The sequence below is a fragment of the Hordeum vulgare genome, chromosome 4H (assembly GCF_904849725.1).
Source record: "Hordeum vulgare subsp. vulgare chromosome 4H, MorexV3_pseudomolecules_assembly, whole genome shotgun sequence".
NCBI lineage: Eukaryota > Viridiplantae > Streptophyta > Magnoliopsida > Poales > Poaceae > Hordeum > Hordeum vulgare.
The window spans coordinates 31,293,334-31,437,512 of record NC_058521.1 but is presented as its reverse complement, the minus strand read 5'-3'; the positions used below and the strand labels follow the sequence as shown (position 1 = coordinate 31,437,512).

General features: G+C 42.6%; 3 protein-coding genes across 3 annotated transcripts; 1 reads left to right on the top strand and 2 right to left on the bottom strand.

Annotated features, from left to right (window-relative positions):
* Nucleotides 1-83,183: 83,183 nt before the first annotated feature.
* On the bottom strand, nucleotides 83,184-86,708 carry LOC123447717 (telomerase Cajal body protein 1). Its single transcript, XM_045124352.1, has 13 exons — nucleotides 86,309-86,708; nucleotides 86,146-86,207; nucleotides 85,955-86,035; nucleotides 85,780-85,853; nucleotides 85,612-85,694; nucleotides 85,363-85,466; nucleotides 84,587-84,726; nucleotides 84,469-84,516; nucleotides 84,313-84,365; nucleotides 84,047-84,131; nucleotides 83,899-83,965; nucleotides 83,689-83,799; nucleotides 83,184-83,588 (listed from the first exon to the last, which is right to left on the bottom strand). Exons 1-13 carry the CDS (start codon nucleotides 86,644-86,646, stop codon nucleotides 83,536-83,538), a joined length of 1,299 nt encoding a protein of 432 aa, XP_044980287.1. The 5' UTR covers nucleotides 86,647-86,708; the 3' UTR covers nucleotides 83,184-83,535.
* Nucleotides 86,709-86,947: 239 nt separating this feature from the next.
* Nucleotides 86,948-90,251, top strand: LOC123447715. The gene is made up of 9 exons (XM_045124349.1): nucleotides 86,948-87,088; nucleotides 87,203-87,382; nucleotides 87,494-87,591; nucleotides 88,187-88,277; nucleotides 88,366-88,569; nucleotides 88,661-88,917; nucleotides 89,321-89,411; nucleotides 89,483-89,693; nucleotides 89,792-90,251. Exons 1-9 carry the CDS (start codon nucleotides 86,966-86,968, stop codon nucleotides 90,004-90,006), a joined length of 1,470 nt encoding a protein of 489 aa, XP_044980284.1. The 5' UTR covers nucleotides 86,948-86,965; the 3' UTR covers nucleotides 90,007-90,251.
* An 841-nt stretch (nucleotides 90,252-91,092) lies between these two features.
* On the bottom strand, nucleotides 91,093-103,965 carry LOC123447716 (vacuolar protein sorting-associated protein 51 homolog). The gene is made up of 20 exons (XM_045124350.1): nucleotides 103,641-103,965; nucleotides 102,587-102,726; nucleotides 102,410-102,464; nucleotides 102,232-102,339; nucleotides 101,391-101,489; nucleotides 101,231-101,308; nucleotides 99,893-99,970; nucleotides 97,934-98,008; nucleotides 97,618-97,718; nucleotides 96,291-96,358; nucleotides 95,540-95,613; nucleotides 94,694-94,760; nucleotides 94,403-94,518; nucleotides 93,973-94,239; nucleotides 93,761-93,877; nucleotides 93,096-93,167; nucleotides 92,944-92,994; nucleotides 92,540-92,767; nucleotides 91,628-91,804; nucleotides 91,093-91,380 (listed from the first exon to the last, which is right to left on the bottom strand). Exons 1-20 carry the CDS (start codon nucleotides 103,851-103,853, stop codon nucleotides 91,264-91,266), a joined length of 2,301 nt encoding a protein of 766 aa, XP_044980285.1. The 5' UTR covers nucleotides 103,854-103,965; the 3' UTR covers nucleotides 91,093-91,263.
* Nucleotides 103,966-144,179: the final 40,214 nt, after the last annotated feature.

Sequence of the window (144,179 nt, the reverse complement as noted above, 5' to 3'; positions counted from 1 at the left end):
TAAACATCTTCAAATGCTTGATTATCATTGTCGAATACGAGATTAACCTTTTCAAATGTTTGATTAAAAAATACAAATGCAAGATTAACTTTTTCTAATATGTGGTCATCATTTTTCCTATGCACATTTAGCATCTTTCAAATGCTTGATTAACATTTTTCTAAATGCAATATTAACAATTTTTTTAACACATTGTCAACATTTTTATACACATTTAATATTTTTGCAAATGTTTGATTAACTTTTTTCAAATATTTCTTCAATTTGTTTTTCAAATGCCTGATTATTATTTTTTATACACATGATTAAAAAATTCACCATTTTTTTTAAATTCGTGGTCAACATTTTTTCTATATACATTTAACATTGTTCAAATGCTTGATCAACATTTTTCAAATACTTGTTCAACAATTTTCTTTCAAATGCTTGATTAATATTGTTACGTACATGATCAAAAAAATTCGTCATATTGTTAATACATGGTCAACATTTTTCAATAGACATCTAACATTTTTTCTAATGCTTGATCAACAATTTTAAAATACTTCTTCAACATTTTTTCAAATACTTGATTAACATATTTATATACATTACAAAAAAGTTCATCATTTTTATTACGTTGTCAAAAATATTTCTATACACATTGAATATTTTTAAAGTGCTTGATATATAATTTTAAATGATTTATTAACATTTTCATATACCTGATAAAAATATTCATCATTTCTTTAATCACGGTCAACATTTTTCTATACAAATTTAACAAATTTGAAATGATTGATCATCATTTTTCAAATACTTGTTCAATAGAATTTCATATTCTTGATTGAAAAAGTTATACACATTTGTTTATACATTTGTCATATATTGTGTGATAAAAATTTTCTATATACCCATTGGCAAAAAAGAAAATCTGTATACACATTCAACATTTTTTAAATGGTCGACTATCATTTTATAAAACTATTTTTATAGATTTTTTTTGTAATATATATATTTACAATATTTTAAGTATAAAAAAAAAGAAATAAAGGAAAAACAAAACAGGGAACGTAAGAGCCTGTTTGGGACAGCTCTACTTCAAGAAATTTAGTTCCGTTTCATCAAATCCAATTTGGAGCAGTTTCATACAGAAGTCGTAACTCTTTTAAGGATAGTGTTTGGCTTCCATGTAGCTCCAGCTTCAAGAATGACAAATTTGATGGAAAGGATACCTTTCATTGGATGAGCGAGGAGAAACAAAGAGGTATCCATTTACTGATGCCAGTGATGGGTATTTTCTTTCCAACTCCAGCTTCTACATTTTCTTGAAGCACCTCCTAAAGAGCTTCACGAAAAACATGGAGTTGTACTCGAGCTTCTAATTTTTTTCGGAGCGGCATGTTGTAGATCTACCTCGTTTGGCTTGCGTTTTCTTAGAGCGAAGCTGAATTTTAAGGAGCGAAGTAGTCTCAAACATGCCCTAAAAGAAAAGCAGAAAAAAGAAGCTATTGCCTCCCTCGCTCCTTGGCCGGCTCATCTCGGTATCCCTTCGGCGAGGGTTCCTACCCCTCTCTTGCACAAGGCGAGACATAATCGCGTCCATTAAGTTGTAGCAGGGGCCTGTATGGGTTGTCAAAAAAAAAAGAGCAGGGGCCTGTACAATACGTAGTAGGTTCTGTGCTAATCGTGGTTAGTTCAGGCCATTAGCGACATGGCTCAAGCCCAATAAGCAGCCGAACTCGCGAACTAGCAGGCGCACTATCCTGGATGCACGACCACGTAAATGGCCCTGTTTGGATACACTAGCCTGGCTAAAGGTTAGAGTTAGTTTCTAACTCTGGACTAACTCTGAACTAGTTCTAGCCTTTGATGGTGTTTGGATGATAGAGTTAGTTTGACAACATATATACATTTTTAATCATTTGACTCTTTTAATCAGGATTTGTTGTGGCCGGCTCTTGTGTGACCTCCTACCTCTCACAAACGATATTAAAATCATCTTTGCAAATCAAATATCCAAAATATGATAAATTTTATTTTGTCCATACAAATAAGGCGTCCACTTAAACATACAAGTCATCAATCAGGCTTAACAAAATAAAATTACATTTCACTTAAACATACAAGTCATCAATCAGGCTTAACAAAATCGATCCAGATTTCCAAAGACACACACAGAGAGAAGCTTAGGTCTTTGCATACAGAAAAAATAAATCATACAAAAGTCACATGTAGCTCGTAATCTTCGCGTGGATGCGGCCCAAATCGAACTGAACGAGGCTACAATGCTCGCTTGTTTCCTCGGATTATCCCGAGTGAATCTGCAGATGCCAAATGCTGATGCAAGTAAAACCGTTGGTACGTGCTCTGCTCACCTAGTATGAACGACATGGTCTTGAAGCCACCCTGCTGCTTCCTCCTCTTCCGGTTCCCATCTCCGTCCCTGCCCACCGGTGCGGTCGCCATGGCACGACAAGCGTCGAAGCTGCCTCCGTCCATCGCAGAGTGGGAGGCGGGACAGGGCCGGCGGTGGGATGCGGGACTGGGGACCGCGGCCGGCGGTGGCACGCGACGGGACCGGCAGTGACAGGCGGGGCGAGCGTGGCCGGCGGTGGCTGTCGCGGGCTGGTGGGGGCGTCGGCAGGCGGTGGCGGGGGCGGGGTCGGCAGGCGGTGGCGGGGGCGGCGTAGGCAGGTGGTGGCGGGGGCGGCGTCGGCAGGCGGTAGCGAGCGCGGCCGGCGGGGCCGAACGGGCGAGCGGGCGAGCAGCGGCCGGCTGAGGCGAGCGCGGCGAGCAACGACCGGCTGGGGCGAGCGGACGAGCAGCGGCCGGCTGGGGCCACAACGGTGGATGCGGGAGGATGGGAAAGGATAAGATTAGATGCGGGAGGATGGGATTTTTTTTACTGGTATTCCCCAACTAGCTCCAATTAGCACCTCTTCTCAGGGATGGTTTTTTTGTGGGTTAGTTTCCATCTAACCCAAACTAGCACAGATGTTTGGATACTTTAAGGGTTAGTTCAGCTCCAACTAGCTCTAGCACTTGGATCCAAACATGACCTATGCCCTCCACGATTGGATTCGAGTAACAAATTCACAAATAGCCGTCGCCCAGCCATACTAGATAGGGCATTGCTAGCCGCCAGCCCGCCACTGCTCGCATCACGCCTCAGGGCTTCATCCACCGCCGTTGCCGATCACTATCACGGTGCGACCACCGCATGTGATACTTTTACTAGAGGCGGGGGCGCGCCATTGCGCGCGTCTTGAGTGGTCCATTAAGCTGCCGTTGTTTGGTTAACTACATAACAATACATCCCGGAATATACTTCATCATCAACACCGTAGGTCTGTTCATCTTAATCCCTTTCACAAATCAAACCATCACCTAGTCAAATTACTGTATTATAAATTAGTACTACCACTGATGGCAAGCACGTTTCCCCTTCTTCAGCTTGAAGAAATATGTATATATCACTTTTATGAATTGTGAGTGTAGGTACAACATTTCTATCAATTATTTCAAGATATTGAAACCAATGGCTAAACGAACATCGAATATACTGCCAAATTCTTTTCCAACGAATCACCAACCAGTAACTGTGTCTAATGAATTCTGGTACAGCCAGGTTCATGCTTGCCATCGATCAAGACCACAAATTCAAAAGCCTTAATTGGACCTGACCAAATGAGATTGATGCGGCAAGAGGTGCATGTCGCTGCTTTCTGAAGCCATGCTCCACTGCCGCGGCCATGCCCTGCTGCCTTGTCAAGTGCTGCCACTGCTACCGGACAACGCCATGTCGCTACTCTCATTGGACCTCTCCTCAGCCTGCGAAGACGCCATGTCCTCCTGCTCCCCGGCACAGGGAAAAAACATGCCCCGTGGTCATCAATCCATACCCATGGTGACATCCCGAAGGTAGCAGCATCAATGGGCACCATGTGCATGAAATTGAACAGCTATATCTTTGGAGATTAAATTGCAAACCTATAATGATACTGAGCGACTGAATGACATCCACATACTATCCAAAACCAGCCATGTTGCAATACATTATGAATTTCAATTGTATGCATGGTCACATAGCTTACAAAACTAGAAATACAAGAATGAACATAAGAAGACCAATATAACTCGGTACAAAAAATATGCATCGAATAAGAAACAACAGAAATACTCTACAGATTTAACAAGAATGATCCGGTGAAGTTTTCAAACGTGTCCGGCCTAAAGAAAAATCAGGACTACCTTGTACAGTGAGAAAATGGGAACGACTTGCAAAAATAAAATGGAAATACTTTACACAACAAACAGTAAATGATAAATGGATTGCACAATTAAAATACTTTATATAAACAACTCAATTATCAGCAATTACTACCAGCAAAATGTACAAGGAGCGCAGGTTTAAAGTTAACTACAAAGCTTTAGCCTTTCCTAACCTGCTAACAACACCAAAAATACATTGAAATGTAGGAAGTACCAAGAGTTTGCATCCAACAAATGTGGCATGGATCAAAGCATACAAATTTTTACTTGATGCCATTTCAATCTAGAATAAGCACTATTAGAAAGCCTACACATGTTGGCATCACTCAAGGCATGACATGCAATGACCATCCTACTTTCTACACGCAAATACCCGCATAATACCAATTTGAACTTCGGCAGGACTATACTATTTTGACACCCAACCTCATCTTTGCTTGTTTTTGTAATCAAACTTTTAGCTTTCTCAAAAAGCTAGAGTATTGTTTTCAATCTAGAAAAGCATACATACACTTTGGGCATTCATCTACAACATGTGATCCGACTATGCCCTCACTGCACGCTTGTTTCCGGACAATGCTTACACAAAGAACATGAATGGGAGTCTCATTCGTTTTTTACCTGGAATAAACCAAGAACAGGTACGGGAGTCACATGCCTTTCGCTTCTAGCAAACAAAGAAGAGGGATTTAGCAAGCAATATCTCACATCTAGCATTAGTACCTTCGTACTATACATCTATAATGGAAAAAAAATCTCAGATTCAACAAAATAAGGCATACAAAAAGGGAACAGAATAGGGTTCATGGGGATAAGCTACAAACCTTTAGCCGTGGGTTGATTGAGAGGGGAGGACGAGAGGTGGAGCTGCGTAGCTGGCCGCCGGAGCACGGTCGCCCGGTGTTTGTAGATCGGGAGGGTGCTCGTTTCCTGTTCGAGCAAAGCTCCAGAAGGAGCAGCTGCGCCGCAGGAGGGGAGGGGCACGACCATGAGAGGCCTTGAAATCGAGCCTAGGTTGACCCGCCCCTGCATCCATCATCGAGGGGATCGTCCGCCACAGAACTTGTGAAAGAGGGGACGGGGCGCAAGGAAGATGAGGAGGAGCGGCGATGGCGATGGCGACAGCGAGGAGTCGTGGCGGCGGGTCACAAGGGACAGAAAACGAGAGAGGGAGAGAGGAAAAGAGGAGACGAGAGAGGGATACAGAGGAGGTTGCGTGCGTGGGATACAGAGGAAGCTGTCTGGAAATTTCCTCTACATCGAGAACAGTAGCGCTTCACCAACCCTTTCTGTCCACGTGGACAGCGCCTTCATTCATCCATGGCGCACTGCTTCTAGTGCCACGTGGACCATGCGAGCGGACGCCCCTTCTGCGTAGGGTAATGGGTTTGATTCTCCTACCCCCGCTACTCGTTTCAGCTCGGACAACGGCCACAGCTGATCACCGTTGCCGGCTTGCCGCGCATGCGCCTACCACCGTCTGGTACATTAGCGTGTCTCACCATCAGTCCATTCTTCTAGGTATCATACTACGTACTGATTTCCTTTCTCTGATTCTTTAGTAGTAATTAGTAGTAGTAGTACGGCTACAACTGCCTGAATGGGAGTTAGAGATCTAAATCTACTTTTATTTCAGCTACCAGTACGTATATTCAGTTCAAATGGTGGTTTGGTCTTTTTCTTGCACACCGAAGTTTTACAACTTGCAAAGATGGCCCGGCCATTAGTGACATTGCCAACGCTAGCTACTACCGAATGGTTTAGTTTACTCATTTACGAATTATGAATTTGTATCTATGGTTTAATTTACAAATACATTGGATAGGAGATTGGTACAATTATGAATTTGTATCTACGGTTTAATTTACAAACACATTGGGTAGGCGATTATGAATTTGATATGTCATAAGTTCTGTCATTCTATTTATTTTGAAGCGTGTTTAAATCCTGTTATGAATTCGTAGCGATCTATTTGTGTTGATTCATGTGATCTAGGGGTTTGATAACCTGCCAAGAGCCGCCCCCGACCTAGCCAACTCCATGAGAAGTATGCTGCAGAGGGATGCCGCTGGAGGGAGGCCCGAAAGGGCATGTTCTTGGACCATCTTGTGTGATCTGCAGGTACTACGACATCTGTATCCGTCCTTTTGACTATGAATCTGGTAGCTAGACCAAATAGTTTTTTCGACGCATCGATGTAGCTCAATGAATTCATTATTGATTATTGATTACTACTTTCTTCGTCTCGAATTAGTTGTGTCGGTTGTCTAGCTACGGATACGGATGTATCTAGATGAGAAATCTAAGACAACTAATTTAGGACAGAGGAAGTATTATATTTTAGTTCTTAAATATCTGCAATTCTCGATCCTTTACTGAAACAGGCTTGCGTCTCCGAGCCCCTTAGGCTGGTCATAGTGAGGGTATCATAGTTAGTAACATAGTCTTGGAACTAGCAAACATGCTGATGTGGCAAGTAGTTAAAGAAGAGAGAGGGGGTTGAAGTAACATAGGTAGATACCGTATCATGTTAAATGCCATGCTAGTATGTGTCATGCATGTCAATAAATAAGATCACCTATGATACTAGTTTATGATACTATACACTATGAAGGTAGTATCATATAATAGTAACATATGCATGATACTACTATATGTTACTCTCCATCATGAGCAGTCTTAGAGTTATTCATTACGCTGTGAACGCTGTTCGACGACTTTTCTATAATAGAGGAATGGGAAGAGGACGGAAAAGTGCAAGAGGGACGGAAAAAGAAACTGTCAATACTACTGAAGAGATAACGGGACAAAAGGAATCTACCGCTGCCGATTATTATGAATATTACATCAACCTACAGGCTGACTGTTACCTTCAAGAAGCTTTGTTGGATAGCTACCGCAGAAACTTTGTTGACTCCGACGACGAAGAAAGTGATCCAGATTGGCCTCCGCCTAGTCACGCAATTCACTATGATGGAGATAGCCCTGATGTAGAAATGGCTTACTGTTTGTCCCGGTACCTGGTGGAGCTGTTGTCTGTGCGTCCTCGCTTCCCCTTTGCTGGCACCTTCAGTGCCTTCAACTGTGGTTCTTCCTACTACTTCTCGTCGCCGAAAGGTCAACAACAATGTAATGTTGATTCTCAGGTATTGCCTATGCACCCATTGCACCGAAAAAGACAGCACCAGATTGAAGTTACCGATGACCGACACGTCTGGTGACACGCGTGCGCAGCGGGCGACGCCCGAGCGTGCCGCGGCCGCCATTAATGGCCGCCTACTCCCACACCTACCCACGCCCCAGAGTTACTGCGCCCACCATATCGAGCGCACGAGAGGGTTTCGATCTCCACCGCGCTCCCCATTCCTCCCCACCTCTCCTCTCGGCGCGCAGATGGCGAATCCGCGATGGAGGAGGCGAATCCGCCGCCTGCGACCGCAGGCGCATGTAGCGGCGCCGGTGGTGATCCAGGAAGCGGCGCCGGTGGAGATGCGTCCGCAGATCGACTCGCACTCGCCGGAGGCGCGGGAGGAGATTTTGCGGGTGGTGAGGGAGAGATTTCCGCTGAGAGAGAAGTGGCCGGAGATCTGTGTCGAGGTCATCAGGAGCAGCTCGTTCTCGGAACGCTGCTGATTCGCCGGCGACGAGGGAGGGATGGACTACGACATCATCTTCTGGGCCATCCAGGAGGCGGAGTCGTCCGATCCAATCCAGGCGGAGAGGTGGAGGCGCTTCAAATCCACAAGCCCGACGCGACTCAACATCCGACCACCGTCGATCATGGAGTTGGCCAGCATCCCGCTGGAGCACCTGCCGCGCGGTGTCAGCCCACCCCGCCTCCCCTGATGGATATTGCCCGTGGACGTGGCCAGGGAGCACGTCGCGGGCATCTTATGGGGCTCGTCTTCGTGAGCCTCCTCCATGGATGGGGAACAGGGGTGAGATCCCTCTCGAAGATGCTAAGGTACGTAGATTTGCGATTAAATACTGTTTTCCTGCTTATGCAGAGTGTGGAGGTGATGAATCTAGGGTTAGTAAGGGGAGGATTGTTCCTCGGATTCAATTTGGGGGGATTGGGGCTTTAGTTGGGGATTGTGGAGTTGGGGATGAACTTCTCATCCATCCATTTGATCCTGATGGACTTGTATCGAGTGTTACTTCCTTTGTTAGCAAATATGTAGGGTCTGATGCTGTTTGCATAGGTGAAGGTGATAGTACTGTGATTATGGAGATTGATAGTGACGAAGGTGCGATAATTGGGACAACAAAGGTGGAAAATGATGGAGATTCCCAAAACAAATTGCAGGGAGAGGATGGATTTGTATCCAAGGCCCCGCCTATAGAGAGACCACGGCTAGTTGGTGGTGGGGCTGGGTCTAAAGGGCAAACTGGGGATATGGAAAAATGTTGGCCTCCTTTGAGGGCCCAGGATCACGCACCATCGATGATATATGGATCAGTGGTGGAGGATAAAGCGGTAAAGAGAAAGACGCCTTCTGGCTATGATGACAGAAAGGAGGAAGAGGTGGAGGAGTTTTATGGATAGCTGTGGGTCATTCCCTCCCCGAGACGTCGGCAGACCAACCATAAATATCGCCCTCCTCCCCCAAACCCTAGATCAACAATAGGCAACCGCCTGTTCTGGATCAAGAAAACTTTACTGCGATCGGGAAGCTTCTCTGTAGAAGATTGCTATCCCATTACCCACCCTGGTCGCTTTGATCCTGCCCCCACTAGATTTCGGATCTGTGAGGAAGGTGGTGCTAGGAGAGCTTCTTTCGTGTCTGTGGTGAAAGGGATCATGGATCCCAGGGGGAAACAGAGACCCAAGAAGAATCCTCCCAAGAAAGGTGGACATGGGGCCCTTCCTCCACCTCCTGTAGCTCCTGTTGTCAAGGGGGCAGTAGCAGGTCAGAAGCAATCAGATAACACTGGTAAGAATGCCCCAAGTGTTCAAAATTCAGCCCCTGCTCCAGTCCCTGCCCCTGTTCCAACTCCCACTGTGCATGTCTTAGATCCCAGATATAAGGAGATGATCTGCTTCAACTGTAGCTGGCCTGGGCACTATGTAGGCAATTGTGTGGAACCAAAAGGATGCTTTATCTGCTCTGGTACACATAATGTCAATAATTGTATTGCTTGGGCACGTCTACAACCTACTGTTGAGTACTTTGGTAGTGCAGCAGTTGGACTGGGATTCTATCATATTGACATACCTGTGGCAGCTGAATCCAACTGGTTGAACTACAAGAATTGTGCAGTTTTGAAGGTGCTTAAAGGAGAGGTTTCTGCCTCTGATCTGATTGTGCAACTTAATGGAATTTTCTGCAAAGGAAAAGAGTGGCCTTGGCAAGTGAGAGAATTAGAAGAAAGTAAGTTTCTGTTGAGATTTCCACCTTGGAAGAAAGTGGAGGACCTCATTGAATTTCCTGCATTTGATCTTCCCATTGATGGAGTCTCTGTTAAGATATGTGAATGGGCTGGGATGCTGGAACCTTATGGTGAGCTAACTGAAGTATGGATCCAAGTGGAGGGTATTCCTCCCAGATGGTGTGCATGTAAGGTTTTTGCCCAAATAGCATCCTGCTTTGGTATCCTAGTTGATGTGGATTGGAATGGTATTTTTAAGAGTTTCTATGAGAAAGTTAGAATTAAGGTTGCTTGCAGAGATCCAACCAAGATTCCTTATGAGAGATTGGTGGAGATGAAAAAGAAGCTATACATATTGCTCTTCACTGTGGAAGGATTTGACCAGGATGGGGAAGGTTCTGGAGGAGATGGAGATGACCCTGATCTGGATGTGGAAGATGAGGATAAAGAAGATGAAGAGTTTGATCAGGATAAGGAGTACATGGATGGGGATGCTGATGAACCAATAGATGAGCTAGATAGAGCAAACTTCTCAAAGGATAAGAAAGCTGGTTCTGGAATTAAGGAGGAAATCTGCACATCTGCTGCCAGCTTTCACCCTGAGATGCTGATGGATGAGGTGCATGAGCAGTTTTTGTTGGAAGCTGAGTGTAAAACTCCCACTGCACAAATGGAGATATCTGAGGAGAATATTGAGGATCTGAATCATGATATGGACATTGGTTCTCACATGGACTACTGCTACAACTGATGAAGATTGAAGTGGCTGATTCTGAAGATGAAGAGGAAAATAGTCTGCCTGAGATGGTGTGTCTGCCTGAACAAATAGCTACAAGCTTTGGTTCTGCTAAGAGATCACTGTTAGAATCCCTGGATATGGAGGAAATGGATAAGAGAAGGAAAGAAGATACATGCAAAGAAAAGAGATGGGGCCCTGTGCTCTCCACCAGACCTACTACAAGACAACATGGTAATATAAAGATTATGGAGAAGGCTACTGCATACCTACAGAAGAAGAACTTGGAGATTCCTGCTTCCTTCCAAGGTAAATCTTTTGCATTAAATGATGCTCAAACTCTTGTTGATCAAATTGTTAGGGTAGATATTTGCATAGGAGATAGTGATAAGGAGCAGGGGGATATTATTCAGGATTTGGTCCTGAGGGAGAGTATTAGGTGTCTGGAATTTGCAGATTCCAGCCCTGAGATTGTGCTCCCTGATGATCTTTACACACCTGTTAATAAAAAAACTGAGGGTTCTCCATGTGGTGAAGACATGATACTTAACAGAGCAGTAGGCATTGATGCTTCTGGTAGTACTTGTCCAAACCTAATTAATGCTAGGAGGCTTTGTAGCCTGTCACATCCTTTTAAAATATCATGATAGGAGCTTTTTGGAATATGCGTGTTCTAGGACAACCTGGAAAAAGTCAACGCCTGCAAGATTTTTTGAGGATTAATAATGTGGATTTGGTGGGTTTCTCTGAAACCAAGAAAGAAAACATTGATAGTAAGCTTCTAGATAAGATTGCGGGTAATAAGAATTTTGTTTGGCACCAACTACCTGCTCGAGGTACAACTGGTGGTGTCCTTGTGGGCATCAATGGAGATCTTTTTGAGACTGTTGGTTTTTTAAACCATGAGTTCTGTGTTACAGCTACTATTAGGAATAAAACAGATAAAGTTGTTTGGCAGTTTGTTGCTGTTTATGGCACAACTTATAATGAGAACAAGATGGATTTTATTGCAGACCTGCATGAGGTTATGGAGAAAGCCTCTTATCCTATTATTTTGGGTGGGGACTTTAACCTAACCAGATCAGGATCTGATAAGAGTAATGGTAATGTGAATCATTCCACTTCTTTCCTGTTTAATGACTGGATTAACAAATGGGGGCTGATGGAGATCAGTGTAGCTAACAGGAAATACACCTGGTGTAATAACCAGGAAAACCCCATTTACTCCACTATTGATAGAGTGTTTGTTTCTCCCTCTTGGGACGCCATGTTTCCCCTTTCAACTCTTAGGGCTTTGCCCCATATCGGTAGTGATCATGCCCCTCTGATTATAGATACGATGGCTCGGAGGGTTACCTCCCCAAAGATGTTCAGATATGAAAAATGGTGGCTGGAACAACCTGATTTTAAAAATATTGTTGAATCAGTGTGGAATGCTCCCATTGTGGGCAAATCTGCTATTGATATTTGGATTGCGAAATCCAAAAGACTTAGTTAGAAAATTAAAGGGTGGAGTATTAATATTGAAGTTGTTGTTAAAAAGAAGAAGAGAGATCTTATTATGGAATTTGATATTTTAGATGTCTTTGTTGAAACCAATCGTGTCACAGATATGGACATTAAACGTATGAAAGATATTAAGAGGGAACTAGAAGAGATCATGAGGAAAGAGGAAATTGCCTTGTGGAAAAGATCTAGAGATCGTAGGATTAAGGAAGGTGATAGAAATAATGCTTACTTCCATGCGTTGGCAAATCATCGTCATAGGAAGAACCATCTTGCGGAACTTGTTGGCGAGAATGGTCCTGTTTCCTCTTCCGAGGAGATGCTGGAGGTGGCAACATCATTTTATAAAAATCTATTTGGCCAGGAGGCCAGACATAATATTCATTTGGGCCCTGCCTTTTGGGAGGATGATGAGTTAATTACCATGGCTGAAATTGAAAATCTCCAAAAAGATTTCTCGGAAGCGGAGGTGAAAGAAGCCATTTTTGGCTCGTATGCCAATGGTGCCCCTGGGCCAGATGGCTTTTCATTTCTGTTTTACCAAACTTTTTGGGAGTTGATCAAGTTTGATTTTATGGCAATGGTTAAGGATTTCGAGGAGGGTAATTTAGACATTCATAGGCTGAACTTCGCTTTGATCATATTAATTCCAAAAGAGCCTGATGCCAATGTTATGAAAAAATTTAGACCTATTAGCCTGAGCAATTATGCTGTTAAGATTTTTTCCAAAGTTTTGACTAATAGGCTGTCCCCTATTAGTGATAGACTGATTTCCCCTAATCAGACTGCATTTATTAAGGGGAGGTATATCTTAGAGAGTGTGGTGCTAGCTCGTGAAGTAATTCATGAGGTGAAAAAATCCAATGATCCTGGGCTTGTGCTCAAGCTGGATTATGAAAAAGCATGCGATCGTGTTAACTGGGATTTTTTGTTTGAAATGCTTGAATCTAGAGGTTTTGGATCTAAATGGATTTTGTGGATACAGAATTTACTGTTCCAGGGGACCTTTAGTGTCTGTATTAATGATACTACAGGACCCTACTTTGTAGGGGGAAAGGGTCTTAAACAAGGGGATCCGATATCCCCAATTCTTTTTAACCTGGTGGCGGATGTATTCACCAAGATGCTCGCAAAAGCTGCTAGACAAGGTTTGATTTCAGGGGTTTTGAGTAATGTCATTCCAGGGGGATTGTTAGTCTTCAATATGCAGACGATACTCTCCTCTTTCTGGAGGATTCTTATGAAAAAGCAAAAAACTTTAAATGGATCTTGTCATGTTTTGAAAGCATTTCTGGTATGAAAATCAATTTCCATAAAAGTGATCTTATTACCATTAATGTGAATGAGGAGAGAGCTAATATATTTGCCCAGATTTTCTGCTGTAACATGGGTTCCTTCGCCATTAAGTATTTTGGTGTGCCCTTGCATTACGATAAATTGAGAAGGGAGGATCTCCAACCTATCATTGATAGAATCATCAAAGGCATTTCTGGGTGGCTAGGTAGATATCTTACATATAAGGGGAAGATTATTTTGCTTTGTGCATGTGTGATTAGTATTCCTGCCTATTTGATGGCTGTACTGAAATTTCATAAGTGGGCCATTAATGCCATCAACTCTCAGATGACTCATTTCTTGTGGGGGAATATGGGAGACCATCACAAATATCATTTGACCAAATGGGGACTGGTTTCCAGGAAGAAGGAATTTGGTGGATTGGGTATACCAAATATTAGAGAATATAACATGGCATTGTTGGCTTCCTGGGGAAGAGGTTCTATAATAATAGAGATAGTGACTGGAAGAAACTGCTTGTTTTTAAATATAATGTTGATAATCCTAATATCTTCTGGTCCAGACAACAAGGGGGTTCCCCTGTTTGGAAGAGTATTTCTTGGGCTCTCCAAGCTGCTACGAATTTTTATGAATGGAAGATTGGTAATGGTAGTAATATTAGATTTTGGCATGATAAATGGGCTGGGGATTGTTCCCTTAAAGTTAGATTTTGGGGTTTGTTTGAGATTTCTAATCAGCAAGATTGTGTGGTATCCCAGGTTTGGGATGGTATTGATCTGAGACTTACCTTTAGAAGATGTGTAGATCTGGATTTGATGAATAAGTGGGAGAGTCTCATTGAACATATTAAAAAATACCCACTAGTTAATAATCCTGATATACCTGTGTGGATGTTAGAGAAGAATGGGGGGTACTCAGTCAAGTCGTTTTACAAATGCATCAATATTGGTGGGGTAGGATCTCTGTATGGAGATGACTTGTGGAAGGTTCTTTGTCCTCAGAACATCCATGTGTTTCTCTGGCTATGTTTATATAACAAAATTCTGACTAGAGATAATGTGGCTAAGAGGAGAAACATGGATGACTTAACTTGCCTGTTTTGTAATGAAAAGGAGTCTATACAACACCTGTTTTTTGATTGTATCAATGTTGATCATATTTGGTCTATTATTTCTGAATTTTTTATGATAAGAAAGATTCAATGTTTTGATGATATTTCTTCCATGTGGAAAAACAAAAAGAAGAGAATTATGCTTAATATGATCACTGCTGCCTCCTTGTGGAGTATATGGACTTTGAGAAATGATTTCTGCTTCCAGGGACGATCATGGAGGGGCCTGGGATGCGGCCTTGCCAAGTTAAAAGGGAATTTGCAAATTTGGACGGTGCTCTGCGACGCTGCACAAGTGGAGGTGTTGAGAAGGTTTGTTCTGAGCTGCTTCGGATTGCCTGGAGGGATGAGTGATCTCAAACTGTAATAGCTAGTTTAAACTTCCTTGCAGACATGTCTTGATTAGTTTTTGTGGAAGTGCTATACGTGGTTCTGGTAGGCCACTTTTCAGGACTTTACCTGTGTGTATCGCCTGATTTGTGGTATGGTAGTTTGGCTTGATGATCTGGCGATGTTGAACTGTGTTATGTCTGCTTTGTTATATAAAATGGGGCAGGAGGGCAACCCCTTTCATTCAAAATAAAATAAAATTAACTGATTCAGATTTATTTAGATATGGATGTATCTAGGCACATTTTATTATCTGGATACATCTGTATCCAGACAAATCTGAGTCAGTTAAGGTAGGACAGAGGGAGTATTTGTTTTATGTATCTCCTTTTGAATTGTTTTATCCCGTTGACAATATATACACAGGGAAATTTGTTACTCCGTGCACAAGGCAAGGCCCTTGAGGAAGGCTTTCAAATTAGAATTGAAATCCCAGATGGAGATAATGGAATTGATGACGGGAACCTGATCTTCAGAGTAAACCCGTACCAGTGAAACCAAGTTATAACCCGCACCATCCCGAGAGGTAGTGGCCGCAAGATAGATGTGGCTTTCGTGCCGCTCTACTGTGCCATACAAGCAAGGGTGTTCGTCAACCTTGATTTCATGGCTGGTGCAGCTGGTTCTAGCAAGGGTGGCGCCATCTGTTATGTCTACGGTGAAATCACGGCGCACCATCAGTTCTACGGCGACAAGAATGTCATGCTCTTTTATTCTGAAGAAGGGAACAAAGTAGAGGTTGTTGGCGGCAAGCTTCCACTGTTACGGTCTTGGGCAGCTGTTCCGATATACTTGGATCCGCTCTTGATAATCAAGTTGAGCCTTCACGTCTCGACTAATCCTGAGCATGATCCTGACGGCCATACTATCTCCTTCCAAGGTGATCTTACCTTCGACCGCGACCAGTATGAAAAGTCCATTTGCAACGCCCATCATGGTGTAGTTAAAGTGCAGATCTCGTACGAGTAATTGCCCTCCCGAGGGAAATGTTGAGTTGTAAGTTAACGTTGTGGGTGGATATTGGATCTGTTGGACTTATGCTGTACAACTATTTATGCTATGACTCACTTAGTGCATCTCCAACACCCACGTGCAAATTTCCTCCTGCATCCGTTTACGGACAGGGGACACGGGATAGTCCACGGACACTGCCGGAGGCTGCCATTTAACGTTCTTTGTATACATTTCAACAACTATTTGAACCAACCGGATGTAATTCGTGTAAACCAAACGGATTATGATTAAACCGGATAAGGTTCATTTAAACTAGAATAAGTTTTACATAAAACTGAACGAACGATATTTCGTGTGGTCAACTAAAAACCTTAAAACAAAAACCCTAAACTACCCTATACTTGACGGTGACCTCGTAGGCCATGCCGGGCTGGCCAGAGGCTCCTCCTCCATCATCGTCGCCGGCTTCGGCAACGGAGTCAGAGTTGGGTTCCGGGTGGCGGAATGGGACGGCGTCGCAGCAGGGTTTCTCGACAGTCGTCCGATCCCGCGTAGTGCTGTCGCGGCCATCGAGGACGTGGGTTGGGGGAGAGGGTGGTGGTCCTTGGAAGAGGCGGCATTGGTGGCGGCGATCTCGCCTAGAGACCACTCTTTGTCGTACTTTGCCATCTCCCGTCGAGGCAGCGAAGATGGCACCTGGCCGTCTCCAACGTCAACACAGAGCGGTGCAGGGCCCGGGTGTATGCCAGGTCCGGGTCCGCCGTGATGTGTGGCGACGAGACGTCGGAGTCCTCGAACTTGGATCGGCACGCCACGTTGCACCTGTCCCGCTGGCGCTGCTCCCTGTTAGCGTACTCTTGCGCCGTCATGGCTCTCTGACACGACAAACAGCTGCCACCCGCTCCTCCTTCATGTGTCGGGGCAGCGGCGAGATCTGCTCCTCCTTCACGCGCTAGGGCGGCGGCAAGAGGGGCTCCTCCTTCTCGCAGCGTTCGATTTGGACGCCGGAGTTGCATGACGGAGAGCGTGGAGGGGATGCCGAACTAGTTTCATAGGGAGGGGCATCCCTGGTGGGACCATCGGGCCATTCAGGTGGAGGACGGAGAGCCGGAGCATCAACAACATCTTATGTTGGTACTCGTAGTCCGGTGGTAGCGTACACCTAGGCCCGCATCGCCGGCGCGGACTGCTCTCGCAGCGGCTGGTCCTCCTTGTCGGCGGAGGAGATGACGATCTCCCCCTTCGTCAATGAGCCGTCCGCCAATGGGGACGATGCCTACTGCTTCTTGAGCTTGCGTTGGTTATCCCTTGAAGAGGAAACGGTGATGCAACAAAGTAGATAAGTATTTCCCTCAGTTTGTTAAGAACCAAGGTATCAATCGAGTAGGAGTAACAAGCAAGGCCCCAATTGTAGTACCTACACAAACAATCAAACACTGTCACCCAATGTTAAAAAGGGGTTGTCAATCCCTTCAGAGTTATTTGCAAGGATGAGATCTGATAGAGATAAATATAAAAGATTACGGAAACAAAAGTAAATAAATTATAGCAAGATATTTTTGGTATTTTTGGTTTATGGATCCGAAAATATAATATGGAAAATAGACCCGGTGACCATAGGTTTCACTAGAGGCTTCTCTCATAAAGGAAAACAATACGACGGGTGAACAAATTACTGTCGAGCAATTGATAGAAAAGCGAATAATTATGAAGATATCCAAGGCAATGACTATGCATATAGGCATCACGTCCGTGTCAAGTAGACCGAAACGATTTTGCATCTACTACTATTACTCAACACATCGACCGACTCCTGCCTGCATCTAGAGTATTAATTTATGAAGAACAGAGTAACGCATTAAGTAAGATCACATGATGTAGAGGGATAAACTCAAGCAATATGATGAAAACCCCATCTTTTTTATCCCCGATGGCAACAATACAATACGTGCCTCGCTACCCCTACTATGTCACTGAGTGAGGACACCGCAAGATTGAACCCAAAACTAAGCACTTCTCCCACTTCAAGAATTACCAATCTAGTTGGCCAAACCAAACCAATAACTCGAAGAGACTTGCTAACATATGAAATCATGCATATAAGAATTCAGAAGAGATCCAAATAATATTCATAGACAATCTAAACATAAACTCACAATTCATCGGATCTCGATAAACACACCGCAAAAGGGTATTACATCGAATAGATCTCCATGAAGATCATGAATAACATGGTATTGAAGATCAAGGAGAGAGAAGAAGCTATCTAGCTACTAGCTATGGAACCGTAGGTCTGTGGTGAACCACTCACTCATCATCGGAGGGGCAATGGAGTTGATGTAGATGCCTTAAGTGATCAATTCCCTCTCCGATAGATTATCGGAAAAGGCTACCAGATTGGATCTCACAGGAACATAGGCTCTCAGCGACGGAAAAGTATTTTCGTTGCTCCTTTTAGCGATGGGGGAATATTTGGTAATTTATAGGCCGAAGAATAGGGTTAGGAGACCTTTAGGGGACCCACAAGCCAGGGGCGCGACCCCCCCTAGGGCGCACCCTGCAGGCTTGTGGCCTCCCGACAGGTGCCTTTCTCCCTACTCCAAGTCTTCTGGGTTTCTTCTCGTCCAAGAAAAATCATTCCAGAGATTTTATTCCGTTTGGACTTCGTTTAATATTCCTTATCTGCAATACTCAAAAACATGGAAAAACAGAAATTGGCACTAGGCTCTAGATTAATAGGTTTGTCCCAAAAATAATATATAACAACATATTAATGCATATAAAACATCCAAAACAGATAATATAATAGCATGAAATAATAAAAAATTATAGATACGTTGGAGACGTATCAAGCATGCCCAAGCTTAATTCATGCTCGTCCTCGAGTAGGTAAGTGATAAAAACTGAATTTTTGATGGGGAATGCTACCTAACATATTTATCCATGCCATATTCTCTATTGTGGCATGAATATTCAGATCCATAAGATTTAGAACAAAAGTCTAATATTGACATAAAAACAATAATACTTCAAGCATACTAATAAGGCAATTGTTTCCTTTCGAAATAACATGGTCTTAGAAAGTTATCCCTACAAAATCATATGGTCTGGCTATGCTCCATCTTCACCATACAAAGTATCTAAATCATGCACAGCCCCAAAGAAAATCAAGCAATTGTTTCACTTTTATGTTCTCAAACCTTTTCAACTCTCACGCAATACATGAGTGTGAGCCATGGATATAGCACCATAGGTGGAGTAGAGTATGGTGGAGGTTGCAAAAAAAGAAGAAGATAGTCTCACATCAACTAGGCATATCAACGGGCTATGGAGGTGCCCATCAATGGATATCAATGTGAATGAGTAGGGATTGTCATGCAACAAATGCACTAGAGCTATAAGTGTATGGAAGCTCAAAAAGGAAACTAAGTGGTTGTGCAAAAGATGTAATTCCACTAGTTATATGAAAGTGACAAAATAGGAGACTCTCTATGAAGAACATGGTGCTACTTTGAAGCCAAGTGTGGAAAAAGATAGTAGCATTGTCCCTTCTCTCTTTGCCTCATTTTTTTCATTTTTTTCTTTTTTGGTGGGCTTATTTGGCCTCTTTTATTTTTATGGGCTTCGCTGGCCTCTTTTGTTTTTTGTAAAGTCTGGAGACTCATCCCAATTTGTGAGGGAATCATAGCTTCCATCACACTTTTATTTACTTACAACTCAAAGATTACAACTCGATATCTAGAACAAAATATGACTCTATAAGAAGTATGGAAGTGATGGTGCGTGTCATAAAAACGAGACGGTGGTGTTGCATGGCAATATATCTCGGAATGGCTATGAAAATGCCATAATAGGTAGATGTGGTGGCTGTTTTGAGGAAAATATATGGTGGCTGTTTTGAGGAAGGTGGTTTAATGTACACGCGAGAGTTGGGCGGTACTAGAGAGGCTCGCAAAGGTGGAAGGGTGAGAGTGCAAATAATCCATGAACTCAACATTAGTCATAAAGAACTCACATACTTATTGCAATAGCATATTAGTTATCAAAGCAAAGTATTAGACACATGCTCCTAGGAGAAGAGTTGGTAGGAGTTAACCATCGCGCGATCCCGACCTCCACACAAAGGTTGACAATCATTAAACAAATCATGCTCCGACTTCATCACATAACGGTTCACCATATGTGCATGCTACGTGAATCACAAACTTTAACACAAGTATTTCTTCTAATTCACAATTACTTACTAGCATGACTCTCATATTACCATCTTCATATCTCAAAACTATATGCAAGGAATCAAACTTCTCATCATATTCAATGCACTTAATATGAAAGTTTTTATTATATCCCTCTTGGATGCCCATTATATTAGGACTAAATTCATAACCTAAACCAATTAGCATGCTATTTAAAGAACTCTCAAAATAATATAAGTGAGGTACAAGAGTTTAATAATTTCTATAAGACACAACACCGCCGTGCTCTAAGAGATATAAGTGAAGCACTAGAGCAACATTGCATAGCTCAAAAGATATAAGTGAAGCACAAAGAGTATTCTAGTAAATTTACGATTCAACATGTCTCTATCAAAAGATGTGTACAGAAAGGTTGATTGTGGCAAACTAAAAAGTAAAGACTCATATCATACAAGACGGTCCAAGCAAAACACATGTCATGTGGTGAATAAAAATATAGCCTCAAGTAAATTTACCGATGGATTGAACACGAAAGAGGGGATGCCTTCCGGGGCATCCCCAAGCTTAGGCTCTTTGTTATCCTTTAATATTACTTGGAGTGCCTTGGGCATCCCCAGTCTTAGGCTCTTGCCACTCCTTATTCCATAGTGCATCAAATATTTACCCAAAACTTGAAAACTCCACAACACAAAACTCAACAGAAAACTCATGAGATCCGTTAGTATAAGAAAAAAAAATCACCACTTTAGGTACTGCTGTGAACTCATTATTTATTTATATTGATGTAATACTTATTGTATTACAACTTCTCCATGGTTCATACCCCCGATACAACCCATATATTCATCAAACTAAGCAAACAACACAAAGAAAATAGAATTTGTCAAAAACAGAACAGTCTGTAGCAATCTGTTTACTTCGAATACTTCTGTAACTCTAAAAATTCTGAAAAATAGGAAAAACTGGTAAATTTGTAAATAAATCTCGTGTAAATAATTCAGATCAAAAGCATGTTCCAGTGAATTTACAAAATTTTCCTGGACTGAGATCAAAAGTTTGTGTTTTTCAGCAAAATCAACTTGCAAACACCGTAGACCAGCGCAAAGGTCTTACTTGGCTCAAACACTAATTAAAACAAGAAAACACAATTATTACAGAGGTAATAATGTGTGCATCACTCAAAAACAGAAGCAAAAACAAAAGCATAAACATAAAATTAGGTTGCCTCCCAACAAGCGCAATTTTTTAATGCCCCTAGCTAGGCATAATGCAATAGATCTAGGTATTGTCATCTTTGGTATGCAATCCATAAGTAGCTCTCATAATAGATTCATAAAGTAATATTATTTTCTTTCTAGGAAAGTTCTACATGACATTCCTTAATGGAAATTGGAATCTAATATTTCCGTCTTTCATGTCAATAATTGCACCAATCGTTCTAAGAAAGGTCTACCAAGAATAATAGGACATGTAGGATTGCAATCTATATCAAGAACAATGAAATCTACGGGCACATAATTCCTATTTGCAACAATAAGAACATGATTAATCCTTCCCATAGGTTTCTTAATTGTAGAATACACTAGATGCAAATTTAAAGAGCAATCATAAAATGCACGAAATCCTAGCACATCACATAAATTTTTTGGAACCGTGGAAACGCTAGCACCCAAATCACACATAGCATGGCACTCATAATCTTTAGTTTTAATCTTAATAGTAGGTTCCCACTCATCATAAATCTTTCTAGGTATAGAAACTTCCAACTCAAGTTTTTCTTCAAATATTTCATCATACCATCCACAATATGTTTAGTAAAAGCTTTATTTTGATTATAAGCGTGCGGAGAATTCAACATGGATTTCAACAAGGAAACACAATCAATCAAAGAGAAAATATCATAATTAAAGTCCTTGAAATCCAAAAGAGTGGGCTCATTACTATTTAAAGTTTTGACCTCTTCCATCTCACTTTTGTCAATCTTATCATTAAGATCTATAAACTCCGAATCATTGGGACGCCTTTTAACTAAAGTTGACTCATCTCCAATGCCATCTTTTCCAAGATTTATACTAGAAAACAAAGATTCAATAGGTGTCACATCAATCACTTTAAGATCCTCATCTTATTATCATGAAAACAACTTTTCAAGCCATTCACACTTAGCACGTTTTCTAGCAGTTCTTTCCTTACACTCATCAAAAGAAATTCTCATAGCACTTAAAGACTCATTAATATCATGCTTGGGTGGAATAGATCTAATTTTAAAAGACTCAATCTCAAGAGAAATTGTATCAACGTTCCTAGCCAAATCATCAATCTTGAGCAATTTTTCTTCAATCATAGCATTGAAACCGTTTTGCAAGCTAATGAATTCTTTAATATTATTCTCAAGATGAGAGGGCATCTTATTATCATTTTCGTAAGAATTGTTGTAGGAATTACCATAATTGTTAGAGGAATTACTAGGAAATGACCTAGGATCAAAATTACCTCTATACGCGTTATTGCCAAAATTGTTCCTACCAACAAAATTCACATCCATAGATTCATTATTATTTCCAATCAAAGAAGACATATGCATATCATTGGGATCAATAGGAGCACTCTTACTAGCAAACAATTTCATTAATTCATCCATCTTTCCAGTGAAAGTATTTATTTCTTCAATAGCGTGCACTTTTTTACTAGTAGGAGATCTTTCGGTATGCCATTGAGCGTAATTTGCCATAATATTATCTAGGAGTTTAGTAGCTTCTCCTAATGTGATTTCCATAAAGTTACCACCCGCGGCGTAATCTAAAAGATTTCTAGAAGGAAAATTCAATCCCGCATAAAAAATTGTATAATCATCCACAAACTCAAACCATGCGCGGGGCAATTCCTAATCATTAGTTTCATCCTCTCCCAAGATTGTGAAACATGATCATGATCAAGTTGCTTAAAATTCATTATATCGTTCCTAAGGGAGATAATATTAGTGGATGGAAAGTACTTGGAAATAAAAGCATTTTTACACTTATTCCATGAATCAATACTATTTTTAGGTAAAGATGAAAACCAAGTTTTGGCACATTTTAGTAGTGAGAAAGGAAATAGCTTCAACTTAAAATTTTCATTATCCACATCCTTATTATTTTGCATATCACACAACACAATGAAAGTATTTAGATGGGATGCGACATCTTCGGTAGGAAGGCCAGAAAATTGTTCTTTCATAACAAGATTGAGCAAAGCAGCATTAATTTCACAGGATTCTGCACTAGTGGCGGGAGAAATTGGAGTACTAATAAAATCATTATTATTAGTAGTGGAAAAGTCACATAACTTGGTATTCTCTTGAGTTATCATGAAAAAACAAGCAATCTAGCACACAAGCAAGAAAACGTAAAGATGAATGGAAAAAGGGCAAATAAAAAGGCAAATCTTCTTGGTATTCTATGAAAATCTTTCTAGAAGTGGGGGAGAGGCAAATGGCAAATAAAGTAAATGCAAGAGATGAGTTTGTGATGGGTACTTGGTAGGCTTGATCTTGCTATGTATCCTCCCCGACAATGGCTCCAGAAATCCTTCTTGCTACATCTTGAGCTTGCCTTGGTTTTCTCTTGAAGAGGAAAGGGTGATGCAACAAAGTAGATAAGTATTTCCCCCGGTTTGTTGAGAACCAAGGTATCAATCCAGTAGGAGCAACAAGCAAGGCCCCAATTGTAGTACCTACACAAACAATCAAACACTTGCACCCAACGCTAAAAATGGGTTGTTAATCCCTTCAGTGTTATTTGCAAGGATGAGATCTGATAGAGATAGATATGGAAGATTGCGGAAACAAAAGTAAATAAATTGTAACAAGATATTTATTGTATTTTTGGTTTATAGATCTGAAAGTATAATATGGAAAATAGACCCGGGGACCATAAGTTTCACTAGAGGCTTCTCTCATAAAGGAAAATAATACGGTGGGTGAAAAAATTACTGTCGAGCAATTGATTGAAAAGCGAATAATTATGGAGATATCCAAGGCAATGATTATGCATATAGGCATCACATCCATGTCAAGTAGACCGAAAGGATTCTACATCTACTACTATTACTCCACACATCGACCGACTCATGCGTACATCTACAGTATTAAGTTCATGAAGAACAGAGCAATGCATTAAGTAATATGACATGATGTAGAGGGATAAACTCAAGCAATATGATGAAAACCCCATCTTTTTATCCTCGATGGCAAAAATACAATACGTGCCTCGCTACCCCTACTATCCCACTGGGTGAGGACACCGTAGGATTGAATCCAAAACTAAGCACTTCTCCCATTGCAAGAATTACCAATCTAGTTGGCCAAACCAAACCAATAACTCGAAGAGACTTGATAAGATATGAAATCATGCATACAAGAACTCAGAAGAGATTCAAATAATATTCATAGATAATCTGAACATAAACTCACAATTCATCGGATCTCGACAAACACACCGCAAAAGAGTATTACGTCGAATAGATCTCCATCAAGATCATGAAGAACGTGGTTTTGAAGATCAAAGAGAGAGAAGAAGCCATCTAGCTACTAGCTATGGATCCGTTGGTCTGTGGTGAACTACTCACGCATCATCGGAGGGGCAATGGAGTTGATGTAGATGCCCTCCGTGATCAATTCCCTCTTCGACAGATTACCGAAAAAGGCTCCCAGATTGGATCTCACGAGAATAGAGGTCTCGGCGCCGAAAAAGTATTTTTGTGGCTCTTTTTAGCGGTGGGGGTATATTTGGGAATTTATAGCCCGGAGAATAGGGTTAGGAGACCTTCAGGGGACCCACAAGCCAGGGGGCGCCCCTCCTAGGGTGCGCCTTGCAGGCTTGTGGCCTCCCGGCAGGTGTCGTGCCTTCTACTCCAAGTCTTCTGGGTTTCTTCTGGTCCAAGAAAAATCATTCTAGAGATTTTATTCCGTTTGGACTCCGTTTAATATTCCTTATCTGCAATACTCAAAAACATGGAAAAAATAGAAACTGTCACTAGGCTCTAGATTAATAGGTTAGTACCAAAAATAATATAAAACAACATATTAATGCATATAAAACATCCAAAACAGATAATATAATAGCATGAAACAATGAAAAATTATAGATACGTTGGAGACGTATCAATGACCCAGGAGTTCGAGGGCGGCGTCGCCATGATCCTCGGGAGCTCGTCCCAGAACCGTTGTTTGCCGGCGCCAAGTTCTATGACTTTCCCATCATAGAAAGTGTGGATTGAGAGGGGTAGGGAGGAAAGAGGAGTAAGAGCGGAGAGATTACGATGTGGATGAGCCGGAGCATGACTTAAGTAGCTGCAACGAGGCCATGCGAAGAGCCGGTTAGCCGCTTCAATGCGGCGCAGCGGCCGGAGTTGGTTCCTCGAAAAGATGCTTCCGCATTGAAGCAGCGGCTCCCGAGAGGTCGCGTCTGTCTGCCCCGCCCTCCCTTTGGCCACATCACGGCATCAATGTCAGTTGTTGCATACTCTGGGCTGGCATTGATGTGGCACAGGAAGAGACACTTGCATCTAGACATGAAGTTCTTACATAAGTTGTTTGGATTTTTGAGCTTATGACACTTTTAACATATTTGTATGTTTTCCTGTCACGAGACATGACATCCTCTTTGGCGAACGTGTACTCTCTATTATTCTTCTCGATAAATATTTTCTGACTCGTAGTTCAACATCTTTCCTGCTGAGCTGCACCTTGGCGTTGGCAAAACTCACATGACAGTTGGACTAGTTCCCGAGGAGATAAGATCATACGATCGCCCATGTGTCCCAACCCAAGTTTCGGGGGGGGGGGGGGGTATTGCATTGATGATTCAGTGCAGAAAATTAAAACTGAAAAATTGTTTCCAAGGAAATTACAATCCTCAGGTTGGTCGGCCGCACCCAACTTGAGTCTCAAGAGCTATCGTGCATCGTGCTTCTGTTCCTAAAGTATACTACCGAGCAAGGACTTGATCCTGAGGCCGATTTCGTTAATTGACCTGAGTCTCAAGAGCTATTGGAATCAGTGGTCTTATGTTATCCTTTAGGTGCATTCCGGATTTTAGGCCGACAAACATCTTGAGGGCTACTGGTTATGCATATCGGCATAGAGCAAGTTGCACCTTGCAAAAAACTCTAAGAAAAATCAGCCCAAGATCGAGGTGGTGCACCACCTCTGAAGCAGTCGAGGGTTGGAACTCGATTGCGACTAGATGTCTCCATAGAGGATTTTTTTTCCGGCATTAAGCTTGGTTGGACGCCTCAAATGTTGTGTGGCGTTGGAGCTCGGCTACAAGAAGACAACTAGGATGCAGTCCGGTGTTGGAGCTCGGCTAGAAGAGGATACCGCTGCTCGGGTAAAACTTCAAACCTGAGGTGCGGCATGAATATAACAAGGCATCTATAAAGGCTGATAACTTAAAGGGGCTCCTCGGATGCCCAACATGTGAACACTTGAGATACACCACAGAGATCCTCGAGATTGGGATAATAAGATTTGTTGAACCAACTTTCAAGATCGACGATCAAAGATGAAGAACAGTTTGAAAGAACCGAGAGCGTCCCCAACTTGAAGACCGATTCAGGGGCTACTGATGATGTCCTGGATTATGGGGTACTCACCATGTCGTCTCTCAGTCAGGAGGGTTGGGCCGAGGACCTCCGTGGTGGTTCATTAACGGGACACTTGGGGAGTCCCATGACACATACAAGGAAGATTCTGCAAGACTTGGAACACAAGACGAGGATTCACGTAACTCATGAGGACATTGCTACCTCGGATACGACAAAAAATATTTCATATTTGCATATTTGTGAGGTGATTTCTTATAATAATTATGCAATAATTTATTTATGTTATCCGGAACAAAAATACTTCACCTATTTTTACTCAACGCCTAAATGCAGAATTCTATAAAAAAACCAAGTCTAAAGGTGCCCTAAGGGGTGTATATATGAGGGAATAGAGAGGGATTTTCGTGACCCATGGAGGAGGGGTCCGAAAACAATCCTAAACTCGGTTTCCCCACACATACGGACTCTAAAAACAACCTATGTGGTTGTATTTCAAAATTACATGGGCCTCGCCCAAAAATAAGGTGACACATCACCTATAATAGCCTATGGACGAAATTTATGAAGTGACATCTTGTACATTTCGTACAAGCCATCATGATTTCCTTATGGTGGCTTCAAAGTCCAAAAATCACCACTTGAAGCCCCCTTGTTCTTTCCCGCGTGTGCGCCTTCCCCTCCATGCTTGATCCTGCTCCAAGGGCATCCTCCTTGCCCATGCTAGGTCCTTCATTCATAAGAAAAACAAAAGTATCTAATTTAGGCAGCACCATATGTTCACGAACATTAGAAAGATTTCCAAGAAGAAAAAGTACCTAGTAATTCAATTGGCGTGCATGAGCTCTAGTAACTGGTCTAGTAGGTATAGTAGGTGTAACAATGGTATCAATGTCCTCATCAGTAGCCCTAGGTTCAGTGCATTATATAAACCAAGGCTGGGATAGTCAACATATCATTATACATGTCATATTCATTAGAATATTATACAACAATCTTGTGGTAGATACATGTACCATGTACTATACCCCATATTAATACAATCAAAAGCATGATGTAGGGTATTATCTCTTCCAGAGTGCTCGAACCTGGGTAAAATCATATGCCCATGTTACCATCACTCCAAGACGCTTAGCTTAGGACCCCTACCTTGAGATATAACATATTTATCACTGATACCTACACTACTACATTTGCGTTGAAAGGCATCAAATTTTCACTTCCTTCGTGGCCGACAAATTTAGTACATTATGACCGCTAGCTTTCGGCTTCACCCACTTGAGGTATTTGACAAGGTTACCCCTAGAAGTAACAGTCACAAAGGTGCTCCCGTTACATCCTTAACCGAACATGCGAAAACGTAAGGGGTCAACATAGGAGCCAAGCAACCTAGATTGGCTAAGATCACATTGATGGATATTTGTGGCTTTAAAAACGATGTGGAAAGGATGGGCATACATCAAAATGATGTTGTGATGATGTACTCGATGGGCAATTCATAGATCCAAGGTATCCACACCAAGGTGCTTTGAAGATCCCCCCAATATGGAGTGAATGTACATTATGGTTGTCGGATTTGTTCGATCAATCCAAGGTATTCCCTTGAAGAGGAAAGGGTGATGCAACGAAGTAGATACGTATTTTCCTCAGTTTGTTGAGAACAAAGGTATCAATCCAGTAGGTGGAACAAGCAAGGCCCCAATCGTAGTACCTACAAAAATAATCAAACTCTTGCACCCAACGCTAAAAGGGGTTGTCAATCCCTTCAGAGTTATTTGCAAGGATGAGATCTGATAGAGATAGATACAAAGATTGTGAAAACAAAAGTAAATAAATTGCATCAAGATTTTTTTGGTATTTTTGGTTTATAGATCTGAAAATATAATATGGAAAATAGACCCGGGGGCCATAGGTTTCACTAGAGGCTTCTCTCATAAAGGAAAATAATACAGTGGGTGAACAAATTACTGCCGAGCAATTTATAGAAAGGAGAATAATTAAGAAGATATCTAAGGCAATGATTATGCATATATGCATCACGTCCGTGTCAAGTAGACCGAAATGATTCTGCGTCTACTACTATTACTCCACATATCGACCGACTCGTGCCTGCATCTAGAGTATGAAGTTCATGAAGAACAGAGTAACGCATTAAGTAAGATGACATGATGTAGAGGGATAAACTCAAGCAATATGATTAAAACCCCATCTTTTTATCCTCGATGGCAACAATACAATACGTGCCTCGCTAACCCTACTTTGTCACTGGGTGAGGACATCGCAAGATTGAACCCAAAACTAAGCACTTCTCCCATTGCAAGAATTACCAACCTAGTTGGCCAAACCAAACCAGTAACTCGAAGAGACTTGCTAAGATATGAAATCATGCATATAAGAATTCAGAAGAGATTAAAATAATATTCATAGATAATCTAAACATAAATTTCACAATTCATTGGATCTCGACAAACACACTTCAAAAGAGTATTACATCAGATAGATCTCCATGAAGATCATGAAGAACATGGTATTGAAGATCAAAGAGAGAGAAGAAGCCATCTAGCTACTAGCTATGGACCCATAGGTCTATGGTGAACTACTCACGCATCATCGGAGGGGCAATGGAGTTAATGTAGATGCCCTCCGTGATCAATTACCTCTCCGACAGAGTACCGGAAAGGCTCCCAGATTGGATCTCACGAGAACAGAGGCGCCCGGTGTCGAAAACTATTTTCATGGATCACTTTAGCGATGGGAGAATATTTGGGAATCTATAGGCCAAAGAATAGGGTTAGGAGGCCTGCAGGGGACCCACAAGCCAGGGGGCGCGACCACCCCCTAGGGCGCGCCCTGCAGGCTTGTGGCCTCCCGGCAGGTGCCCTGCCCCCTACTCCAAGTCGTCTGGGTTTCTTCTAGTCCAAGAAAAATCTTTCCAGAGATTTTGTTCCGTTTGGACCCCGTTTAATATTCCTTATCTGTAATACTCAAAAACATGGAAAAATAGAAAGTGGCACTAGGCTCTAGATTAATATGTTAGTCCCAAAAACAACATATTAATGCATATAAAACATCCAAAATAGATAATATAATAGCATGGAACAATAAAAAGTTATAGATATGTTGGAGATGTATCAATCTCTAACACGTTCCCTAGATATATATACCTAAATAAAGAATAGATAAAACAGATTTGTAATTATATAATAAAGTGAGAAAATGCTCTATACATATTAATTCTTTTCTTATGTGAATTGTTTGGATTTTTTGGCCACGTTTTGGTTTTTCGACCGGGGCCCCGTATTTATGAAGATGGCCTGGTTGCAAATATAACAAAACATAAACAACCATGCCCAAAAATACCGCGTGAAGACTATCAATTCAAATGCTTCTCCCCTTTGTCATCGGTTGACCAAAAAGGTTTGAAGACATTGAATCTAGGCATTCCTAGGCAGAGTTGATGTAGATGGCACTCATACGTCTCCAACGTATCTATAGTATTTTATTGTTCCATGCTATTATATTATCAATCTAGGATACTTTATATGCAATTATAGGCCATTTATATATTTTTTGGGAACTAACCTATTAACCCAGTGCCAAGTGCTAGTTGTTGTTTCTGCATGTTTTTGGTTTTCCAGGAAATCTATACCAAACAAAGTCCAAATGCTACGGAACTTTTTGATGATTTTTTCTGGACAAAAGTGACCCACGAAGTTTCGGGAGGTGTCAGGAAGCCTCATGAGGAGGCTACAAGGAACCTCGGGTGCCTAGGGGGTAGGCCCATCGACGTGCCTTGTGGGACCCTTGTGGCTCCTCCTAACCTAATTCCACTTCTATAAATTATCAAATATTATGAAACCAACACAGATCTACCCGAAACACTTTTCCTCCCATTGCAAGCCTCTGTTCCGACGGGAGGCCATCTCGAGATCTTTTCCAATGATCTGTCGGAGGAGAAATTGATTATGGAGGCCATCTGCATCAACCTTGTTGCCTCCATGATGATGCATGAGTAGTCTGTCGTAGACCTCCGGGTCCATATCTAGTACCTGGATGGTTTCTTATCTCCCTCTGATCTTCAATACAAAGTTCATCGCATATTCACGATGATCTATTCGATGTAAACTTCTGTTACAGTGTATTTGTTGGGATCCGATGAATTATGGGTTTATGATCAGATTATTCATGAAAAATTATTGAGTCTCCTCTGAATTTTAATATGCATGATCTGATAGCTTTGTACTTCTCTTCGATCTATCGATTTGGTTTGGCCAACTAGATTGGTTTATCTTCAGTGGGAGTGGTGCGTCGTAGTGGGTCCAATCTTGTGGTGTTCTATCCTCGTGGCATAAGGGGTCAAGAAACGTATTTGTATTGTTGCCATTAAGGATAAAACGACGGGGTATGAGTATATTTCTTGTCTTACTTTGTCTACATCATGTCATCTTGATCCAAGCATCACTTTGTTTGTCATGAACTTAATACCATAGATGCATGTTGGATAGCGGTCGATTGGTGTAGTAATAGTAGTAGATGAAGAATTGTTTCGGTCTACTTGTTTATGTGTGTGATGCATATATACATGATCATTAGCATGAACAACATGCCATAACTATGCGCTTTTCTATCAATTGTCCAACAGTAATTTGTCTACCCACCGTAAGCTACTTTCGAGAGAGAAGCCCCTAGCGAACACTATGCCCCCGAGTCTACTTAAACATAAAAACAAAAACATATAAGTTATCTTGACTTTATTTTATTTTGCATTTACAATATCTATTCTATCAAGATTTAATCCTTGCAAGTGACGAGTTCAAGGGGCTTGACAACCCTCTTGCCCGCGTTGGTGCAAGTGTTTGATTTTGTGTCTGTAGGTGTTGTTTATGATAATTTGCATTGGTTCTCATATTGGTTTGATAACCTTGGTTCTCATTGAGGTAAATACTTATCTCTACTGTACTACATCTGCCCTCCTCTTGGGGGAAAATCCCAACACAACTTACAAGTAGTAGGAAGAATTTCTCGCACGTTGTCGGGGAGCATAATCAAATTCTTAAAAGGAATCTATACATAAATTAACTTTCAATTTTTATACTTTTTAGTTGCTATTATATTTTAATTCATATAAAAATCAAAAATACAAAAAATATGTCTATTTTCTTGTTTGCTTAGTTATCTAGTTTACTTGTTAGTTTACTCACTTGCTTAACCACTATGTCTCAAGAAAATACCAAATTGTGTGACTTATCAAATACTAATAGTAACGACTTTATAAGTACTCCAATACCATCCGCCGCTAGTGCAAAATCTTTTGATATTAATGCTGCTTTGCTAAATATTGTTGTGAAAGGATGATTTTCAGGAAGTCCTAATGAGGATCCCGCTTCGGAACTTAATACCCTTATTGAATTATGTGATATGCGAAAGAAAAAGGACATGGATAATGATGTGGATAAATTGAAATTATTTCCTTTTTCACTAAGATATAAAGCTAAATAATGATAATATTGATGTGAACTTTGTCTCTTGAAACAATTTCAATAGCAATGCTTATAGAGGTAATTTTTATCCTAGACCGTATCCCAGCAATTCCTCTAATAATTATGGAAGTTCTTATTGTAATTACTATGGTAAATCTTCCAATAATAATAGGATTCCCTCCGATCTTGAGAACACAATTAAACAATTTATTAGTTCTCAAAAAGTTTTCAATACTAAGATAGAAGAAAAACTATATAAAGTTGACAATATGGCTGGAAACATGGATAGGGTTGCTCATAATGTGGAAATGCTTAAAAGTCAAACTTTGGCACCCAGGCATGATATTAGTGAGACTATTATATCTATCTAAATATCTATTAATTAAAGTAAGGAGAGAATCGCTAGGTTGAGAACAAAGCGAGAATTCCTAGAAAAAGCGCTTCCTCCCGGTTTTTTTCGTAATCATGATGAAGATGTTAAAATGATTGTTGTTTCTTCTATTTAATCATTATTTACTAATATGAAAATAGATTATACAGGTACTGTAGATGAGTCAACTTCATCTAGAAGGCGTCTCGTTTGTTCAGAGGGTGAAGATCTCATCGATAAAAATGAAAAAAGTGGATTTGGAGAGGTCTAAACTTTAAATAGTGATGCACCCACTACTTTGGTTTACAAGGACTTTAATTATGAAAGTTTCTCATTAGTTGAATGCATTTCCTTGCTGCAATCCATGATTATCTGACCCAATGCTTATGAACAAATAAGTTTTTACTAAACATGTCGTAGAAGCTATGATAAAAGCTTATGATGACATACTTGAGTTAGAGGTTTCAATACCTAGAAAGTTACATGATGAATGGGAGCCTAATATTGAAATTAAAATTAAAATTAAAGGTTATGAATGCAAATCTTTGTTTGACCTTCATGCTAGTGTTTCTACAGTATCGAAATCTTTATGTGATGTGCTAGGTCTCACCGATATGAATCATTGTTCCCTCAACTTGTATTTAGCAGATTCTACTATTAAGAAACAATTGGGTAGAATAAATGATGTTCTTATTCTTACTAATAGAAATTATGTGCGTGATTGTCCTTGATATTGAATGCAATCCATCTTGTCCAATTATACTTGGTAGGCCTTTCCTGCAAACTATAGCAGCTATTATTGACATGAAAGAAGGTAATATAAGATTCCAATTCCCATTAAAGAAAGGGATGGAACGCTTACCTTGAAATATATTAAACCACCTTATGAATCCATTATGAGGTCTACCTGTGGAAATAATTTGAAGGATGACAACTCTTGATATTATGCATTATGCCTAGCTAGGGGCATCAAATAATAGCGCTTGTTGGGAGGCAACCCAAAAATTATCTTTATTTTTTGTTTTACTCTATTTTTTGTGTGTTTACATGATTATTGATACTGTAATTATTGTGTTTATATACTTAAATTAGTGTTTATGCCAAGTAAATCATTTGGGATGATTTGGAAGATAATAGAATTGATAAAGTGCAAAAACAAAAAAAATGTGTCCAATGAAGAATTTCTCTGATTTTACTAGAAAGTGTTTTTGATATGAAATTCTTATAAGGTATTGGTATACAAATTCCCAGGTTGTCCTAAGTTTTGAGAATTTTTGGAGTTAGAGAAGTATAGTTTTTCCACAAATCTTTACGGAATGTTCTGTATTTTACATATTCTATTTTTTGCTTGCATGCTTGTTTTTGATGATGCTACGATTGCATCGGGGGGTATAATCCATGGAGAAGTTATAATACGGTACCTATTATACAATAATGAAATATGAATCAATTTATAATAGTACCTAAAGTATTTGATATGTTGATTATGCTAACGGATCTCACAAGGTTTTGTTGAGCTTTGTGTGCTGAAGTTTTCAAGTTTTGGGTGAGAGAACGATAGATGAAGGAATAAGTAGCAGCAAGACCCTAAGATTGGGGATGCCTGATACGTCTCAAACGTATCTAATTTTTGATGGTTTCATGCTGTTATCTTGTCATCTTTGGATGTTTTATGTATCTTTTATATCTTTTTTGGGACTAACTTATTAATTCAGTGCCAAGTGCTAGTTCCTGTTTTTTCTGTGTTTTTGGCTCTTTTCAGATCTGATTTTGGAACGGAGTCCAAACGGAATAAAATCCCCGAAATAAATTTTTCCCGAACAGAAGAAGATCAGGGGGGTTGAGGGCCAAGGCAGGAGAGCTACAGGGGGCCCACAAGCCCTGTAGCCGCCACTAGGGGGCGGCGGCTAGCAGGCTTGTGGCCTCCCTAGCGCCTCCCTGACCTAGCTCCTTCGCCTATATATTCCCTAAAATACAGGAAAAATCACGGAATCCACGAAAACACTTTTCCGCCGCCGCAAGCTTCCGTTTCCGCGAGATCTCATCTGGAGACCCTTCCCGGTGCCCTGCCGGAGGGGACTTTGGAGTTGGAGGGCTTCTACATCAACATCATCGCCCCTCCAATGATTCATGAGTAGTTCACTTCAGACCTACGGGTCCGTAGTTAGTAGCTAGATGGCTTCTTCTCTCTCTCTTGGATCTTCAATACAAAGTTCTCCATGATCTTCATGGAGATCTATCCGATGTAATCCTCTTTGGCGGTGTGTTTGTCGAGATCCGATGAATTGTGGATTTGTGATCAGATTATCTACGATATATATTTGAGTCTTTGTTGATTTCTTATATGCATGATTTGATATCCTTGTAAGTCTCTCCGAGTCTTGGGTTTTGTTTGGCCAACTAGATCTATGATTCTTGCAATGGGAGAAGTGCTTGGTTTTGGGTTCATGCCGTGTGGTGACCTTTCCCACTGGCAGTAGGGGCAGCAAGGCACGCATCATGTTGTTGCCATCAATGGTAACACGATGGGCTTTTATCTTAGATATGAGATTGTCCATCTACATCATGTCATCTTGCTTAAGGCGTTACTCTGTTCTTTTGGACTTAATACACTAGATGCATGCTGGATAGCGGTCGACGTGTGGAGTAATAGTAGTAGATGCAGAAAGTATCGGTCTACTTGTTTTGGACGTGATGCCTATAGATATAATCATTGCCATAGATGATGTCACGACTTTGCGCGGTCTATCAATTGCTCGACAGTAATTTGTTCACCCACCGTCTACTTGCTTTCATGAGAGAATCCACTAGTGAACACTACGGCCCCCGAGTCTATTCACACCTATCGTTTCCACTTTCGCTTTCACTTTGCTTTGTTACTTTGCTGCTTTCAGTTCTCACTTGGCAAACAATCTATAAGGCATTGGCAACCCCTTCATAGCGTTGGTAGCAAGCTCTTTGTGTTTGTGCAGGTACTTGTGATATTCCTTCACTGGATCGATACCTTGGTTCTCAAAACTGAGGGAAATACTTACCGCCGTTGTGCTACATCACCCTTTCCGCTTTGAGGGAACACCAACGCAAGGCTCCAAGGCCACGGGGGAATCCTTTGCATATTTGCCTAGGAAGTCCTTAAAGGCGTAGCCGTAGCAGAAGGATTCCTGGTGCCGTTGCTGAGGAGTATCAAGACAAGAATAGTCTCCTGTCAGCATGTGTTTCTGGCGCCGTTGGAAGGTCTTTTGTTGCAGTAGCAATGCCCAAGTCACCCCAAGGTAATATTCAGGGAATACCCAAGCGTCTAAGTTTGGGTATTCCTTAGGAAGGCATCCCCTCTTTCGTCTCCAATCTATCGGTATGTCACTTGGAGCTATATTTTTATTAATTGCATGATATGTGTTTTGCATGGACCGTCGTGTGTTATACTTTTTCCCTTTATTTGTAAAAATTCATATTTTGATGGACACACATATTTGAGAGAGACATGCGGTCATCATAATTTGTTAGAATACTCTATACGCTTCACTTGTATCTTTTGAGCTAGACAGTTGCTCTAATCCTTCACTTATATCTTTTTAGAGTAGGACAACATCTAAATTTTGTAGAAATGATTGAACTCTCATGATTCACTTAAATATTTTTGAGGGTATAATAAGAAATAGGAACGGTACATGGCACGGGTTATAATAATAGTCCAAAAAGGATAGGTATTCCAGGGGGATATAATAAAACCTTTTGTGTAGCCCAAAAACGTGAGTTGATTATATTAATTTAGTTATATTAAAGGATATGAGTACATGATTGTTGATTAGTAGATATATTAGTGATTAAATCTTTTTATTTGTTATTTGTCTAAGTATTAACATGGCATGGTGGTGATGTGTGAGCATTTTTATGTCTCAAATGAAATCCTTTCATGTTGTTTAAATCGGGGGCACACGATGGATAAATCCTCCTAACCTCCTCCCTAGGGGTATGTGGTAGTACTTTGCTTCCCTAGGCATTGGAATAAGTTTGTGAGTTCTTTATGACTAATGTGAATCCATGGATATACACACTCTCACCTTTCCGTATTTTCTAGCCTCTTTGGTACCGTGCATTGCCAATTCTCACCTCGAGAGTCGGTGCAACCTTCACCGGTGCATCCAGACCCGTGATATGATACGCTCTATCACACATAAGCCACCCTATATCTTCCTCAAAACAGCCACCACACCTACCAATTATGTCATTTACATAGTCATTCCAAGATATATTGACATGCAACTTCCACCTTTCTGTCACATGACTTGTGTGTTCATCATCATAATGCTTTGCATGATCATATAACTGACGTAGTATTTGTGGCAAAGCCACCATTCATCATTGTTTACATTTTATGCTAGATCATTGCACATCATGGTACCCTACCAGAGGAATTCATATAGAGTTATAATTGTTTCATGTTGAGATATGATATCAAGTTGTAAGTAAATAGAAGTGTGATGATCATCATTATTAGAGCACTATCCCATGAGGAAAGGATGATGGAGTAAATGATTCCCCCACAAGTCGGGACGAGCTCCGGACAAAATGAAAAATAAAAAATGGGGGACGCCAAATGATACCACCAAAAAATGATAGAAAAAGAGAGGAGTAGTGTTCATATCCTTTACCACACTTGTGCCTCAAAGTGGTACCATGTTCTTCATATAGAGAGTCTCCTCAGTTGTCATTTTCATATGCTACTGGGACTCTTTCATTATAAAACTTGGATTGTATATTCCGATGACGGGCTTCCTCAAATACCCGAAGTCTTCATGAGCAAGCAAGTTGGATGCACACTCACTTAGCTTCCGTTGAGCTTTCATACAATTATAGCTCTAGTTCATCCGTTGCATGGCAATCCCTACTCCTTGCATTGATATTTATTGATGGGCATCTCCATAGCCCGTTGATACGCCTAGTTGATGCAAGACTTCCTTTTCCATTTTGACTCCTTTGATATCTACCGCCATATTCTGTTCCACCCATATGATATATCCATGGTTCACGCTCATGTATTGTGTGAATTTGAAAATGTTGAACCGTGTTATAAGTACGACCCAATTTGTTGGTTTGACAGTGCGTGCTCATGATTTATAATATGCAGTGAAGACGGAGTCATGCCATGCTTGATATGATAAAATGAGAAGGGAAAAAAATTCTTTAAGGATCATATATTTTGAAAAGTAATGATTATGTTATTCATGTTTATGGATATTATTATGTTGATATAATTTAGATCATCATTTCTCAATGATCATACCAAAAAAAGAGATTCCATGTTGGGTAGCATGTCACATCAAAAAATTGTTTTTCTCATTTACCTACTCGATGACGAGCAAGAATTAAGCTTGGAGATGTTGATACGTGTCCAACGTATCTATAACATTTTATTGTTCCATGCTATTATATTATCAACCTAGGATATTTTATATTCAATTATAGGTAGTTTATATCTTTTTTGGGAACTAACCTATTAACCCAATGTCAAGTGCCAGTTGTTGTTTTTGCATGTTTTTGGTTTTCCAGGAAATCCGTACCAAACTAAGTCCAAATGATACAAAACTTTTTGATGAATTTTTTCTAGACAAGAGGCACCCACGAAGCTTTAGGGGCTGTGAGGAAGTCTTATGAGGAGGCCACAAGGCACCTCGGGGCGCCTAGAGAGGTAGGCGCGTGAACCTTCCTTGTGGGCCCCTCGGCTCCTCCTGGCCTAATTCCACTTCTATAAGTCCTCAAATATTGGGAAGCCAACAAAGAGCCACCTGAAACACTTTTTCTGCTGCCGCAAACTTTTGTTCCATCGGGAAGCCATCTCGAGACCTTTTTTGGTGATGTGTCGGAGGGGGAATCGATCCTGGAGGCCATCTACATCAACCTTGTTGCCTACATGATGATGCATGAGTAGTCCACCACAGACCTATGGGTCCATAGCTAGTACCTAGATGGCTTCTTGTCTCTCTCTTTGATCTTTAATACATAGCTCATCACATCTTCTCGATGATCTATCCGAGGTAATCTTCTTTTGTGGTGTCTTTTTTGGGATCTGATGAATTGTGGTTTATGATCGGATTATCCATGAAAAATTATTGAGTCTCCTCTCAATTTCAATATGCATGATCTTATAGCTTCATATTTCTCTCCGGTCTATCAATTTGGTTTGGCCAACTAGATTGGTTTATCTTTAATGGGAGTGGTGCATTGTAGTGGGTTCGATCTTGCGATGCTCCATCCTCGTGATAGAAGGGGTCAAGACACGTATTTGTATTGTTCCCATTATGGATAAAATGATGAGGTATGAACATATTGCTTGTATTACTTTGTCTACATCATGTCATCTTGCTCCAAGAATTACTTTGTTTGTTATGAACATAATACCATAGATGCATGCTCGATAGCGGCCGATTGGTGAAGTAATAGTAGTAGATTGAGAATCATTACGGTCTACTTGTTTATGGACGTGATGCCTATATACATGATCATTGCCTTGAATAACATGTCATAACTATGCACTTTTCTACCGATTGCACAAGAGTAATGTTTCTACCCACCATATGCTACTTTCGAGAGACAAGCCTCTAGTAACCACTATGCCCCCAGGTCTACTTAAACATAAAAACAAAAACATCTAAATTAACTAGCTGCACTTTATTTACTTTTTTCATTTACAATAGCTATTCTATCAAGATTTAATCCTTGCAAGTGGCGAGTTCAAGGGTCTTGACAACCCTCTTGCCCGTGTTGGGTGTAAGTGTTTGGTTTTGTGTGTGTATGTGTTCTTTACATGAATTTTCATTTGTTATCTGATACATCACCAACGTATCTATGATTTTTATTGTTCCATGCTGATATATTTTCATCCTAGAATACTTTTGGGCTATTTATCTACCATTTTATATTATTTTTGGGCACTAACCTATTGACCGAGTGCCCAGTGCCAACTGTTGTATTTGCGTGTTTTTCACTTTGCATGTTTTCTACACCAAACGAGGTCCAATTGCCCTGGAGCATTTTGGTGATTTTTTCTGGACCAAAAGAAGACCAACGAGCACTGAAAGAAGGCTCGAGGCCTCACGAGGGGCCCACAAGCTAACAGGACACGACCCGGGGGGTGCCCTGATAGCTTGTGCCTCCTTCTTGGCCCTCCCGAGTATGTTCTTTGGCTTATAAATCCTCATCTAACCTAAAAACACCAAAGGGAGTCCTAAAACACTTTTTACGCTGTCGCAAGTCTCTGTTTTGATTTGGGGCCATCTAGACCTCCGTTCCATTACCTTGCTGGAGGGGGAATCGATCACGGAGGGCTTGTTCATTAACCTTGTTGTCGTCACAATGATGTGTGAGTAGTTCACCACACACCTATGGGTGCATAGTTAGGACCTAGATGGAAATCTCTCTCTCTTTGACCTTCAATACAACGATCATCGCATCTTCGTTTTGATCCATATGATGTAACTCCTTTTGTGCGGTGCGTTTGTTGGGATCCGATGAATTGTGGGTTTATGTTCAGATTATTCATGATAAATATTTGAGTCATCTCTGAATACTTATATGATTCTTATGTGCATGATTATGATAGCTTCATAATTCTCTCTGATCTATTTAAATAATTTGGCCAGCTAGATCGATATTTCTTCGGTGAGAGAGGTGCGTTGTGGTAGGTTGAACCTGGTGAATTTCTATATCCTATTGACACAAGGGGAAAAGATGCATCTTTGTGTTGTTTCTACTAAGGATAAAATGATGGGTTTTATTCATATTGCTTGAGTTTACTTTGTCAACATCAAGTCATTGTTCTCCATGCATTACTCTATTTTACTTAATACTCTAGATGTATGTTGGATAGCGGTTGATGAGTGGAGTAATAGTAATAGGTGCATAATTACCTAAGTTAGTACCAAAATGACCTATACTTTACCTTATTTTCCTCCATATTGACATAATAAGCTTAGTTAGCTCGAGAATGGCATAAAAATAAAAATAAAGATAGAAGAGGAAAGAGAAGAAAAAGAAAGAATAAAAGAAGAAGAATGATCTTCTTCTTTCTTTCTAATTATTATTTTCCTTCTCTTTCTTCTTCTTTTTCTTCTTGTTCTTCTTCTTCTTCTAGACTTCTTCTTCTTCTTCTTCTTTTGCTTCTTCTAGTCTTATTATTATTATTATTATTATTATTATTATTATTATTATTATTATTATTATACGGCTACTACTTCTTTTTCTACTACTACTCTAACTTTCTTATTCCCATTTTGCATATTTGATTCACTTCATGGAAGCTCGCATTGATGGAGTGCTTTTGTTTTTGTTTTCATTTGTGTTGATGAACAATGTGAAACTATATGTATGTATATATGGATGAAAAGTGTGAAACTTTGTATGTATTGGTTCTTTTGATCTCGCCTACATATCATATATGTGCTTCAACTCTATATATCATATATGTGCTTCAACTCTATATATCATATATGTGCTCTGAAAATGCAGGGAAATAACAGAAAATAAATAAATAAGGGGTAATATAGGCAATTTATCGTCCGCCGGCCAACGGCAAAGCCCTTTGTCGTCTACCAGCTGATGGCAAAGGTGCCACGTGGGAACTACCTGTGCAACCTCAGAGCACCAGGGCTGACCCATTTGGTCACTTTGCCGTCAACTAGCTGCAGGCAGGCGACAAAGGGAAGGAGCAGGAAGATGGCAAAGGGCAGGGCAGGCAGACGAAAAGGCTTGTCATGAGTGACGTGCAGCCGCAAGACTAAAGACGTCATAGGGCAGACGACAAAGGTGACCCTAATTTGACATCTGCGTGCGGACGGTAAAAGTTTCCCGCTAGCCACCTAACGGGGATAACCGGCATACGTTGTCTTCTATGTCCTTTGCCGTCATATTGGCTACTGAGGTTGACAGAAAACTTCTTCGTCGTCCGCTGCTGGTTTGCAGACGACAAAGAAGCTCATTATCGTGTGCTTCAGTGTCGAAAGTTGGGCCATGAGCGAGCAGACGAGAAAGGTGTTTGTCATCCGTGACCTGGTCCTTTGCCGTCTGCTATGGCAGATGGAAAATGAGTTGTTTTCTGTAGTGATAAATAAATATGAATGCAATTCTTTGTATGACCTTGGTGCTAGTGTTTCAGCTATACCTTAAACTTTATGCGATGTGCTTGGTCTCACTAATATTGAAGAATGTTCCCTAAACTTGCATCTTGCAGATTCTACCATCAAGAAACCCTTAGGTAGAATAAATGATGTGCTGATAATTGCAAATAAAACTTATGTGCTTGTAGATTTCATTGTGCTTGATGTTGATTGCAACCCTACTTGTCCAATTATACATGGAAGACCCTTCCTACGAACTATAGGTGCAATCATTGACATGAAAGAGGGAAATATAAGGTTCCAATTTCCATTAAAGAAATGAATGGAACACTTCCCTAGAAATAGAATTACCCACCATATGAATCAAATCATGAGAGCCACTTATGGTTTGAGTGTCAAAGATGACAACACTTGAAACTATGCAATATGCCTAGCTAGGGGCGTAAAACAATAGCGCTTGTTTGGAGGCAACCCAATAGTTATCTTTAATTTTTGCATTTTATTAATGTTAGTGTGTGATGACATGATTATTTCCTCTCTAATGATTGTGTTCTTATGTTTCAATTAGTGTTTCTAACAAGTAAAGCCTTTGGGATGATTTCCATAGTGAGTAGAATTGATACGGTACAAAAGCAGAAACTTTGACGTCCAGTGAAAAATTTCTCTAATTTTACTGGAACGTATTTTTAAGCTGGATGATTTTCATAGTATTTATATACAAATTACTCAGGTCTTCCTAAGTTTTCAGATTTTTTGGAGTTACAAAAGTACTGGTTCATTACAGATTACTATATACTGTTCTATTTCAGTGAGATTCTATTTTTGCATGTGTAGTTTGCTTATTTTGCTGATGCTATGGATTGTATCGGGGGGATAAGCCATGGAGGGGTTAAGATAAAGTGCCCTATGCTAAAATGAAATAAGAATCAATATGTAACAGTACCCGAAAGTATTTCATATGTTGCTTATACTAACGGATCTCATGAAGTTTTGGTGAGTTTTATGTGATGGAAGCTTTCAAGTTTTGGGTATTGTCACGGTGGACAAAGGATTGAGGAGCGGGAAAAGCATAAGCTTGGGAATTAACAGGGCACCCCAAGGTAATATTCCAGGAAGACTCAAGCTTCTAAGCTTGGGTATGCCCCGAAAGGCATCCCCTCCTTTTGTTTCAATCCATCGGTATGTTACTTGGAGCTATATTTTTATTCGTCACATGATATGAGTTTTGCTTGGAGCATAATCTGCTTCTGTTTTCTTTTACATTCAGTTTACCAAGGTCATTGTTTGCTGGATACACCTATTTGAGAGAGAGACCACATCATCAAAATTTGTTAGAATACTCTATGTGCTTCACTTATATCTTTTGAGCTTAGTAGTTGTTCTAGTACTTCACTTATATCTTTTTGAGCACGGTGGCATGTAGATTTTATAGAAATAGTATGCTCCCATTCTTCACTTATATTTGTTTGAGAGCTGGACAAATAGTGATGGTAATTTTCATGGGTCATAAGACAAGATAAAAAATAATGAGTATCCAATGAATGATGATAAAAATCATCATGTAGCACATATAGAGAAATTGTGGGTTAATGATATTGATGTGGTGATATGAAAAAGGTGTGAGTGCATTATTATTAATTCAGATAGGTGTCGATATTAAGAGATGTTTACCTTCTTGTTCATCTAAAAAATTAAAAAGGCATGGTGATGATGTGTGGGCATTTCTATTCCTCGTTGAAATCCTTGTGTTGTTTTGAGTTGGAGACACGCGATGGTTAATTCCTACTAACCCTCTCCCTCGGGGCGTGCGAGTAGTACTTTGATTTGTGATAAAACTAATAAAACTTTGCAATAATTATATGAGTTCTTCATGACTAATGTGACAACATGGACATACTCACTCTCACCTCCTCATTTTTGCTAGCCTCTTCGGTACTGTGCACCCCCTTCTCACCTTGAGGACCGGTGCAGCTTTCGCCGGTGCATCCAAACCCTGTGACATGACACGCTGTGTTGCACATAAAAAAATCATATCCTCCTCCAAACCTATCATGGAATTTCCAGAGCCATTCCGAGATATATTGCCATGCAAATGCCATCGTCACTTCATATGACTAGTTCGTTTATCATCATAATGCTTTGCATGATCATATAGAGCTGACATAGTATTTGTGGCAAAGCCACCGCTCACCATGTTTTTGATCTTATCACGCTAGATCTTTGCACATCCTGGTACGCTGCTAGAGGCATTCATTCAGAGTCATATCGTCCTATCAGTTTTCATGATGAGTTGTAATAAATAAAAGTGTGATGATCATCATTATTAGAGCATTGTCCCAGTGAGGAAATAAAAATGGGGGAAGCCAAATGAGCCCACCATAATAAAAAAGAGAGAAAAAGAGATAAGGGACATTGCTACTATCATTTACCACACTTGTATCAAAGTGGCATCTTGTTCTTCATATAGAGAGTCTCATGTTATATCATTCATATGCTAGTGGGAATCACTTTTTCATAAACTTGTCTTGTATATTCCGATGACGGGCCCCTCAAGTTCCCGAGGTCTTCATGAGAAAGAAAGTTGGATGCACACCCCACTTAGCTTCAGTGGAGCTTTCATACAATTATAGCTCTTGTGCATCGTTGCATGGCAATCCCTACTCCTCACATCAATATCTATCAACGGGCATCTCCAAAGATCGTTGGTACGGCTAGTTGATGTGAGATTATCTTCTCCACTTTTACCCCTTTGAAACCTACCACCACATTCTATTCCACCTTTATGCTATGTCCAATGGTTCACGCTCAAGTACAACGTGAAGAATAAGTAAGTTGATGCATATTGAAAAAGTATGATCCAATTGCATGACTTGAACATCGTGGTGCTTGACATTTTTATTAATGTGGTGAAGATGGAGCCATTCCTTGCTAGTATAATGAAGATGGATGGGGGGTAAACCAATCTTTGAGGATTGTATACTTTGAAAGATTAATGATTTGCTGCTTATACCTATAAGTATTGCTATGTTAATATTTGTTAATTCATCGTTTCTGAGTGAGCATACATGCATAAGGTTACATCATGGATGGCATGTCACATCAAAAAATCTATTTTTATCATTTACCTACTTGAGGACGAGCATGAATTAAGCTTGGGGATGCTTGATACATATCCAACGTATCTATAATTTTTTATAGTTCCTTGCTGATATATTATCATTCTAGAATACTTCTCGGGTATTTATTTACCATTTTATATTATTTTTGAGCACTAACCTATTGACCCAATGCCTAGTGCCAGTTTTTATTTTCTCTGTGTTTTTCACTTTGCAGGTTTTCCATATCAAACGAGGTCCAATTGCCGTGAAACTTTTTGGTGATTTTTTTCTGGACCAAAAGAAGACCAACGAGCATCAGAAGAAGGCCAAAGGCTTCACGAGGGGCCCAGAAGCTAATAGGGCGTGTCCTAGGGGGCGCCCTGATAGCTTGGGCCTCCCTCATGGCCCACCTGACTCCGTTCTTTGGCTTATAAATTCTTATCTACCCTAAAAACACCATAGGGAGTCCCAAAACACTTTTTACACTACCGCAAGTCTCTATTTCGATTGGAGGCCATCTAGAGCTCCATTTCGGCACCCTACCAAAGGGGGGTCAGTCACGGAGGGCCTCTTCATCAACCTTGCTGCCCTCACAATGATGTGTGAGTAGTTCACCATAGACCTATGGGTCCATAGTCACTACCTAGATGGCAATCTCTCTTTTTGATCTATAATACAATGATCATCACATCTTCGCTTTGATCCATATGATGTAACTCCTTTTGTGTGGTGTGTTTGTTGGGATCCGATGAATTGTGGGTTTATGTTCAGATTATTCATGATAAATATTTGAGTCACCTATGAATACTTATATGATTCTTATGTGCATGATTATGATAGCTTCTTAATTCTCTCCGATCTATTGAAATAGTTTGGCCAACTAGATCGATATTTCTTCGGTGAGAGAGGTGTGTTGTGGTAGGTTCAACCTGGCGAATTTCTATATCCCACTAATAGAAGGGTACAAGATGCACCTTTGTGTTGCTACTACTAAGGATAAAACGACGAGGTTTATTCATATTGCTTGAGTTTACTTTGTCTACATCATGTCATTGTTCTCCATGCATTACTTTGTTTTCCTTAATACTCTAGATGCATGTTAGATAGCGGTCGATGAGTGGAGTAATAGTAATAGGTGCAAGCAGGACTCGGCCCATTTGTTTATGGACGTGATGCCTATATACACATGATCATTGCCGTGAATATCGCATAACTATCTGCTTTTCTATAAATTGCCCAACAGTAATTTGTTTACCCACCGTATGCTATTTTTCCATGAGAGATGCCATTAGGGAAAGCTATAGCCCCCGGGTCTATTCACGACATATTGATAAAACCTTCATTACCTTGCTTCCATTTTAATGTTTTTATTTTGTCTTACTATCTACAATTATCTACACACCTCACTTGCTTGCAAATAACATGACAAGAGGATTGACAACCCTCTTGCCCGCGATGGGTGCAAGTTGTTGTTCTTTTGTGTGAAGCCACTGAAGAAGGTTGTGGTTGATATTACTATTGGTTTGATAAACCTTGGTTTTAACTGAGGGAAATACTTGCCCACTTTGTGTTGCGATAACCTGTTCCTTTTCAAGGAAAACCCAACGCAGATAATGAGTAACATTATCCTATTGGTTCGATAACCTTGGTTCTCACTAAGGGAAATACTTATCTCTATTGTATTGCATATCCCCTCCTCTTCGGGGAAAATCCCAACACATCTCACAAGTAGTAGGCACATCTGGGGCGGTGGTGGTGTTGGGTGGAGCAGACAGTCTAGAAGCTGAATCATGATGATGAGTGGTGGTGCACGTGAAGTAGCATCATCTTCATCATCAAGGACATGTGCGTAAATGGATGGCGTTGAAGACGAAAAAATAGAGCTTTCAATATCAGGTGTGGGGCATGATACATCTCAAACGTATCTACTTTTGCTCTGGTTTTGGCCTCTAATTTGCATGATTTGAATGGAACTAACCCGAACTGACGCTATTTTCAGCAGAACTACCATGGTGTTATTTTTGTGCAGAAATTAAAGTTCTCAGAATAATACAAAAGTTTTTGTGAACTATTTGTGGAATATATGAAGAATTATGGAGCGAGAACTCTCGAAGGGGGCTACCTATGGGGCACAAGGCAACATAGCGCTCCAACCCACTGGGCGCTCCCGCGTGTCTCCCGGGACCCTAATTCTGGTCCTATAAATTCACATCTTTGGAGAAAAAATCGGGAAGAAGATTTCATCATGTTTTACAAGATGGAGCCGCCGCCACCTCCTGTTCTGCCCCGGGAGAGCTGATGTGGAGTCCATTTGGGGCTCCGGAGAGGGGGATTCATCGTTGTCGTCATCACCAACCCTTCTTCATCAACACCGCCATGATGCTCATCATAGGGAGTGAGTAATTCCTTTGCAGGCTTGTTGGGCGGTGATGGGATTGGATGGGATTGATCATGTAATCAATTTATTTTGATAGGGCTTGATCCCTAGTATCCACTATGTTTTGAGATTGATGTTTCTATGACTTTGGTATGCTTAATGCTTGTCACTAGGGGCCGAGTGCCACGATTTCAGATTTGAACCTATTATGTTTTCTCTGAATATGGAAGTCTTTAGATCCTATCTTGCAAGTTGTATGCACCTGATGAATTAGATATAGTTCTATGTCGCTCTAGTGTGTAACTGTTACATGATTAATGTTATCTAAATCATTATCCATCACCGATCCACGTGCCTATGCTTTACATATAATGAATCTTGCTAAGTTACTTTTGGTGCTTCTACTGTCACAAATACTACAAAATTGTTGTTGCTACTGTGACTACTACTATTTTGCCATGCTACTAGAATCTTTGTTGCACAGAGATATCACAGGTGTGGTTGAATTGATAACTCAATTGCTAAGACCAATAAATATTCTTTGTCTCCCCTTACGTCGAATCAATAAATCAGGTTGTAATACTACCCACGAACACTATTGCGATCCCCTACATTGTGGGTTATCAAGACCATTTTCTGGCGCCATTGTCGGGAACCATTGATCTATTTATTGTATCCACTTGAGGATATCCAATTGTTACTATGAAAAATCTGGTAGATACTCGAACCAGGATCATTCCCTCGCATACGAGAGGGGGTAAGGAACTACCATCTAGCTCTATTTCTGATTCACCTACTGTTTTGAATCAACTTATAACACCACCACTTGATGCTAGTTCTGATATGTCGCATGAACTTGATGATTCTACTTCTAAAACTAATGATGATACTACTGTTATTCTTGATGAAACTGAAATAATGCCACTCACTGAATTACTTGATGCTCATATTACTAAATCTAGAGAATTTGAAAATGTTGAAAGTGATGAAGATTTTGAATCACCTATTACACCTTGCTCTCCCAATAGATATGAATTACCTCATGTACCTTAGGGTTATGTTATGTATGGAGGGATAGGTAGGGACTTTGTTGCTTGTAATGATATAGATGAATTGAAGAAACTACTATGCAAACTAAAAGAAAGAAATATATGATGGAGAAAATGAAACGTGGTCCTAAATTTTCTACTTTTCTTATATTTGTTACTGATAAGGATTATGAATTCTCTATTGATCCTGAGTTAATCCCCATAGTATAATCTGATCCTTTTCATGGCTATGAAATTGAAACTATCATTGGACATCTCACTAAACTGAATGATATTGCCGCTTTGTTTACTGATGAGGAAAATAAGCATTAATGTTATATCCTTAAGCTTTTTTCCTTTCTTGCTAAAAGGTGATGCCAAGGAATGGTTCCACACTCTTGCTCCTCATTGTGTGCATAGCCGCCAGGCTATGATTTATTACTTCTCTGTAAAATATTTTCTTGATCATAAAAACAAGCAGCTTTACAGGAAATATTGAACTTCATGCAAATTGAAGAAGAGAATCTGCATCAAGCTTGGGGCAGGCTTCTCCAGCTACTAAGATCTTCGTCTGATCATCCTCTCAAGAAAATGAAATACTTGATATCTTTTACAATTGACTGACCGATGCTTCTAGGGACTACCTAGATGGTTATGTTGGTGGTGTTTTCACGGAAAGAACTGTTGAACAAGCTGAGAAATTATTGAATAATATATTACAAAATGTTGATAATTGGAAACTCCCTGAGCCACCTCTGGAACCGATTCATAAGAAGAGAGGTATTCTATTCCTCGGTCCTAAAGATATGCAAGAAGCCAAAAGAACTATGAAGCAAAAAGGTATTAAATCTAAAGATGTCAAGAAATTACCACTTATCGAAGAAATACATGGACTTGACACCCTAACACACGTAGTAGAGGTAAATTCTCTCCATGCCTTTAATGAAAATGATATACCTTATACTAAGACACCTAGTCAATGCATGGATGAATTTGATAATTACATTGTTAAGCAAGAACACTTCAATAACTATGTCAAAGATCAATTAAAATGCAATGGTATGATGATAGATATTGTTGTGGGGTTGTTACCCGGCAGTTTCTGGTCAAAAAATTGCTATGATGAGAGATCGCTTGAGTGACTTGATGTTTAGGATTGCTAATGATGTTAAGGGACCTGGTAAACATGCTTCCATGGTTCATACTCAACTAGACCAAGTTGCTAAGTAACAGAATGATTTGCTTGCTGAAATAAATGAGAATATGAATGACCATGCTCTTAGAGTAATGACTAGGGGAGGAAGAATGACTCGGAAACCTCTCTTTCGTGAAGGTCATCCTAAAATAATTGAATAGGATTCTCAGAGACATGATGATGCACCTAGTCCATCTAAGAAGAACAGTAAAAAGAAAACTGATAGGACTTTGCATGCTTCTAGTAAACCTGTTATAGAAAAACCTATTGAGAATCATAATTATGTTTCTATTTCTGATGCTGAGACACAACCTGGTAGTGAATATTCACCTAGTGATAATGAAAATGAAAATGATACTGTTCACATAGATGCTCAACCAGATGGTAATAAAGAACCTGATAATGATGTGGAAATAGAACCTATTGAAAATCTTGATAACCCACACCCTAAAAATAGGCGTTATAAAAAGAAAGACTTGGTTGCTAGAAAACATGGTAAAGAAAGAGTTCCATGGGTTCAAAAACCCGTGCTATTCGCTCGTAAGCCTTCTAAGAGTAAGGACGAGGAGGAGTTCAAACGTTTTTCTAAAAGGTTAGACTTGTCTTTTTGCGCACTCGCTTGGCTGATATTTATGCTAAGTATATGAACGATATTATTACCTACAAAAGAAAATTACCTGAAACTGGAATTTCTACTATGCTTGCTCATTATTCTTTTGATGGTAGGGTGCCTAAGAAGTTGGGAGATCGTGGTATACCCACGATACCTTGCTCTATTAAACGAAGTTATGCTAAAACTGCTTTATGTGATTTAGGAGCCGGTGTTAGTGTTATGCCTTTATCTCTATATAAAAGGCTTGATTTTAATTAACTTAAACCTACTAAGATATCTGTGCAGATGGCTCATAAATCTACCGCTATACCTATTAGAATTTGTAAGGATGTTCTTGTTGTGGTTGCAACTGTTACTATCTTAATAGACTTTGTTATTCTTGAGATGCCTAAGGACGACAACATGTCGATTATCCTTGGCAGACCCTTTCTAAATAGTACATGCACTACTGAAATTCAGAAATTTGTCGTCTGCCATGGCAGACGGCAAAGGCTTTGCCGTCGGTCAGCAGACGGCAAACTAGACGGTAAAAAAATCCGGTGAAGAGGTTCTTTGCCGTCTGCTTTTGTAAAGCGGACAGCAAAGAATCTTTGCCATGAGGGGGCAGACGGCAAATTAACTGGGACGACATATACTGCAACGGCCCCGTTAAGTGTTAACGGCAGGCGTCTTCTCTTTGTCGTCTGCCGTCCCCCCCCTTTGTCATGTGGGGGCAGACGGCAAAGAGGGGAGATAGGGGGGGTCTGATTCACCCCTTTGCCGTGTGCCCACCCCCCCCCCTTTGACATGTGGGGGCAGACGACAAAGAGGGGAAACAGAGGGGGCAGATTCCCCCCTTTGCCGTCTGCCACCCCCCTTTGCCATGTGGGGGCAGACGGCAAAGAGGGGAACCTGCCCCGTTTTAATTTATTTTTTATTATATCTAGCATTTTTAACAATAATCAGGATATATATATATTTGACATAAATAAATTTCTTTCCGTACTCATAACCATATAAAAATAACTCTCATCCATAGTGCATACATATTATGCAAGTTGCATCCGTACCAAACCATATATTACACCAGTTTCATCCACATGCATACAAAGTTTCATATATATCCATATACTACAATAGTTTCAATACAAGCCATGGTACAAGAAATCATCTTCAAGCATTCCATCAATATAATCCAAGCTTCCCGTGAAGTGAAGGTAATCTGCAAAATGACAAATAAGAAAGTTAGAAGAATAATACTAGATTAAGAAGTGTATATATAGGTTATTTCAGAGAGAAATTAGCTAAGTATAGACCATTTAGGAGCTAACTAAGCTAATTATGTCATTTAGGTGGAACCCTTGCTAAATATAGGTCGTTTCGGAGCTAACTTGGGTAAAATAGGTCATTCCGGAGCAAACTATGCTTATTAAGCCATTTCGGATCTAGCTAGGCTAACTATAGGCCATTTAATACCTAAGTTAGGGGGAATAGCTCATCTTGCAGCTACGTAAGCCTTATTATGTCATTTAGGAGAGAACTTAGCTAACTGTAGGTCATTTTTTATTAAATAGGTCATTTTGGAGCTAACTAAGCTAATTATGTCATTTCGTAGGATAATTAGCCAATTTAGCCTTTCTTGGATGAGTCTAAGCTACGTAGAAGAAGAGAAAGAGAAGAAGAAGTAAAAGAAGGAGGAGGAGGAGAAGGAGAAGGAAGAGGAGAAGAAGAAGAAAATAAGAAGGAGAAGGAGAAGGAGGAAGAAGGAGGAGCTCCTTCTCCTTCTTCTCCTCCTTCTTCTCCTTCTCCTTATCCTCCTCCTTCTCCTTATTCTTCTCTTCTTCTTCTTCTTCTTCCTTCCTTTCATTTTTCCTCTTTCTTCTCCTCTTGTCCCCTTCTTTGGGCTAAATTGGCTAAGAATGCCTTTTTGGAGCTAATTATGTCATTTCGAGGATAATTAGCTAAGTATAGGTCATGTTATTAAATAGACCATTTAGGAGCTAACTAAGCTAATTATGTCATCTAGGTGGAACCCTAGCTAACTATACGTCGTTTCGGAGCTAACTTGGGTGAAATAGGTCATTCGGGAGCAAACTATGCTTATTAAGCTATTTTGGATCTAGCTAGGCTAATTATAGGCCATTTAATACCTAAGTTAGGGGGAATAGGTCATCTTGCAGCTACGTAAGCCTTATTATGTCATTTAGGAGAGAACTTAGCTAAATGTAGGTCATTTTTATTAAATAGGTCATTTTGGAGCTAACTAAGCTAATTATGTCATTTCGTAGGATTATTAGCCAATTTTGCCTTTCTTGGATGAGTCTAAGCTACGTAGAAGAAGAGAAAGAGAAGAAGAAGTAAAAGAAGGAGGAGGAGGAGGAGGAGATGGAGAAGGAAGAGGAGAAGAAGAAGAAAAGAAGAAGGAGAAGGAGAAGGAGGAAGAAGGAGGAAGAAGGAGAAGGAGGAGCTCCTTCTCCTTCTTATCCTCCTTCTTCTCCTTCTCCTTATCCTCCTCCTTCTCCTTCTTCTTCTTCTCTTCTTCTTCTTCTTCCTTCCTTTCATTTTCCTCTTTCTTCTCCTCTTGTCCCCTTCTTCGGGCTAAATTGGCTAAGAATGCCTTTTTGGAGCTAATTATGTCATTTCGAGGATAATTAGCTAAGTATAGGTCATGTTTTATTAAATAGACCATTTAGGAGCTAACTAAGCTAATTATGTCATCTAGGTGGAACCCTAGCTAACTATACGTCGTTTCGGAGCTAACTTGGGTAAAATAGGTCATTCCGGAGCAAACTATGCTTATTAAGCCATTTTGGATCTAGCTAGGCTAATTATAGGCCATTTAATACCTAAGTTAGGGGGAATAGGTCATCTTGCAGCTACGTAAGCCTTATTATGTCATTTAGGAGAGAACTTAGCTAACTGTAGGTAATTTTTTATTAAATAGGTCATTTTGGAGCTAACTAAGCTAATTATGTCATTTCGTAGGATAATTAGCCAATTTAGCCTTTCTTGGATGAGTCTAAGCTACGTAGAAGAAGAGAAAGAGAAGAAGAAGTAAAAGGAGGAGGTGGAGTAGGAGAAGGAGAAGAAGAAGAAAAGAAGAAGGAGAAGGAGAAGGAGGAAGAAGGAGGAAGAAGAAGGAGAAGGAGGAGCTCCTTCTCCTTCTTCTCCTTCTTCTTATCCTCCTCCCTCTCCTTCTTCTTCTTCTCCTCTTCTTCTTCTTCCTTCCTTTCATTTTTCCTCTTTCTTCTCCTCTTGTCCCCTTCTTCGGGCTAAATTGGCTAAGAATGCCTTTTTGGAGCTAATTATGTCATTTCGAGGATAATTAGCTAAGTATAGGTCATGTTTTATTAAATAGACCATTTAGGAGCTAACTAAGCTAATTATGTCATCTAGGTGGAACCCTAGCTAACTATACGTCGTTTCGGAGCTAACTTGGGTAAAATAGGTCATTCCGGAGCAAACTATGCTTATTAAGCCATTTTGGATCTAGCTAGGCCAATTATAGGCCATTTAATACCTAAGTTAGGGGGAATAGGTCATCTTGCAACTACGTAAGCCTTATTACGTCATTTAGGAGAGAACTTAGCTAATTGTAGGTCATTTTTTATTAAATAGGTCATTTCGGAGCTAACTAAGCTAATTATGTCATTTCATAGGATAATTAGCCAATTTTGCCTTTCTTGGATGAGTCTAAGCTACGTAGAAGAAGAGAAAGAGAAGAAGAAGTAAAAGAAGGAGGAGGTGGAGGAGGAGAAGGAGAAGGAAGAGGAGAAGAAGAAGAAAAGAAGAAGGAGGAAGAAGGAGGAAGAAGAAGGAGAAGGAGGAGCTCCTTCTCCTTCTTATTATCCTCCTCCCTCTCCTTCTTCTTCTTCTCCTCTTCTTCTTCTTCCTTCCTTTCATTTTTCCTCTTTCTTCTCCTCTTGTCCCCTTCTTCGGGCTAAATTGGCTTAGAATGCCTTTTTGGAGCTAACTATGTCATTTCGAGGATAATTAGCTAAGTATAGGTCATGTTTTATTAAATAGACCATTTAGGAGCTAACTAAGCTAATTATGTCATCTAGGTGGAACCCTAGCTAACTATACGTCGTTTCGGAGCTAACTTGGGTAAAATAGTTCATTCCGGAGCAAACTATGCTTATTAAGCCATTTTTGATTTAGCTAGGCTAATTATAGGCCATTTAATACCTAAGTTAGGGGGAATAGGTCATCTTGCAGCTACGTAAGCCTTATTATGTCATTTAGGAGAGAACTTAGCTAATTGTAGGTCATTTTTTATTAAATAGGTCATTTTGGAGCTAACTAAGCTAATTATGTCATTTCGTAGGATAATTAGCTAATTTAGCCTTTCTTGGAGCTAACTAAGCTAATTATGTCATTTAGATGGAAGTCTAGCTATTTTTTATTAAAACACTAGAAATTACATACCATTATCGTCATCACAGCGGTGAAGCACGGTGGCTCTGGCTTGTTTCACCTGGAGAAGGCTGCCCTGGAGAAGGCTCGACTGTAGAAGGGTCGTGCGATGCGTTTCGGGAGATATTCTGCACCAAACATCGTTTGCAATGTGTAGTTAGCATGAGGACACTCTTAGGATCACTGCACTGAAATGAAACCCACCGTCCCCGCCACGTTAATGACTGGCATCGGCGGAGGGACTTGGTCATTCTTCTCGCACATAGACTGTACATTTGGTTTCGACAAGTCAAACTTTTTATTTATTAATGAAACGGACATTCAAATGCAAGATTTGAAATAACATGAAGAAGAAACGTACCACGAAGAGCTCGTATATGGCCCTGTTAGACGCATCATTTCGTGCCCTCTCCGCCTCCACCAATGCAGTCGTCCTCTCCTCCAGCTCCCTAATTTCCTTATCCTTCTCCGCCATAGCCGCTTGCATTGCCTCTCTCTCTTTCTGAATAGCAGCCTGCAACACAACTCATTGTTAGCAATGTAATCATATTGGTTCCAACGCACAACATAATGCGGAAAGATAGTTGAGTCCATTAAACTAACCTCGATGGCGAGCTCGCCTGGCCGTGGACGACGTGTTATCTCCGGACAAGAGCTCGTTTGGCGTGCCTTTATCTGCCGAAGAGTGCTAGGACAATGTATAAGGCCATATCCAATGGAGATCAAGCCATGGGGCCTCCCCTTGCCAGCTATCATCACCAGCTCTAGATCAATAGGCCCCTCGCTCGGGTTAAAGTCCTCCCCTTTCCTCGCCTTCCCGTGATCTCTGTACTTCACGAGCTTGTGGTGGGAGGAGATGTTGGTGAAGTTTTCTGGATGCTCGAGGTCAGACTCACAGAATGCCTTGACCTTCTTGTACGAGGCAGTATGGGCCATCGCATACAGGTCATACATCTGTGGCGCCTCCGTCTTATTGTAACGCGCCTAAAACAGAGAGAGAGGAAAATTGTATTAGTAAAGGGCTCATGATAGCATTAAGAATGAATTGCATGAGGCATGAAGAAAACCACATACCCAGTTCTCGCCAAATTGGATTAAGTTGACGCTCCCTTGATGGTGTGGCACGCCAACCATTTTGCCACGCCTCTCCTTGGCGTTGTTGTGGCTGGCCTCCCACGTTTCGGAGCACCACTGATCCACCAAGGCCTCCCAACAATCCATCTTATCCACACACCATCTCGGGGGCACCTAAGTTAATAAAGAGAAATTTGAGCGCGTAAGAACCAAATCAAGGAAACTAACTACAAAGCCTTAATAATATGTAATTACCTTCATGTAATGCTCCTTCTCCATCTTAGCATCACGGCACTTCGCCTTGTCAAGCCTAATATGCCGCGTGGCATAGTAGTCTCGAACAGCCTGCACCCGAGCCTCGTGCCGAAAGTTTTGAAGTAGGCGGCGACATTCGGTTTCGATAACCTTTGCCGCGTCCTCCTCGTATCTGTCCTCACACCTGTAGTAGGTCTGCAAACGAGACAACACCGATTAGTAAAATAAATAGCTATGGTTGATTTATAATTGTGTGAAGGAGAAATTACCAAGAACTTTTGGATCACCATGTCCGCCCTCGTGTCGCACAAAACACCGTCGATCTCCACCTCCGGCGGGGCCGGGGCACCCAAGTAGTGCTCCCAGGTCATTCCTACCTCTCGCTCCCGACCGGGCAACGTAACAAACCCTGGGAAGTTTTTATGGTAAAGAACACCAAGGACGTTGTTGGGCTTGCGGACACCCTTGGCAACAATCCAACCCCTACAGTATGACAAATTAAAGCCAAAACATTAGATATTTGAGAAAACCCGAAGGCAAAAGGTTAAATAAGAGTAAATTAACTTACTTGTCCCCATTTGTCCTAATCGACCACCTCTGCTCGGGGGTCGCTGGCACGAGCGGGAGCCCCGAACTACCACGCTGGTAGACGGTAGCCCCCTCACCCAGCTCCTCGTCGCTACCAGCATGGCCACTTGGCTCAGCCCAGGTATCCCACTAGGTCTCTTGGGACGTACCCTCATCCCTGCTTTGCTCCGGAGTCGCCTGGAATGAAGCCTCTGGGACACGAGTCTCGTGGGTCGAAGGCTCGTCGACCTGAGGCTCGTGAACCGGAGACCGTGTAGCCTCCACCTCAGACGAATCCACCCTAGAAGTCTTGTGCTCAGGTGAATCAGCTTGGGGTGGTGGTGGAGACCGTGTAGCCGCCACCTCAGAAGGCGTGGCAGCCACCGCCCTACCTCTCCCGCGGCCACGTGTACCTTTAGTACAACATAAATACCAACATGAGTAATAAAATGTATATAAATACCAATATGCATACAACATGAGTACAACATAAATACCAACATGAATACAACGTGTACCTTTAGTGCCTCTCGGCTTCGCGGGGGGTCGACCTCCTCTCACGGGGGGCGCTCATTGCATAGTAGAGAGCAACACTCTCCGAAGAGGCGAGGCAGGAATGAAAGTACCCATCCCATCACCCGCCGACGAAGAAGGAGCCGCGGAGTGCTTTCGACCCTTTCCCACCATCTTTCAACACTTGTCATGACAAAGAGTAAATGAAATTAGTACAACATAAATACCAACAGGACTAATAAAATGTATATAATTTAATTGTATCATCGTCATAAATACCAACATGACTAATAAAAATTGAATACCTAACATGAACTCAAAATTTATATATAGTATAATAGTTGAATACGTGACATGAACTAATAACAATCGTGCTCGTCTATATATGCTTCGGGGTCAATAAATGCATCATGATCATCACTATCATCAATAAATGCATCATCATCATCACTATCACGAAGAACATGTGGAAGGCCACCATTATGTAATCGGTCAAGAAGTGACAGGTCATCCGCAGCAGTAACCTCTTCTTCTTCCAGCTCTTCCACTTCGGGCTCAGGGGTTAAGACGGATTCACTGTTGCTGTCTACTTCAATGTTCTGGGGTGAAGTAGAGTGGTTCTTGAAACGTTTCTTGGACATACGTGTTTCTTGGAAGAATTCTCCTTCATATGTGTTTGGGTTAATGTGAGGTTCGTAATCCTCTTCATTGAGGGTAGGTGGTCTAAAATGTGGTGGCACTTCATAAACGACATCCCAACCTTTGACATTTGGATCAGTTTGGCAGGCCCACGGTAGATAGAAAACTTGTGTCCCCTGTTGAGCCGTAATATAGACATCGGGAACATCTAAGTGGGTGTTTTGGTTGATTTCGACTAGTCCTATATGTTCATGAGTCCTTCTAGTCTCCCTCGGCTCAAACCAATAACATTTGAAGACTATGACGATCGGTGGGTTTTCGCCATAGAATAGAAGTTCATAAATTGCTTCAACTCTTCCATAATACTCGGTGTCTCCTTCGCCGATAGCAGAGACAGAACAATTTGTAGACTTTAGGTCGGGCATAGATAGCTCTTTGCCAAAGGTACGAAAGTGATACCCGTTGATGTTGTATTTGTCAAATGAATGAACCTTATAGTCAAAACCATTAGCGACTTGTCTCAACTCGGCATCCATAGACTCTGCATCGGCCTACAAGTTTAATATGAAAGAATGGATGCCTTAGCCGCAAATTAGACCAAGAAATCAAATGGGCCCTTAATGGTAATTAATTACCCTTTGTTTGAACCAAGAGATGAAACCGGGACAGTCGCCTCCATGCTTTGCGAGAAGCTCATACTCTTCGACGGAATCCTTTTCGATGACCGCTCCATCCGAGAATTCGGCGACGTATCGACTATATCAAATATTCGGGAATAAGAGTAGTTCAAAGCAATTAGAAGTTGCGGAACAATAAATTACCAAGAACTTACTCGATGTACGGCCGCACTTCTGTTAGGTTGGTGAAGATATATAATGAAATGGTCCGCCATTCTTCGACATCCAACGATTTCCCTTTCGAACCACCGGATGGTGCGAGCTTACCTTTGAATAGGCTGAGGTTGGATCAAACTTTTTTTCGATCGCCATCATTGTACCGAGGCTTCGGGTTATGCAAATGATGATTTTTGGCTTCGTAGTGTGCTGTCACGAAGTTTGCCGCCTCCTCAGTAATGAATGCCTCGGCCATCGATGCTTCAATTCTACGTTTATTTTTACAGTTAGCTCGAAGCGTCTTCTGCATCCTCTTAGTTGAGTAGCACCACCGATTTTGAACGGGCCCCCCCATTCTTGCCTCGGTCGGGTGATGCAAAATCAAATGTTGCATTGGATTAAAGAAGCCCGGTGGAAAGATCTTTTCTAATTTGCAGATCAACTCCGGCGCCAACTCTTCCATTTCATCTAGCACGCCAGGCAATAGTTCTTTCGCACAAAGAGAACGGAAGAAATAGCTCAGCTCTGCCAGTACTAGCCATTCATCCTCAGGGATAAAGCCACGCAACATCACCGACATTACCCGCTCAATCCATATGTGCCAATCATGAATCTTGAGCCCAAATATTTTCAATTTCTCAAGACTCGCTCCCCTCTTTAGATTCGCAGCATACCCATCGGGGAACATCAACCGCATTTTCACCCACAATAGCATTTCCCTCATAGCTGGCCTTTCAAGATTGAACCATGCCTTTGGCTTCGCTATGCTTTGCTTTCCTTTCCGTTGTCGCAAGTTTTGCAACGGTCTATCACATAGAGCCTCCAGGTCGACTCTAGCCTTACGATTATCTTTTGACTTCCCCTCTATGCCGAACAATGTACCAAAAATGGCCTCCGCAATATTCTTTTCAGTGTGCATCACGTCAATGTTGTGTGGGCAAAGGAGGTCTTTGAAGTAAGGCAAATCCCATAAGCTTGACTTGTGAGTCCAGGCGTGTTCCGTATTATACCCTTTGAAGTATCCTGGACGCAAAGGATTAGGCTCGAGAGCGTTTAACTGATCAAGGGTCTGTTGGCCTGTCAACGCAGCTGGTGCAGTGTTTTTGACAACTCTACCTTTGATGAAATTCTTCTTGTCTTTTCTGAACTTATGGTCAGGATCCAGGAATTGTCTATGCATGTCGAAGCAAGAATACTTGCGACCAGCCTGCAGCCAACGGAACTGAAGAGCTGCCTTGCATGTGGTGCACGGGAACCTTCCATGCACACACCAGCCAGCGAATAGCGCAAACGGCGAATAATCATGCGTCGAGTACATGTACCACACATGCATTTTGAAATTTGTTTTGGTAGCCACGTCGTAGGTCTTGATCCCATTATCCCAGGCTTCTTGCAACTCATCCTTAAGCGGCTGCATGTACACATTCATATTCTTCCCTCGATAGTTCGGCCCTGGAATTATCAATGTCAGGAAAATGTTCTTTCTTTTCATAATCTCTACGGGTGGCAAATTTAGTGGAATGACAAATACAGGCCAACAACTGTATTGTGTTGTCGTCATACCATACACATTGAACCCATCCATGCTGATGGCAACTCTAGGTTGCCTTGGATCTTCCGATTTATCCTTATGTAATGCATCGAAGTGCCTCCACGCAAAACCATCTGAAGTGTGTACCAGCATCTTGTTCCCATCCGCATCTAGTTCGGTTCTTTTGCCCAATTTGTGCCATGTCATCTGTCTGACCGTCTCTTCGACCATGAAAAGACATTGAAGTCTTGGTACGATTGGCAGATACCGAAGAACACTACTGGGGATTTTGGTCTGATTCTTCTCACCCATGCCGTTGTCTACCAAAATATACCTGGAAGAATTGCAAATGGGGCAATAGTTCAAGGAAGCATACTCAAGCCTAAATAAGGCACATCCATTCTCACAGGCATGTATCTTCTCATAGGGCATCTTAAGTACACGGAGGATTTTCTCTGACTAGTACAGGTTTGCATGCAGTACATGGCCTTTGGGTAGAAAGCGTCCAAATATCGTCATCATCGCGTCGTAGCATTCTCTGCCTAGGTTGAATTGAGCCTTCAGAGCCATTACTTGTGCGATGGCATCCAGCTGACAAAGCTCAGTCTGCTCGTGGAGAGGACGTTTTGAAGACTCCAACATTTCATAGAAGGCCTTTGCAGATTCCTCCATCTCATCGTCCGAATCCCGAGCATCATCAAAGTCTTGCACCATGTCTTCAATCCCGTTACCATGCTCGTCGGTGCGACGAAGAATCACCTCGGCTCTGGCACGTTGGTCAGAATCACCATGAAAAGTCCACACCGTATAATTAGGGGTAAAACCCCACTTCTGCAGGTGTTTACCCATTTCAAACTCTGTCTGCTTTTCCAGTTGTCGCAGTTGGGATAGGGGCACCATGTTTTTTGCTGGCCATTTGCAAATGCGGCTCTCACAAACCCCCTGGTTTTTGTTAACCATTCATGGGTCATGTCTTTCTGACTAGGGTGACCTGTGTACATCCAAGCATGATCACTCATGTTGCCTAGCTACCTATGGGGGCACAAGAAATAAATATATAATTCATCATCTATATTCATACGCTAATCAAGTTTGTCAGTTTTATTACGTCCATGCAACCTACACGCTAATAGGTAAAGATAGGTCCTAATCCCACCCGAGTATGTGTAGATTGGGTTCGTTTTCCCATGCTCTGCTCCAGATGCGACGCAGAATTTCGGCAGCACCTCCCCGTTGTTCTCCTGATACACGTCTCCGCAATAAGCAGAGAGGATGTGTACCCGGAGAACAACGAGGGAGGCACTGACAAAATTCCGCATCGGATCCGGAGCACAGCATACGGGAAAACAAACCCAATCTACACATACTCGGGCTGTCCATGGATAATGTTGGACAATTCAAAAGGATGGCGGTTATAAATATGCAAAGAAATGCATATTTATAGATGTCGCCCTTTCGAACGGGAGACGCGTACTGGTCACGCATAATCATGATTGAAGAAACCTATAGCTAGCAAGTTTCATCGGCACGAAGACCGGGACAGAGCAAATTAAGGGGTAGGAGGAGAAGTCATTTGTGCTCACCAACAAACGCAAGGGCGGAGCTCGTCCAACACACGTGGAGGTCGTCGAACAACTGCACATTGAAACTCACACGATCAACACAAATACGATGTTTTTATAATTAACATAATCGGAAAATATGTGGCCTAACTCATAATTTACAAAACTATGACCTCGTGGGCCTCTGGAAGGCCGAAAAGCACCTTCTCGTTCAAAAGAAGGCAGAAGAGGTGTCGGGGGTCGAGGCTTAGTGGCGTCGGGAGTCAGTGCCGTCGAGGGTCGGTGGTGTCGGGTGTCGGTGGCATCGGGGGTCGGGGGGTTAGTGGCGTCGGTTGTGGGGGGTTAGTGGCGTCAGGGGTCCAGGGTCAGTGACGTCGGGTGTCAGTGGCGTCGGGGGTCGGGGGTTGGTGGCGTCGAGCGTCGGGGGTCGGGAGTCGTGGGCCGAGGGTCTGGGTCGGGGTCAGTGGCGTCGGGGGTCGAGGGTTAGTGGCGTCAGGGGTCAGTGGCGTCGGGGGTCGGGGGTTGGGGGTCAGTGGCGTCGGGGGTCGATGGTCGGGGTCAGTGGCATCGGGCGTCAGGGGTCGGGGGTCGAGGGTCAGTTTCGGGGTGCCGGGGTTCCCTTTTCCTCTTCTTTCTTCTTCTCCTCTCTCCTCTTTTTATTCTTCTTCTTCTTCTTCTTTTCTTCTTCTTCTTCTTCTTCTTCTTCTTCTTCTTCTTCTTTTTTCTCCTCCTACTCCCCCTCCTCTTTTTCTCCTCCTATTTTTCTTCTTCTTCTTCTTCTTCTTCTTCTTCTTCTTTCTCCTCCTCTTCCTCCTCCTCCTCCTCTTCTTCTTCTTATTATTCTTCTTCTTCTTATTCTTATTCTTCTTCTTCTTTTTTCTCCACCTCCTCCTCCTCTTCTTCTTCTTCTTCTTCTTCTTCTCCTCCTTCTTCTTTTCGCTCTTCTTCTAATTATTTTCTTCTTTTCCTTTTTTCTTTTTCATTTTTTTCCTTCTGCTTTTCCTCTTTTTTTCTTCTAACCTAACTAACTAACCTAATTAGCCTAATAATCTAACCAAATAAACTAACTAAATGACCCTATATATAATAAAAAAACTAACCTAATAAACTAACTAAAGTAATTAACTTTTTAAAAAAGAAAAAGAAGATGCAGAACTCACCTCGGTAGACGACGGCAGGAGGCGGCGGCAGCGGCGATGGACGGCGGCAGGGGGAGCAGGGGGCTCACCGCAGGGAGGGGCTCGTCGCGGTGGACGACGGCAGGGGGCGGCGGCGGCGGCGGTGGAAGACGGCAGGGGAGCAGGGGGCACGCGGCAGGGGGCTCGCCGCGGTGGACGACGGCAGGGGGCGGCGACGGCGAAGGTGAACGACGGCAGGGGGCAGGGGGCTTGCCGCGGGGGGGGGGGGGGGCTCGCCGTGGAGAGAGACGTACGGTGAGCGAGTGGCCGGGGGGAGAGAGAGACAGTGAGGACGAGGGGGGTAACGGCCGTTATAGGGCGGCCCCTTTGCCGTCCGCCCCCCGACGGCAAAGGGCCCCACGGCAGACGACAAAGGCCCACGGACGGCAAAGGACCCCGGATTTCGGACATGGTAGGCATGGGACCCACCCGTCCTCTTTGTCGTCTGCCCTGGTGTGACAGCCCGATGCCGACGTTCCAGAAGCTTCCCCTTTTCTTTCCGTTTTCGTCGTGTGGGTATTTTCAGTTGCCACATCATCATCGCATCATGCGCATCATCTGCATTGCATCGGCATCTCCGTTGCCGCCCGTTTTCAAACTTGCATCCGTTGTTAGTTGCCGGTTAACGTCGTTGTTCGTTCCGAGCCTGACCGCACACGCACGCGCCCGCGGCACCGTCGTAACTCTGTTTTTAAAGCGTGTATAAAACTTTCTCCGATTGAGCTGGAATTTCTCGCGCGATATTATTTAGTTATAGCTAGGCGCCTGTCAAATTTCGTCGCGATCGGAGTCCGTCTGGTACCCGAACGGTCGACTGTAGCGGCACCGTCTCCGGTTATTCGTCGGACGTCTGTCGGTGTTTTAAAAATCGTTGCCGCGCCGCCCGTTCTCCCTCTCGTCTCCGGACATCTACACAACCCGGTCACTTAGCATGACCCGCGTTCGGAATCGTCCGAATCCGACCCCGCGGTTGGATCCGGAACGCGATTCCGGTTAACCGATCCCCTCTTTTCCCTATAAATACCCCCTCCTCCTAATTTCTAGACAGCCATCCCTAACCTACCTCGTTTTCCGCGCCCCACCTAAACCTAACCCTAGCCACAACCTCTCCCCACCAGCGCCGCCGGCCCGCCCGAGCCCGCCGAGGCCCATCCGGCCGCCGCCGTGTGCCCGAGCCTCCCTGCCCGTGCCTCCTCCTCCCGAGCGCCTCGCCGCCGCCTCGGTCCCGCAGCCGCGCCGCCGCGCCTCCTCCCACCGGCCGCCGCCGGCGAGCCGCCCCTTGCAGGTCCTGGCCCGGACCGCCTCCTCTCCTCCCTTCCTCTTCTCTTCTCCCTATCTCACCTCCCGTGCTCTCTCCTGGCAGAAAAAAAGAACGCCGGCGATCTCCTCACTGCCGCACCGCCTTGGGCCATCTCCGGCGGGAATGGGTTCGGCCGCCCCGGATCCGCCGGGATCCGCCACCTCCCGGCCGCCTCCCCGCTTTGGCCGGCCACCCTAGCCCACCGGTCGTCGCCTCCATGGTGCTGGAGCCCTCGTGCGCAAGGAGGACGACGAGGAGCCCCGCTCCAGGCCGCCTGCCCCAGCTGGGCCTCGCCCGAGGTCCCCTCGGCCCACCTCGCCGGCCTGCCTCGCCTCCAGCAGCCTGCAGCGCCCCGGCCCAAGTCGCGGCCCAAGGTGAGCCTCTTCCCCCTGTGTAGCTTTAGGTACATCCGGCCCATTAGACAAATAGGAATTTTCGGATTTATTAATAATCCCAGTAAATAGTCGGATATTAAAACGCGTGTATCTTTTAATCCGTAAGTCGGATCGAGGTGATCTTTATATGGTTTTGGTGTAGAATTTCGCGTAGTATCTGTTTTTGCAACTTGCATAAATGTTTGATGAGGTTTGACCCACTGTTGGCCTAGATATGCGTGCTGTCCTAATAGGTTCCGACCCGTATTTATTTTTCGCGCAAGACCGGGTTGCTCGAATGCCTTAGATAAAATGCCTATGTTTTTTCCGTGTATTTTAGAGCAGTCATTTGTATTTTTGCGTGTAGGGATTTGCCGGTAGTTTATTTTCCCGTATAAAAGTTATTTTCTCGCATTAAGGTGTGGCATTATTTTGTGTTGCAAACCCCACATATTTTATATGTTTCCGGGGTAGAAAAATCCCATGGATTTTTCTGTGCAATTAGTTTTAGCTTTTGAGTAAGTTAGTTCGCGCGATATTTTGCTGTGATGCCCTTTTGTTTAATTTGTAGGATTTATTCCGTGCGTCGTTTGACGGAGTTGTCACCTAGGAAGTTGTTCTTGGATGTTTTGTCTAGCTCATGGTATTTTTGGTTGCAATAGAAGTGCATGTTTAGGTGTTGTTTGCTTGCTCTCAAGTTGCTAGAAATAGTGCTGTTTTAAACGAGCTGAAATATTTCTAAGTCTGGAATCTGTTATATTTTGTTGTTGTCTTGTCTTGCTTGCATATTGTGATCTGTAGCTCTTTTGAGGTTGGTCCAATGGAGTAAGTTGTAGCCCTTGTGTTTTTCTAGCATGCGGTGAAGTTTCATGCCATTTGGAGTCCCGTAGCTATAGGTTTTGCTGCTGTCAATATAGCTCCAGATCGAAAACTGCACTTTCATGAGGTGTAATTTTCACTAAGTCTGAAATAGTGTGTGGGATGCCATTTTGTGTCTTCTTTTCCTAGTGCTCCTTGCTGCCACGCTAGTTGTTGTTAGATGTTTGTAGTAGTGCTTCTTGCCCTCTTCCGTGCCATGCCTTGCTTGTGCATATCGGAGTTGTGTAGCCGTAGTTGTGGGGCGTAGAAAATGCTATGTGGCTGATTTTGGCAGATTGTAGTGTTTTCTTGCGGTGCTTGTATCTTTTGATCCGTAGCTTCGTTGGAGATGTTCTTTACGTGTAGATTGCTTGCCTTGACGCGTAGAATCACGTGAACCTATTTGTTTTGCCGATTAACAACTAATTAAATGCATTAGTTCAGATCTGGCCAGAATTGTAAATTAGCATGTGAGGTCGTCTCGGAGATGCTATATGTCATTTCCGACCTCATTTAAAATGTCTAGATAGGTAGTTCAATTACCGCTTCACCTCTTGCATGTTTGACAACATTAATATTGCCGTGATCTAATCGGGATAGAACTAAATAAATTAACGTGGAGTTTCGTCAATATGCAACTCGTGCATATTGAACTTCACTTAATGTGTAGTGTTTGATTGTGTGATTTGTCATGCCGTGACTTGCATGTTTTCAGCTGCTCATGCATCATTTGTGTTGTGCATCGTGTGGTGAATTCCGTGTGATGATTTGTGTTTCCGGTTTGCTTCGTCTCGATAGAGCTCCGCAAGCGTGTCGGATGTGAGGACCCGTTTGACTACGTCGGTTCGTCTGCTTCACGGAGATGTTCTTCTTCCAAGCGGGATCTCAGGCAAGATGATCATTTCCCCAGATACCATTACTATCATTGCCATGCTAGTTATTTCGATGCTATCGATTATGTCTCGTTGCCTACCACATGTTAAATATCAGCCTCTCAACAATGCCATGATTACCTTCAACCTGTTCGACCTAGCAAACCACTGATTGGCTATGTTACTGCTTGCTTAACCGTGTTGTTAGCGTTGCTAGTTGTAGGTGCAGATGCTTCCATGTGAAAACATGGGTTCCTTGTTATATCACCATATTAAAGCTATTTAATTTAATGCACCTATATACTTGGTAAAAGGTGGAAGGCTCGGCCTTTCTAGCCTGGTGTTTTGTTCCACCTTTGCCCCTTTAGTTTCGGCTACCGGTGCTATGTTCCATAAACAAGCGCTCCTAACACGATCGGGGTTGTTATGGGGACCCCCTTGATAATTTGTTTTAGATTAAAGCTGGTCCGGCAAGGCCCAACATTGGTTCTACATTTGCCCAACATAATAATTTTGTTAATATTGAAATGCATAGGGCGTCATGAACCCGAGGAGTAATTTTACATAAACAGGGGGGGACAGTGCTGATGGTGTTGGTCCCAAACGGTCTGCCTGCGGGGCCACCACGGGGAAACTCGAGGTTTGGCACCCGTAGCTAGTTCCATCCGTTGCGTCCTGAGAACGAGATACGCGGCTCCTATCAGGATCGTCGGCACGTCGGGCGGCCTTGCTTGATTAGTTTTACCTTTGACGAGATATCTTGTGCATCGGGATTCCGGTGATGCTTTGGGTAATCTCAGAGTTGAGGTTTTACACTAGGGAATCCGACGAGATCGCGAGCTTCGTGATTGAGGATTTCTATGCGGCTTGTGGTAATTTGTGATGGACTAGTTGGAGCACCCCTGCAGGGTTAAATCTTTCGGAAAGCCGTGCCCGCGGTTATGTGGCAATGTGGAAACTTTGTTTAACACTGGTTCTAGATAACTTGAAGTTAACTTAATTGAAATATGCCAACTGTGTGCGTAACCGTGACTGTCTCTTTCGTGAGTTCCTTCTCCGATCGAGGACACGGTGGGGTTATGACTGGCGTAGGTAGGTGTTCAGGATCATTCATTTGATCATCAGTAGTTCACGTCCGTAATGCGTAGATCTTCCCCCTCTTATTTCTGGTACTCGTAAGTTTAGCCACCAAATATATGCTTAGCCGCTGCTGCAACCTCACCACTTAACCATGCCTCACCTAATAAGCTTTGCTAGTCTTGATACCTTTGGAAATGAGATTGCTGAGTCCCCTGTGACTCACAGATTACTACAACACCAGTTGCAGGTACGGGTAAAGGTTACTTGACGCGAGCGCGTTGATTGTTCATTTGGAGTTGCTTCTTCTTCTTCTTCTACATCGATCTAGGATGGGTTCCAGGCCGGCAGCCTGGGATAGCAAGGATGGACGTCGTTCTTCTTTTGTCGTTTGTTTTCGTCCGTAGTCGGACCCTGCTCTTACTCTTGATGATTATGTAATGTACTGATGTGGCTTGTGGCGAGTGCAAGCCAACTCTTTATATATCTCTTCTTTTCAGTACATGTACTTGTAACGATATCCATTCTTGTGACACGACGAGAGGCGCTTCTATCCCTGACGAGGCCGTCGTGCCAAATTGAGGATAGGGTCGCATCTTGGGCGTGACACCTGGGTCTCTTTGCCGTCCGCTGGCAGACGGCAAAGGACCGACACATGGCAAATAGTATTTTTGCCATGTGCCAGTCCTTTGCCGTCTGCCTTGTGTCAACTGATGGCAAAGAGGTTCTTTGCCGTCAGCCAGCCGACGGCAAAGAACTGGCTGACGGCAAAGAACTGGATTCCAGTAGTGAGGGGTTGTTATTGGTTGCAACAAAAGCAAGTTTACTTTTCATGTCAATGGAAAACAACATACCGTGCATTTTCCGAAGAAGCAAAGTTTCATTAATAATATTAATGTCATTAAGCCAATTGCAACAATCATTATTGGAGGGTTCAAATTCCCTCTTCATACTGCCAAGAAGAACTATGATATTCTTATTGTTGGGGATATGCAACTTAGTGTCATACAAAAATTATTCGGTTTCATGTCAATCGGAAATGGTTATTAATAACATTTGATCAATCTTATTAATGGTTCCTTTTTGAAAGACATGTGGTTGATGAATTAAGTAAGCACAACTATATGTACTATTAGTTTACCCTCTGTTATTATTAGTTAAACAAAATAAAATGCCATGATTATCCTCTTTTCTGAATTTCTTGCGCAATAAAAATGACCCAAAAATAAAAAAAGTCCCACATTTCCACAAAATTTTATCATGATTTTTTATGGATTATTTAAGAAATTTTGGTGTTGAAAACACATCACGGGGGTGCACCTGTGGGCCACAAGCCAACACGGGTGCGCCCTCGTAGCTTGTGGGGCCCACAAGGGCCAGCTGACTTATCTTTTCATCCCATGTCATCCCTTACCTCCAGCAAAAATTCATGCACACACTCTCTCCCTCTCGTGTTCTTGCTCCTCAAACTGAGATTTTTGATCTCTTTGCTCGGAACTCTGTTTCTGAAACTGTTTTGGTGAATTGCCCCTTGGTATGTGACCCCCTTCCACTCCTACAATTAGTTTTTTCTTTAGTAGATTATAGTTTTCCCCTGTGGGCCACAAGCCAACACGGTACATACACACCCTGGGCATGTCGTGATAGCTTGGGGGGCCCACAGGGGCCCCTGTCTTATCTTTTCATCCCATGTGATCCCTTTCCTCCATGCAAACTTCATATACACACACACTCTCTCTCTCTCTCGTGTTATTGATCCTCAAACTGAGATTATTGCCCTCTTTGCTTGGAACTCCATTTCTGAAACTGGTTTGAGGAATTTCTCCTTGGTATGTGACTCCCCCATTCCTACAATTATTTTTTGCTTTAGTGGTTTATATTTTGCATATTTTTTTGGACTTAGTGCTACTGAAAATGAGCTCGCATGTTGACTTCTTTTAGTTCCAAGTAGTATGAATGCTTGATTTGGCCTCTAGGCATCTATATGAGTAGTTGCTACCAATCTTTCAAAGTTTTATTGACATAATTTTGTGGCCCAAAATTTTTAGAAAATTGTTCTTATGGAAATGAATTTCCTTAGGAGGAGCTCTTCAAGAAGACGTACTTGTGGAGATTCGTCAAGCGAGAGCTCTGTACGACAGCCACATGCTGAACGAAGAGCAAGTTTGACCACCATGGCCAACGCCAAATCATGTTGTTGGCCTTGTGATGAGTTCATGAGAGGTACATGTATTAGGAGGAATTTGATCAATACATTTATAATACCGACCTCAAAGACTTCCTCGTAGATAAGTGCACCCAACACTATGAGCTTACAAGATCATTCACACAAATGTTTCAATATCATGCACGTACTTCTAGAGTATTGTTTAATCTCTATTATAACTCTTTTAGTACGACCCTAGAAGAATTTGTGATGCATGCAATCTTCCTTATTGGGGATCGCTCGAAAAACCACTAAATATTGATTATAACTAGACGATGCCCCGCGCGTTGCTGTGGAAAACTTGTTTAAAAATATATGGATAAATGTTAGAAAACTAATGTTAATGCAAAAACCATTATAAAATTATCTTGCTTAATTACCTAGAAAAAATGCATGCATAAGGATGTGTTTTGCATGAAGAGATTAATAAAAAAAGTAACTTGTAACTACATGTATGACTTGATGATGTGGCATTGTTGCATGGAGAGGAAAATTGGATAGTGGGTTCTAGCTATTTAAGAATAGAAGATATGTTCCTCAAAAACCTTTATGTAGGAGAGGATAGAGGAGTAACCCTGGCTAGAATAAAGAGTATCCAATTTCCCTCTATCCGTTACTTTGCATTGTTCAATGGGAAATGTATTGTGGGGAAGAAATATTATAGTGCATTGTGTGCCCCTGACCTGAGGATCATTTACACTGCGGTGACGGGGATTAAGCAATATTACCTTGGGGAAATTTTTGCCTGGAGACTGCATCTTAATGTAGGTAATGGTGACTTGTATGGGGGAATTTATGCTTCCCGCGTAGCTGCAAGACTAGGAGTTTCACCATAGTTTAATAACCCTATGTTGCCTGATTTATTGATTGTCATCCTTTGTGAGGCGGTCGGGATCGCGCGATGGTTAACACCTACCAACCCTTTCCCTAGGAGCATGCATTTAGCACTTTGTTTCGATTACTAATAAAACTTTCGCTATAAGTATATGATTTTTTCATGACTAATGTGAGTCCATGGTATAGATGCACTTTTACCTTCCACCATTGCTAGTCTCTCTAGTACCGCACAACTTTTGCCGGTGCACAAACCCACCATATACCTTCCTCAAAACAGCCACCATACCTACCTATTATGGCATTTTCATAGCCATTCCGAGATATATTTCCATGCAACTCCCACCGTTCCATCTCATGAAATGTGCCGTCACTTTCATATTGCCATTGCATGATCGTAAGATAGCTAGTGAGATGTTTCAACGTCATACGCTAAGCTAGATCGTTGCACATCCCGGTACACTGCCAGAGGCATTTCCTATGGAGTCATCATTGTTCTAAGTATTGAGTTGTGAGTAAATAAAAGTAGACCATCTAGTGCATCCGTTGCATGGCAATCCCTACTAATTCACATTGATATCTATTGATGGGCATCTCCATAGACCATTGATACGCCAAGTCAATGTGACCATCTCCTCCTTTTTGCCTCACAACCTCCACCACACTCTATTCCACCTATAGTGCTATATCCATGGCTCACGCTCATGTATTGCGTGAGAGTTGAAAAAGTTTGAGAAAGTCAGAGTGCGAAAACAATTACTTGGCAAATACCGGGGTTGTGCATGATTTAAATTCGTTGTGTGGGGATGATGGAGCATAGCCAGACTATATGATTTTGTAGGGATAACTTTCTTTAGCCTTGTTATTTCAAAAGTTCATGATCACTTTGCTAGTATGCTTGAAGTATTATTGTTTTCATGTCAATAGTAAACTATTATTTTGAATCTTACGGATCTGAACATTCATGCCACAAGAAAGAAGTTACAAAGGACAAATATGTTAGGTAGCATTCCACATAAAAAATTCAGTCTTTATCACTTCCCTACTCGAGGACGAGCAAGAGTTAAGCTTGGGGATGCTTGATACGTCTCCAACGTATCTATAATTTTTGATGGTTTCATGCTATTATCTTGTCAACTTTGGATGTTTTGTATGCATGAATATGCTATTTTATATATTTTTGGGGACTAACCTATTAACTCAGTGCCAAGTGCCAGTTTCTGTTTTTTCCGTGTTTTTGACCTTTTTCAGAGAAGAATATTTAACGGAGTACAAACGCAATAAAACCTGCGGGATGATTTTTTCCATAACAGAAGATACGCAGGGGACTTGAGAACCAAGGCAGGAGACCTCGGGGGAGATCACAAGCCCCCTAGCCGCGACCTCGGGGGCCGCGCCTGGCAGGCTTGTGGGCCCCACGTGGCTCCTTTGCCCTACCTCTTTCGCCTATAAATTCTCTAAAAATCCAAAACCACCAGAGAGAGCCACGGAAATACTTTTCCACCACCGCAAGCTTCTGTCTCCGCAAGATCCCATCTGGGACCGTTCTGGTGCCCTGCCGTAGGGGGATTCGGACACGGAGGGCTTCTTCATCAACACCATTGCCTCTCCGATGATGCGTGAGTAGTTCACGATAGACCTTCGGGTCCATAGCTAGTAGCTAGATTGCTTCTTCTCTCTCTTGGATCTTCAATACAAAGTTCTCCATGATCTTCATGGAGATCTATTTGATGTAACTTTCTTTTGCGGTGTGTTTGTCGAGAACCGATGAATTGTGGATTTATGACCAGATTATCTATGAATATTATTTGAGTCTCCTCTGATCTCTTATATGCATGATTTCATATCCTTGTAATTCTCTTCGAGTTGTGGGTTTCGTTTGGCCAACTTGATCTATAATTCTTGCAGTGGGAGAAGTGCTTGGTTTTGGGTTCATACCGTGCGGTGTCCTCACCTAGTGACAGAAGGGGTAGCGAGGCACGCATCATGTTGTTGCCATCAAGGGTAAAAAGATGGGGTTTATATCATATTGCATGAATCTATCCTTGTACATCATGTCATCTTGCTTAAGGCGTTACTCTATTTGTTATGAACTCAATACACTAGATGCATGCTGGATAGCGGTCGATGTGTGGAGTAATAGTAGTAGATGCAGAAAGTATCAGTCTACTTGTCTCGGACGTGATGCCTATATGTATGATCATTGCCTTAGATATCATCATGACTTTGCACGATTCTATCAATTGCTCGAGAGTAATACGTTCACCCACCGTAATACTTGCTATCATGCGAGAAGCCTCTAGTGAACACTATGGCCCCCGGGTCTACTTCACATCATATTTTCAGATCTACAAAATTACTTTGTTGCACTTTTCACCTTCAGATCTCACTTTGCAAATAATCGTGAAGGGATTGACAACCCCTTTATAGCGTTGGGTGCAAGTTTGTTTGTTTTTGCGCAGGTACATTGGTGCCTCATCTTGATACTCCTACTGGATTGATACCTTGGTTCTCAAACTGAGGGAAATACTTATCGCTACTGTGCTACATCACCCTTTCCTCTTCAAGGGAAAAACCAACGCAAGCTCAAGAGGTAGCATATTCCACTCTAGATTACAACATATCTTTCATGCTTATCTTTTTTGTGTGTTCTTCATCTTTTCGTAGATACTGTAATGCTTAGCTCTTAGTTTTCATGCTTACATTTTTAAGAGCTTTTATTTAGGTTGATTTTGGAACTCTCTTGAGTTATCATGCTTATCTTGTTTAGAGAGTTGGCTTGTTGCACTGAGTTGTGTGTCTTGCATGAGTAGGTAATTGAGGTTGCTATTTAAGTATAGTAGTAACTTGCAATAGTTTTGAGGTATTGATTTGAGTAACGTTTGGACTATTGGTGCCAAGAGCTTGAGCCTATTAGTGATAGGTGTCATATTTTGGGAAATCCGTGTGTTTTTCAAAAACTAAAAATTAGTTGAGAACTCTAGCTAATAAATTGATCGCTAACCTCTCGAGGGGTTGGAATATATAGAGTACCCTCACGTTACCATGAGTCGAGGATGCGCAAGAATAACCAAACCCCCAAACATTCCTCCTCGGGGTGCTTGTCTCTCTGTGAATTTCCTAACTAGATAGAGAGTTACCGATAACAAGTGTATGAGTTCTTCGTACTAATGTGAGTATTTGATTGTTGGCACTTCCACCATCCATATTTTGCTAGCCTCTTCGGTACCGTGCATTTCCCTTTCTCACATTAAGAGTTGGTGCAAACTCCGCTGGTGCATCCAAACCCATGACATGATACGCTCTGTCATACATAAGCCTCATTATATCTTTCCTCAAAACAGCCACCATACCTACCTATTAAGGCATTTCCATAGCCTTTCCGAGATACATTGCCATGTAACATACATCATCTCATGACTTGATCTTCATGTCATACATGTTTTTGCTTGATCGTAGAGCCACATGCTAGTTGGGCCATGCCCTCATTACTGCTACATGGCGCGCTAGTATCATTGCATATCCTGCTACACTAGCAGAGGCATACATTTGCGTACATCATGATAGTTTTCACTTGTCTTTATGTTGAGTACTTCTTATAAAGTGTGATGATTTTTCTTTCTATTCATGTAAAACATAGAGTGTTTCCCTTAAGTGAGGAAAAGATCCCAAAGTGGACAAAACAAAAGATCCCAAAGAGGACAAATGAGAGATAAAAAGAAAGAGCCAAAGAGGCCACAAAAAAATAAGAGAAAAAGAGAAAAAGAAAAATAAATAAAAAGAGAGAAGGGGGCAACACTACTATTCCTTTCGAAAGATCCACACTCGTACTCCATTACTATATTGGTACTACATAAAGATTATCATTCATGCATAACTATGTGGGGACCCTTACACTGTAGAACTTGGTTTGCATATTCCAATGATGAGCCTCCTCAAATGATCTCTAGGTCTTCATGAGCAAAAAAGTTGGATGCACCCCCACTATTTCCATTGGAGAACTTACCTTAGCTCATATGTGCATTCGTTACATGGCAATCCCTACTCCTCACATCATATCTATCATTTGGCTTTCTCTCGCCTATGGTTGTACTCATTGATGTGAGCCTTTCACACCTTTTTGTATTCCTTCCCTATCATTATTCTATTTGCCATCCTAAGTGCCAACATATCTTGCTTACGCTCATCCATTGCATGAGTGCTCAAAATCGAAAGGGAGAGGATCATTTTGACTTGTGCCTGATAAGTGGTCTGGGAATGAGTCAAAATAAGATTCCGAAGGAGACTAAGTGTGAGGTTTAGTAGATTGAGTTCTCAATTAAAAAATATTTTATCTCTGAACCCATCTTCCACTTCTTGCACGCAAACACCATTTGGAGACATTCGAGTCACTGACAGCGAGAGCTCTTGCACCTTTATGTTCTTACTTTGCTAAATTTAATACTAGATATAGACTCTTGCTTGTTATTGTCTTGTCTTGAATTACATATCTCACTTGCTTTACTTTGAAGTTCTTATATGTGTGTTAGCATGTCACCATATAAATTATTGTGTTATCATTTATCTACTCGAGGACGAGCCGAAATTAAGCTTGGGGATGTTGATACGTCCCAAACGTATCTATAATTTCTGCTTGTTCCATGATCTTTTGGGTGACATTGTTATATGTTTTGCTACACTTTTACATCATTTTACACATATTTGGACTAACCTACTAACTCAGTGCACCCAGTGCCAATTTCTGTTCGCTGATGTCTATTTTGCAGGGGCTTTTACCCAATTTTCCGAAGCCCAAAAAATCCAGAAAAATATATAAAAAATCAGCGAAACAGAAGCTTCCTCTGGTGCCCTCCTCTAGGTCGTGCCAGGAGGACGCCTGGGTGGGCCCCACTTCCTCCGGTGCCCTCCTTTGGCCTATATTTAGTGTTTCGTGAGGAAACCCTCGCAGACTTTCTGGAATCGCGAATTTCTCCTTCGTTTTGTTGCCGCAGTGCTTCCAAGATTGGGAGTGTCAAGAGACCTCTTCCCGGCACCCTATCGGAGGGAGGATTGACCTCCGGGAGCTTCTCCACCGCCATGGGCGCTTCCCAGACGTGCCGTGAGTAGTCCTCCTTGGACCATGAGTCCATGACCACTAGCTATGTGTTGTCTTCTCTCTAATCTTGTGCTTCAATGGTTAGTCCTTGTGAGCTGCCCTACATGATCAATGCATCTATGTAATCCTCTTGCCTTTGCTATGCTCGGTTTGCTGGGATCCGATGGATTATGAGATTATGTTCAGATTTTTATGAGTTATATATTTGATATCCTTTTATATTATGTTCCTTAGTGATTCTTGCATGTTCTCCGTTGCTTTTTATTGCTTTGGCCAATTAGTAGATCGTAACTCCAAGAGGGAGCGATGCATGATTGTGGGTTTGGGCCCCTCGATGTCTAGCTTGAGTGATAGAAACGTGAGACTAGGGGATGTGCTTGTTGCCACCAGGGAGAAAACAACGGTGCTTGTGACCATGGTTGCAAGGATTGTTTACCTTACGCATAGTTTGTTAATGCAGTTGTCCGTTGCTTTGAGTTTACACTTTGGGTGGGGCTCGCAACTTAATATCGGGGAGATGTTCCGGATAGATATCTCAAGGTGGATGATTAGTAAGTTGATGATGATGAATAAACGGTCTACTTGTCTTGGCGTACTGCCCATTACTATTGAACTTGTAACTATCAAGGAGCATAATTAGCATTGCGGTGCGATCATAATTCTGTCAATTGCCCAACTGTGATTTGTTTACCCTAGCATAGTTGTTTATCGTCTTTTGAGAGAGAGACATCACTAGTGAACATCATGTGACTCCAGCCCATATCACCATCATTGTTTACATCTCCATCATTTACCGCTTTCATTTACTTTTCCATTGCAATCACTATTACCTTTCTGCTTGTGTTTTGATCCTTTGCAAACTACAAGGCCGGAGAGATTGACAACCTCTCTGTACTCGTTGGGAGCAAAGTTATTTGTTGTGTGTGCAGGTCCATGTCTTCTGCTAGCGTCAGGGTGGAAGACACCTACTTGTTGAGCCTAGGAGTCCTCCTGGTTCGTTAAACCTTACAGTCTCCGTGTAAGGGAAATTTGTTGCTGGCTACATCTCCACCTTCCACTTGGGGTATCCAACGAGGGGCGAGAAGTATGTATATCATCTCGTCATCACACGCCACCACCCAACTTTGAAATTCTTCAAGTTGTTTTTCTTCAAAGTTGAAATTCATCAATCTGACACTTTGTCACAAAATCCTCAAGTTTTCGAAATCTTCAAATCCTTCAAACGTTTGATGATTTTAATTTGCATATATATATATATATATATATATATATATATATATACTGAGATTTCAAATCCTCAACAGCATTCACTTATAGCTGAGTCTTCAATTTGATATTTCATCTAAGTGAATGTGATCGGACCCGACTCCCCTCTATGCTAAGCTCAACCCACTCTATTCATTTCTTCATATGCGTTCTACTTGACACTTGTTCAAAATCCTCACTATGTCCTTGTCAGCTGAGGACTTTGCGATGAAATCCTCAAAGATTCAAAAATCATTTTTATAACGTTACACAGTAAGCGGACCCACTTCTCACGATCGGATAACCACGAACTCCACATCTTCAGTCGTGGGCTCCACGTGTCATGCTGGGACGAATGGGCAAGGGCAGTTCGGTCCGAAAGTTTTGGCCAAACAGTTTTTCACCTGAGCTATAAATAGGCCCTTACCCCCCTCAGTCAAAACTCTTCGTCCTCTCGTCTTCTCCGCTCGAGCTCAACCCTAGCGCCACCGCTAGCAATCTCGTCGCCGGTGACGAAAAGCTTCGTTGCCTTGCCCTCGCCATCGCCGGACCCACGCCAGGTGCAGAAAGTCATCTTCCACCGCCGCCGTAGCTGACTTCAGTTGTCAAGTTAGGGCGCTGAAGATCTGAACCGAGGAACTTCCCTCTTTTACTGCTCCAGTTCTTCATGTTCTTCGCTCAAGGTAATTAAAATCCTATTTTACTGCCTCTGTTGATCTATTAATTCACTTTAGACTCGCGAAATCTGTTTTTCCTCAGAGTGTCTGTCAGCTATGCACACTCATTCCTCAAACACTTGATGAATTTCACTAAGCCACTAAAATTCTTCATGAGATTCCTCGATTGTGTAAATTTTCAAATCTGCACAACTCTGGAACCCAAGATCAGGATGCTTAGTCAAATTCTTCAACCCACTAGTCAAATTCCTCAACTTCTAAAAAAATCAGTTTCTTCGAATATGAGAATGCATATGACGTCTCCAAATTATTCACACCTATACCCTGTTCACAGGTACAAAAATGTCAGAAGATGAATCTCTAGGTTATCATCAACTTAACTCATTTGTAGCATTTCTCGAAGAAACTCTGCATGTGTCATCAGAATCATCAAGAGTTCAAATTTCTCAGCTAAAGTGCGGGCTATCGTTCAGTGCAATGGTTTTCCGGCTGAGTTTTATAAGAAATGTTGGCATATAGTTACTTATGCCAATGTTCCAGGACCTATTTAATGGGCACCTACAACTTTTCCAACTGAACTTTGGCACCATAACGCTGCTTCCAAAGAAGGAGGGTGCAGTGCGCATTGAGCCGTTTCATCCAATTTGCCTACTCAATCTCACTTTTAAGATTTTCACAAAGGTGGGAACGAACAGGCTGACAAGGATTACACTTTTAGTGGTGCAGCCGACTCAAACTGCTTTCATGCGTGGCCGCAACATTTCAGAAGGGGTGGTCGTTCAACAAGTATGCCAATGTTCCTCCTATCTTTTTTCGAGATACCGATTGGGGTTATCTTCAAAGTGGATTTCGAGAAAGCATATGATAAAGTCAAATGGTCTTTCATGCCTGGCCGCAACTAGAGTTAACCAGTATTAACCAGTATGAAGGGTTTTGACGAGCTATGGAGGAAGCGTGTCGATTGCTTTATAAAAAGGCACGTCGGTATTAAAGTGAATGATGATTTAGGTCACTTTTTCCAAACGCTTAAGGGTCTCGGACCGGGGGATCCTATGTCTCCTATTTTGTTCAACATTGTTGCAGATATGTTGGCAATAATTATAGGGAGAGCTAAAGTGGAAGTCCTTGTGGGTGGACTTGTGCCACATCTAGTTGATGGGGGGTGTCCATCCTACAATACGTTGATGATACGATCCTCTTTATGGAGCATGATGTGGAGAAGGCCAGAAACATGAAACTCATTTTATGCTTATTCGAACAGCTATCTGGTTTGAAGATAAACTTCAATAAAAGTGAATTGTTCTACTTCGGAAAGGCCAAAGTTGAACAAGAAACTTACAAAAAACTGTTCGGGTGCGAAACTGGGAATTTACCATTCATTTATTTGGGTATTCCTATTCACCGTCGTAAGCTAATGAATAAGGAGTGGAAATGTATCGAGGATCGATTTGAAAAAAGTTAACATGCTGGAAGGGCAAGCTTTTATCCTATGAGGGTTGGCTAATACTGGTTAACTCGTTGTTAACGAGTATGCCAATGTTCCTCCTATCTTTTTTCGAGATACCGGTTGGGGCGCGAAAAAGGTTGGATTTCTATCGATCTCGTTTTTTATGGCAGAGTGATGAGAACAAGAGAAAGTATCGTCTTACTAGATGGGACATCATATGTAGACCAAAGGAGCAAGGGGGCTTAGGAATTGAGAATTTAGAGGTTAAAAACTGATGTCTGCTCGGCAAGTGGCTGTACAGATTGTCTGTGGAAAATGAAGGCATGTGGATACAAATTTTGAGGAATAAATACCTACAAAATAAGACCTTAGCGCAGGTTACAGCAAGACCAAATGACTCTCCGTTTTGGAAGGGCTTGATGAGGACGAAAGCAGCCTTTTCCAGAGAACAAAGTTTATCATTGGAAACGGTGAATCGACGAGATTCTGGAAGGATACGTGGTTAGGGGACACGCCTGTCGCTATCTAGTATCCGCAACTGTATAATAATGTCCAACATAGAGAGGCTTACGTTGCTACAGTATTTTGGTATGTGCCTCTAAATATTCAATTTCAAAGGTCTTTGGTCGGATAACGAGGGAATGAGTGGCTGCATCTTGTTAGAAGGTTGATGGACATCAATCTATCTGATTTGCCAGATAGTGTTCATTGGAAGTTGACCACGAATGGCATTTTTCGGTTAAATCTATGTACCTTCATCTCATAGATATGGCGCCTATACCCAAGTCAATTCATATTTGGAAGGTCAAAGTCCTGTTAATAATAAAGGTTTTCATGTGGTTTGTCCACAAAGAAGTTATTCTAACGAAGGACAATTTAGCAAAATGTAATTGGGCAGGTAGTCAAAGATGCAGCTTTTGTCATAACAACGACACTATCAAGCACCTCTTTCTCGAATATCTGATGGCTAGGATATTGTGGCGCTCTCTCCATATAGCATTTAATATCAACCCTCCTAACAGTATACACACGTTATTCGGGATGTGGTTAAAAGGGGTTGACACAACCACTGCAGAGCATATACGATTGGGAGTATGTGCATTACTTTTGGCTACATGGAACTGTAGGAATGATTTGGTGTTTAACAGACAAAGTTCTATTAACTTTTTGCAGGTTATCTACAGGGCTACTGTCATGATCTGTATGTGGTCCTTACTCACTCCTGCGGAAGCCAGGGAGCCTTTGGTTACTGGGTGTGCCCGTTGGGAGATGGTAGTTCGGGGTATCTTCAACCGGTTTGGATGGCGGTCCAGTAATAGGATAGGTGGTTAGCCATCTATGCCTATTTTCAGCCGGTTGTGGCGTGTAAGGCGCTATGTATCTTTATTTATTTATGTTTTGGTTCTATATGTACTTCGTTGCGGACATGTTTTGGGATTTCTTTAATAAATGCTTGTACAGTATTTCTAGTTTTACAGTATTGATGCAGAGGCCGGGGGCACGCCTCCTTTTCTAAAAAATGCTATTGTGATATTCATTAGCTTTAAATCAGCCGTAAAGTGATCACTTCTATTAGATCAATATCTCCAGAACCCAAACGCACAAAATGAATGTTGATTTTGATGTTTCCAAAACAATTCTGATTCTTAGAAAACCTTTCCCGAACTGCTCTTTTTGGTGTTTGTGCTGTGACTACTACTGTACTACAAATTCAAAACGAGGTGGTCATTGAGGTGTGCTTCTAATTTAATCCGAGAGACTCTAACTTATGTTGTGTTATGTTATTGTGATATTTATTATCTTTAAATCAGCCTTAAGGTGATCACTTTCGTTAGATCAATATATCTGCAGACCCAAAGGCACACAATGAATGTTGATTTCAAATTGTGTGCGAGGGAATCTGGACACCGTATAATCTACTAATATGGTGCCAAGTTTTGTGAACTAAACAAAACATGGATATATTTCCCACCCTTTTTTAAAGCACCGTCACTGGAAGAAATTAATGATGTGGAGATTTGGCATGCTATAGTTCACCTCTTTTCTGGTTGGGATGCAAGTTTAAGTGATCTATTGCGCTGTGTTTTTCTTGATATTTTTTCGATGTTCCTTTTATATGCATACTAGAGTCATAATAATTTTAATGGCCTCATGATGCTATTTTCTAATGTTTAATGGAATATATATGGCTGTCCATGTTTTTTTTCTATGCCATTGAGTCTATGGCCCATTAGATTCTTGCCTTTTGATTTGTCAAGTAATCAGTTTACTGAATAAATAGAGTGAATTCCACTTTTTACCCCTAATTTTCACATTTTTTACATTAATTACCTCAGTTAACAGAATTTCATCCATCATACCCCATTTAATAGAAGTGTTGCCACGATTTACCTTTTTTTAATTTTCTAGAGCATCTTGAGGGGTGGGTCATAATTATCAGGTCCAGCTCACGTGCCATGTCGGCAGGTTTTTCCTAGGATTTTTTTGCAGGCTTTGCCGCTTCGCACATCCGGCCGAACCGGGCCGATGGCAAGCAGACGCAAACACATATCCTTGAACTGTTTACGGCCGCTTGATTCATGTGTCATATCATTATGTGCGGAGAATTCATGTGTCATGGTGAACTCATATGGAGAGTTGGATTTGATGATGTTTACCTTGTTTGTGTAATGAATCAGGAAAATGCAATGTGGACAAAACGCATGTGTTCTGGCGAAAATATTGTTCCTATTTATGCACCAGATGATGCTTTTAAAATTGATTATTTTAGATGGTAGGTTATATCATACTTATGCACATTGTTTTGTCAAAACTGATTATAGTTATGTTATACATTGCTGTCAATTTCACATGCAGAAAAATTACAGCGGCAACGTGGACCTGGCAATCAAGACCATGTATCAGAATGCTCATAAAAATTATAAAAGGGTAAATTGTAGCAACACTTTTGTTAAATGGGGTATGACGGATGAAATTCTCTTAAATGGTGTAATTAATGTCAAAAACGTCAAACTTAGGGGTAAAATACGGAATTTACTCGAATAAATATGGTGTTTGGGTTCCGACAACATGTGTCCAGTGTCTACAATAAATCTTTCTTTCTATTTACATAGACTTCCCCGTAAATCAGGATAAATTTTGTTCCAGTGTTTGGGTTCCTCTTGGATGAAAGAGTCTTTTTGGGTACAAAAAGGGAACTGACCTCATGATTGCTTGTTAAATTCCTATGAATTTATTTATTTTGCCCTGAAAATGCTTCAGGCCAGCTATTTCCCTCAGTAGGTTCCTACAGCAAAAACAGTTGTCCTAAGAGAAACCATCCTCATTTCCTTTGCGCTACTATGCCCTTCCGATGGCAAGATATGCACCACTTTTACCTTTTGTCTGCACAAGTTCAGTCTTCTTCCCTTGCTCACTCCGCTCCCGATTTCTTGCTGCTAGGCAATGGACTCTAGGTGTTCTGACATAGATATTCATAAGAATAACTAACAAACTTTTGGTCAATGAGCTGCTAATACTGTAAAACTAGAGGTTCTTTTAATTGTGAAACTATCTCTTCTTATTGGTTGTAACCATAAGTTAAATTCTGGTATCAATTTAGAGAACTGCGTATGAGGAAGTATTTGCTACTCGCATGTTGGAGTTTTTTCACAGCAGGACAGTACATGCTTTCTCAAGGAAAAAAATCACATCATACATTGATTATAAGGTTTTACCTTTCTTTTATGCAGCGACACATGCATCGGTTATGTTTGGTATGAATACCATTTTGCGCTATCACCATGTCTGCACTATATTTCAGAAACCGTATCGATTCCCTTTTGAGTTTATGATTTGGCTTAATCTGCCCAACTAGATGAACGCATTAACTGAGATATCCAGCAAAAGATATATGTCAAATGTTTTATTGCCTAGCTAATGGTTTCTGTTGATATTCATGTCAAATCTCTATTGATATTCATACTTGTGATTTAAGCAAGCTAGTGAAGGTTAGGTGAATGTCTAGCTAGTGGAACACCAACCGCCTGTTTACATCGGCGTACAAACACGATTACATCTAGGGTGTTGTCCTTTAGTGTCACCTTTTTCAGGCTTCTTATTTCTGTCGATGTTTTTTTTCCACTAATAGGTTTGTGTCATTGTTGTTGCCCTGGCACCTCTCCCTCGCTCACGCACTGCCTCGCCGCGCTACTCCACCGCGAACGGAGAAGAAAGGAGGAAGGAGAGCATAGGGACATGGTGGGGATTTTCTCCCGGCGCACGTACACCGCCGCCGCAACCACGGCTTCTATTCCGAGCACGAACTCGACACCCACACCAGGTTACAACGCACCCCACTCGAATTTTATACCCAGGGCTGGCGTCGGGAACACCCCCCCCCCCTCTCCAGTGCACACGATCCAGCCCCGCCCGCTCTCGTCGCGCGTCGGGAACACCCCCCCCCCCCCTCTCCAGTGCACACGATCCAGCCCCGCCCGCTCTCGTCGCGGCCACCACACGCATACGCGCCCCGCACGCGCGAGGCCCGCGTCAGATCGTGCCCTGGAGACCCGGTCCAGCACGCTACCTGAGCCCTAGTCTAACGCACACATGCCGCACATAGACTTGATAATTTTGAAATATTAATCCCTAGAATTGCACTCGACTAAGCCTGAAATGTGATGTTTGAAGGTGTGCCATTTTAGCAAAAATGTTAATATTATCTTCGTTCTACAAATTAAGCATAGACTTGGGGCTGAGAACATGATGGCTGGGTGTTGATAAAAAAATACGAAAGTGACCTTTAAAAAAGACAAGCAAATGCTTTGCAGATATGAGTCGTGGGCGTTCAAGTAAAAAAAAAGTACAAATATTGCAGCTGTGAAACTTAAAAGAAAAACCAAATTCAAAATGTATACACAAGATCATAGGTGGGCCATGGGCATGTGGAAAGTTAGAGCGAACCGAGTTCCCAGCGAAAACTTGCAAATGACGAAACATCGGTGAATAAGACTTTGAATTGAATGGGGGCCTAATCGGCCAACATACAAGGTGTTTATGCACACAAATACCATCTTTACATGCCATGATAAGAAATCAGCTCATATCTCCCAAAAAAACAATCGTACTATCATGCTTTACCAGCTTGTTACCCATGATAAGTTGTCTGCCTGGAACAGGATAAGCCGGCAAATTCTCTAATAACTCATCGGTACAGTGTGCGTTTTAGCGATCTGCATCCAGTTCTTGCTCACCCACAGCTATAGCCCAATGTCATTACATCATGTACCTCCAGCATCTGCAGTCCAAAATGTTCGTCTGTCCCTCCACAGCTCAGGGCTTGATGTTGTTTCAAGCTTCTTGTGAGCAAGAAAACTTCCAGACAGAGCAGCAGTTCTCATCGCCTAAATGTGCAAAATAAATAATAAATAAATGTGCAGCACCTGCCATTCAAGCAACATAAACATATTCCGAATGCTTGAAGTCTAGAACATTCACACACACCTGCCAAACTCGATTCCTCTTCGAATTCATCTTGCATACCAAATCTTCTGTGCCCAGATGATGTTGTAGCAAGAGGAAGGTATGGATGGAAGGAGAAACCGTTGACAGTATCTAAGATCAAGGAGATAAAGATCACATGGGCTGTACCATAAAAGATTTGCATATATGTTACGTAAACTTCTCTATAGAGAGAAATTTAGAAACACATACCAGCAGCTGCTTGGAAGCCTGTCACCCACTGGCCACCTTGAAGGTCGTAAATATGGACCATGCCGTCCTGTCAAAACACAAAAATCATGTTTCAGGTTCAATGGTTTGGAATAAGAACGAAAATGAACAGAAAACATGAGAAGCAAACCTGCCCACCAGTGGCAAGATGCTTGCCACAGGGCTCAATATCAAATTGTACTCTTTGATTAGTAGTATCACACGATCTGTACAACCTAATGAAGGGATTCCACACACAGAAAATGGGAAGAGTTTGACAGAAGTCAGAAGAATATGACTCCACTTAAAATAAGACAGATTAACCTATCAATTCCACTTCCCAAATCAAACAAACTTACTTATTCTAAGCAATATATTGAATTTTGGAATTAAAGTAGAATGTGTTTAAATACTTACTTGTAAACAATTTCCACGGTGTTCCGGATATCCCAACATAATATGTATGGATCCTAACAAAAAATCATGACCAGCTCAATTGTTTGTATTGTCCCAAGATATATGTGATGAAGAACCTTGAGATAAATTATTGGAAATACGAGGAGTTTTAGTTACCTTCCGCCCTCCAGTATATAAATAATTTCCATCTTTTGAAAAAAGCACCTGAGATTTGCATCACTGTTATCTGCTATCTGTACAGCAAAAGCTAAGCAAGTAGTGTTGCTTCACAAACCTGTGTAACACCCCCAAGCTGGCCATGTAGAACATATAATGGCTCCATGTTACCCTCCGCATAAACAGCTGTTGTCTGGCTATACGAGCCAACTGCGAGCATCCCATTTTGAGGAGAGAACGAGATTGAAGATACTATACCTGTTGGAAACAAGGAGATCAAAAGCATTCACTGCTGTTTTAAGTCATGGGAACTTGATAATAAATCATAGTCATCAATATTAGCCAAAACTTGAACTGAGAAGAACCCGACAAGATATCTACAATAAGCATTCGTGCAGAATCTTTCAGTCTGTGCATGGAAACATGTATTTATGTTTATAAACTACTGATCCTAGTCACAATTTATAGCCTGATTTTAATAGTGAGAGTCCTCTCGAAGTTCTAATGCAAAGTTCTGTAGAAGAATAACATAAGAGGAACAACAAGGTCTTGGCACAAAGTTACTTTGGAGTTTGATTATGCAAAAATAATAATGAAAATGAATACTATCTCAAGATTTCATTCATCAGTATTGTGGTAATAAACTGACATTGTTACTCACAGTTTCATCATACAAAAAATTATTGGAAACTTAACAAGTCATGAACATTTACATTTAATTCATGTCATGGAAAGTAATTTCTTTCTTTCTTGGTGAATCCTTAAACAGACAACCAAAGTTGCATGCAGATTAAAGTAAAATTAACGCATTTCTCTGTTTCAAACCCCAACTGAAATCATATGCTGTCTTGAAGCATGGTAACTACTAAGTAAACCAGTGGAACTTTCACTTACCAGTTGGCCCTTCACCCCCTTTAAGCAAAGAGTATTGCTCAAAATCTCTGCCAGGCCGATGAACATCAAACACTCTGATTGCCTTGTTGTATCCAGCAAAAAGCCTGCAGGCCACAATATCCACGTTGAGTAAAGCGGTGATAAAAACTGTGCTTCAGTGAGGTTGCAAACTTGCATGGACATCACAATTCAGCATTTTCCTGTTTTCAACATAAATTCAGATCACACGGTAGAGTCTAGTGCACATACTTGGATCCTGTGGAATTAAACGATATCGAAAGTGCAGCCGTTATCTCATCCATGGCGTCGTATGCTCTGTAAGTGCATCGAAGCTGCAGTTACCACATTGAACCGTCAGAAATGGGATCTTTCATCATCCACACACCAAGCAACAACGCATAAGCAAACCAATTCTACCTCGCCGGTGGTGGCGTCCCAGAGGTGTATCGGATGGTCGCGACTGGTGCTAGCAAACACACAGGTGGCCGGATCTGCAAGAACAACACAGCACCTTTGCATTCACCAAAGCTGCACAGCTTGCAATGCAATGCAACCCGCACCTTGACATGGCAAAAGGAAGCAATCCACTCACCGGATAAGGACATGTAGGGGTACCAGCAGAAGTCGTACACGGGCTCGCCCTCGTTCACCTGGAGGCTTGCGCCATAGGAGTCTGCAGTTAAAATTCATCAAAAGTCGAACACGGGAGAAATAACTGAACAACAGCAGCCATTCAAGCAAACAAAACAAGGGCTACAAAACAGGCGGCGCGGCGCGGCCCACCTTGGCCTCCGACGGCGGCCTCCGCGGTGTCCTCCGCCGCAGCACCGTACGCGTCCTCCGGCCTGGCCGAGAAAGGAACAGGGTATACTACCGGCGTCAGTCGACAGCGGCGAGAGGGCGTAAGAAGGTACGGGGAGGAACAACGAGAGGTGCGCGCGCGTACAGGTAGAACATGCGGAGGGAGTTGTCGTCGGAGCTGGTGAGGAAGGAGGAGCCGTCGGGGGACCACTTGACGCCCTTGAGGAAGTTGCCCGCGGACGAGGAGCAGGGTGAGCGGAACTGGTCGGCGAAGTGGTACCGGCGGCGCGGCCGGAGATCGAAGCGGAGCTCAGGCCACGAGTACGCCGCCGCCGTCGCCGCCGCCGCCGCCTCAGCAGCAGCAGCTTCCTCCGCCGCCGCCGCGGCAGCAGAGGCTCCCTCCTCCTCCGTCCCGTTCTCCGTCGCGTCCCCGAACTCCGCGGCGGCCGGCGCGGCCGCTTGCTCCTCCGCCGCTTCTTCCATCGGTGGAAGGAACTCTCTCTCTCTGCTCTCTCCTCTCCGGCAAGGCGACCGGACTGTCTGGTCGGGCCGGGCCGGGCCTGGGGTTTCTCGAGGGTTTTGGGGGCGAGGTCGGCTCGTGCCCCCGTGGGCCTGGCCCGGTATGGGCCATTGGGCCGTGACGCGTCGGCCACCCTCCGCAACCCCCACGTGCACGGCACGCACTACTCGAGGAGCTCAAAAAAAAAAAAACTCTAGACCCACCACTTCCCACCGGTGGTTGCATTGGAGTGGTAGATCCGGCGAGGCGAGAGCGGCAGTGGAACCCCCCACGGCAAGCGCCATGTCCGACGAATCGCCGGCGCCGGCGCCGGCGACGACGCCCGCGGGGGGCCAGCAAGCCGAGCAGGACGGCGGAGGGTGGGGAGGCTGGGGCCTCTCCGTGTTCTCCGAGATCTCCCGCAGCGTGCGAGCTCCCGCCCACCCCTTCCCGCTCCGTGCGCCCGCCGCGCGTTTGCGCTCTTTTTGTTTTGTTTTCCGGACGGTTAGGGTTCTGATGTGATGCGGTGCGTCCGCGCAGGCGGTGGAGGTCGCCAAGAGCGCCATCGCCGACATCCAGCAGCCGCCGGAGCAGGAGGCGGGGCCCGGCGAGGGGGAAGCCAAGGGGGATGACGAACCGGAGGGGGAGGGCGGGGACGAGCGCCGCAAGGCGGCGCTGGACAAGCTGGAGAACGCCAGCGAGGACTCGCTCCTGGGCCAGGCGAGCACCTCCCTCTCGCTGTTTTCGGCAATGCCAGTGAATGTGGTCCATGGATTTGGGGTTGGGCGGTGGTGAAATGTTGTTTGTGATTTGCGCTGTGCGGTTCTGCAGGGGCTCAAGGTCTTCGACACCTCGGTGGAGAGCATCACGACCGGGACGTGGCAGGCTCTTGGGAGTGCATGGAGGAGTGGCTCGCTGATTGTTCAGAAGTATAGGCCCCATTTTGATCCACATTTTCCCTTTCTGCTTGTTGCTTAGCGTGTGGTTTTAGTATGTTGCATGTGTGTCATGAATTGCTTAACCTACAGTATACATGGAACAGTGGAAGCACCCACGATTAAATAGTTAACCGTCCACTCAGAATGCTGATTATGGTTATAATTTTCCTGAATTAAATTTTGAAATGAGAGAAAGCTCGTGATACGATGCTATTCATTTCCCTTTGTTGGTTGCAGAATCGGTATAATGATGTCTTGCCTCTAGGTGGGTTAGTCCTTGTATTCAGAGTATCGTCAATGTGAATGATGCGCCATTAACTAGCTGTTTTATGTAGCATTGATGGGATTCTAAAAGCAACACTTCATCCAGACGCTGCTTTACTTGTTTTAAATGATAATTCTGTTAATGGGTCGTTTTGCAGTGTCAATATGTCAAGTTAACTTTGGTGTTACTGCTGGACGTTTAATAATGTTTTGGGTGCCAATAAACCTGCAATCTTTTTTCTCCTTTGCTTGAAGAAGGAACTCCTCAATTTAATGTGTTTGTGTCTATCCTTCTATCTATAATATGAGTTTACCTTCTTAGATTGGAAACTTCTGCTTCAAGCCTTGCTGAAACCATTCAACAAGGAGAACTGCCTGCCAAAGCATCCGAAATAGCACCAACCATTTTGGAGGTAAACCCTAGAATTTAGTAATATATCTTTTCTTCTACTGTCCTACCCATTTGTAAAAATATTGATATCAAAACCTTGATAACCACAGACAGGGAAGTCATTTACAGCTAAAGGAATGGAAATGCTTGAGCATGTTGGAAAAGAGACGATGGAGTTGATCATTGAAGAGACTGGTATGGAAATTGAAAAAGGAGGTACTGGTGAAGGTGACCAGCAAACAGAAGAGGAACAGTCTGAAGAAGTATCATTTGACAGATGTTTCTATATTTATGGAGGACCTGATCAGTTGGAGGTGCGGCTTCTGTTTTCACATTTTCTTCCTGTGCTGGATTATCAGTCTCTGGCTCTCTGCCCTTCTTAATTTATGGTCTTTTCTATACTAGGAACTGGAAGCACTGTCAAGCCACTATGCACTGCTATTTAATAGGAAGAAAACAAAACTTGTCGCTGAGCAGAAAACGTATTATGATGGAAAGATCAAAGAAATACAGCAGCTGTTTACTCTTAGTACCAAGATTGAAGATGATGCAGCAGACTCTGACAAAGGGAAGAAGATTGAGGCAGCCGATACTGATGGTAATGCAGAAATGAAGAAGTTATGTGACTCAAGTGTTAGCAAGGCTGCTAAAATGGCTGCGGGGTAGGCATAACTCGTTCACCCTGTAAATTCAAAATTAGTATGTTAATATTGTTGTCTGGTTTTGTCAGGTTATGATGCAATTAATGGGATATTGTTCATCTAGAAAAAACCATGTTAGCATGTGGTACTGAAACTTAAATATGCAATGAACACGATTGAGCATCATCCATTGTCCACTGCAGGAACTCACATTCTGGGTGACCTGACAGAGATATAAAACTACTAGGGACTGCTTAAATAGTCTAGTAACCGACAAGACTAAATAAAACTACCCCACATTTTCTGTCCATCAATAAGCTCGTTCCAGTTTTACTGCTGTAGAGTTTCTTTGAGCATTTGAGCTTCATCTTTTGGCACTCATTTCTTTAAACATCTTACATGGTTACACTAATCGCCTTTGCAGGTTCGCAACTGGCTTGGGTGGACTTTCTCCGAGTGATATCATCAAACGAAGTACAGATAGGCTAGAGACCATTCACTCAGAGGGCGTTCATGTACGTCCACGTTATATAAGTCCCTTCTCCTAAAACTGTAGTGATGTCTTTAATAAACTGTCTTCCTGCAGAGATTGTCAGAGATGTGCTGCCTTGCAGTTTCTCAGCTTCTGGTGCTTGGGAAATCAGTCATCTCTTCTGCCAACAAATCAAGCGATGAAGATGAAAATGGTGTGAAAATCGATTGGCCTGAAGATCTCATTTCGAAGGCAGAGATCATCAGATGGAGGGCGCAATCCATCGCTGTGGATATCGAGAAGGTCGCTACGAGTTTTGCTACAGGTATATGTAAAGGCATATTTCCCCTCGTGCACTTGATGAGTGTTGGACGGGCAAACTTCAATGTTAACAGGAAAAAAAACATCGTTCTGTACTTGTAGGCATCTCGGATGTTTCTGAAGCTTATGCAGCGGTGATACAGAATGCTCTGGCAGACAAGCAAGGCAGCGACGTCCCGCATCAGTCGGTGCAGGAGAAAGCCAAGTACATATCCAGCCATCTGAAATCCGACCAGACGAGTGCCGTCAGCAAGTTACAAGACGCCCTCCAGTACCTGGCATACGTTGTCGTCTGCACCTCTATGCCAAGTGTTTAGTCCTGGAGTGCCTCCTCCACGCTGTTGCCATTGTTATTGTTAACCTCTTAATGTACATTTCGTGTGCGAGGGTTGGCATAGTTAGGGCCTCTAGCTACACTGGTTGTGTTGTGTTTGTTCAAGCGTCGTGAAATCAGTAATTGGATGTGTCTCGTTTGTATTTCTTGGCACATGACAGATTGTTGCTCTCTACTTTTTCCTGAGAACAATGAGAACTACTGATGTGAAGCCAGAAATTTACCTAAGCCTGTTCACTTGGTATGCCGTATATGCAATGTTAGGTGTTACCTATTCAATTATTTTGTTGCATGTGAGATACCATTGAGAAAAGAGAACGTATTATTGTGGTTTCTTGTGTTCTTTGTGCCATGTGAGATGCCACCTGGTTTAAATTGACCTGGAATGATAATTTCTAGAAGTGGGTGGTTTACAAGTGTACAAACTGCGTGATATTAAGAGCCCATGATCAAAATAAGTTGAGCAGAATCGGTCAATCGGGTGGTTCATCTCTTTTTCCAAGACAATATTGCAGGCAGTCTCAAATGTCGACACCTTATTTAGACTTGATACTTCCCCACAATACTGCATCTCAAAACTAACAATTACTCCAGTTGTATCATCTTCACGGGCACATATACATAATGTAGGCCAAGAGTGTTAAAATATATAGTTGGGAAACACAAATGATACAAGTGTAAGCAACAATCCGCAACGTACAACAAAAACCACAATCCAGACATGCAAAATTCCAATCTGAATCCATATATTAGTTCATTCCAAAAAGGAGAGGATTGTCAAGTGGATGGGACTTCGGTAATAATCATAGTGACCAGGCTGCCAAAAAGGAAAAGCTAATGTCATTAAGCTCCCACGTGTATTATCAAGTCAACATATTGGCATGGGATGATACAGTTTGTAGAATACTTACCTCGTAATTTCTCCACGAACTGCGCCCTCAAAGTATTGCATCTTTTTTCTGCACTCTACAGCTTGTAAACGTCCATTCGATTAAAATGCATAATATTCAACTCAACTCTAGAGTCAAGACACGTGACAATACAATGGCAGAGATGGGACGCTGAGAGCTCAAGAAGTATACATTTCCGGCACTGTTGATTCAATTCGAGTGTTTTGACCTCAGATTTACACATTACAGATGGTGGCATGCCACAAGCCCACACAACTATATGCACATAGCTTTGAATGGTGTGTATTAAAATTGAGTAAAACTGAATGCTGCTGAGAGATACAATGTGACTACATATTTGAGCTTTGCTCTTTGATTTTTGCCAGTTTTGCATTTATGAGCTTATCTAATATTGGGGCCTCAAGAGGTATCGGGTCAAGACATCTCTCATGTGCAGCATTGTTCACCTGCAAAGGAGGGGGAAATAAACAATGTTCAAACATATTCCAGAGACAGGTTCGCAAGAGCAAACTAAATATGCAACAGCTTCTTTTCACACAGAAGATCCCATCATCTATTAACATGTGATGTGTGCAGATGCTTGCGCTTGGTGTTTAGGTAAAGACCTTAGATACAAGCAGGCACAGTGTGGGAAAGCTCGATAAAACTACTAAATTTTTTTGGATTGTGATTCAATGTTAGGTGCTATCTAACCTCTTTCAGTAGAAAGCTTATAGCTGCTTCATCATCAATAAACTCCTTGAGGGAGCTCTTCAGAAATTCCATATCCAACTGAATCTGCTGAAATCCACTTCTGTTGAAGGTCTGAAGCCGGACAAATTCTTGCAAACTTTTCAGGCAAAGCTTGAGGACGGTAGAAATTACAGATTCCTGAAATTAATTAAAAGGAAATTCTACATGATCACCTAGCAAGTTAATACCAAATTTGAACTATAAAATCAATGCTGCAACAAGCACCAGCAAATTCAATCAGTAAGCTGACGCATGATCTCTTTCAGAAGACACCTCTGTGACTTGTGCTGCATTTGGACAAGTGGTGGCTTTATTGAAAAAAAACTGTTCTTCCTATTCCTGTGAAATATCCTCGACATATTTTCGTGTTCGAAAGTACTCCCTCCGTTCCGTAATTAGTTAAAATTTGAACTAAAACCACGACGATAGCGGATGGAGTAAAATATTGTCCATCAATTTATGCCACGGTGGATTTCAAAGAGTGTAACATTATGAAAGTTGTTTTTATGATGAGTCCAGGAATATATGCTCATTTTTTTATGTGACCATTCGAGGTAGTCAAAAAGATACCATTGGTCCATGGCTAGAAACGACCATGACACTTCTACTGTGACAAGCTCATGTGAATAGAAGAAGCAGTAAATAACTTCTACCCTAAGTCTGGCGACAGGTGCATCATGGAGCCCCAATGTAAATACTGAACAGATTAAAAGATCAATGGGATCAACTCAATATGTTTATACTAGCAAGGGGAAAGCTTTCTAATCAACAAGGGATGGAAAACATCCTAAGGGCATTATACATTTTGTAAAACAAAAAGGGAAATAGGCAGTTTCAAAAGTTATATAAGAGGAAAGTGATGCAGATCTCCACCTGAGTGTATTCAAGTTTGGTGAATATTTCCATTTTCTGTTCGAATAATTTTGCTAGATGATTTTCTAGAAATTGACTTCTAGACCGGTTTGTGTTTGATCGGTGCAACATCTCTTCTCGCATTGGATTGCTTCTAGAGGAAGTTGTGCTGCCGGTGCTATCAGAATGCCGATGCCGTCGGACTAAACCAGGTAAAATCTGCTTGACTTCAGATACTATGCCATTGAACTGCAGGATGAGAAACACTTATTACTGTGTTAGTAAGAAAAACCCTTCCAACGTGAGATGGCAGTCATATGCAGTAGTGAGCATGAAATGTAAGCATCAGTTTTAAACTCAAGTAGAGTGGCACGGTATCCTATTGTTCAATATATAATAGTAATAGGATAAGAAACTGAACAAACCTCTAGGAGAAGTAGATCAACAAACATGTTAACTTCCCGTGGTTCCTTGTGCTGTTTTGGTTGAATATACAGAACACAAGCATGAGCAAAAAATAGAAATGGCAGAATGATCAATGAACGAGAAATAGTTCATGTTGGATGGGATAGCTAACCTTTAGCCAGACCGGTGTCGAAAATCGCTTATTAAGAAGTTTGGATATCTTCTGAGTCTTTATATTTATGTACTGATTCAAAAAAAAAAATCAGCTATAGCCAGATGATAGAGAAAAACGTACTTCCAAAGTGAAAACTTGAATTAAATAAATGTTGCCATCTCTCAGCGAAAGCAACAATTCCACCACATGTAAACTGTGTCATTGTTACTGAAGATGTTATCAGTTCAACATTCTAGACCAATAACAATATTATGACTGACAGCTTTTCATGACACAAGTGTATTCTAAGTTCCTTTAGCATCTAATGCTAATGATGCTGTTTTTGGACCTAACTTGACATGCTCAACATTCCGCATGCAGTTACATTACTCTCAGAGCAGCAAAAGAAGGTCAAAAAGTTCTCAGAAAATTCAGAGCATACTTGCGTAGACCCATACACATGATTGTCAGCTATAACAGTGCATGGTACGCTATGCCGTGATAACGATCCAGAAAAATAATAGGAAGCCCTAGTCGACCAATTTATATAAACCTTCTTTCTTTTTAATATGAACAGTTTCACTGTATGGCACGCACCAGGGGGGGGGGGCATACCTCCGTACAGAAAAAATATCAACTAAGAATGAAAGGGAAAGAAAGGTACGGAAAATGTATACTCCTACATGTTGTAAGAATTTCTCCCCAGATGAACGATATAGCCGACATATCTCCCCAGGTACAAAAGGTGGCCCATATTCAGAGCTACGTGCGCCCCCTCCAGAGAAAGAATCAGCCAAATCCTAGAAAAATAACAAAGTTCAGAATCATTCAGCAGACATTCACCTGTCCAGTTTCTCAAATGTAAGAAAGGCCGTCAGCAAGTGAAGAAATATACCTCTGTAACTTTAGGAATCGTTGTCTGTTCTATGAAAACACAAAGCTGCGCAAGCATGAGCACCAACACTGTTGGAACCTTGTCAATTTGCACAAAATCCACAGTACTTGACTCTTGAGAGAAACCCGTGATTCTCCCAGAAAGCATATGAAAATGCCCATCAAGTTTCTGAAAGAAATCTTGAAAACCTTCTTGCACCCAATCAATAATCAAATCTTTCAGCTGTACTAGCAACTCCGTATTCCCATCTATAAGATGACGGAATTCCTAAAAGAAACATAGTCAAAATGATACCATTGCAATATAGTATAACTGTATAAGGATTCTGTGAGAAATTTAGTACTTGTGCAGAACTAATTTACATTATTATTCGACATGGTACCAATGGAAATGAATCGTCACATGATTTTTAGTGCTTCCAGATATTTACCTGCAGGAGATCTATGCACCCTTGGGATACTTTAATTTTACTTTTTTCCATGGCAGTTTGCAGCTGTGACTCTTCCAACTTCTCATTTGTTGTTGAGTGTGTTCGGACCAGTACATCTGCTCAGCCATGCCCAATAGATGTAAGTTTACTTTCTTGTTTCCAAATATATTTGTACTATTACAAGATAAATAAAAAATAAGTTACTGTCAAATGAAATCCATAATCGAGGGGTACAGTCAGTTCTGCGCAAAAATTGCAAATAAAAGCAAACTGAGGTGAGAGGGGAAGAACCTGATATTTCAGTTTGAAGATGAAGAAAGGCAGTTGCTATGTGTTGCTTGATAATGTCTCGAGTAGTCTGACACAGCAAAAAAATTGTTACTTATTACATATTAAATCAGCATCGAGAAAAATAGACAGCTCTTTAGACATGGATGTCCCAAATAAGCACCTACAGAAGGGGACTGGATAATATTAAATTATTAATTGTATCCCTGAATAAGAACATCCGAGGGAGGAAAGGAAATTAGCACATCTTAATAAATATCTTAAGTAATTTAGCCTATCTTACAGAAAGAAATTGGTTCTTTTGTGAATTCATCACATAGGTTCACCCCTAGCAACCAGTGCTCGAATAGTCCTCAACACTACCAACAACAATACATCTGAGAAAGGAAACCAGCGTATACTGAGCAAGCCTCTGTTTCCAGTCCATCATAACAAGATGTGGATAATTAGGGCTATCAATTGTAAGGTTGTGCACTCCTATGCCATCTTGCTTTAAAAAAGGGGACGGAATTAGCAGCTAATTTTTTTGCCCCCACCAACAGTGTCCCTCGTTCCAACACTCTAATCCCTTTGTGATAAGTGGAAAAGGCAGTATTGTTTCAACCAATATTCTGAAGTAACAAACGCCCAGAAAGGATCGCAACACTAACGCATGGAGAAAATTGTGCATATTTAGCATGTGGTTTCTACTTGATTCTAGGCAAAACAAATCAACTGATTGACATAATATGAAATCTGTTAGTATCGATTTTATCAAACATAAGAAAAAATATATCATTTGTGTCTTAAAAGGTGGAGCATATTATAATTTGAAACATGAATGGAAATGTTACAGGGTGAAGAACCAACCTCCAATGAAAAAGCTGGCAGTGCAGCCTCTGATATAACTTCGTCGATCGCAGTTGCGTCCTCCCATAAGCCTCCTGCGATCATCGTATCATAGCAGGATTAAGTCAAAAGAAATACAATGATCTTTCAAAACCCACAGTAATATCGTATTAAGATACATGGACATTGAAGGTTAAAAAATTAACATGGATGGCTATTAATGGTAAAAGCACACCGCCAATACTGTCAAGAACAACACAAATATTGACATTAAAGGCTCTGACAATAGATGAAACATAAGAATTTTCTCAAGGTAGGAGTTCAATATCCACTACTGAAGTGAGTTGATACCAATTCAAATTTGAATAGTTAGTTTCTTCAAAACTCAACCAAAGTTTATCCTGAATTTGAAGACCATTGATTTGAAGTCATTCTTCCATTATACAACAGCATACCAATTTTTCCATTATATATAGTACAGCATAACAATTCTTCCATTACAAATAGTACAGCATAACACGAAAACAACATAAAACATTATAAAATGATTGGATAAAACTTACTTAGCATCATCATAAGGCAAATCACCATGGTTTTGTGCAAAATGTCCTTTGTACGTTCGTATCATGACTAATGACAAAGATCTAAATGGAACACAACTATTCATGTCTTGGCAAGAAAAGAAAAAGGAACACGTAGAGCTTTACACTATTATTCTTGATATAATGGAAACACATTTACGATAGCACTGTATCATAGATAAAGCTCTTACGTAGCATTGCCAGCAGATCTGTTGATGGAATTCTTTCCTTCAGAGCCCCTCTGACTGTTTCATAACGGCTTCATGCAAAATAGCACAAAAGGAAATAAGACAAATGTATATGGGATGTATTTCTAATTTCTAATAGTATAAATGCAAGATAAACAAGAAGCAAAAGCCAAAAGGGAAGTCTAATAGAAAGACTAGTTTCAGTTCATCTTAGGCCGCCTCAGATTGTAGCAAATTTTTTGTGTCCATGTCCCGCCACATAAAATATGTATGACCACACTACAAATCGAACATATGCACATATCACATGATGCCCAACAGATAGGAAAATATTCCACTTCGCATTTCCTTCTGTGTTGTAATTGATAGTAAAAGACATGCACCAGGTTGTCCATGGACTTTACACCGGAGCCCCAAATATAGCGCATTCGCCATTCTGGCACCTCCGACCTCAATATTATGACAGCAGAGCAAGTGAGCCTACTTGGTTGGGGGAGAGGATATACAATCCAACCGCCTGAGTTAAATTTCTAGTGTAACGAATTTGGGACTGCCAGGACTTCCCTTAAATTTTTCCTTCGAAAAATATGGACTTCAATATATATCTACCCTCAGGTATGTCGGATCTCCATCGAACGCATGGCAATTAATCGCTGCAGCATGGCAATTTTTCTGTTGATTTTTACGCTACATGGCAATTTCCATTGTGGAACATGGCAAATCCTTATACACAGGCATGGCAATTTTATTTGTTATCACATGGCAAATCTGGTCGTCAGATTTTTAACATTTCCGAAAAACATTAAAAACATTATGCCAGCAGTGCAAAGCAAACCAATAATATAACTCTTGGTCACTAGAAGGAAGAACTATTTTCATAGCCCGCTTAGACCGTTTCGATCATGTCAAGAATGAACTTCAATGAAGAAAGAGAGGATTTAAGAAAATAGAGGAATTTGGTCATCTCAAGCTATACTTTCAAAGTTATGTTGGTTGCATGATCTTAGTTTGGCGATGTGCTATAGCACTTCGAGACTAAAATTTTTTTTCTGAATGCGTGAGCTTAGAGAATACTTGAGCAAAAAACAAAGTTAGGTGGCTCAAGTAGAATGTTATGACACACTACAGGTTCAACTGTTCACAGGCAAATTACTTCCTGTTTTAGCAAACAGGATTTAGTGTACGACTTCATTTTTTTACAATGGTAATTGCCTTGGTCAGTATTCTCGGTTCCATAATGGCAAAGTACCATGGACAAGACGTAGTTATTCATTACTTAAAAATAGCTAATTGTCCAGTTGTAAAATTGCATAAAGAATGTGATGCTTACTTTGTGAACAAAGCATGTGCAAGTTCAATGAGACGACTTTCTGAATCAGGAAATATTATGAGATAAGCACGGAATGTCTTTGAAATATCACCAACTGAAGCCTGCGATAAAACAGACAAACGAGCAATAATGATATAGGAGTTGGCGGGATGGGAGGTGCTACAAATAGATTAGATTTGTACGTTGTTAACTATATTGAATGATTTAATGTGCATCAAAATCACAACATAGGGAACACAAGCTAGGTGGATTACAGAATTTCCACCCAAAATAAAATGTAAGTTGTTTATTTTGTTCTAATATTTCCGATATATACCTGTGTGGGCTCAGTCTGCAAATTTAAAAGGCAATCTTCGAGCTTCTCGAGTAGGTTTGACTTAAGGTTGTCGACCTGTTCGCAGACACAACATAAATTATTATGACAAGATTTACAGAGCAAATTGCAACATATGCAAACAGTGATAACTTTTTATCAGCACAACATGAGCACAAGCTCTGACTTCAATATGCACATCATAATAACGAGACTAGTCATGATTATTATTTGCATAAGAAGACCATGAGGCTGTACCATATTATTTTCAGTAATTCACTGCCAAGGCACATGCCCAGATCATACACATAATTCTAGCCCGTTCTATAAACAGTGATTCAATGTGTTTGCAATGCCTCGTTTGAGTGATTGAAAGTGGTGGACAGAGAAAATGATAGTTGTCTAACATGGCAAACCAACATTATTTGCATCAAGGAAATGTTTTATGGAATGGCTCAGCCATCATACTAAATTGGACTTTGACTAACAGGTCGCATTTACCTGTGATCCAAATAAATCACATCCGCTGCCTAGATACAAGAGGGAAGCCCTGAAGCTTCCGATTCAACAATCATTAAGTTTGGAAATTCCACCAGGCTATCTGACAGGGTTCTTATGTGTGCAAATTGTAAAAGCACTAGACATTATGACCACTAGCCATAATTAAGAAAGCACACGCTGTTATGAACAAATTATGTGTCAAGTCTGAAAAAAAGTAGTGACCACTGGCTATGATACATGTGTTTATATTTTATCTTTATGCAATTTGCAAATGCTTCTCTCATCAACCAGTACTCATCCTCCAAGTCAGGAGTGTGGACAGGTGAGGAGAGCTGGAAGGAAGAGCAAAATTATCAAGTTTTTGTTCGTAAGGCGGCCAAACCGAGAGCTACTTGGAAAGGATGGCAATGGGTCGGGTTCGACTCGGGTTGAACCAATATCAAACCCATACCCAAATCCATGAAGGCATTCTCTGCCTGCCCACAAAAAAAAGCATGGGCAGGAAATCATGCCCGTGTCCAAACCAGATGGATGGTATGGATATCCATTGGGTCCTCTGAACATGTATATGTGATACCTAAGGAAACAACAAAAACGCTTACCAATTTTAAGATCAGTACTTCAGACAATATCAAATAAGCACAGGTGTATAATGCATCCATTCTCAATCTAAGTTCCCCGAAATGACATAGCACAACAAGTTAGACTACCAGGTCGAATTTTTCTTTGCTTTTTAATATTTAAAAATTACTATGGGGGAAACGATAGTACGCTCAGAATGTTAAGAGGGGTCGTGGTACGGAAGGATCAGGTACGGAATGACGATATACAAGAGAGACTTGGGGTAGCACCGATTGAAGAGAAGCTGGTCCAGCATCGTCTCAGATGGTTTGGACATATTCAACGGAGGCCATCGGAAGCGCCGGTGAATAGCGGACGGATAAAGCGTGCTGAGAATGTTAAGAGGGGTCGTGGTAGACCAAACTTGACATGGGAGGAGTCCGTTAAGAGAGATCTGAAGGTTTGGAATATCGACAAAGACTTAGCCATGGACAGGGGTGCGTGGAAGTTAGCTATCCACGTTCCAGAGCCATGACTTGGTTTCGAGATCTTATGGGTTTCAACTCTAGCCTACCCCAACTTGTTTGGGACTGAAAGGCTTGGTTGTTGCTGTTGTTGTTGTTGTGGAAACGATAGTACGCTAGGTATCAGAGAATATTGCCCCCACAAGTTAGACTACCAGGTCGGGTTCAGGCATACCCACAGATACAGAATTATGCCCATGCCCTGCAGAAGACTAGTCTGGTCGGGTTCAGGCGCTGCCCATGGGTTCAAAAAATATTCAAACCCTGACCATTTGGGTCGGGTACCCGTAGGTATCCATGTCCATGGGTAAAATTGCCATCCTTATTGGTACAAAATTGGCATGTACTCATAATGAAGGGAGAGAAAAATACATACAGGAAAGTTTAGTTGTTTAAGAAGCACCACAGCTTCTGCTCTTGCTTCAATAGGTTCAGAATCTGAGTACAACTTTGCCTGCAAATTTAATCAAAATAAGTAAAGGGTAACAGTAGTAAACATGATGATACGATTAGGGTAACACAATAATTTAACAAAGCAATAGAAGGAATCACATTCTATGCCTTGTAGCAAGGGGAAAACACCCCTGACGACTGAAATCTTACATTATTTCTGTAAAAGTAGATGATTCCCCACGCATTGCAGCGGAATTGAAGATTACTAAATAATGTATAGAATGTAAATATCCATTCATTAAAATTCAAAGCATGTGGGAAATTTTAGCAAAAAAATAAAAATCTTAACATAAAATATTTTAAAATCCACGTAGAATGCACTAATGCATGCTACTCCCTCCATTCCTAAGTACTCCCTCCGTCACAAAATAAGTGCCGCTGCTTTAGTACTAAATTTGCGACACTTATTTTGGGACGGAGGGAGTATAAGTCTACGTACTACATACGGATGTATATAGGCATACTTTAGAGTGTAGATTCACGGGAAATGCATTGGAGCACCTGGGTGCCACAGACCCCTATATGTAAATAGCATTAAATAAAATATCAGAAATTTCAAAAAATCTGAAATTTTGAGATATGAAACCTGGGTGCCCATTGTACACCCGTGTTCATTTTCGTGGGCAATGGGTGCCCGTGGTATCCATGGCACAAGAATTACTGTCCGACATACGTTACATCCAGATTTTTTTTCTACACATACAATTTTTTGTCTTTTTACTGACATTACTACGGGCACCCATTCCCCACGAAACTGAACAAGGGTGTGCAACGGGCACCCAGGTTTCATATCCCAAAATTTCAGCTTTTTTGAAAATTCCTAATATGTTTTTTAATGCTATATTCATATAGGGGTGTGTGGCACCCGAGAGCCACAAATCCTCTTCCGTAGATTCACCCATTTTGATCCGTATGTAGTCCATATTGAAATCTCTAAAAGGACTTATATTTGGGAAAGGAGGGAGTACACGGTAGAGAGGCTCTTTCTATGTATAGATCACACGGATGTTGATAGATCAAGATAGCAAATCCAATGGCTACATCAACGTTGATGATGTGTTCATAGCGAGAACACAAAAATATAGCTATTAATGCTTGCTAGTGAGGGCTTATGACATGTTAGATATGCATAACTTGCTGGTGTGGCATGGCTTGATGTAGAGGAAAAATAGATTGTGGGTTCCAACTACTTAGGAATACAAAATTAAAATTAAGCTCTTCCATACAAATCTCAAATCTGAGCCAAAATGTAGACAATTACCTGAAGCTGTTGTATAACCAAATCCATTGCCTCCTCAGATGCCTTTTTACAGTCTTGAAAGGATGTATCACCATAGGCCTACCATAAAGAAAAAAATATGAAGATAATGCTAAGAATGTGTGAGGAAAGTTTCTAAGATGGGGAAATAGCTGATCTAAACCTCAAAAATAGGTTTAGCTCCAGTAAAAAATCTGACAGCGTCCGCGTATGCTTCTGCCTTGATGCATTTGTTGAGCCGAGATGGCAGATCATATATGAACTGCAAAAAAAATTGGAAATTGGCATCATCTTAAGTTTGTTGGCCTCTGCATATCTTCAGCACTCAGAACTCACTGGTAGTGCTAATACTCTGAATAGAATATTAAAGAGTTCACGGAGCAAATATGTGAAAGAGCAATCCTGAACAAACATCTACATGGCATGTCTTCAACTCAGACAAAAACTCATGGTGCTCAAGCGCAACATAGTTTCTATGTCATCTAAAGTAACTTGATTTCGGTAAAGTTGTGAATGGTCCATTCGGGATGAAACAAGAGACACGACCACAGAAATACACAAGTAATGTAATGATCATGAAATTAATGATCCAACTACCCTATGGCAACTTCCAAATGAAATAAGCTAAAACATGCACTCCACTAAAAAAATTACAACACGCACAACAACTGATGTGTTATGTTGTACTTGCTTCACAACAGAAGTTAAAACTCAAAGTAACTATACAGTTACCCTCGGTTTTATGCCAACTGACACATTCAATTCTAAACATAGGACAAAATCCAGAACATACATAGGTCTACTGGACCACTATAACATGGGCCAGGTTAGGGTAAATATGGAAAACAATGGAATATCACTTTAGCTTTAACAAATTGCAGTTGCTGGGATCCATATAGCCTAACTTGACTGTATAATCATTGTTTGTCGAGGACAACAACACAAACTGTTCTGCATATATTATTAGTTCTTGAGAAGAATAGCACAAAAAGAACAGGGTTTACTTGAACTTTCCGGAGGAGATTGCGTGTACGGTGTAATTTCTCAATGTTTTCTCTTTTGTTGAAAAGAGATGTGTTCACTGTGTCGCTTCTTGACTGCACTGATGTTATCTGACAAAAATGAAGGCAGGTTGGTTCAACTATGTACCAAGAAGTACATCAACAACATCATGATGCAAACCTTTGATAGTAGTTGTTCCATGTTTGTCTCCATGCCAGCAATGTTAGTCTTCATCCTGCAGGAGAAACATAGGTACATAAAGAACGTTACAACTATAGCACGTAATAGCCCTAGAATCTCAAACTAACTAATATAAGGGAGAGCAGAGAGCTATCACAGTGAAGGAAATACCATCACCTTTTTATAGTGTCAGTTGCACTTATAAATTTGTTATAATTCTCATATACTAGCATCTGTAAGTCTGTGTCCAGGTTCTTGATCTCAGCAGCCATCTTCACATGCCTCTGTAGAAGGGCTTCCAGATTTGATTGTTGCACCTACAGAACACAAACAAGTCAGGGTTCTCCTCTGAAATTGAACTACCAAACTAAACTCTGGCTTCATGTGTCCTACTGCGCTGTTTTAACAATCAATAACCACTGGCCATAACAGATAAAGTTTGTCTCGCAAAAAATACTCAAAACCATTTCACCTTTCGTATAAAACTATTCACAGCAAGCCAACACCGCAAGGAAACGGTGTAGATAACTCGAGCAATTCAACTGAATATTGCAAGTTATGCAGTAGTGATACGGAAAATGGGATACTGTGCATCCCTCAGCGGAACCCTTTGGTGGTGTCGTGGGATACTTGTGTGTGTGCGTGTGTGTGCGCGCTGAACCTATGTCGTATGTTGTGATCTGGCGGTCTGCTTTATTTATAAAGCGGGGCGAAAGCCTTTTTCGGTAAATGGGATACAGTTCACCAGTTCAAATATAGTTCATGGTAGCTCGTACGGGAACTCCACTGATCAGAATGCGGTTAATCTAAGCCTCTAAACTACAGGACAGAAAATGCTGGCAGAAAAATGATACGTGTGCTGAACACCATCACATGTACCTAGATACCATACTGCAGATTAAGCTTCTACATAGATCCAACTGAGGATTTTGAATGAAAGGGAGACACATTTTACATCCACATGCTGACATGCATCATTCAACAAAATAATAACAGAACTCTGTTTAAGGAGCTCATACTTTAAACTATAGCCAGACGAGCAAAATGCGTTGCTGCAATGTGCATCAATCAGGTAAATTGTGACCCGAGGCTATCAATTAGCAGTTATTACAGTTAATCACATTCGTTCCTAGTCTATACAAAGCATGCCCAGCCATAAGATCCGGCCGAGGCACGGAGAGCTGGATCTGGGAGGCCACGTATAGAGGGAGCAGGGAGCATGTGGGCGAACCAGGACGTCCATGTAGACATCGGGGTTGAAGGAGGTGGAGTTGATGGACTCGAGCGGCGACGCGGTGACGGCGGCGGGGGAGGGCCGCGCCGGGGACGCGGCGACCGCGCCGGCGGCCGCGGGGTCGGTGTTGTAGAAACTGGCCAGGAGATCGCGCGTGCGCCGGGCCTTCTCGTCCATTGCCGTCGGCACGGCGCCGACGGTGGTGGCCATTTCGCGCCGAGGTTGGGGAGGAGGTTGGACGCCGGGGAGATCGGGTGTTGTAGGAGTGGATCGGAGAGGGGAAAGATGAGGGGTTCTTTTGGGAAGTTTGCTCGTCGGGAATTTTACGGCCCTGGCCCTGCAGTGCACGAGCTGAACAAATGAAACCGTTAGGGTCTGAACTGTAAATTTTGAAATCACTAAGAGGGTGTTTGTTTCCAGGGACTTATTGGTTTAGGGACTTAAAAAAGTCCCTATAAGTCCCACCTAAACCAAACACAAGGGACTTATTGGGACTTATTGTGGCGATTTGAGACTTATCAAATAAGACTCTCACGGAGGAGCTTATTGGGACTTATCCCGGGCCGGACCTACCTCGCGTCGCTCCAGGCTCGTTCCCTGCATGCCGCCCCGCCTCTTGGTCCAATCGCCGCCGCCGCCCCGCCTCTCGCCCCGTCGCCGCCCCGCCTCTCGCTCCGGTCGCCGCCCCGTCGCCGCCCCGCCTCTCGCTCCGGTCGCCGCCCCGCCTCTCGCTCCGGTCGCCGCCCCGCCTCGGTTCGTTCTGCCTCAGTTCGCCGCCCCGTCGCCGCCCCGGCTCGGTTCGTTCTGCCTCGGTTCGTTGCAGCGGTGCCTCCAATCGTCGGACAGGCCCTCTCCTGAGCCTCGTTGCAGCGGTGCTTATCCTGTGTGCCGTACGCGTTGGCTGATGACGATTCATGTGAACAAGTGTATTATTAGGTGCAACATGGACTTATAAGTCCCTGTAAACAAACAGGTAAGGACTCGAGACTTATAAATCCCTGTAAACAAACAAGTAGGGACTTATGACTTATAAGTTCGGACTTAAAAAAGTCCTAGGACTTATGAAACAAACAGGGGCTAAATACACCTTTTTCAAAGATCACTCCCACACACACACAATGTGATTAACCACTCGTCCCCCGCGTCGCCCTCCCTGGCGACACGGATGAACCCTAGATCGAGGCGCTACCGCCCCCCTTTTCCACCTTTTCTCGACTCGCCGCCATCGGAAGAGCAGCCGGCGAAGACCGTGCCGGCTCCAATGAAGGTGGCGGCGGGGCCCCTTCATTTTTTCTACTGCCTGCATGGTGCAGTGGCAGCAATGGCATCAGGCGGGGCCAAGGCGGCGCGGGGGCCCGCATGCTCGCGAGATAACCATGGGCGACGCTGCGGCCCTAGGCGGTGCGCGGATGGAAGCCGACTGCACCGACGACGACGACTGCGCGAGGTCGGCCGTGCTCTCTCCCAAATCGCGTTGGCTCTTGGTGGTGCTCTTCCCTTCTGCTATTGTTGCCCCTTTTTCTCTCTCCCGACTGAAGGAGGTGCGGGCGATCCTCCCTTGCGGGGTTCCCCCCAGATCCCGCGCATGGTGGCGTGGGCCAGTCTGTTTCAGCGCATCCTCGGCCCGATCTCGAGAGTGGCGGTGTGGGCCTGCTAGCTTGGTGCGTTCCTGCCTAGTTCCAACGAGCGGCGGCTTGGATCAGTCCGATTTCGGCGCGGTCCCGGTCAGATCCAGCGCGCGGCGGTGCAAACGTTTTCGCCCTTGGCCTGCGAGTGGCGGCGCGGGTCGGTCATATCCGATGTGGTCCCAGCTAGTTCCTGCGCGCGGAGTGCACACAGCCAGTTGGCGTGGTTTCCGCTAGCTTCTTTCATATTGGTCTCGGCGATGCGTGTTTGGCTTCCTTTTTGCTCGGCGAGGTTGCGGTGACCTTGGAGGTCCGAGATGTTTTGTTTGGAAGGCTCGGCTCCGGATGAAAATCTAGCATTAACCCTGTGTTGATGCCAGCGGCAACAGCGCCTCTAGATGTCATTTCCTTCATGAAGGTGTTGTTGCGGATCTTGTTGATCCTAGACATCTCACATCTAGTTGATCTTCGGGTGAAAACCTAAGATTTGGCTTTGCCGGATCTTGTGACGGCGGTGTGTGCGACATTGCTTTCTTCTTGGAAGCGTCACTTTGAAGATCTAGATGATGGCTTTTGAGGTGTGCACGGCTGTAGGTGGAGCGTGTGTTTGTGTGGTTGTCAAGGGAGTAGCTTGTAGCTCGTTGGTGGTTGCGACTTGCGGTATTTTAGACCTAGTTTAGATAGTGTTTTTCCCGTTTGTTAGGGTTTTAGCCCGGTTTTCCTTCAATTAACCGAGTAGTCTCTTGTATCACTTCTCTCTGATCAATGAATATAGCAGCTCTCCTGCTATCGTTCAAAAAAAAGATCACTCCCACCTTCCCGGGTTTCGACAAGTGGTGCACTCTATACGTGCCACTTGTCGCAACCTGGAAGTTTTCCCTTTTTTCATAGATCCGTATTTTCAAAACGTTTTATCTCCTAAATCGTGCGTCCAATCTCAAACCGTTCACCATTGGGTTTCTCGCGTCGAGATCTCAAAAACTAGACCCCATGCTTATAGGTTTTGACGAACTTTTTTTCACAAAAAAACCGTGCCTCTCGCGGTAGGAAAAACAAAAAGCGCGTTTTTCGTGCCTCTCACGAAAGCAAAATTGTGCCACTCGCAGAAAAAAAATGTGTTTTTCTCTTTTCGAGAGGCACGACGTGTTGGAGATATGCCCTAGAGGCAATCATGTATGATAAAATTTCCTATGTGTGTATGAATAAAGAAGTGTTTATGACTAAAGATAGTGCTTGGACATTGTCAATGATGTGTATCAACAAGTATGTGACTTGTTTGTGACACTATGCATTGTATGATGACTACCCTTGTAGGATCGAAAGTATGTCTAGAAGGGGGTGATTAGACTACTTGACAAGATAAAAATTGTGCCTTTTCCCAATTTTAGATGAGGGGCAGATTTGGCAATTAAGGCAAGTCAAGTACACCCTACACGTGCAGTTTTAAGAGTGTAGCAGCGGAAAAAAAACATGCAAGTGTAAAGTAAAGGAGTAAGGTAGGGAGATCAAACGCATGAGGTTGAGACGACAATTTTTTGCATGGTTCTAATAGGTGGCACTATCGTACGTCCATGTTAGTGGAGACTTCGACCCATAGAGGGTAACGACTACGAGTGTCCACGGAGGGCTCCACCCACGAAGGGTCCACAAAGAAGAGGCCTTGTCTATTCCACCACGGCTTCCATCCATGGAGAACTAGCCTTATTCACGGTAGATCTTCACGAAGTAGGCGATCTCCTTGCCCTTACAAATATCTTGGTTCAACTCCACAACACGAAGTATGAGGTTCTCAAGCGACACCTAACCAATCTAGGAGGTGCCACCTTCCAAAAGGTAATAGATGGGGTAGAACTATGAACTCCTTGCTCTTGTGCTTCTAAAGATAGTCTCTTCAACACAAGATCACTTTCTCACAAAAAGGCATGGGTAGGAGAGGTTGATTTGGTGGAAAGCAGTTTGGGGAGGCTAGAGATCAAGTTTTAAATGATTGGAGTGAAATATCTTGGTCTCAACATATGAGTAGGTGATTCTCTCTCAGAAAATGGATCTCGATATGAAGTGTGTGTTCCGAGTGCTTCTCCCACGAATGAGAGGTGGGTGCAGGGGTATATATACAGCACACAAAATCCAACTGTTACACCCGAAGTAGCAAACTCGGTGACACCGAAGTGAGAAAATCGATGGTACCGACAAGCACAAAAGGTATGAACTTTTGAATCTCGGTGAGATCGATATATGAAATTCGGTGGCACCGAAAAAGTGACTAACGGTCTGATGGGCAAACTTGGTGACACCGATACTCAAACTCAGAAATTCCGATTTTGTGTATTGAAGCAACCGAAAGTTGGTGAGCCAAACTCGGTAGCACCGATTTGCTTTTCGGTTGCACCGATTTGGTGGCACTGGCTAGGGTTTCTGTCTCACGTCAAACTCGGTGGGTCCGAAATATGAAAGTTGGTGACACCGGATTTGAGTATGTGGAATTTGACAGAATAGTTATGTGCAAAAATGATTGAGTATTTTGGTGTCTAACTTTGAGCACCTGAGCAACCAATTCATTTTAATACCTCACCCCTTTTCATAGTATTGGCTTTCCTATGGACTCAAATGTGATTTCTCACAAATAGAAAATGAAGAGTCTTCTAGATTGAAGCTTCAGCCGATCCTAATCCTTTCTTGCATCAAGGGGCATCTCCACATAAGCCTTAGACAAAGCATCTCTTGAACTTTTCTGAAATATACTAGTATAAGATCATTAGTCCAATGATGCATATGTTGTGATCAATTATCAAAACCACCCTAGGGAGCAATTGTGCTTTCAATCTCCCCCTTTTTGTAATTGATGACAACATATAGATCAAAGCTTCGACAAAAGATATAATCAATGATTAACATCGACGATTTGAGAAGTATGTGAAAAGCAAGAGCTCCCCCTAAATTTGTGCATCATTTTAAATTTGCGTTTGAATGCAAATGCACAATCAATTAGGATCATGGGTCACTCTTCCATGTCACATACATCTTGGTGGTGCGCAAACAAGATAAGAATGAATAGTAAGCACATGACACCAACAAGATAAGTGAATAATCATCACATGGATAGCTAAAATATAATAATGTAGCATCACACGAGATAATGTGAACTGGATAAAGTCATCCAAAAGATCAAAGTTTTGTAAAACCAAATGAGAGAAAGTAAATTCAAAAGCTCTCTCTCACTCGAAGCCCTATGATCTATACATTTTCCCCCTTTGGCAACAAGTTACCAAAAAGTTCAAAAGTATAGAGCTAATCGTCTCTCTGGGCAGCTGATGATGGAGTCGACAGAAGAGCGTCCACGAAGTCTTTTGCAGAATGTCCTGGAGCTAGAGGAGTGGATATTGGAGGTGCTTGAATTGGGGTTGGAGCTGAAGGTGCAGATGCTTGAGCTGATAAAGTTTGTCGTGTCTCCGGAGCAGGTACAACAACTGATCTAGGCTTGGTGCTGAACTGAGTGGTAGTGCGAGGAGGTGACTCTTCATCATCATCATCACTTTCATCGTCATTATATCTCAGCGCGGAATCTTCACTGAGTCAACTTCATGTTGAAGATGCTTGACTATAGTGTTGAATTCTGTAACCTTCACATCCATGTCATGGAATTTTGTTTCCATGACCCGCTCTAGGCTGTTCTGATTTTGCAGAATCTCCGAGAAGTTCTTCTCCATGCTTTGGACACAACTAACTAGAAATGTCATTTGCTCATCTTGAGTTCTGAGCTATGGAGCTGGTGGTGGCACATTCCTAACAGCTTCAGCTTCTACCGCCTCTGCCGCCATTCTGGCTGCAGCAGAGCTGGGATCATTGTCATCCATCACCACTCCATTGTCTTCAAACTCTGGTTGAAGAGGTAAATGGGGATGATCAAGGATATATACATGCTTGTCTAGCTTGGCATTGATAAGCATCTGATGTATGAGGCATATCCACATGGTCTCTTCTGATCAGGAGCATTCCTTCAGATAGTCTCTACTATCAAGTCCATCACTCTGAATCTGGAATGAGTGTCCAAAAGGTGCACCAAGTTTATGGAGTGTCCTCTGATCATCTTATCATCACCTGATTTAGGCATCAAGGTGTATATGAGAATAGTGTTAGTGGTGGGTATTCCTGCTTGCAAGAAGTACAAAGAGCCCATCTTGTGAGTTGCCAAATACTTGTGAGGAATTGGCTTGTACATGTTGGCCATAGAGTTGTAACTCTTCTTTGCTTCAAAATACACATCCACATCACTCTCTTTTTGCTTATGGGTACCAATGATAGTGGCCCACTCATCAATTGTTGACTCATATCTATGACCATCCGTCATCCAGACAATAGAACCATCTCCATAGAAGTGAACAGTTGAATAGAATTGCATGATCAAATCATCATTCCATGGGGTCATATCCTTTCCAACAAAATCTTCAATATCCACAGACTTGAAGCTGTCCTAAACATGAGGAGAGTAGTCTTCATTGGCTTTGATATAAGCCTAGTCAACATATCTCATATCGCTAACAGCTGGACATTTGTCATATAGAACAGTCTCATAGGAATCTTGTTGTCCCTTGGTGTGAAACCTTGGATCAACAGCAGTCCTTCTCCTGATAGCATATGGATCAGCAACTCTCCACTTTCTCAAACCTGCATCTTCTCTCTTCTCCATGTCTTCAGCTACTGGATAAGCATCATTATGAAGAGGCATATGTGGTCGGAGCTTTCTGAGAATGATTGCATTCTCTTCTTCTTCTTCCTCTGCAACAAAGGCACTGGAAGCAGGACCTTTCTCCTTAGCAGCTGCAAGTATGTCCTTTGTGGTCTTCCTATGAGATACTGCCTTCTTAGCCTTAGGAGGAAGCTTAGAAGCAGACTTCTTGGGCATAACATCAGCCATGAGCTTCTTCTTCTTAGGAGGAGGAGGGCATCAGTTGGGATCTCATCCTCTCCAGCAACATCTTCTGGGTCCTCAAACATGGAAGTAGGTCTTCCAACAACACGAATCACCCTCTTCCTCGCTGTCTTTGCACCAGCCTTCTTGGGAGGATCATCAATGGAAAGTGTTGTGCTTTTCCTTACATAAGCAGGTGCTCTCAGATCAACAGGATTAACATACTCCTTTGTGACTGTCTTCCTTGGAGTCTTTGAAGGAGCTTAGGATTCCTCTGGCACAAAATATGAGTCTTCTTCATCTGAATTAAGTTTCTTCCTCTACCTCGTGGCTGCCTTGGGCAAGCCATGGGAGCTATAGGAGCCAGGGTCAGAGTCAGTCTTCTTAAGACTAGTGAATGAGTCCATCTCAACACTTGGTTCCCTGAAATCATTCTGGCTATCTTCTGATCCATACATCTCTAACAGACAAGCAAGAAACCAGCAGACAAGCACACCTATGAAGGAGATATATAAGAGCAGAAAGGTTGAGCATCACAAAACACAGAAGGATTTTTCAAAATTTGAAGTCTGAAACTCACGGTATGATCTTGTGCAGGATGTAAATTGGTGGCACCGAGTTGGCATTTTTGGAGTCATCGAGAAGGCTTACTCGCTTAACAGAGACTTAGTAGTCTGTTTCGTTGGAACCGAAAAGATCTGCTTGGTCTCACCGAGTTGCTTCTCAGGAACCCTAAAAGGGAAATCGGTGGAACCGATTTTGCAAACTCGGTATCACCGAGTTGCATGCTGCGGCAGACCAGATCCGAAATTTTCATCTTTCTCTATGCTATGATATACTCTGGTGGAAGGAAAGGGCTTGCACATGGTGGCTTGTAGATAAAACTTCCCAGTGCGTAAGAATTGGATAGAGGAACGCAGAAGGAGATCCGAACCATACCCTAATTTAGCGGCGGTCCGGCTGCGGCGGTGAAGAATCCATCGACGACGGCGATTCCCAATGGCGGAGGCACACGTGGAGGAAAAGGCGACGACCAGGGGTCTTGGGGGCAGCTTAAGGTTTTGAGGCGAAGGGTTTTGACAATCTAAAATCAAAGAAACCATCCGCTAGAATATATACTCGTCAGTGTCGGTGTCACCGAGATTACGAAATCGGTGTCAGCGAGTTCCTCTACTGTCAGTTGGCAAGGGAACTCGGCGTAACCGAGTTTGTGATTTCGGTGGTATCGAGATGGGAAAACCCAGATCAACTTTTTAATTCGGTGGAACTGAGTTTGTGGAGTTGGTTTCACCGAGATTCACAAAGAGGTTTTGGAAGTCAGCCTTTGACGATATGGAACTCCGAGTGCTCCTTCATACAGAGGGATAGACAAGTGATTGTTAAAGTTTTGTGATGAAGCATGAATAGAACTTTAGATGAGAAAGCATAACAACAATTGGAGCAAAAGATAAATCAAGAGCCAAATAACAACAATTGGATGTCCTCGAATGAGCAAGAATATACAGACCAACATGCTCAAACATTAAAATGATAAACAAAATATGGTGAACATGCACAGACATCCTAGCATCTATCAAGCACTTGAGCGATGACAAAGTCATCTATATATGAGTATATTGACATAGGAGACAAGTAAGGATACTTGATCATAGGTCATACTCATCGTTAAGCACAAGTGGGGTTACCACTTTTACATAAGCATTAATATGTTCATATCCTTAGGAGATGCTTATACTCAAGATTTAGAGTAAAGCTCCCCCTTGATATGACACCCCCACCTAAGAGGGACAAACTAACCTTGAGTTTTGTCGTAGAAGATTTCAAGTAGGTGAAGTAGTGGTCGATACTCAATGTTGATGAAGATCATCTTGAGTTGGGAGCAATCCTTGTTGTTTCTTACTCTTCTCACCTACATGGGTTAGTCCCAAAGCATAAGGAACATATGCAAGAATGTCTATGGACATGGAGTGAAACACAAATGGGATGAGGTCCAAAGATGCATTAATTACCTTATTCCTTGCTTACCTTTGAGGGAATGTGTGACTCCTTGAACTATGCATATGGTTGAGGTTGATTGCAAACAGTTCTTGCCAAAATGAACGAGAATGAATTTCATTGGCAGAGTCACCCCTCAAGAACTTTCCAGTTCTTACTCTTGGGAATCCACATCAACTTGATGGGGATCCTCGGAGTTGTGGTAGCACTAGATGAGGTAGTGCTAGAAGTGTCTTTGGGAATCCACTTGACCTTGACTTGGGGTTCCTCTTCAAGTAAGTCAGTGTCTTCCTAAAGCTTTCCCTTGCCCTTGTGGTCTTGTGGTGGAAGGTCATCTTGTGAGCTTGTTCCCTTGGGAGGAGTAGGATCATACTTCTCCTCTTGAGGAAAAAACTTAGGAATGGGATATGGACCTTCTTCCCAATCATTTCCATTGACGTTGAAGTAGCCAACACCTTGTTTCTTCCGATGTCCTCTTGCTTGCGTACAATTTCTTACTTCCGGCAAGACTCTTGAAGACACCTCTTGATGACCCACAAGTATAGGGGGTCTATCATAGTCCTTTCGATAAGTAAGAGTGTCGAACCCAACAAGGAGCAGAAGGATCTGACAAGTGGTTTTCAGCAAGGTAATATCTGCAAGCACTGAAATTAACGGTAACAAGTAGTTTGTGTGGCAGGAAGATTCATAGCAAGTAGCAAGTAACAAAAGTAACAACGGTGCAGCAAAGTGGCCCAATCCCTTTTGTAGCAAGGGACAAGCCTGGAAAAACTCTTATAGGAGGTAAAACGCTCCCGAGGACACATGGGAAATTCTGTCAAGCTAGTTTTCGTCATGCTCATATGATTCGTGTTCGTTACTTTGATAGTTTGATATGTGGGTGGACCGACGCTTGGGTACTGCCCTTACTTGGACAAGCATCCCACTTATGATTAACCCCTCTCGCAAGCATCCGCGACTACAAAAGAAAAATTAATACAAAGTCTAACCATAGCATTAAACTAGTGGATCCAAATCAGCCCCTTACGAAGCAACGCATAAACTAGGGTTTAAGCTTCTGTCACTCTAGAAAACCATCATCTACTTACTACTTCCCAATGCCTTCCTCTAGGCCCAAATAATGGTGAAGTGTTATGTAGTCGATGTTCACATAACACCACTAGAGGAGAGACAACATACAACACATCAAAACATCGAACGAATACCAAATTCACATGACTATTTATAGCATGACTTATCCCATGTCCACAGGAACAAAAGTAACTACTCACAAAGCATTATCATAATCATGACTAGAGAAGTAATGAGTAGCATGAAAGATCTGAACATATAATCTTCCACCAAGTAATCCAACTAGCATCAACTACAAAGAGTAATTAACACTACTAGCAACCTTACAAGTACCAATCGGAGTCGTGAGACGGAGATTGGTTACAAGAGATGAACTAGGGATTGGAGATGAGATGGTGCTGATGAAGATGTTGATGGTGACGAGTACCCTCCGATGAGAGGAGTGTTGGTGATGACGATGGCGACGATTTCCCCCTCCGGGAGGGAAGTTTCCCCGGCAGGATCGTCCTGCCGGAGCTCTAGATTGGTTCTGCTCAAGTTCCGCCTCGTGGCGGCGACAAATCCTCTGAAAAGCCTCCTCCTGATTTTTTCTGGAACGAAACCCTTCTTGTAGCAAAAGAGGGGGCCAGAGGGCCAGCTGGGAGCCCACAAGCCCCCTAGGCGCGACCAGGGGGGAGGCTGCGCCTAGCAGGCTTGTGGCCTCCTGCTGGCGCCCCTCTGGTACTTCTTCGACCCAGTATTTTTTATAAAATCCAAAATAAATCCTCGTTGATTTTCACGGCTTTTGGAGTTGCGCAGAATAGGTATCTCAAACTTGCTCCTTTTTCAGGCCAGAATTCCAACTACCGGCATTCTCCCTCTTCATGTAAACCTTGCAAAATAAGAGATAAAAGGCATAACGTGAAGTGTAATAACAGCCCATAAAGCCATAAATATCAACATGAAAGCATGATGCAAAATGGACGTATCAACTCCCCCAAGCTTAGACCTCGCTTGTCCTCAAGCGAAAGCCGAGATCAATAAATATGCCCACATGTTTAGAGAGAAAGGTGTGGACAAAACAAGGTACGAACATGCAGGCATCATGATCATAGTTAGAACAACAATATCATCATATCATCTCTTATGCTAAAGTGATAATTCCTTCACAAAGTAAAGTATGGATCAAGAGCCTTACCGAGAATTAACAACCGATGGACTTTAGTCATTGAAACAATTGCAATTTATCACAACATCAGAAAGAGTCAAATAAGAGCTTGTAAAGCAAATCCACATACTCAATCATCTTTTTGTCTTCTACAATTGCTACAACTCACGTGGTACTCACGAGATCAAAGTTTCAGTCGAACACAGAGAAAGATAGGGGCTTATAGTTTTGCCTCCCAACTATTTACCTCAAGGGTAATGTCAACAATAATAATTCATGAATACTTACCTCCAAGTTGACATATGAATATAGATCTTTCCCTAGCATATGACGTTAGCCAAGATAAAGGCGAAATAAGGAATTGGTGTAGATCACCATGACTCTTTCAAGGGCAAAAAGTAAAGGTTCAAGATGGGCCCTTCGCAGAGGGAAGCAGAGGTTGCCATGCACTTTTGAGGTTTGGATGCATGTCCTCTTAGTGTGAAGGAACGCCACTTTATATTTCCTCCTGTGATAAAGAACTTTATTATGCAGTCCGTCGCTTTTATGTCTTCCTCATCACAGGTTCGTACAAAGCTTATTTTCCACACACTAATAGATCATACAAAATTAGGGAGCAATTTTTGTTGCTTGCACCGATGACAACTTACTCGAGGGATCTCATTCAATCCATATGTAGGTATGGTGGACTCTCATGACAAAACTGGGTTGAAGGTTTATGGATGCACAAGTAGTATCTCTACTTGGTGCGAGAGTTTTGGCTAATAAGAGGTGGAAGCAATCGTCACATGCTAAGGGATCTCTAGTCATATAACATTGTTCGGAACCAAGCAAACACAATTCATTATGTTGTCTTCCTTGTCCAACATCTACTTCTAAGCATGTAATAGTTTAGTGAGTGTTCACAATCATAGATGGTGTTAAAGATGATATATTTATATGTGAACCCCTCCTTCTTTATCACTTCCTATTAATTGCAACAATGACCAAGGTATACGTTTGTCTACCCTCAACAAGTTTCAATCAACATTCTTTTTATATGTGAAGCCATCACTTCCCATAAGATCATTACATGATCTTTCATGCTTTTGTTCTTTTCATTCTCTTGATCATGGCACGAGGCAAGGCCCTTAACTAAGACACTCTTTATTATATGACTCACGATCTCGAATACATCGGGGGTGACACAAAGCAAAACTCAAGCCTAAAACACTAAGACCTTTATTCTACTAGAGAAAGATAAAACCGAAAAGGAACGAACTAAGAAAGTGTAAAGGCAAAAGATGTGATGGTGATACGATACCGGGGCAACTCCAACAAGCTTGGCACAAGCCAAGGGGATTGCCCATACCCATGCTTAGTTGTCTTCCTTTGGAGGTAATGGTAGTGGAGTCGTTTTGTCCTTTGATTCCAATAGGGCCATCAATCTTTGATTTATACCTTGGAGAACTGTGATATGTTTTTCCAGCAAAACAACTTCACGAGTGAGATAAGTATTGCGAGCACGAGTTGTTTCACAAAACCTCAAAAGTTCAATCAAGGATGGAGACAGTAGGTGGAGGTAGGGTTGGAGGAAATCCACTTCTTCAACTTCTTCCTTGTTGAACACAGATTGTACTTCATCCCACGCATGATTCTTCTCCTTAGTTTTGCCCTTGGCTTCCGTGACTTCCACTCTTTTCAGGTCAGCATCTACTTCTTCATAGACTTGAGGGAAATTGTTCTCCCCGACAGATTCCTGAGACGACATCTTTGCTCTAAATCTGCGGCAGAAAACAGTCTCTAAACGAAAACACAACAAATTTGCGTGATACGAGGGTCAGACCTTTCGGGAGAATATATAATGATTTTTTCAAGACCAGTAGGAGTACTCCGCAAGAAAACAAAGTCTGGGAGGCACACGAGGTGGCCACAAGCCCCCTAGGCGCGGCCAGGGGGTGCCCCGCGCCTGGCAGGCTTGTCGCCTCCTCGTGCGCTTTCCGGACTACTTCAAATATTTCTATTTTTTCAAAAATTCCAAAACAGAGAAAAATTCCTACTGGAAAAGTATTGGAGTCTGTTTACTTACCGAATCACATACCTCATTGTTTTCGGAGTCTGAAACAGGCTGATAAATATCCCTTATGTACTCCTCCGGAGTTATGGTATTGATAACATTGCTTTCAACATTTATGGGAGTACCTGAGATATAATGTTTGATTCTCTGTCCATTTACCACTCTCGGAAAATTACTGATACGTCTCAAACGTATCTATAATTTTTGATGGTTTCACGCTGTTATCTTGTCTTCTTTGTATTTTTTATGTACCTTTTTATATCTTTTTGGGGACTAACTTATTGATTCAGTGCCAAGTGCCAGTTCCTGTTTTTCCGTGTTTTTGACTCTTTTCAGATCTGATTTTGGAACGGAGTCCAAACGGAAGAAAAACCCCGAAATGATTTTTTCCCGAACGGAAGAAGTCCATGGAGACTTTGGGGCAAGCCAGGTGGGCCCCAGGGAGCCCACAAGGGCCCACTCCGCCACCAGGGGGAGGCGGTGGTGGGCAAGCTTGTGGATTCCCTGGCCGCCTCCTAACCTAGGTTTTGCGCCTATATATTCCCAAATATTCCGCAAAAAATCAGGGGAGCCTCGAAAATACTTTTCCGCCGCCGCAAGCTTCCGTTTCCGCGGGATCTCATCTGGAGACCCTTCCCGGCGCCCTGCCGGAGGGGACTTTGGAGGTGGAGGGCTTCTTCATCATCATCATCGCCCCTCCAATGACTCGTGAGTAGTTCACTTCAGACCTACGGGTCCGTAGTTAGTAGCTAGATGGCTTCTTCTCTCTCTTGGATCTTCAATACAAAGTTCTCCATGATCTTCATGGAGATCTATCCGATGTAATCTTCTTTGGCGGTGTGTTTGTCGAGATCCGATGAATTGTGGACTTGTGATAAGATTATCTATGATATGTATTTGAGTCTTTGCTGATTTCTTATATGCATGATTTGATATCCTTGTAAGTCTCTCCGAGTCTTGGGTTTTGTTTGGCCAACTAGATCTATGATACTTGCAATGGGAGAAGTGCTTGGTTTTGGGTTCTGCCATGTGGTGACCTTTCCTAGTGACAGTAGGGGCAATAAGGCACACATCAAGCAGTTGCCGTCAAGGGTAAAAAGATGGGGGGTTTATCATTGGTTTGAGATTATCCCTCTACATCATGTCATCTTGCTTAAGGCGTTACTCTGTTCTTATGGACTTAATACACTAGATGCATGCTGGATAGCGGTCGATGTGTGGAGTAATAGTAGTAGATGCAGAAAGTATCGGTCTACTTGTTTCGGACGTGATGCCTATAGAAATAATCATTGCATAGATATCGTCACGACTGTGCACAGTTCTATCAATTGCTCGGCAGTAATTTGTTCACCCACCGTCTACTTGCTTTCATGAGAGAAGCCACTAGTAAACACTACGGCCCCCGGGTCTATTCACATCCATCGTTTACAACTCCGCTTTTACTTTGCTTTGTTACTTTGTTACTTTCAGTTCTCACTTGGCAAACAATCTATAAGGGATTGACAACCCCTTCATAGCGTTGGGTGCAAGCTTTTGTGTTTGTGCAGGTTGGTGAGATACTCTTCCGCTGTATTGATACCTTGGTTCTCAAACTGAGGGAAATACTTACCGCTACTGTGCTAGATCACCCTTTCCGCTTCGAGGGAATACCAACGTGTCGTAGTAGGAGTATTTCTGGCACAATTGCCACGGGTACACATCAAACATCAGAAGTATTTCTAGCGCCGTTGCCGGGGAAGAGGATCGCTTGCCGAGGAGGATCATGAAGAATATTCTCCCGACAACACGCCTATTTCTCGCGTCGTTACCGGGGAGGAGAAATCAAGATCTATCCAAGTAGGTCTCACAAACTCTTCTCTTGCATTTACTTTTGTTGCCAGTTGCCTCTCGTTTTCCTCTCCCCCACTTCACATTTGCCGTTTTCATTCGCCTTTCTCGTTCGCCGTTTTCTCCTTTCCCTTTTTCGTTCGCCCTTTTCTCTCGCTTGCTTTCTGTTCACTCATGTGCCATGTGCCTTCAATATGCTTGCATCTTCGCTTGCTGAAAATCTAGTGATATGGATCCTCATCCACTTGCTAGTCTCTTTAAGAGACCCACTCATGTGGAACAAATTGCTATTGAGTTGAGGGAAATTGTCTATTACTTTGGAGTTTTGCGTAAGGTGCGTGAATCTGAAAATTGTGAGGAAGAAATTCATGAAGTGATTCACGAGGGCTCCTTGGATGAAAAGCATGATTGCAATGGTTTCACTATAAATTCTGTTAGTGATAATCATGCTAAAATTATGCAAAACCTTAAGCTTGGGGATGCTAGTTTTGCTTTGTCCACTATTTGTTGCAATAATCATGATTGGGGTGATGATCTTTCTTATAATCTAGAAAATTTGTTTAAACCTCATGATGAATATGATATTTGCAACAATACTGAAACTGGGATTGGAGAAGTCATGACTTTATTTGATGATAATCCCACTATTTTTGAAGAGCGTTAACTTTACATGCATGTGGATCATGAAAAGAATATCCTATGGGATAGCTATATTGTTGAATTTGAATATGATCCCACATGTAATTGCTATGAGAGAGGAAAATATTTTGGTAGAAACTTTCATGTTACCAAATTACCTCTCATTATGTGGAGATTGCTATTGTCTCTTTCTTCTTCCTTGCATATGACAACTATTGGTTGTCTTGACAATCTGTTTTCCTATAAAATGCCTATGCATAGGAAGTATGTTAGACTTAGATGTGATTTTCACATGCTTTAGGATGCTCTCGTTATGCTTCAATTCTTGTCTTTTGTGTGAGCATCATTGAAATCAATGCCTAGCTAAGGGCGTTAAACAAAAGCGCTTGTTGGGAGGCAACCCAACGAATCTATCATTTTTCTTTCTGTTTTGTGTTTTCCACACTTTCGTAATTCAGTTATGATTGTGTTTTTTGTGTTTCTTTTTGCGTTTGTGCCAAGAAAAATTGTTATGATTAGTCTTGAGGATGATTGTTTGGTCATGCTGGGAAAGACAAAAACTTTCTGCTCACGAAAAGAATTTTCATTTTTTTTTCTGTAAGAGCTTTTGAGTTGATTCTTTTTGCTGCTGATTGCTACGCAAATTATCGAGACTGTCGTAATGTTTCAAAATTGTTGAAGTACCAAAGGTATACGAACCATACAGATTGCTACAGACTAGTCTGCTGTTGACATATTCTGTTTTTTTGTTGTGTTGGTTGCTTATTTTGATGAAACTATGGATAGTATCGGGGGTATTAGCCATGGAAGATTGAAAGTACAGTAACCCAACATCAGCACAAGTAGAATTTAAGTTTTCTACAGTACCTAAGGAAGTGGTGGTTTGCTTTCTTTTACTAATGTTATCACGAGTTTCTGTTTAAGTTTCGTGTTGTGAAGTTTTCAAGTTTTGGGTGAAGTTCTTATGGACAAAAAGATAAAGAGTGGCAAGAGCTCAAGCTTGGGGATGCCCAAGGCACCCCAAGAGATTCAAGGATGCCGTAAAATCCTAAGCTTGGGGATGCCCCGGGAAGGCATCCCCTCTCTCGTCTTCAATCCATCGGTAACGTTACTTGGGGCTATATTTTTATTCACCACATGTTATGTGTTTTTGCTTGGAGCGTATTGTATCTTAGGAGTCTTTTATATTGTTGTGTCACAATCATACTTTCTGCACACCTAGAGAGAGAGACATGCACACGCCGTGATTTTGTCGAGCTTCACTTATATCTTTTGGTAAACAATTCAGCTCACATGTGCTTCACTTATATCTTTTGAGCTAGATACTTTTACACTATGTGCTTCACTTATATCTTTTAGAGCGCAGCGATGCGTGGCTTGGTAGTTGATCTATGCTTTGAAAGTAGTCTCAAAAGGGGTAGTTATCCAAAGGGATATGAAAACCTCCTCCTTCATGTGCATTGAATAGTTGGAGAAGTTTGATTCATATCAATTAGTTTTGAGTTGTGGTTATGGTAATATTGAAGTCATGCTAGTAAGGTGTTGTGCTAGAAATACTTGTGTTGAAGTTAGTGATTCCCGTAGCATGCACGTATGGTGAACCACTATGTGATGAAATCTGAGCATGATTAGTATATTGATTGTCATCCTTTGCGTGGCGGTCGGGATCGCGGGATGGTTTATACCTACCAATCCTTCCCCTAGGAGTATGCGTTGAATGCTTTGTTTTGATTACTAATAAAACTTTTGCAACAAGTATATGAGTTCTTCATGACTAATGTTGAGTCCATGGTTTAGATGCACTTTCACCTTCCACCATCACTATCTTCTTAGTGTCGTGCAACTTTCGCCGGTGCACAAAACCCACCATTAGCCTCCCTCAAAACATCCACCATACCTACCTACTATGGCTTTTTCAAAGTCATTCCGAGATATATTGCCATGCAACTACCACCATGACATGTGCCACCACGTCTACTTGCCTTTGCATGATCGTAAGATAGCTAGCATGATGTTTCCATTGATGTCTATGCCATGCTAGATCGTTGCCATGGTACACTACCGAAGGCATTCCATATAGAGCCATAATTGCTCTAAGTTTTGAGTTGAAAGTGTGATGATCATCATTATTGGAGCATTGTCCCATGTGAGGAAATAAAAGAGGCCAAAGAAGCCCATAAAAAGAGGCCAAAGAGCCCACCAAAATAAAAAAATGAGAGAAAAAGAGAGAAGGGACAATGCTACCACTTTTTCCACACTTGTGCATTTTGAGCACCATGATCTTCATGATTGAGAGTCTCTCGTTTTCTCACCACCATATAGCTAGTGGGAAATTCTCATTATATAACTTGGCTTTTATATTCCAATTATAGGCTTCCTCAAAATTGCCTTATGTCTTCGTGAGCAAGCAAGTTGGATGCACACCCACTAGTTTTCTTTAAGAGCTTTCACGTACTTATAGCTCTAGTGCATCATTTGTATGGCAATCCCTACTCATTCACATTGATATCTATTGATGAGTATCTCCATAGCTCATTGATATGCCTAGTTAATGTGATTATCTTCTCCTTTTTGTCTTGCACACTCCACCACATTCCACACCATCTATAGTGCTATAACCATGGCTCATGCTCATGTATTGCGTGAGAGTTGAAAATGTTTGAGAAAGTAAAGGTGTGAAACAATCAAACAATTACTTGGCCAATACCGGGGTTGTGCATGATTTAAATTCGTTGTGCAATGATGATAGAGCATAGCCAGACTATATGCTTTTGTCGGGATAACTTTCTTTTGGCCTTGCTATTTTGAAAAGTTCATGATTACTTTGCTAGTTTGCTTGAATTATTATTGTTTCCACGTCAATAACAAACTATTGTTTTGAATCTAATGGATCTGAACATTCACGTCACATAAGAGGAATTACAAAGGACACCTATGCTAGGTAGCATGAAAGCATCAAAAATTCATTCTTATCACTTCCCTACTCGAGGACGAGCAGGAGTTAAGCTTGGGGATGCTTGATACGTCTCAAACGTATCTATAATTTTCATGGTTTCACGCTGTTATCTTGTCTTCTTGGTATGTTTTATGTACCTTTTTATATCTTTTCGGGGACTAACTTATTGATTCAGTGCCAAGTGCCAGTTCCTGTTTTTCCGTGTTTTTGATTCTTTTCAGATCTGATTTTGGAACGGAGTCCAAACGGAAGAAAAATCCCGAAATGATTTTTTCCCGAATGGAAGAAGTCCAGGGAGACTTTGGGCCAGGCCAAGTGGGGCGGCGGTGGGCAAGCTTGTGGATTCCCTGGTGAAAAGGATTGAGATGGACCTAGAGGGGGGGGGGTGAATAGGTACAAATCCAAATTTGAATAATTACTTAGCAATTTTAGGCTAAAGTGCGGAATATGAGTGTAAGACTAATAATTGCTAAGACAAAGAGTAAGCTATTAGGAGTGAGGCAAGGCAAGCGGTAAACAATAATCAAATACAAGTATGTAATAAGGATTAACACAAGTAGAGAGTTAGGGTTAGGAATAACCAAAACTCCGAGAGAGACAAGGATGTATCCCGATGTTCACTTCCTTGGAGGGAAGCTACGTCACCGTTAGAGGGGCGGATGTTACCACGAAGGCACACCAACGCCACGAAGGCTCACCCTATTCTCCCTTTGAGATAACTCCACGAAGGCTTTTCTCAACCACTAGTGGTAAGCCTTGAGGTGGCTTCCAAACCTTCACAAACTTTCTGGGGGATATCACAATGGTTTGATTCCTCTCCGAAGACTCCTACCGCCTAGGAGTCTCCAACCTCCAAGAGTAACAAGATCACGGGGATTGCTCAAAACTTGCTCAAATCACAAATCACTTTGGTGGGAAGGAGGAGAGGGAGACGATCTATCTTTTGATTGGAACAACACACAAAGGGGCTCACAAATGCTCTTGGGATCTAGGATTTGGTGTAGACAAGAGTGAGTGAGAGGAAAGGTGTTCTTGGGTGTATTCTAGCTGTGTTGAACACCCTTTCACGAGGTGGGAGAAGAGTATTTATAGTGTGGGTTGAAATCCAGCCGTTGGAGGTGCAATAAGTCACACAGGGTCCGGACGTCCGACACATGCCGGACGTCCGTGAGGGGCCGGACATCCGACAGGGGTCGGTCGTCCGAGACCTGTAGGCACGACTGGAACTCTTCTGAATTCATCAGCGACCGGACGTCCGACAGGGGTCAGTCGTCCGAGGCCTGTAGATGCGCCTAAACATATTTGAATTCATCAGCGTACGGATGTCCGGAGTGGCCCGAAAATCCGTATTATACAACACAATTTCTACTGGTGGTGGCTACCGGATTTCCGATGGGGGTCGGACGTCCAGCGCTCGGACGTCCGGAGGTAGCCGGATTTCTGAGATATAGAGCACACATTCTACTGGTGAAGACTTCCGGATTTCTGGAGCTTGGCAGGACGTCCGACCCTCGGATGTCCGGAGGGAGCCGGATTTCCGAGTTATATGCCTCACAACCTTTTGGTGGCTGGCTGCGGATTTCCGATGCTAGCCAGACGTCCGGCCCTCGGACGTCCGGAGGGAGCCGGACATCCAAGGCAATTGGACATGCATTGAGTTGAAGACAGAGTGGATAGTATGAGGTGTTTGGTATGATAGTATAGATGTAGTATGAGCAAGTTTATCGCAGAACCTGTGATCCCCTCTTAATAGTGCGGGATCCCTATACTCAATATCAGTAAACTAAAAAGACTACTCTTCATCATCTCTTCTTAATCCCAAGCCTTCTCGAAATATAAATCACCAATCTTTTCAGACAACCTTTGGCACATAAATCTCAATCTACTTAAAGTACTTGCCGTCCTGAGATACACTCAACAAATAGGATTAGTTTCCTATGTATGTGTTGTCATTAACACCAAAAGACGATTAGGGGCATAGCATGCACTTTCAATCTCCCCCTTTTTGGTAGTTGATGACAACATATACATAGGTCTTAAAAATATTAAACATACATTATAGTCTAGGAGATATTTAGTACGGAGCTCCCCCTTAAGATATGCATGATAAAGAAATTGAAGCTCCAATGGATCAACATGGAAGGATAATAAATCATCATAGAAATAAGGAAGCAAGACATAATAGTCTATGATGATATCATAGCGAGTCACAACCATTCACAAGTAGCCATACATGAGTTTTATCCATTACAAGAAATCTCCAAAGACTAAAAAATGATGATAATAAAATTTAACTACGATACATTACTCCCCCTTTGGCACCAAGTACCAAAAAGGGAGCCATCAACAGCACCAATCAAACTCAAAGCTCATCACCATCATCATCAGGATCATCAGCCAAGCCACTGCCCCCATCCTCGTTAAAGAACTCAAACCACTCAGGACCAGACGGGAAGCCAAAATCAGTAGGAGGAGGAGCAGGAGGGGCCTCATCATCACTCACATCAAGAGCGCCCGAGGCTCTCAGACGAGCCTTGAGGGCATTCTTGGAGGAAACTAGGCGGGAAACCACATCATGGGTTTGACCACACTGAAAGGAGACAGCCTTCATCAAAGCAGAATGAGCTTTGCTAAGGAACTTGGCAATGCAACCGAGAGGAGCGGAGCTAGATGAGGGGGTGGCGGCCCGTGCAGCAGTGCGGCGAGTGGATGTGGAGGAAGAAGGGGCTTTCTTGGGAGCAAAGTCATCCGCCATGTGAGCGAGAATGACCCACTTGCGATGGGTGTGAGTGGCAGCCACAGAGAAATCAACAACGTGGTTAATAAGTGCCTGGATGAAAGGAGCATGAGGAAAGGCTCGCTTGTACTGAAAGCTAGCAAGCCGAATCTCATGCCATATGAAATGGGGCACATTGATTTTGCTCTTGGGGTTCTCGAACAAGTGATACATGATGTCGATACAATAGCCACTGCAAGAGCCCTTATCACCCATCTTGGGATAGATGGTGCGGATGAGACACTGAAAAATAATGAAGTAAGGGGAGCGCCAGATAGATACCTGGTTAAGGTCCTTCAGGCGCTCATCCGCATCAAGCTCACGGAGTGGCTTGAGGAGATGTCCACACACGTCAATAGTCTTAGGCGCATGGTTAGGATCATCCTTATGTATTTTGTAGCCGGAATTGGGGAAACCCAGTGCGGCAACAAAAGTGGCATAAGAGGCTTTGAAGCGAATGTCAGAGGTGATCCAGCTGACAGTGTTGTCGGAGCCAAAATAACATGTGGCATAGAACTGGTGAATGGCAGCAGCGCTATAATCGCAATGAAAAGCAAACGGGGCGGCAAGCCCCGATGCCTCAATAAGCTCAATGGCACCCGGATATTTCGCCGGGTGCATGCGAATATGCTCAACATCAATAAAAAGATGATTAGATAACCCCTTAGGAACAATGACAGTGGTAAAGATGTCTGCCTGGACGTTTGTGCGGAAACGTGAATCCGTAGAATCACGAACGACCTCGTATTGATCTATGTCGCGGCGGAAAGTGAGATAGGAAGCTGGGCCAAGTGTGGTGAAATTTGTGATATCACGACCTAACGTGGCAGGAGGCTCAAGTGAGATGCGGCGAGCTTCACCTGCAGGCTGGGCAGGAGGCGGTGGCGGCATGTAGGACGCCCTGCGAGTCCCGGGCTTTGGCTTGGACCTTCGAGTGACGTGCTCAGGAAGGTCCTCGGTGGCAAGCTCCTCCTCGAAGTCGGGGTCAGCACCATCAGATGACGAGGGAGACGGCGAACGCTGGGGCGGAGAACGCCGGGCAGTCCGTTTGAAAGGACGGATTGGCTCATCCGAGTCCGACCCGACGTTCATAGGGGTGCGGGAGGATGAGCCGGCCACGGTCTTCCGAGCGGTGTGCTTGGTCTTTCCCATGAAGCGCAACACCTACGCGGAGGAAAAATCCCCAAATGAGGAACGAGACATGGAGATACAAGGAGAAATCAAATCCAATGCGGAGAGAGACGGAGGAGCGACCTGAGGTTGGATCCCGTGAAGAATACGGAGATAGAGGTGAGGGATCCGCGGAGGAGATCGGCCCGATCTCGAGGATGGCGGCGCTGGGCAGGAGCTCCTCGAGCAGCTCCTTGAGCTGGCGGCGGCGGCTGGGGAAAAAGGGGGCACTGGGGGTTAGGGCAAAAGCCCAGCCCTGCGCCCAGCTTTATATATAGGCCCCGAGGCGTCGGACGTCCGGGGGGAGCCGGACGTCCGGAGGTTGTTCTGGCGTCGGACGACCGACACAAGTCGGACAATCGGAGGAGGTTTTGCCGCCAGACGTCCGAGCGTGGCCGGACGTCCGAGAGAGAGGAGAAGGGAGAGGCCAGTGCTGATAGTTTTTGTTTTGATGATGATGACTTGCATGGTATTGCAAACAAAATATGAACACTGTTTTCCTAGAAGCATTGCGTACGTTGTAAGCTTAAAAACACATAGAATTACGACGCACTCCCCCTAAATATATGCGCACATCAATACACAACCATAGTGTGAGTGTATGTATGTGTGCAAGATTTCAAGATATGTTGTCAAGCTCCAAGATACCAAGTTCATGCCTAAGTTGACAGAACCTAGCTACGCTAAGTGGCTTGGTGAAAATGTCGGCTAACTGCATGTCGGTACCCACATGGGTAATATCAATGTCACCCTTTTGCACATGGTCTCTCAAGAAATGATACCTAATATCAATATGTTTTGTGCGAGGGTGATCAATGGGGTTCACGGAGATCTTTATGGCACTTTCATTATCACAGAGAAGAGGAACATGTCGATACGTGATACCATAATCCTTTAGTGTTTGCCTCATCCATAGCAATTGAGTGGCACAGCTTGCGGCTGCAATATATTCTGCCTCAGCCGTGGAGAGAGAAACACAGTTCTGCTTCTTCGAGGACCAACTTACCAACGAGCGTCCAAGAAACTGACAGGCACCGGAAGTGGATTTCCGTCCCACCTTATCACCGGCCCAATCCGCATCAGAATACCCAATAAGATCAAACTTTGCATCCTTAGGGTACCATAAGCCTAACTTTGGGGTGTGAACAAGGTATCTAAGAATATGCTTAACCGCCGTGTGATGGCTTTCCAAAGGGGAAGCTTGAAATCTATCACATATTCCTACACTTAACATGATGTCCGGTCTAGATGCGCAAAGATAAAGCAGCGAACCAATCATGGAGCGGTAGGTAGATGGGTCAAAAGGAATACCATTTGAGTCTTCATTTAGAACTACATCGGTGGCCATGGGTGTCTTCATTGGTTTAGCATTTGTCATATCAAATTTCTCAAGAATGTCCTTGAGGTACTTAGTTTGAGACAAGAAAATCCCTTCTTGAAATTGTTGTATTTGAAAACCAAGAAAGAACTTCAAGTCCGTGTTGAGTGACATCTCAAAGGTCTTGGTCATGGAGGCCGCAAACTTCTTGCACAAATGGATGTTAGGAGAACCAAAAATGATGTCATCTACATAGATTTGGCATAAGATCAAATCACCATTTTCCCTCTTAGTAAAAATAGTGGGATCGATCACCCCCACCACAAAGCCATCATCGAGTAGGAACTTCTTAAGATGATCGTACCAAGCACGGGGTGCTTGTTTAAGACCATAAAGTGGCTTGTGAAGTTTATATACATGGTCTTTGTGATGAGGGTCAACAAACCCAGGTGGTTGTGATACATATACCTCTTCTTGTAGAGGACCGTTAAGAAAAGCACTTTTCACATCCATTTGATGCAAAGTAAAACCATTGAAAGCAGCATAGGCCAATAAAATGCGAATGGTCTCAAGACGAGCAACAGGGGCGAAAGTTTCACCAAAGTCCAAACCTTCAACTTGGGAGTACCCATGTGCTACTAACCTTGCCTTGTTGCGTAGGACAGTCCCGTTCTCATCTTCCTTGTTCTTGAAAATCCATTTAGTTCCAATGACATTATGTTCCTCAGTTGGTCATTCTACCAATGACCATACTTCGTTGCGTGTAAAACTGTTTAGCTCCTCTTGCATAGCAAGTAGCCAGTCATTGTCACATAATGCATCCTGAACCCTATGTGGCACGGTACTAGAGACAAATGAAAAGTGAGCACAAAAGTTTGTTAATTGTTTACGAGTCACTCTACCTTCCGACACGCCTGTGAGGATTTGATCAATATCAACACGACCGGCCACACGTGGCATGATGGAGGTCAAGGTTTCACGAGGTTCAGCTTCGTTTCCATCATCAACGTCCTCAACATATGGATCATTTATGTGCGGGGGGTAGATATTCCTCTTCCCGTTGCACCTGTTGAGGTTCATCATCAAACATACCCATACTTTGGTCTACATCGTGAAGATCAACTTGTTCTTGAGTGTCATCAGGGTGAGAGACATGTTCTCCCACTTGATCCTCAACAACTGGCATGATGGGTATGTTAATATCTTGTGGAGGTACGGGCAGTGAACTGTCTTGAGGATGCGAGATACTCTCATCATCTTCATCATCATCATGGGGTCTTTGTTCCATAGGCAGAAGTGCACCTACACTCATGTTTAAGATATCTTGTGGGGAGTCTTCTTCACCTGCATCATTTAGATCAACTTGCTCCCCATGGGAGCGGTTAAATTCATCAAACGTCACGCACAGGTTTCTATAACACATCCAGTGGATTTGTTGTAGACTCTGTAGGCGTGAGAGTTTGACCCATAGCCAACAAAAATCCATTTAGTTGTTTTGGATTGAAATTTCCCTAACCGTTCCCGTTTGTTGAGGATGAAGCATTTGCATCCAAACACACGAAAGTACTTAACATTGGGCTTGTTCCCAGTTAGGATCTCATATGGAGTTTTCTCCAATATTGATCGGAGGAAAATGCGGTTTGATGCATGACATGCTGTGTTGACGGCCTCAGCCCAAAAACTATGTGGTGACTTGTATTCATCTAACATGGACCTTGCCATTTCCACAAGTGTCCGGTTCTTCCTCTCTGCCACACCATTTTGTTGAGGGGTGTAAGGTGCGGAGTACTGATGTTCAATCCCCTCATCACTAAGAAATTCTTCTAGGGTGTAGTTCTTGAACTCAGAGCCATTATCACTTCTTACTGCCTTGATGTCCTTGTCAAACTTTCGCTGGGCTTGTTTGGCAAAGTCAATGAAAGTGATCTTCGTCTCGTCCTTGGACCTGAGAAAGAACACCCATTTATATCTTGAGTAATCATCAACAATGACTAGGCCATACTTTTCCCTCCAAGACTTGCCCATGAAGGAGGCCCAAACAGATCCACATGAAGGAGCTCTAATGGCCTCGAAGTGGATACAATGTTCTTGGGTGAATGTCTTGATTGATGTTGTTTCCCAGCTATGCATGCACCGCACACACGATCTTTCTTAAAAGATACATTTGTTAGTCCAAGGATGTGATTGCCGTTTAAGAGATTTTGAAGATTTTTCATGCCAACATGGGCGAGCCGGCGATGCCATAGCCATCCCATGTCGGCCTTGGCCATTAGACAAGTTGTATGGAAAGTGCTCTCTTTCGAGAAATCAACCGTGTAAAGGTTGCCATCCAACTCTCCAACAAAGGCCACTTCGAGAGTGTCTCTCTTAAAAACTTTCACATCCGTTAGTCCAAATAATGTGTCATAACCGACGGAAGCCAATTGGCGAACTGAAAGTAAATGATATTGAAGGGATTGGACAAGCATGACATTTGCAATAGACATGTCATTAGTGATTGCCACCTTGCCCAACCCAATTACCTGCCCTTTCGACCCTCCACCAAATACAATGCTCATGTATGGTCGAACGGCTTGCATGAAGTCATAGAGCAAGTTACTATCTCCGGTCATATGATTGGTGCATCCACTGTCGATCACCCATTTGGCTCCACCGGAGAAAACAGCCTGTAACGAATTAAGACTTGGTTTGAGGTACCATTTTTTCATGGGGCCTTTCACATTAGTTACAAGAGTCTTAGGGACCCAAATAGCATAGAATCGAAATGCATTACGGGGACCAACGAATTTGGCATAGACCTCTCCTTCCTTTGATTTGCATAGTACATAGGATGGAGGCATGAATTCGGTTATCTTGTTGTGAGTAGACGAACCCCTAGTGGCCGATCCACTCACAACCTTACCTTTATCCGTGTGTCCCTCTCGTACAAATATTTCCTTAAGAGGAGTGGTGCACTTGAGAGGAGATGCACTTTTCTTGGCAATGCTTGGGTTGAACCCAAGCCCTTCCTTGGCGAAACCTCCATTGTGTCGACGTAAGATCTCATTGAGAGTCTTTTGTCCTTGTGCACATGTCATGAGACCTCTGTCTAGCTGTGCCTTTAACAATCAGTTTTCCTCAAGGATAGATGTCAGTTCACTACTAGGGTTAGTAGTGCAGGTATCAACATTGATAATAGGTGAGGAGTAGGCCTTAGCTAGAGTATCAAGATAAGTGACCTTAAGTGCCTCAAAGCTCTTTGTAAGAACAATGAGTTTCTCTTCCTTGTCTTTGGGAGACAAGGATAGACGCTCACAGTCCTTAGAAAGAGAAGCATGAGAGTTCACAAGTTGGTCTTTATCATTTAGTAATTCTCTGCACACATTTTCAGCCTTTTTCAAGGAGGCAAGATCATTAGCATGTTTATCAAGGTTTTCACCTACTTTTGAACATAGTGCATCATTTTGTGCTTCCTCATACAGGACCTTCTGCTCAAGGAGTTCGTTTCTCTCCTTCTCCTCAGTGATGAGGGTTTCGAGTTCCTTGATGGTATTGGTGTGCTTACTCACCATTTCCATAAGTATGCGAAACATAGTGAGCTTCTTTCCTTTAAGAGAGCACATAAATTTGTTCATTTTAGCAAACATGTGATGATCTAGGTCATTATCCTCATAGTGGTCTTCCGTATCAAGATACTCATCAGAAGGAGAAGAAACTAGACTGAAAGAGTTTAACCGTGGGGTTACCTTAACCTTATCATGGGAGCTTAGGTCTTCCCCATCTCCCATGGCAGTCTTTGCCATCAAACACTTGTGAGCGTTTCCCTTGTAGTCCTTCATATAGTTGTAGTGAACAACATCACCACTTTTGTTGACTAGCCTCAAGGTGCTCTGTGTATCTTGAGCTACTCCGGCAACTCCACCAACATCTTCTGGATCTGATTCTTCTTGTGCAACCATTGCTCTTCCATCTGTCCTCTTGAACTTGGAGTTCATAGGGTTTGGCAGCTTCTTCTTACAAAGGTCTTTGGAAACCTTGGTTTGTCTTCTCTCTTCTCATAAGGGCAGTCATTGGAGAAGTGGTTGGTTTCCTCACAGTTATAGCATTTCCTTACCTTCTTCTTTGGGAATCTTCCCTTGAACTTCCCTGCACTGAACTTCTTTACAAAGAGAGCAATGTCCTCAAAAGATGGGCTTTCATCAGAGTCAACATCATCACCATCTTCGCAGTCATCATCACCCTCTTCTTCTTCACTTTCTTCTTCGTCACACTCATGCTTGGCTTTCAAAGCAAGATTGATCTTTGATGTTGAAGTGCCATGCATGGCTAGGTGCTTTGTTGCATTTGCCTTTGACTCTTCAAATAATTGGAAGGTGGATATGATGTCATCTGGAGTCATTTCTTTGAAACCATGATGCTGCCTCATGTCCCATACCATTTGATGGTGATACGGAGCAAGAGCGTGAAGTAACTTGTCCACAAGAAATCTCTTGGTCAGATTGAAACCATCTTGCGTCTTGTCACAGTCACATGACTCAATGTCTGCGGCGAGAGTCATGAGCCGTTCTAGTAGCTGCTTGGGAGATTCACCCTTTTCCATACATAAATTCTGTAATTGCCCCTTGGCAATTTCATATTGAGCAAGCCGAAGAGTGGAGGTACCGGTCTTGGTCCTTATGATGCTGTCCCACAATTCCTTGGCACTTGTGATGTGAATGTAAGGTCTTCGTTGCTTGTCATTCATTCCTTTCCTTATGCACATGATCGCAGTGTCATTGAGATGCTTGTCATAAGTTTCTCTGGGCGTGAGGCATCTTGGATCAACAGGATTGTACCCATGTTCGAGGATGTCCAGCATCTCATCATTGGCGTACCTAAGATGATCCTGCATACCAACTCTCCACAAAGCAAAATCGGAATTGTCATCAAGCAAGGGAGGTTTTCCTCCAGGATTGTACTTAGGTTTCTCAATTTGAGATCTAGCATAAAGCCATGGAACACTAGTTTGGTTCCTCTCTGGAGGAGGTTGGCCAAATGGAGTACCGTGCACGTGGGGCCCTGAGGCCCTCGGGGATGTGGTTGTCCCCGTAGTTAGTGATGCTAGTCTCATTTGGATCATGGTCTCAAGAGAAGCATCATGCTCCTCTTTTTGCTTGGCAAGGGCCCGTTCCAGGTCGTCAGAGGTGAAAGACTTGACTTCCGAGGAAGTCCCATCCCTCTGCACTGGAGCTACCGTAGCTGGATTCACGTCCATCTCGCTCTAGGGCGGTTAAGCCACACAAATAGAGCACGAGGCTCTGATACCAATTGAAAAGGATCGAGATGGACCTAGAGGGGGGGGGGGGGTGAATAGGTACAAATCCAAATTTTAATAATTACTTAGCAATATTAGGCTAAAGTGCGGAATATGAGTGTAAGACTAATAATTGCTAAGACAAAGAGTAAGCTATTAGGAGTGAGGCAAGGCAAGCGGTAAACAATAATCAAATACAAGTATGTAATAAGGATTAACACAAGTAGAGAGTTAGGGTTAGGAATAACCGAAACTCCGAGAGAGACAAGGATGTATCCCGATGTTCACTTCCTTGGAGGGAAGCTACGTCACCGTTAGAGGGGCGGATGTTACCACGAAGGCACACCAACGCCACGAAGGCTCACCCTATTCTCCCTTTGAGATAACTCCACGAAGGCGTTTCTCAACCACTAGTGGTAAGCCTTGAGGTGGCTTCCAAACCTTCACAAACTTTCCGGGGGATATCACAATGGTTTGATTCCTCTCCGAAGACTCCTACCGCCTAGGAGTCTCCAACCTCCAAGAGTAACAAGATCACGGGGATTGCTCAAAACTTGCTCAAATCACAAATCACTTTGGTGGGAAGGAGGAGAGGGAGACGATCTATCTTTTGATTGGAACAACACACAAAGGGGCTCACAAATGCTCTTGGGATCTAGGATTTGGTGTAGACAAGAGTGAGTGAGAGGAAAGGTGTTCTTGGGTGTATTCTAGCCGTGTTGAACACCCTTTCACGAGGTGGGAGAAGAGTATTTATAGTGTGGGTTGAAATCCAGCCGTTGGAGGTGCAATAAGTCACACAGGGTCCGGACGTCCGACACATGCCGGACGTCCGGGCATCCGTGAGGGGCCGGATGTCCGACAGGGGTCGGTCGTCCGAGACCTGTAGGCACGACTGGAACTCTTCTGAATTCATCAGCGACCGGACGTCCGACAGGGGTCGGTCGTCCGAGGCCTGTAGATGCGCCTGAACATATTTGAATTCATCAGCGTACGGACGTCCGGAGTGGCCCGGAAATCCGTATTATACAACACAATTTCTACTGCTGGTGGCTACCGGATTTCCGATGGGGGTCGGACGTCCGGCGCTCGGACGTCCGGAGGTAGCCGAATTTCCGAGATATAGAGCACACATTCTACTGGTGAAGACTTCCGGATTTCCGGAGCTTGGCAGGACGTCCGGCCCTCGGATGTCCGGAGGGAGCCGGATTTCCGAGTTATATGCCTCACAACCTTCTGGTGGCTGGCTGCGGATTTCCGAAGCCAGCCGGACGTCCGGCCCTTGGACGTCCGGAGGGAGCCGGACATCCGAGGCAATTGGACATGCATTGAGTTGAAGACAGAGTGGATAGTATGAGGTGTTTGGTATGATAGTAGAGATGTAGTATGAGCAAGTTTATCGCAGAACCTGTGATCCCCTCTTAATAGTGCGGGATCCCTATACTCAATATTAGTAAACTAAAAAGACTACTCTTCATCATCTCTTCTTAATCCCGAGCCTTCTCGAAATATAAATCACCAATCTTTTCAGACAACCTTTGGCACATAAATCTCAATCGACTTAAAGTACTTGCCGTCCTGAGATACACTCAACAAATAGGATTAGTTTCCTATGTATGTGTTGTCATTAACACCAAAAGACGATTAGGGGCATAGCATGCACTTTCACCTGGCCGCCTCCTGACCTAGGTTTTGCGCCTATATATTCCCAAATATTCCGCAAAAAATCAGGGGAGCCTCGAAAATACTTTTTCGCCGCCGCAAGCTTCCGTTTCCGCGAGATCTCATCTGGAGACCCTTCCCGGCGCCCTGCTGGAGGGGACTTTGGAGGTGGAGGGCTTCTTCATCATCATCATCGCCCCTCCAATGACTCGTGAGTAGTTCACTTCAGACCTATGGGTCTGTAGTTAGTAACTAGATGGCTTCTTCTCTCTCTTGGATCTTCAATACAAAGTTCTCCATGATCTTCATGGAGATCTATCCGATGTAATCTTCTTTGGCGGTGTGTTTGTCGAGATCCGATGAATTGTGGACTTGTGATAAGATTATCTATGATATATATTTGAGTCTTTGCTGATTTCTTATATGCATGATTTGATATCCTTGTAAGTCTCTCCGAGTCTTGGGTTTTGTTTGGCCAACTAGATCTATGATTCTTGCAATGGGAGAAGTGCTTGGTTTTGGGTTCTGCCATGTGGTGACCTTTCCCAATGACAGTAGGGGCAGCAAGGCACACATCAAGCAGTTGCCATCAAGGGTAAAAAGATGGGGTTTTTATCATTGGCTTGAGATTATCCCTCTATATCATGTCATCTTGCTTAAGGTGTTACTGTGTTCTTATGGACTTAATACACTAGATGCATGCTCGATAGCGGTCGATGTGTGAAGTAATAGTAGTAGATGCAGAAAGTATCGGTCTACTTGTTTCGGACGTGATGCCTATAGAAATAATCATTGCATAGATATCGTCACGACTCTGCACAGTTCTATCAATTGCTCGGCAGTAATTTGTTCACCCACCGTCTACTTGCTTTCATGAGAGAAGCCACTAGTAAACACTACGACCCCGGGGTCTATTGACATCCATCGTTTACAACTCCACTTTTACTTTGCTTTGTTACTGTGTTACTTTGTTACTTTCAGTTCTCACTTGGCAAACAATCTATAAGGGATTGACAACCCCTTCATAGCGTTGGGTGCAAGCTTTTGTGTTTGTGCAGGTTGGTGAGTTACTCTTCCACCGGATTGATACCTTGGTTCTCAAACTGAGGGAAATACTTACCGTCGCTGTGCTACATCACCCTTACTGCTTCGAGGGAATACCAACGTGCCGTAGTAGGAGTATTTCTGGCACAATTGCCAGGGGTACACATCAAACATCAATTACCTTCCGTGTTGTTGATCTTGATAGGACCAGAATGATATATTTCCTCAACAATGTAAGGACCTTCCCATTTAGAGAGAAGCTTGCCTGCAAAAAATCTTAAACGAGAATTATATAACAAGACATAATCACCTACATTGAACTCACGCTTTTGTATCCTTTTATCATGCCACCCCTTAACCTTTTCTTTGAACAACTTGGCATTCTCATATGCCTGAGTTCTCCATTCATCAAGTGAGCTAATATCAAATAACCTCTTCTCACCAGCAAGTTTGAAATCAAAGTTGAGCTCTTTGATTGCCCAATAAGCCTTATGCTCTAGCTCAAGAGGTAAATGACATGCTTTACCGTAAACCATTTTGTACGGAGACATGCCCATGGGGTTCTTATAGGCAGTTGATATGTCTCCATCGTATCTACTTTTCCGAACTCTTTTGCCCTTGTTTTGGACTCTAATTTGCATGATTTGAATGGAACTAACCCGGACTGACGCTGTTTTCAGCAGAATTGCCATGGTGTTGTTTTTGTGCAGAAATAAAAGTTCTCGGAATGTCTTGAAATTTACGGAGATTTTTTCTGGAATAGAAGAAAAATACCTGCGCAAAGATCCACCGGAGGGGGCGTGCTAGTGGGCCACAAGCCCCAGGCCGCGGCCACCCCCCTAGGCCGCGCCGTGAGGGCTTGTGGGGCTCACGTGGCACCACCGCCCCCAAACTAAGCTCTATTTATTCCGTCTCGCCCGGAAAAAAAATTAGAGAGAAGGTTTCATCGCGTTTTACGATACGGAGGCACCGCCACCTCCCGTTCTTCATCTGGAGGGCAGATCTGGAGTCCGTTTTGGGCTCCGGAGAGGGGAAATCGTCGCCATCATCATCATCAACCTTCCTCCATCGACAATTCCATGATGCTCTTCATCGTTCGTGAGTAATCTCATCGTAGGCTTGCTGGATGGTGATGAGTTGGATGAGATCTATCATGTAATCGAGTTAGTTTTGACGGGGATTGATCCCTAGTATCCACTATGTTCTGAGATTGATGTTGCTACTACTTTGCCATGCTTAATGCTTGTCACTAGGGCCCGAGTGCCATGATTTCAGATCTGAACCTATTATGTTGTCGCCAATATATGTGTGTTTTAGATCCTATCTTGCAAGTTGTAGTCACCTACTATGTGTTATGACCCGCAAACCCTGGAGTGACAATAGCCGAAACCACTCCCGGAGATGACCATAGTATGAGGAGTTCATGTATTCACCGTGTGTTAATGCGTTGGTCTGGTTCTTTATTAAAAGGAGAACCTCAATATCCCGTAGTTTCCATTAGGACCCCGCTGCCACGGGAGGGATGGACAATAGATGTCATGCAAGTTCTTTTCCCTAAGCACGTATGACTACATACGGAATACATGCCTACATTAGATTGACGAACGGGAGCTAGTTACATATCTCTCCGTGTTATAGCTGTTACATGATGAATCACATCCGTCATACTCATCCATCACCGATCCACTGCCTACGAGTCTTTTACTACTGGTCCTTGCTACGTTACTTTGTCTAGGCTTGTCCCTTGCTACAAAAGGGATTGGGCCACTTTGCTACCACTGTTACTCTGCTGCTACTGCTACTGCTGTTCCTTGCTACTTCGCTGTTACTTGTTGCGAGATCCTTTTCCGACACTGTTGTCGGGGAAGAATAGTTACTCGCCCACGTGCAACTTACTGGCGCCATTGATACAACAGTTAGGAATAGTCTGCCGTCAACAGATCGTTTGTGAGACCGTTGCTATCAAACTACTTTGCTGCTGATACTTTGCTTGCAGACACTAATCTTTCAGGTGTGGTTGAATCTGACAAACTCAGCTGCTAATAATTGAGAATATTCTTTCGCTTCCCCTTTGGCGAACCAACAAATTTGGGTTGAATACTCTACCCTCGAAAACTGTTGCGATCCCCTATACTTGTGGGTTAACAAGACCTTTTTCTGGCGCTGTTGCCGGGGAAGCACAACTATATTCTTTGAGTCACTTGGGATTTTCGTCTGTTGATCACTATGAGGAATCCGAAAGATCCAAGAACTAAAATCTTGCTGTCAAGCCCAAGATGCGACCCTATCCTTAATTTGGCACGAAGGCCTCGTTAGGGATAGAAGCGCATCTCGTTATGTCGCAAGAATGGATATCGTTACAAGTACATGTACTGAAAAGAAGAGATATATAAATAGAGTTTGCTTACACTCGCCACAAGCTACATCAGAGTCACAGCAGTATAATACATAATCATCATTAAGAAGAGCAGGGTCCGACTACGGACGAAAACAAACGAGAAAAGAAGAACGACGTCCATCCTTGCTATCCCAGGCTGCCGGCCTGGAACCCATCCTAGATTGATCAAGAAGAAGAAGAAGAAGCAACTCCAAATGAACAATCAACGCGCTCGCGTCAAATAACCTTTACCTGTACCTGCAACTGGTGTTGTAGTAATCTGTGAGCCACAGGGGACTCAGCAATCTCATTTCCAAAGGTATCAAGACTAGCAAAGCTTAATGGGTGAGATACGGTTAAGTGGTGAGGTTGCAACAACGGCTAAGCATATATTTGGTGGCTAAACTTACGAGTACAAGAAATAAGAGGGGGAAGATCTACGCATTGCGGACGTGACTACTGATGATCAAATGAATGATCTTGAACACCTACCTACGTCAGACATAACCCCACCGTGTCCTCGATCGGAGAAGGAACTCACGAAAGAGACAGTCACGGTTACGCACACAGTTGACATATTTTAATTAAGTTAACTTCAAGTTATCTAGAACCAGTGTTAAACAAAGTTTCCACGTTGCCACATAACCGCGGGCACGGCTTTCCGAAAGATTTAACCCTGCAGGGGTGCTCCAACTAGTCCATCACAAATTACCACAAGCCGCATAGAAATCCTCAATCACGAAGCTCGCGATCTCATCGGATTCCCTAGTGGAAAACCTCAACTCTGAGATTACCCAAAGCATCACCGGAATCCCGATGCACAAGATATTTCGTCAAAGGTAAAACTAATCCAGCAAGGCCGCCCGACGTGTTGACGATCCCGATAGGAGCCGCGTATCTCGTTCTCAGGACACGACGGATGAGCTAGACGTCAGGATCGCTAAACCTCTGGGTGACCAGAGGGGCACCGGACATCGCTCAGGTGGGACCAACACTCATGAGGAGCACTGGCCCGGGGGTTGATTAAATTATCCTCGGTGTCCGGAAAATCCCTATGCAATTTTATTAGGTGATTAGGCAAATGTAGTACCAAAGTTGGGCCTTGCCAGACCAGCTTTAATCTAAAATGAATTATCAAGGGGGTCCCCATAACAACCCCGATCGTGTTAGGAGCGCTCAATTATGGAACATAACACGGGTAGCCGAAACTAAGGGGGCAAAGGTGGAATAAAACACCAGGCTTACGGGACTCTATCGAGAAGAAGCAAACCGAAACACAAATCAACACACGGAATTCAACACACGATGCACAACACATATGATGCATGAGCAGCTGAACACATACAAGTCACGGCATGACAATTCACACAATCAAACACTACACATTAAGTGAAGTTCAATATGCAACGAGTTGCATATTGACGAAACTCCACGTTAATTATTTAGTTCTATCCCGATTAGATACACGACAATATTAAATGTGGTTAAACATGGCAAGAGGTGAAGCGTAATTGAACTACCTATCTAGGCATTTTAAATGAGGTCGGAAATGACTTATAGCACCTCCGAGACGACCTCACATGTTAAATTACAATTATGTCCAGATCTGAACTAACACATTTAATTGGTTGTTAAACAGCAAAACAAATAGGTTCATGTGATTCTACGCGCCGTTACAAGCAATTTACACATAGAGAACATCTCCAACGGAGCTACGGATCAAAAGTTACAAGCACCGCAAGATATGATGGCATGAATGCAATATGTGTGCAACGACGGTCACGAGCACTTAAAAAACATACAACCAACAAGATAAAATGAAACTACATGAGATTCTAAGCAAGTTTCGTATAGGACATGATCAAAACGGAGCTACGGTCAAAAGGTACGAGCAAAACAAGAAATCACTACAATCTGCCAAAATCAGCCACATAGCATTTTCTACACCCCACAACTACGAGCTACACAACTCCAATCTACTCAACCAAGGCATGACACGATAGAGGGCAAGAAGCACTACAACAAACAACTAACAACAACTAGCATGGCATCATGGATCACTAGGGAAAGAAGTCACAAAATGGCTCCTCACACACAGTTTCACACTTAGTGAAAATTACACTTCATGAAAGTGCAGTTTTCGATCTGAAGCCATATTGACAGCAGCAAAACCAACAGCTACAGGACTCCAAATGACATGAAAATTCACAGCATGCTAGAGAATTACAAGGTCTACAACTAACTCCATTGGACCAACCTCAAAAGAGCTACAGATCACAAGGTACAAGCAAGACAAGACAGCAACAAAATATAACAGATTCCAGACTTAGAAATATTTCAGCACCTCCAAATCAGCACTATTACTATCAACTTGAAAGCAAGCAAACCACACCTAAGCATGCATTTCTATTGCAACCAAAAATACCAGGGGCTAGAGTAAACATCCAAGAACAACTCCCTAGTTGACAACTTAAACAAACGAAGCACAAAATAATTCCTACGAAATTGACAAGAGGGCAACATAGCAAAATATCGCGCGAACTAACTTGCTCAAAAGCTAAAACTAATTGCACAGAAAAATCCTATGGATTTTTCTATCCCAAAAACATATAAAATATGTGGGGTTGCACAACAAAAATATTACCACACGTAAATGCGAGATAATAACCTAGACACGGAAAAATAAACAGCGGCAATTCCCTTCATGCAAAAATACCAACGTCTACTCTAAAATACATGGCAAAGGGGTTCCTAAAACATGGACATTTTATCTAAGGCATACGAGCAATCCGAACTTGCGCGAAAAATAAATACGGGCACTATCCTATCTAGACATCACGTAAACCTAGGCATATGGCACGGTAAAACACGTCAAACAAATATGCAAGTTGTACAAACGTAATCTACGTGCAAAACTACCCCAAAACCATATACTACACGTCGCGAACCGACTAACGGAATAAAAGCTACGGGCAAAATAATATTCGTCTATTTATGGAATTTTAAATAAATTCCGAAATATCCTAAATTATCTAACCGGGCCTAATCTATTTCTCATGGGCTACACGGGGGGGGGGGGGGGGGGGGCGCAGGTTACCTATTTAGCGCCTAGTGCGCAGTATAGGCGACAGAGGGGGAATCTCACCTTGGGGGCCAAGGCCCAGGAGAGGAGGAGGCTGCAGGCCGAGGGGAGATGGGCCACGATGGATGTGGGCCGCAGCGGGGCGCCTCGGCCGGCCACCTAGCCTAGCGGGGCGATACGCTGGCGCTCGGGGCGAGCCGAGCGGCTGGAACTGGCGGCGCGAGGATCCTCCTCCGATCTGGCGAGCGGGAGCCCACACGTCGATGCAGCAGCGGCGGCGGCTCGCAGAGGCGGGGGACGGGGCCGGCAGGGAAGCTGAGGGCAGCGGCGGCGCTCTGGGAATACGACGGTTGGCGGCGCGAGGAGCAGGGTGCACGGGCGCACGTGCGAGCTTGGGAAGGGACTCGGGATGCCGCCGCCGGCTGCCGGAGGCCGGCACGGCGCACGAACTAGAGGGGGCGGCGAGGAGGCGGCGCAGAGGGGCTCCGGCGGCAGCCTAGGGTGGAGCGGCACGCGCAAGAGGAGATCGGGAGGCTGCGGGAGCTGCTTGGGGCTGTGTGGTCGCCTCGACATTGTCCACTTGGGTGGACATTGTCCGGTAGGTGAGATTAGGGGATATTCTGAGCCATTAGATGCAAATCCAATGGCCAGATTTGGTCAGAGGGTTTGGGCTGCGGGATTTAGAAGGGTGAGGGCTAGCAGGTGGAGTTTTTGAGGGGGGTGGCTGCAAAAATGACTAGGGGAAACCCTAGTGAAGTGAGAGGACTCTCTCTAGGGGGTGTTACTTATATAGGGTTGGTCTCGGGCGAGGTGGACCTCGTCCGTCCAATCGCGATCCGATGACCACGAACGGAGGAAGTGGCTAGGTGGAACTAGTGGGCTGTGTAGAGCGGTTATCCGGAGACGAGAGGGAAAACGGGTGGCGCGGCAACGTGATTTAATACACCGGGACACATCCGATGATAGACCGAATACGGTGCCGCTACGGTCGACCGTTCGGGTACCAGCCGGACTCCGATCGCGACGAAATTCGACAGGCGGCCTAGCTATATTAAAATAAAACCACACGTCAGATCTCACCCCAATCAGAGAAAGTTTTACGCACACTTTTGAAAACAAGGTTTGACAATGCAGCGGGCGCGTGCGAGTGCGGTCGGGTTCAGAACGGACAATGACGTGAACCGGCATCTAACAACGGATGCAAGTTTTGAAAACTGGCGGCAACGGAGATGCCGATGCAATGCAGATGATGCAATGATGCGATGATGATGTGTCAAAAAAATAGACACACGATGAAAACGGAATAGAAGGGGAATCTTCTGGAACGTCGGCATCGGGCTGTCACAACTCTCCTACACTACAAGAGGATCTCGCCCCGAGATCCAAGAATGAAAGGGGGAGAGGATGAGAAAGCAAGAGGTAAAACTTAATCGCTTCTTTGACGAACGAGTGAAACCAACGACCCTTGAAGGTTGAAAAGAGATGAGGAATGATAAGAGAAACAAGCAAGAATTAACGGAAAATTTCGGCAGTACTTCGGTAGGAAAATGGGACAAAAAATTCGATAAGATGAAAGAAATAGACAATATTCATAACAAACAAGTAAATAGAACAAGGGAACACCATGATCTTGGTAGAACAACATAATAGACCCAAAAGAGCAATATCACAATGCCTCCGGAACAATAGAATAGGAACTAGCTCATACGGAAGAAGAGAATGAAGAGAGAATGACAACTACTAACTCCAATGAACTTGGCAAGCATCCTTGCAAGAAGAATTGGACGGAGTTGTTGGAAAAACAACAACGAAAAGAACAAGATAGAAGTGGGCTTATGGAAACCTTTTCAAACTAATGAAGTGACAACCAGCCACTAACAGAAACAAGGATTGATTGGGAGAAACAAGATATGAACAATTTATTACACCAAGAGGATACATTGAGAACTTGGATTAATGACAAGCACCATGATAGCAACAATCCATAGGAAAATCTTTAGGTGAACTCCAAACCATATAGCTCAATGAAGAAATCATGGGTTGAAATATCTCATGATCAAAGAATTGGTGGGTTTAATTATGTCATTCTTGAAAGGAAATCTCTTTGAGGCTCCTACACTAACAAGAATGCTATAATACCACCTCAAAGGATAAAGGAAGAACAATTGCACATAGAAATGCAAGAGAAAGGATACTTGAGGTTCTCCAACAAGAATCTTGAAGAACACTTGAGAATGAATTGAAACCTTGATGAACCACCATGAAGGACCTCCGTATACAAAATAATGATGCAAAGATATGAAGGTAGAAAAGAATAAGATTATGACCTTGCCAAGATTTAGATGAAGCCTCACAAAGAGATACTTAAAAGAACTTGGAACTCCGGAAAAGAAAGATAAGCACACGAGAAAAGAATTGAAACCATGAGCCACTACGGAAGACGAATTCAGATTACTTATGAACAAGAATAAGAATTATGTTATGCTTATCCTTCATCAAGTTTAATTGATGACAATCAACGGATTTAGCATACAACTTATTCTTCTAGAAATGAATCTTGGAGAGACAGAGAGAAAATCACCACTTGAAGCATAATTGAAGGAAAATTCACAATTGAATGGAATATCAGGAAAGCATGGAGACACAAGAGAATGAAGAGATCATAAGCCAGCTGAGAGAAAACTTGAACAAGGCACCGGATAATCGAGAGATGAACGAAGAGACAACAATTGAGAAGAATTGAGGGAGAAAGCTGAAAGCTGGGAACGAAGAATCTTCTCAAATGATGGCCTTCAGAGGAACGAGAAATAAAAACAACTCACAAATGCATCGGATAGCAAGAAATAGATTACTCCTGATTGGAACAAATAAGATGACGACACCAAGCTGAAATGACGAATCTCAAATAGAATAAACCAAGATTTGAGAGAAACACTCCTTCGAACTGCAAGCTGAGAATGATGACGAGAACAACACCAAGAATAGCTGAGACACTCTGGAATAAGAAAAATGCAAGGTTGAGCCAAATATGAGATTTAATTCAAATAGGCCTTGGAGAAGGGATATGACTGATGAAATTCATACTTACGTCATAGTTGAAAAGAATTAATGATCTCTGAGAAAAGATTAAAAGAGCCAGAAAGATCCCGGGAAAGAACATGTGGGTTATGGGCCCACTCAAAGAAACCACCGTTGAAAAAATTGCTCAAAAAGATAGATATTGCACCGGTACAAATGAAAACTAGATGAGGTTAGCACCCCGAAATAACTGAAGTATTGAAAACCAGAACTTCTGAAATATCTTTAACACTCCGGATGGAAAGGAGAGAGGAAAGAATAAACAAGATAGGCTGATAAGAATCTCCAACATAGGAAAGAATTACAAGGATGAAAAGGATATGATGAACACGGACAACTGAATTAAATTCACCGGTAGAGATGAGAAGAATGAACAAATATGACACGAATCTCCTAAGAATCTTCACAATGAATCACCGGGTAAGAGAGAAAAGAACAGATAGCGGAAGCACAAAGAAGAGAAAACTCTTGGATGAAAATTGAATCACTCAAGAAAAGGGTGGGAGGGTGGGGAAAAACAAGGACAACATGG

Coding starts and splice junctions, on each gene's coding strand:
- LOC123447717 (XM_045124352.1), bottom strand. CDS start 86,646: ATGGAAGAAGCGGCGGAGGAGCAAGCGGCCGCGCCGGCCGCCGCGGAG. Junction 83,966..84,046: donor ATCTTGCCACTGGTGGGCAG/GTTTGCTTCTCA, acceptor GTGTTTTGACAG/GACGGCATGGTCCATATTTA. Junction 83,589..83,688: donor AGAGGAATCGAGTTTGGCAG/GTGTGTGTGAAT, acceptor TTGCACATTTAG/GCGATGAGAACTGCTGCTCT.
- LOC123447716 (XM_045124350.1), bottom strand. CDS start 103,853: ATGGCCACCACCGTCGGCGCCGTGCCGACGGCAATGGACGAGAAGGCC. Junction 101,490..102,231: donor ATCTCCTCCGGAAAGTTCAA/GTAAACCCTGTT, acceptor TTTTTTTTGCAG/TTCATATATGATCTGCCATC. Junction 92,768..92,943: donor TTGATCTACTTCTCCTAGAG/GTTTGTTCAGTT, acceptor CTCATCCTGCAG/TTCAATGGCATAGTATCTGA.
- LOC123447715 (XM_045124349.1), top strand. CDS start 86,966: ATGTCCGACGAATCGCCGGCGCCGGCGCCGGCGACGACGCCCGCGGGG. Junction 87,089..87,202: donor TCTCCGAGATCTCCCGCAGC/GTGCGAGCTCCC, acceptor GCGTCCGCGCAG/GCGGTGGAGGTCGCCAAGAG. Junction 89,694..89,791: donor CGCTACGAGTTTTGCTACAG/GTATATGTAAAG, acceptor CTGTACTTGTAG/GCATCTCGGATGTTTCTGAA.